General features: G+C 45.0%; 2 protein-coding genes and 1 non-coding gene across 3 annotated transcripts; 2 read left to right on the top strand and 1 right to left on the bottom strand.

Moving 5' to 3' along the window:
* Positions 1–1,620: 1,620 nt before the first annotated feature.
* Positions 1,621–28,477, bottom strand: Gpalpp1 (GPALPP motifs containing 1). The gene is made up of 8 exons (XM_052732714.1): positions 28,290–28,477; positions 23,697–23,829; positions 22,592–22,693; positions 19,086–19,191; positions 14,195–14,326; positions 13,557–13,721; positions 11,635–11,733; positions 1,621–5,892 (listed from the first exon to the last, which is right to left on the bottom strand). Exons 1-8 carry the CDS (start codon positions 28,375–28,377, stop codon positions 5,674–5,676), a joined length of 1,044 nt encoding a protein of 347 aa, XP_052588674.1. The 5' UTR covers positions 28,378–28,477; the 3' UTR covers positions 1,621–5,673.
* Positions 28,478–28,544: 67 nt separating this feature from the next.
* Positions 28,545–60,669, top strand: Nufip1 (nuclear FMR1 interacting protein 1). The gene is made up of 10 exons (XM_052732713.1): positions 28,545–29,030; positions 29,632–29,714; positions 31,622–31,720; positions 32,384–32,446; positions 33,257–33,333; positions 43,442–43,534; positions 45,613–45,797; positions 51,534–51,647; positions 58,234–58,460; positions 60,399–60,669. Exons 1-10 carry the CDS (start codon positions 28,583–28,585, stop codon positions 60,522–60,524), a joined length of 1,515 nt encoding a protein of 504 aa, XP_052588673.1. The 5' UTR covers positions 28,545–28,582; the 3' UTR covers positions 60,525–60,669.
* Positions 60,670–81,521: 20,852 nt separating this feature from the next.
* Trnae-uuc (transfer RNA glutamic acid (anticodon UUC)) lies at positions 81,522–81,593 on the top strand. The gene has a single exon. It is a non-coding gene; the product is annotated as a tRNA-Glu (tRNA).
* The last annotated feature ends 40,303 nt before the right edge of the window (positions 81,594–121,896 follow it).

The following is a 121,896-nucleotide window of genomic DNA, read 5'->3' as shown; positions in this document are numbered from 1 at the left end:
AAACAGTTTTCTAGGTGGAGGCTTCAACTGTCCGACTCTAGGTGTGTTTTTCCTCTTCTGCGCAATATTCTGCCAGGTTTTTGGCTGTAGCTAATTACTGAGTTGGTTGAAATGGCCTCAGAACCTTCTCCTGTGTTCTAACAGAGAACTCAGAGCTCATTCTAGAACGAGCATAATTTGTATCATTAACACTTAGTTTACTGCGGTTACTGCCCACATTGAAGCTTGGTAGCTTCTAGGAACATAAGCAAAGCCCACTTTGGAACAGCTTCCTGTGCAAGAAAAATCCCGTCTCTTATTGTCTCTGGAATCATACATTTACAAATGATCTAATTGCTCTGTATGAGAGGCTGGAAGCACCATGGCAACACATTTAATTGCTAAGGGTATAATATACAACTGTTAATTAGAAATGACCTCTCCGCAAATGTACTAAAAAACTCCATGTTGGGTCTCCTGCCAATGGTAGTTTTCTCTTTCTCCTCCTCCAAATTTTGCTTGCCATGTATTTATGCCATTGTTTTGGTAACTATGATCTCCACTTCCTCTGTGTGATCCCGTGGTTCAGAGTTAAGAAATGCACACGGCGCTGAGAGAACCCAAGGACACCCTGTCCAGACACCCTGACCCATGACGGCAGCTAGATGAGGCCGGCTTGAAGGAGTGAGGTCCAATCTATTTTCCTACTGTGACTACCCTCTATCCAGGGCCACCTTCGCCATTGCCCTTCTATCCGGGAGATGTGACTAACTGCCAGTCAGAGGGGCTTTTTGGCTGTTGGTTGGGCTGGAGTTGGAAAATCTTATTTTTTTCATTCTTATTTGTAAAGTCTAATATATCATTTTGACTTGTATGTGATTTAAAAACCACAGCAGACTGTAGTGAATGCACTGCAAAGGCCTCATTTCTCATCTACCTTGTTTGTGGTAAATGGACTTCTTGATGTTAGAGGTTTGACACGGCAGTGAATGAGGAGGGGACGGCAGGCTTTGTAGAAACGGTCCACCTCATTTGTGAGCACCGACCCCAGCCACATCAGCTAAAACATGCCAGAATGTGACCGCTTCTCCTTGGCTGTTCTACACAATGATTCTGAGACCTGGGTGAGCCGTTACCCACTGAAAAGGGGATTCCCGATGGCATCAGACACTGCAAATCCGGGGGTGAACTCGGGGTTGATGATACAACACAAGACACACTGGAATTCTCATTAGAGCCCTGGTGGGAATCAAAGGCAAGATGGAAGCCACAGAAACAGCACGTTTTTGCCTGTGCAGCTAATTATCCTGTATTCAGTGAGACTTCCATTCCCATCTCAGCTGAACTTGAACTCACGGTGCAGTCCAAGCAGGCCTTGAATTTGTGGTTCTCCTGCCTCAGTCATCTTCTGAAGAGTAGGATTACAGGTGTGTGCCACCAGGGTCTTCACCCCTTCCCCTCCCTCATCCCCAGCCCTGGAGTCCCCCCCCCCCCCCCCCTCCCCCTCATAATCCACAATGACTGACTGACCAGATCTTGCTGCCAGTACTGCCTGCTTCAGGAAAGCTAAGAATATTAGAACAACAAGGAAAAAAACCAAAACCAATCAAACAAAAAACACCCCAAAAGGGAGACTGCAACTTCTCAGATATAGAGAACATTTTATTCATATAATGTATAAAATTAGACTTCAGAATTCTCCTTTTCTAAAAACAGACTTTTAATTGTAATCCTCCAAATGAAAAGGCAACAGTGTTTTAACCTTGTACACACCATGGTCACAGGTAAACAGTATTTCGGTGGTGGTGAGTGCAGGGGATTGAGCCCAGGACCTCACACTCACCCACAGCCCCAGGCTCTGTTAAACAGGTTTTTTCTTAAGCTGTGACAAACCAAACAAATAGAAAGCTCTCCTACAGCGGCACATGGCTCTGGCTCGGCTCTGGCTCTGTATCTGCGGTCTGGTGCCTCAGGATGGCATGAGAAGTAAGTAAACGAACTCCGAGACAGGAGACTGGACACTGTTGATGCTTCATGAGTCTGTCTTCAGGAGCCACTTCCCTCAATGTTAATTCCTCCTCTTAGTCTAATTCACTGGAGAGGCTGTTCTAGAAATACCTGTAATGCCACGGAACAGCGCAAGTGGATGAAGGCTTAAGAGCTGGGCCCCGCCATCATGCATTTCAGAAGTGTCAACATTCCTAGCCTGCACAAAGGACCCAAAAGTAACATCAAATAATTTATGTAACTCTGAGACACATCTCACACCTAACAAAGCATAATTAAGTACTGAAGTGATGCGTTGTTACATCTGAATATGAAAAACTGTATGTAAACTACATCCCTCAGCCCCCAAGCAGGGCTCAGTTTTTTGTGTTGAAGCTAATCTGAAAGTCTCCCTCAGTCTCTTTCCCCCACTACCCAAACCAAGGACTCCACCATCTGCTCATGAGCAGTGTGGCTACTGTCTGAGGCTTGTAATCTACCCCAGCTGAGCAGCCAGAGGGCTGGACCTGGAAGGCCACTGTCAGTGGTGAGACATCCGTGTCCTCTTCTTGCTCTGGTGCTACTGGTTTCTTCATTCTTGTATTGCAGCCCTATACAACTTGGCCGAAACATGTAGGATGCTTGTAGTAGAAAATGCCAGCGGCCAGGAGAGTGGGTCCAAACAGGCCTCCTGCCGTTTGGAGGAGAGGGGATGGCACACAGAACATGTTTCTGTAATGTACACACAGCTACATACTTAATTGTCAACATTAAATTGAGGTTGTGTCTCCATGTGGCTAATCCTCCCTGGAAATGGCTTATACTTTGTCACAATTATCATCTGGTGACAGAAAAGAGCCCTGGCTCCAGGGTACCCGTGAGGCAGCACATGTGGTGGCCTGTCCTGTCTGCTGAGGTCACAGGAAATGTAAGCACATTATAAATGTTCCTATTCAATATCATTTCCACTGAAAAAGCAAGGCCAGTGAGTGTTCAGATAGGATTATTTTTACTTTTAAGATTTATTTTTATTAAAAGTATGTGTCTGTGTGTGGACTGTGTACATGAGTACAGGTGACGATGGAGGTCCATAGAGGGGGTCAGATTCCTTGGAGCTGGAGTTACGGGGACTGTGGACCACCAGCCGAGGTGCTGGGAACTGAACTCAGGTAATCTGAAAGAGCAGGGCATGCTCTTAACTTTGGAGCCATCTCTTTAGACCAGAATCTCCTTTTAAAAGATTTATTTATTTTTAGTCTTTTAACTTTAAAAAGTACCAAATTTCACAAAACGTTATGTTTTCTCATAGCTAAAAAACATTCTCCCCCCTCTCATTGGGGGAAAAACCCCTACAAAATAAAATGGACAGAATAAAAACTTGCTTTTCTTGGGTTTTTGAGACAGAGTCTCTCCATAGCCCTGGCTATCCTGGAACTCACTCTGTAGACCAGGCTGGCCTTGAGCTCACAGAGCTCTGCCTGCCTCTGCCTCCTGAGTCCTGGGATTCAAGGTGTGTGCCACCATGCCTAGCCAAAACTAATACTCTTGTATAACGTTTTATGTGCAGAAACTATCCCTCACTTTAGTCAAAGGGTAGGTCTGTCCAATTCTATGTAGACAATAAGCCTCTTCAATTCACTCAGAATAACTCAGGTTTTTAAAAGCAACAGTCCTTGGATAGGTTGTTTACACCAGTATAAAAAAGTGACACTAATAAGAAATACTTTATATTGTAATCTGAACAGTGTGCCCAGTTTTATAAAGTCCACATGAATCAGGAATCAGAATGTTTCTCATTAAAACTCTGGCTTCATTAGAACTAGAATACAGAGTTAGCAGAACAAGAAAACCTGCAAGAAACACACAGAATTCAAACTTGGGTTTCATCTCCCTATTTAGGAGGTTCTGTTTAACAGCTTAAGAAATACTGATTAAAGCATTAAAACACATATTACTCCCACAAGTGTGGTTATGAGTACAGATTTCTCATTTTCAGTGATTATTTGGTTAATTAAAAAAGCTATCCAGGATTAATATTCCAGCAAACCAGCTACAAAGTGTTATATACATATATGAATCAGACTATCACCTGTGACATTCCAAGATGCAAACAGCTTTGGCAGACCATGAAGATAGGAGTCCTAGACTCCATGGATGACAACAGATGTGTATAATGTCCTTCAGATTGCCTCCCCAACAAATATTTACTTAAGTTTAAAAAAAAAAATCACAAGACTATTTCCTTAATATGAGATAATCCAAACAGCCTTCTTTACCTTAAAACCAACAAAAACAACAACTTCTCAGACAGCAAATCAAAACTCGCAGGCCTCAACACATGCCAAGGCAGGAAGAATGAACCTCCACGCTCTATTCCCAAGCAGGTGTGCATTTACTAGGTAAAGTTTGGAGGATAAGCCAAGCCATTTAAAATTCACGGGTCTGCAAGGGCCTGAGACCCTGACTCTGGGGCCGGTGAAATCTATTTGAGGAAGAAGGTCCGGGCCGTGTTGAGAGTCAGTGTACAGTCCCCCCCAGAACTAAGAAGAAACTTGTAAAACCACAAAACACTGGGGCCTGGAGTGTTGTGGGGATGGACTATTAAAATAATTATATGAAGAAAAGCCAAGAACCCCCAAAATATTCTATTCTATATAAGAAACATTGATTGTCTGCTCCCATATTACTTTAAAGGACAAACATTTGTATGTTTTAAACGATCATTCTCTAACAAATAAAGGTGGACAGACAGACATCACATAGGGGACTCCCTCTGAGGTAATAATTCAGTAAGCTGGAAAACATTTTAAAGTTCACATTGTCCTTTAAAATCCCACCTGAGCCGGGCGGTGCTGGCGCACGCCTTTAATCCCAGCACTCGGGAGGCAGAGGCAGGCGGATCTCTGTGAGTTCGAGGCCAGCCTGGGCTACAGAGTGAATTCCAGGAAAGGCGCAAAGCTACACAGAGAAACCCTGTCTCGAAAAACCAAAAAAAAAGAAAAAAAAATCCCACCTGAATATTGATTGAGTCCATTTCATACCGCTACAGATCATGAGGAACTCAGGAAGCATCCTCGCTCTCACAGTTCCTTAACTGACATCACAACCTTCATCAGACAGGACCACAGATAAACACTGCACCCGTTGTAAAAACTTAGAGAGGCCTTCTGAAGCAATGACTATTTTCTAATTGTGATCTTGTTCAATGAACAGGGCCTGCTGGCATTCACCTTTAATCCCAGTGCTTGGGAGGCAGAGGCAGGTGGATCTCTGGGAGTTTGAGGCTAGCCTGCTGGTATACATAGTGAGCTCCAGGACAGGGAAGATTACACAGTGAGACCTGTCTCGAAAAACAAACAAGCAAATGAACAAAAACACACACACAAAGATACCAACTCTCTTCTCTCTAGTGGAGCACACGACCCATCAAGTTGCATGTCACACTCTGGGAAGCACCATTTCTCTTCACTGGAACTCAAGCTTTTCTAATAGCCATGTCCTGTTAGACTACTGTGAAGACAGAGCTGGTTTTCCAGCTAAGCACATTTACCCCTAACTTTTCAACAGTCACAATTTCTAAAAGTGTAGACTCTGAATTTACTTTATTACAAAAGGAGAAGCACTGTGCACATCATTACTATAGACAAAGGGGTACTTGGAGGGGGTCAGACTGACCAGTACGAGTGTGCCTCACTGAAGTACACTCACTTATAAAAACATGTTGCCTTTGCCATGTGAAAACCGGGTATTTAGTTCTCTGGATTTCTTTATTAGGGCTTTCTTCTGAGTCTCATCAAACCTATTAACCTTGAGATCTTTATCACGATCAAATGGCGTTCTCTCTTGGTGCTTGTTTTTATCTTCAGCAGCCTTACTCTTTAACTTTTTATGGTGAATGTCCATGAGGGATTCTGATCTTTTTGATTCCTAGGGAAAGCAGGAGAACAGAAATAAAGACCTTAGCTCACGTATGTCATAGACAGTCTACAACCATGAAGCATACTGGACTAGTGCATGTGAATGAGAGATGTTTGCAAACCCTGATGGGGGTTTCTGGATCCAAGACAGCATCCATGGAGAAAACACACAGCTGTGGGAAATACGATCCAGAAGGAGCGAAGACATCTATTAGCTATATGCAGTGAACGAGTAGGAAAGTGAGGTAGCACAGTCGTTATGGTTACTTAAGTCCTAATGGGAATATAAACCAAGAACAGGAGTGTGAAAGAACAAACAATTTAATTCCCACTTCACAGATGACCTGGTCCCTGAAGCCATTCAGGTAGAAAGAGGTGAAGGCACTGGCAGAAGCCAAAACAGAAGTGAACTAAAGAGCACAGAAGCAACCTGATTCTAGGCCTGTGCAGATGGTGCACGGCCAGAGCCAAGGGGTGTTTGCTTCGCCCACTGTTCGGCTTGTCTCTTTTCTCCAACCTCCCTCCCTCCCCTTCTCCTCTTAGCTTAGGCTGATGCTCACATTTTCAGGTCTATCCAGACACCATTTTCAGACAAGGTTGTACAAAGGCAATTGGTTTAATAAAATAGGGATTTGCTGTGGACCTCTGAGTAGACTAGCCTGGAATGGAGCGACCAGGCAGGGATGGAAGATGATCACAGTGCAGATCAGCAGCCTGATCAAAGCTGGGTGGATGTGCACATCCCCAGTGCTGCACAGAACAGTGTCCAAGACCAGGTAAAGCAGGAGCCCTTTTAAGGCTATTCACAACGATTGTCATTTAGTCTTTTTACAAAGATTAAAAGAATACATGTGCATGTGTGTGATCCTGAATGGGTTTCTGTGTACTACATGTGTGCAAGAGTCCACAGGGGCCAGAAGAGGGCATTGGAGATCCTGGAACAGGAGTTACAAATAGTGGTTTCTATTGTACATATTTCCTGTAAAAGTGTAGTGCCAAATATTCAGCATGTGAACGGGGAAATGGCAGAAAGGATGTATTTTGTTTATAACTCTAACTCTTTTTTTTTTTTGGTTTTTCGAGACAGGGTTTCTCTGTGTAGCTTTGCGCCTTTCCTGGAACTCACTTGGTAGCCCAGGCTGGCCTTGAACTCACAGAGATCCGCCTGGCTCTGCCTCCCGAGTGCTGGGATTAAAGGCGTGCGCCACCACCGCCCGTTTGTTTATTTATTTATTTATTTATTTATTTGGACACAGGGTTTCTCTGTGTAGTTTTGGTGCCTGTCCTGGATCTTGCTCTGTAGACCAGGCTGGCCTCGAACTCACAGAGATCCACCTGGGTCTGCCTCCCGAGTGCTGGGATTAAAGGCGTGCACCATTGCTGCCTGGCTGTTTTTTTTTCCCCCTTTTACTGACTATGTCATACCCAAGAAGTCACTTTCAAATGCAAATCTGTTTTCATACCTAAGAGATCACTTTTATTTGTGTATGTGTGTGTGTGTGTGTCTGTGTGTGTTTGTATGCACAGGAAACACTCATGTCCACTGGACTATATCCCTGGCCCTGTTTATTCTTGTTTTTTTTCTTCCAGACAGGGTTTCTCCTTGTAGCCCTGGGTGTCCTGGAACTTGCTCTGTAGAGCAGGGAGGCTTGGAAAGAACTCTAACTCTTAAAGGCCCTGCCTATGTCAAAGAATACACACGAAAGCACAGAAGTGAGTAGAGCTCCAAGTAAGGCAATGCTAGGTGACGCTGAGGGTGGCTGGGTGCAGTGGTGTGAGCCTGCAATCCCAGCAGTGCTGGGAGGATCCAGAGTTTGAGGTCAGCCTGAACTATACATGAGTTCTACGTCAGCCTGAGACCCATGCAGTGGTGAGCCTCTGTCTTGAAAAAAAACAAAACAAAAAAAAACCCCCCAAAAAAACCCCAAACCACAACTGTTTGGGGGCTAGAGTGTAGCTCAGTGGTAGAGTGTGTATGTATAGCATATACAAAGACCTAGGTTCAATTCCCAGCACCAAAACAAAAACCATGCTTGCATTTTCTAACAATTTATGAAATTGAGAGCAACTGACCTTGAATACTACGTCTTTCACATTATTTATTTTGTGTGTGAGGAGCTCAGAGGACAACTAGTGGGAGTTGGTTCTCTTCTGTCCACCCCATGGATCCCAGGGATCAGACTCAGGTCATCAGGCGTGGTGGCGGGCGCCATTACCCACTGAGTTATCTCACAGGCCCTAGGATGGCCCTTTCACAGCTTTTGAAAACTCCTTCGTTTCTGGTTGGCTGGTTTGTCTTTTCATGGCATTATTTTAAAGAGTATTCAATTTATCAAAAGCAGAGCTTACACAGTAGCTTCATCTTAAGATTCTGGAGCTGGCTTTTGGGAACCTGTTCCCCATGCTGGAATCTCGCCTAGCTTGATACAGGGGGAGGAACTTGGTTCTGCCTCAACTTGATGTGCCATGCTTTGTTCATGCCCATGGGAGGCCTGCCTCTTTCTGATTGGAGATGGAGGAGGAGTGGATGGGGCGGGGGTGGGGTGGGGGGTGGGGGGGTTGTAGTTGGGAGGTAGGTAGAGGGAACGGGATGAGAGGAGGGAGGGGACACTGTGGTTGGTATGTAAAATAAATAAAAAATAAAAAAAGACTATTATCACTACTTTGAACAGTAAATCTCATAGTAATCAGAATTTCACACAATTTCATTTCTTGGGTATATTTAAAAGTAAATGGCAGACATCATTACAAGCTCCCTAAACATGTCAGCACACTTTCATTAGCCAGACTCAATATTTATTTTCCTAAAAATGCAATGGAATGCACAGATATTAGGTGTAAATTCACTGATGTTTTTGAATTCAAATCCCCATCAGGATCTTGGCCATTTCCATCACTCTAGGAAGCTCTGAGTGTTACTCCCTAGTAAACGCTAGTAAATGCTCCTATTCCAACAGCCACCCCTGGACAGAACACTCACTCTGTACATCCAGCTCCACCCAATGATGATGCTTCTTGCTGTGCCAGATTCTGTAATGACTGACTCACCCCACTGCTGCACTCACTTATAATTTGTTACATTTTGTTGCTGAGTATTTCGTTTTATGTCCCTGGGTTTTCCTTCTCTCATTGATGGAAACCTATGCTGTTATAGTGATAGCTATTATGAGTTACCTTCTGCTGATATGTTTGCATCTTCTTGAGGCTACTGCAAACAATGTTCTACTTTGTGGGGGAGACATGCTTCCAGGGTCACACTGTAGATGTCTGGTTTTATAAGAAATATTGGCTTGGAAACATCTAGCTAATGAATTTTAAGCCATTCTTCCTAAGACAACCCATTCTGGCTACATACTTGTGTCCCACATGTTTCAACAAATTATGTTTATTCTTTAGGTCTACATATCCCAACTTATATTTTCATTTCCTCTTTGGATTTTTATGTTTCCCAGTTATGCATGTCATTTAGATTAGTCTGAATGCAGAGAGCATGTCTAAATGGCTACAGTTCTTCCAGCTCTACTGGGACTTGACTCCTGAACCTTATGTGAACGTTTCAAATGGGTCAAGCCTGGGTAGTTTCCAAAAAACGTTTCACGTGTGCTTTACTAACTATGGTTCCAGTCAACACATGGCCAAGAAATCAGTTCTTACACAATTTTCATAAACTGAAACATCTGGAACAAAGGTAATTTTCCTATACACCCAAGGCCTTTTGGGGGCCAATGGGTTCAGGAATTAACATTTGTTCTTTGAGATAGACCACTCTCTAGTTTTTGAGAGTTAAGAGAGATTATAACAAAAAATGAAAAAATATTAAATAAATAGTGACCTTAGTTTATAAATTTAGATTGAATTGTGTTTTAAAGTTTTTTCTCCTACAAATCTTCCCACCAGACATTCCAAATTTGTTTATAATTTTGAAAGTTATATACTAAGGATCTCTATGAGTGAACAGGCTCTTGCTTTCTGATCAAAGTGCCCCTTAGTAATTAAACTTTGAGTTTATTTTTGAGACAAGGTCTTATTACAGTAGCCTTGGCTGGCCTGGAACTGGCTCTGTAGACCAGGCTGACCTCGAACTCACAGAGATCCACCTGCCTCTGCCTCCCAAGCACTGAGATTAAAGGCGTGCGCCACCACCACCTGGTAGGAATTAAACTTCTGATTAAGACTTAGTAAGTAAGAATTCAAAGTTAAAAACAACTTATCAAATACGCAGAAGGATCTTATACAAATGTTCACAGACCACGGAGTCAAGTATTGTTCAGGACTGGGGCATAGAAGTGTTTTAAGTAGAAGGAGGTTGTAAAAAGAGAGAAACGGACCACCTTGATGGCTACCAGGGAGAGCTGCGGGTCTGGTTCAAGCTCATCCTGGTGGTTGACAGTGGCGCTGGGAAGAAGACACTTTTGATGGACCACTTGATGAGAGGTCAAGAAGCATGCAGACACCTGGCCGTGGAGCTGCAGCCGCCTGTGTTCTAGACCAACAGAGGACCCAGCGAGTTCAAGGTGTAGGACACAGCGGCCGGAAGAAGTCTGGGGGCCTGTGCGACGGCTCCTACAAAGCCAGCGTGCCATTAGAATGTTTCATGTAACGTCAGGAGTTACAAGAATGTACCTAACTGGCACAGTAGTCTGGTGTGTGTGTGTGTGTGTGTGTGTGTGTGTGTGTGTGTGTGTGTGTGTGTGTGTGTGTGTGTGTGTCTGGTATGTGTGTGTGTGTGTGTGTGTGAGAAAACATCCCCATTGCATTGTGTGACAACAAAGTGGGTATTAACACAGGAACGTGGAGGCAAAATCTATTGTGTCCCACTGCAGTAAGAATCTTCAGCGCTATGACATTTCTGCCAAAAGTAATTCCAACTTTGGAAAGGCTTTCCTCAGCTTGTCAGAAAGCTCACTGGAGACCCTAACTGGGAGTTTGCTGCTACGCCTGCTCTTGCACCACCTGAGGCGGTCACGGACCCAGCTCTGGCAGCACAGCACAACTTAGCATGATCTAGAGGTTGCTCAAACAACTGCCCTCCCTGGTAAGGATTCGGACCTGTGAGAGCGTGAAGCTGGAGCCCTGCATCATAGGACTAGTGAGGCAACCGTCTGTGATGTCAGTGGTACAGTGTGTGCGCCGCCTTAGTTAGCGAAGCAGATCGTGTACTTCACTGGGATGCTGAGGGAGGCGAAGGGGCTTGGGAGTGAATTTCGCAGTTAAAACATACCATCCCTGCTTTGGACTTGCATGTCTAGCTGTTTGGAACTCAGTTGTTTCCTTCCTGAATTTCAAAGATAAGAATGCTATAGCACATCACAATATTCAGTGATGTTTGTTACTGTCATCCCTCTTCTTTTTGTTTAGAATCAGAATAAAGATGATTTCAAATATGAGAGAGAGAGAGAGAGAGAAACAATAGAACTATGCTAGGTGTTGGGAGATGCACTGCATGCCTTGAATCCCAGCACTTGAGAGGCAGAGGCAGGTGAATTGCTGTGAGTTCAAGGCCAGCCTGGTCTACAGAACAAGTTCTAGGACAGGGAGGGCAACACAGAGAAACCCTGCCTTGAAAAACCAAAACCCAAACCAAACGGAACAAAAACTAAAAGACAGAAAAATGAGACCAGCAAAGTGAAAGTCAGAGGGCAGCCTGGCTATGCAGTGAAATCCCAGCACAAAACAAAACCAAGCGGAAGAGAGAGAAGGAGTGAGGAGAGGAGATTATTGATGTCCTTATGTATTTTATTTTCTTACTTACGTTGTATGAGGACACTTGTTCAGCCAACCTCTTATCCCTTCCTGACAATATATTGTCTTCATCTTTCTTACTGAATGACTTCCTTGCTTCTTGCATTTCCTGAAGAATGAACATAATAACATCATTTAAAATAGAATTAAAAACAGATACTATTACTTTTACTTAGATTAAATGACAAGAAACTGAACTAAAGCCAGGCTGGTTGAATTCCTCCCAGTCAGAAATAGCTGCATACTTGAGAAGGGATCAGTTAGTGCAGGATGAGTCTGTGATTTTCCTGAGAAGAGGACAATGGGATCCAAACCAAACCCTCCCAGTAACCCAACTGGAAGAAACTCAGGATGAGTTTGGACTAATAATGACAAAATGTAGGAAAGTAACACACAAGGAATCTTCCACTGTCTGACTTCAAAAACAGTAAAAAGAAAAACTAAAAAGGGTGTATACATTGACAAAAAAAAAAAAAAAAAAGGCAAGGAACGAAGGAAGAAAAAGAAAAGGACACTGTCAGCATGATGCCATGAGTGTCTATGTGGAAAAATCCAAGAAACTGGAACTAACAGAAGCAAGAACAAAAGAACAGCAAAGGTGTGTGACACAAAGTCAAAGAGGGTGCACCATAACAGAACCAAAATAAAGCCAACACTCCATCACACACACACACACACACACACACACACACACACACACACACACACACACCCTTAGATTACTCTGCAGTACTTCTTGGTGGCTGTGAGAACAGACAGCACTTGGTATACTTAACAGAGCCTGATGATGTGGAATATTATTTTAACTAGGCAAAGGTGTGTTACATTTGTTCCTGCTGCCTTTGTTGAATTATGTAAAGATGTGTTGCTATTTCACCTTGCCTGCCTAAGGCACCTGATTGGTCTAATAAAAAGCTGAATGACCAATAGTGAGGAAAAGGACAGGCAGGGCTGTAGGGCAGAGAGAGTAAATAGGAGGAATCTAGAGGAGAAGAAGAGAATGAGGGAGAAAGAGAGGGACATTCCCGGGGCCAGCAGACAGCTGTCGGCCAGACACGAAAAGCAGTAACGGAAAGAAAGGTAAAAACACAGATGGAAAGAAAGGTAAAACTGCAGAAGGAAAGAAAGGTAAAAATACAGAAGGAAAGAAAGGTAAAAAGCCCCAAGGCAAAACATAGATGAAGAGAAACAGGCTAAGTTATAAGACCTAGCAAGAAATGAGCCTAAGCTAAGGATGAGCATTCACAACTAATAAGAAGCTCCATGTCATGATTAGGGAGCTGGCTGGTGGCCCAAAAGAAAAGGCCTGGTACAACCTGAAATACTTGCAAAGACAGAGTGAGAAACAGCAACCAGTGACAGTCAAGGTCAACGGCTAATAAAGCCTAAGTCAGAGAGGGGCAAAGGGAGGCTTGACTATCCCTGGCTGGGTGGGCAGCCAGCCACATAAACAGCACATCTCTCTGGTTGGACCAGGAAACATGCATAGAGCTTATCCATTACCTTCATGATTGCCCAGAGAACTAACCAACCTCATAGCAATTATTCAGCCCCTGTATAGTCTTTGCCATAGACCTATAAAAACCTGAGACAAGGAAGTTCTTGGAAACCCCTATCACTCTCAAAAGTTCCAATTTTCTTTCATTTCATCCTTTTCCTTCATTTCTCACATCTCTGTAATTCTCCTGAATAAAGCTTGCTTCCACTTTGCATAATGCCATCAGTACTGGTGTTTTCAACCCTCACTAGTGTGAGCCAATGAACTCAGAGCCACCAACCCAAGTCCTTGGGTCATGTACAACTGTCCTATTGTCCTCAAAACCCTGCATCATCAGTACCTTTAAATAATTTCATCGTGTGTCTTTGCAAGTTCAAGCCAAACCAGACAGAATACACGAACAAAAACCAAGAAGGAAAGGAAAATCCCGCTACCTTAGCTTTCCTCTCGCGGTCAGCTGGGGTGTCCGTCCAGATGGAGCGGTCTCCGGATTTGTCATCCGCTCTTCTCTTAAAGCTTCTCGGCCCAAGACCAAAGTCTTTCATTTCTGGAGGAAGCTCAGTCATCCACGACTCTCTTGTAATTGGTTTAGATGAATCCTGGATGAGAAATAAAGTTGAAAACAAAGTAGTGTCTGCACATGGTGGCCCTCGTCTTTAGTTCCAGCTCTGGGGAGACAGAGGCAAGCAGGTTTCTAGGTATGTGTTCGAGGCTAGTGCTGGCTACATAGGGCATTCTAGGCTAGCCAGGGCTACAAAGTGAGACTGTATCAAAACAAAAGACAAAAACTCCACACATACACACAAAATCATATACATATGTACACAATCTATGCTACTTTCTAGGGGTAGAGAGTTGACTCTGATGTTAAGAGCACTTGCTGCTTCTGTAGAGGATGCAGGTTCAGTTCTTAGCACCCACATGATAGCTCACCACCATTTGTAACTCCAGTTCCAGGAGATCTGACTCCCTTTTCTAAGACACCAGGCATGCATGTAGTACATATGCATACACACAGGCAAAACACTCATACACATAAAATACACTGGTAAAAACAACTTTGAAAACTTACGTCATCTCCTTTGGTTAATTTTTCCTTCATTCGCTGGGCCCTTCTTTCAAACTCTGTTGTTACGCTGTAGGTAACCGGTCCTTTTGCAGGCATTGGTCCAACAATATCCTCATCGTCACTGCTCTCTGCTTCCTTTTAAAACAAGACAGTATCTTTAATCTAAGAAGAGACCAGTAGGTTACAGACAATGATCTTAAACCACTTGGAATTTAGCTGAAATGGATTATGCATAAACAATAAAACAAACAAAATTTTGTTGCTAGCCCATCACCGAACAGTGAGCTTTCCCTTGGGTTCCTTGAAGATGACAGCTCCAGACCATGTGGACTGTCTCATTTCTCTTCCCACGCCATTGGAAAACAAAACAAAAAACAAAATAGTGCCGATAACTGGATACCTCTTGTCCCCCCCCCTCCCTTTTTTTTAGATTTAACTTTCTTTGACTGAGCTATCCACTTCTTTGACCTTGTCTTCAACACCTGAGATTTTCTTTCCCATGTCTTGTATTCTGTTGGTGAGGCTTACCTCTGAGGCTTTTGCTTGACACCCTAAATTTTTCCAGTTTTATTTCAGTTTGGGTTTTCTTTAGAGATTCTATTTCTGTGTTAAATTCTATTTCATGACTTGAATTGTTTTCAATATTTCATTCAACTGTTTGTATTTTCACACACTTCATTGAGGCATTCATTCATACCCTCTTCAAGGTCCTCGACCATATCCATAGTTGCTATTTTAAGGGCCTTGTCTTAAGTGTTCAGTTATATTGATTTTTTTTTTAGGGCCTACTGCAATAGGGTTACTGGCTTCTGGTGGAGGCATATTATTTGGCTGTTCATGTTTGTGTTTTTGTACCAAGAGTAGGCACTGGAACCATGTTTGATGTATTTCCTGGTGTCCACAACAGGTCTTGTCTTTGTTGGGTAGGTTTTCTGTTCTCTGGTTGCTCTTCTCTTTCTGGATCCTAGGCAGATGTGGTGACTGTGGGGCCCCTGGTAGACATTGCTTCTGTAGGTTGATGAGTGACAGAAATGAATACAGATGGGCCAGAAGGAAAGGCTGAGAGGGGCTGTGGTAAAGAGCTGGGGGGACAGGGGCCCACACCAAGAGGCAGAGTCCCCAGGGAATGCAGGTGGGTGGGCAGAGGGACTCCTGAAGGCAGGCTGCTACAGGACTAAGAGCAAGTATGGAAAGATCCTTACGGAGGTCAGGAAGGACAGTGAAAATCACCCCCTGAATCCCCGCCTAGTGTGGCCACTGGGGGCCTCCAGTAGAAGGTGTTTCGGCTGACACAAAGGAATGGAGATGGGTTGGAACTGTATCTTGTTCTGAGTCATATTGATGATGGTTCCCAGATATGACTCCGGATAGATGCTATAACATTCCAAGGCTTATAGTTTGTCCTCGTCCTCAGTAGATTTATTACAATGAATAACAACATGCTTGTCCTTCGGTTCTGACAGCTTCTATACCTTGTTTTATTTTTTTTGAGCTCACTGGATAAAGAGTTTGTTTACACCCCTTTCATTTCCCCTTTAACCACTCAAAAGTAGCTTTCTATCTGGGGCTGTTCTTTTTAAACTCATACAAGTGCAATTAAATAATCTTATCCCTTTATGCTCTTGTGGCTTACTCTGAAACACACACACACACACACACACACACACACACACACACACACACACACACACAAACACACACACACCACAGCTGCTTCTTACAATAAACTGTGAAATGACATTCTTTTTCCTTTCTTCTTGAGGAAATGGATCTTTGACTAAGTCTACTGAGAAGACTAGAGAGCTTACCTCGTTTTATATCTAGTACCTAACCTAACCTGATAACCAGTGTTATCAGGACCAGTGTTTTCTGCACTCTCACAGGAGCCTTTCTAATCTCTTTTGAATCCATTGGCTGCTGATTCAACCTTAAGTGTTGACAGCTTACCTCTAAACTGTGCTGTCACAACATCTCCAAATTAAAAAAAAAATAAGTGTGTGTGTGTGTCTGTGTGCATGTGTACACGTGTGCCAGTGTGTGTGGAGGTCAGGACAACAGTATGAGCCACTTCTCTCCTTCCATCTTTACGTGTACTTCAGGGATGGAACTCAGGCTGCCTGGCTTGTGCACCAAGCACCTTTCCACACTGAGCCAGCTCACTGGCCAACAAACATCATCTTAAGTGTATCTGTAATTTCCTTAGACATAAACCTTTGTGGCATAAGGTAAGCAAATATAAAATACATGATGAGCCTTTGAAAACAGATGTGTTTTTATTTATGTGTATGTGTGTTTTTTTGTATGTATACTCCACATATATGTGGATACACAAAGAGGTCAGAAGATCGTATTGGATCCCCTAGAGGTGGAGTTACTACACCCAGTGTGGGTACTGGGAACGAAACTTGGGTCCTCTGGAATAGCAGCAAATGCTCTTAACTGCTGAGCTATTTCTCCAGACCCTATGACAAACTTTTAAAGTTTTAAAAACCATTGGTGTTTGTGGCCAGGCATGGCGGCACATGTCTTTAATCTCAGCACTTGAGAGGCAGAGGCAGAGACAGGTGGATCTGTGTGAGTTTGAGGGTAGCCTGCTCTACATAGTAAGTTCCAGGATAGTCAGGGCTATGTAGAGACCCTGTCTTAAAAGACAAACAAACAAACAAAACCCAATGGGAAAAAAAAAAAAACTCAACAAAACAACAAAAACAAAAAAACTCAATGAACAAATAAAAACATAGTGTTTGATGACAGGATATGCTAATACTATTTTAACATCTAGCTAATAAGATAGTTTTCATGAAAGTAAAACTTCATCACATCTTGCTTGGTATTTTTAGAAACAAAGACCATGTATAATGTTGAGAGACATGAACTGGATGGAGGATCAGAGAAGCAAACAGCAATAACAACTTAATTGAAAATCGGAATCATAGGCCCAAACTCAACTGGGGACAAGACAGCATTTTCATACCCTGGATGACTTATTTAGTGTCTTCATAGGTTTATTAGCTCATGGCGGGAGAACAGGGCAGAGAGCGAGGCCTGCAGAACCCTGGGCAAAGGTGGCAAGATCAGTGTATGAAAGAAATCAGTTGGCGAAGACTAAACACTTCCCTATCCAATTAAATCTGGACAGTGACACAGGAACAGAGCACTCCAAAGTGTCTGCAGGTGCACTTGACTCATGCTCCTGGGGGAGGTTTAAGATGAAGGGTATAAGTCAGAGTCTGTACCATGAGACACAAAGTCTGCACCCACTTCTGCACAGCAGACCCACCCACAGAGACACTGGCTGTCCTCCTGGATGGCAGTGTGTCTTCTTAGCAAACCGTACCACTGCCCAGCTCCTTGTCTAGGGACACGAGAACCCGGAACTCCTCTGGGGACGTCTACTGAGCTCCAGTATCTGTGATAGCAACCTTCCTTACAATCACAACAGAAATTATGCCCCATGCTAGGGCACTGGCACAACCCCTGCCCTGTGATCGCAGACATGCTGTTTAAGCTTTCTAAGCCCTGGCATTCTCTTTCTTTTTTCTGGGGTGGTTGTGGTGGTAATAGTTTCTACCATTAATTACTCTATTGTTAGAAGAACCTACATCATTTGCCCTCTTTGGAATCATGAAATTGGCCTTTTTCTAAGTCCTGGGGGAGAAACTTGGATAATTCAAAGCCATTCACTTTGGTCTCATTAGCATGGGCATCTAATACAATTTTGATTAAATAAACATGAAGAGAGCCTACACAAAACCTTCTGGAAAGTTCTCCCTTCCTCCATCAGAGGTGAAAGCATCCATTCATGTTCAGTGTCTGGACATTGGGAACTGCATGTAAATGTGAAGATTTTGGCAGACATAAGAGATATAAGGAAAGCATTCAGCTGAAGGGGATTAGCATCCCTAAGAAGACAGAGCAGAAAGATGGAAAACTAGAGATGGTGTTGTTAAATTAACCAATCTCATACTGACCTTACTTCTAGCCCTCTTGCTGGATATCAAACACACTTCCCTGATTTTTAGAATGCAGTGTAGACTACTGTGGTGGTTAGCTTTCATTGCCATGACAACTTGACATAATGTAGAATCACCTGGGAAGAGCCTCAGTGAGGAATTGGCAAAATGAAGTTGGCCTGTGGGCATGTCTGTGTGTGTGTGTGCGCAGGCTATCTAGAATATGTTAACTGAGGTATAGGAGTCACACACCGTGGGCAGCGCCATTCCCTAGGTAGAGGATCTTCCTTGTGCAGCAGTTTCCCTCCAAAGTTAAAACCTTCTGTCTTGGAGGGAAACTTCTTTTTTTTTTTTTGGTTTTTCGAGACAGGGTTTCTCTGTGCAGCTTTGCGCCTTTCCTGGGACTCACTTGGTAGTCCAGGCTGGCCTCGAACTCACAAAGATCCGCCTGCCTCTGCCTCCCAAGTGCTGGGATTAAAGGCGTGCGCCACCACCGCCCGGCGAAGGGAAACTTCTTAAGACAGGAAGTGAACAGTAACAAAAATACCGCCCTTCAAAGACAGGAGTACAAACCATAACCCCTGACAATCTTGTTTTGCTAAGTTATCAGGTGTGAGAACAGCTTTTATTTCGTCCCTGGGTGTTCTGACAATGTGTTAAAAGACTCATATTTGGAGTTTCATATCTCATGTGAGCCATATGATTACAGACACCTTTCAAGTTCTGAGTTTGTTATACTTTTTTTTTTTTTTTTTTTTTTTTGGTTTTTCGAGACAGGGTTTCTCTGTGTAGCTGTGCGCCTTTCCTGGATCTCGCTGTGTAGACCAGGTTGGCCTGGAACTCACAGAGATCTGCTGGCTCTGCCTCCCAAGTGCTGGGATTAAAGGCGTGCACCACCACCGCCCAGCACATTTTATTTTTTAAATGAAAACTTTCCAAACCTCTGAGTTGAAGAATGATGACACTTGTCCTGAATCCTCTCTGCCTTTGTCACTTTTCTGTGGAGACTTAATAAAACCGGGTGGCAATGCAGGACCTATAATAGGCCTGAAAATAAAATACACCATTATCATTCTCTCTTGACTTTAAAAAGCTGTTTTTAGAATAAAAGTTCACAATGATAAGAAAGCCAGATAGTAACAAATGTTGAAAATAAGAATTTTTTGTAACATTATTTTTACTAGTATTAATAGTTTTCTACTTCATTTTTAGAAAAGAAAATTTCATTTATTTATGGGCATGTGTGTGCCACAGTATGCATATGGTGGTCAGTGGAACCAGGGATTGAACTCAAGTTCTCAGGCTGCAGGACAAGTGCCTTTACCGGCTGAGTCATCAACCAGACACTAAAGTAAACATTGTCAATCTTTTTGACCCGACTGTACTCACGAGGGTATGTGCCATCTTGCACTTTGACTTCTGCTGTTTTGATTTTGCTATCTACTGAAAATTCCACTGGGCCTCGTAATTACAGTCAGAGCTACTTAAGCAGAAAGTGTGTTCCTCTAAGAACATCTCCAGCAGGTACATACAACAGCTGCCCGCAGACAGTGGTAATGTACCACAGCAGTCAAACCTACACACAGTCCTTGCTAACAATCCAGAAGTGATGCAGAAGAACGCAGCCGGTCCACTGTGGCTCGCAGACGAAGGAGAAGGAACTTACTGTGCCAATCACATTTCACTTGGTGTATGTCTGTGGTTCCTTAAACAATCCTTGTCCATGGAAGCCACTGCACTTTGGGAAAAATTAATAGCTAAGATCAACACAGCCAGCAAGGGGCTGAGTTGGATGGAGTCTGAGCCCTGGACTCTTTTTTTTTTTTTTTTTTTGGTTTTTCGAGACAGGGTTTCTCTGTGTAGCTTTGTGCCTTTCCTGGATCTCCCTCTGTAGACCAGGCTGGCCTTGAACTCACAAAGATCCGCCTGCCTCTGCCTCCCGAGTGCTGGGATTAAAGGCGTGCGCCACCACCGCCCGGCTTTTCCTTTTTTTTTTTTGGTTGAGCCCTGGACTCTTTAATGTCAAATTTCATGAGTTTCAGAGTAGCATTACTACCTATCTCAGGGAACTGTCATCAATACAAGAAAGATTGCCTCAATACTAAGCCTTTTTGTGAGAAGACACAGGAAACTCCTTTCTTCTCATTTCACACTTTCAGATCCTTTATCCAATGCTTTCCTCATGGTTCTCCCTGGCCAGTGCGACCTGCTCAGATGTGACTCCAGCTATCGGCTGATTTCCAGGTGGTACCTGTGCACTCAGAGCCTTCCTGACAGGCTTCTTAGCAGAGGGAAAAAGTACTGAGAGCCAATTGTTCTGACCCCTTCATAATCTTGTCTTGGCTTCATAACCCTCTCTGTGTATAATAGTTTTGTATACGAAAGGGCAAAGTTTCAAATTATCGGAAAGATCCAATTAGCTGTCATTTACAAGCTACAAGGGGAGCCTTTTTTTTCTAAGTATAATTCTTACCAGAGCTACACAGACATTAATTTTATGACTTTAGAATTTGTGGAGATAAAATCTGTGGCATAATCTTAGAAGATAGTAAATACATTGGACAAGGCTCAGTGGGTAAAGGCTCTTGATGCCTGAGTTCAATTCCTGGACTCAGAGAGTGGAGGGAGAGAACCAACTCCCACAAGCTGTCCTGTGACCTCCACATGTGCGGTGGGGTCAAGTGTGCCCCCCCAAATAAATAAAATGTAATAAAAATTTTAAATATAGTAAATATAATATAGCTATGGCATTCTACAGTTGTATCAGAGGCTTTTAACTCCAAAATATGCTACTATTTATTTCACACATAGGTTTTATTGTCCAAAATGCTATTTTCTTTTTTTTAAATTGAAAACAGATTTTTTTCCCATATAATATATTTTGATTATGGTTTCCGCTCCCCCGACTCCTCTCAGATCCTCCCCACCTCCCCACCCAAATCTACACCTTTTCACTCTCTCTCCCATTAGAAAACAAACAGGTATCTAAAAATAAAATAAGATAAAACAAACCAGAATAGGAGATAACAAACAAGCAGAAAAAACAAGCCAAAGAGAAAGCACAAGAAACACATCCAGATACAGAGACACGTTCACACACACGGCAACCTCGTAAAAACCCCACAAGATCAGAAATCATCGTATATGCTCAAACGTCTAGACAAAGCACCAAGATGCAACTTTCAAGAGAGAAACTACCATAGACTAAGTACAAGTTGGGTTCAGCTTATCCAAAATCTTGGACCGTGAGCATTGCAAATTTCAGAATCTGAACTCTTTACATATGCACAATAAGAAACCCTGGGGAAAGGGTCTCAAGTCTAAACGTGCAAATTCATTTGTGTTTCATACACACCCTCTGCAAATAGCCTGAGCAACTGTATATGATACGCTAGGTGATAATCACATGCATAGAACAAGGTTGTGGATACTGACCAGCAGACTTGTGGTGTCATGCTGGCTGCACAAAGGTCTGGGATTTGGAAGCATTTTGGATTGCAGACTTTCAGGTGAGATGGTCCATCTATAATGAGCTCTTCTGGAAGGAATGCGCTATCCCGGGGCCAGTAACTTATCTACAAAAGGCTAGCAGAAGGTCCTAACTTTTAGGCCTTTGGAGCCACATCCGTGCACCTATATCAGTTGCATTCCCCTTTAAAGATGTGGAAAGTATTGTTTGTTTGGGGATTATATAAAATGGCAGCAGATTGTGTAGTCTTGTTATACTTAAAAGAAACAGAGTTACATGGAAATTAGGAATTGGCACATGAGATTCTCAGTTCTGAATATAAAAAGAAACAGCCATCTCCTCTATGTGCTCTTATACACTGGCACGTACGTAATATGCATTATATTATAAATTGTCATGTGCTGTTTGAGCTCCCTGAGAAGGGTCCTGGAGGTGGGCCCCATTTCAGACCCAAGCATGTTTGTCTTATAGTGTCTCCAAAGTCCCTTGTCCAGGGATAGGCTTTTCCCCCACCCTGTGAGACAGGGAAAGGAGAACAGAAAACACCCTCCTCCCCGACTGTGAGTCCAGAAGGAGAGTAAATCGGTTGGGTAGAAACATTGCTCTAGAACACAGCTTCAGCACTTTCCCTAAGCAGAAGACTCTGCTGTTGTTTACCATGCTATACAGTGCCTGGGGTGGGAGCGGCTGACTGGGAGCCTTACCCAGGAGACATTCTGCCCGCCGGTTCCTCTTTGTCCATCAGGGGCTCTAGCTGACGTTTTCCCCAGTGTTTCTCCAGGCATTCCTGCTGGATGTTGTGTGTCTGTCTGCTGATGTTCGACTCTCTATCTGCTGTTTTAGTCTTCTATTTTCACTTGCTACATTCTTAATAAACTTACTCATTCCAAACTAAAAGTATGGCTATCATGAGTCAGTCTCAAATTATAAAGCATTATGAACTTGAAAAAAATTGGCTGACGCATTATACATTATCACCTTGGAGGAGAGTCATCCTGCCTCTTAAATCCAGGAGGAAGGGCTGGTCCAAAAAACCCACCGTCGTCGTCGTCACCTCTGTCTTGATGTCGCCTCTGTTTTCTGGAAACACAGTAGCATAACTTAAGTTAAACATACGCTAAACTTTTACAAAAAGAAAGCTTTAATTGTGAAAGAAAACATTAACTTTACGTAGATAGCTAAACTTGAAACATTAAATCAACCCTGCCAAATTAAAAAAATATGTATTGCAATAGTTCTTAATCTTTTCCTGGAATTTATCTTCAGTTATTTATTTTTCAGGACGAGATCAGTATTCTGTACCTTGTGAAGAATTCAAGATTACACTAAGTGAAAAAAATCTCAGGGTCTTTTCAGCCCTTTTGAGTGAAATGCATAGTTCAGCTTCTATTCTCCTTCTCAAAAGCACTGGAAATTGCCTTTTTCTGTCTCCTAATCTTAAAAGGGCATCAAAATCTTATGAACCTGTAAAAAACAAAGGTTCAGCTTATCTACCTGACCCATGGCTGGTAAAGCTATATTAGAAGGGAATCATGTATTTAAACAGAACGTTCACTGTTTATCAATTTTAAAAAGAAATTCTATGGGCTTACTTACAATATTTAGTTATTTCAATAATATGTTAAGGAAAAACTGTTTCTATATAGTAAACCTTATTGGGCTGAGTATGTAGCTCAGTGGCAGAGAGCTTGCTTAGCCTGCTCAAGGCCATAGGTTTGATTGCCTAGCACCATACACACAAATCTTAGTAATTCATTAATTCATCCATTCACTTTAGGTATCTCCATATCTACACATTACTAGAATAAGCTGATTTTTATTTTTTTGGAGATAGGGTCTCACTATGTAGCCCTGGCTGGCCTTCAACTTACATAGACCACCTGGCTCAGCCTCTGGAGTGCTGGGATTCAAGGTGGGTACCATCACGCCCAACTGGAATAAGTTCCTTTATAGAAGATGTAGAGTGTGTGACATGCCATATGAGAAGACATTTTCCCCGTGCTGCACAAATGCAGACATAGATCAGTTCCAGCCAACTCAGGAGAGGCTTGAGGCTTGCTCCACTGCAGATTTAGTGACTGACCTGGCAGTGGGACCACTGTCATCTTCCTCAGACTCTTGATCTCCTTCTTCAGACAAGGAACTGCTGTCCTCATCGCTGTCTGAGGAGTCCGAACTGCTGCTTCTGTAATTAGGGGGCAGAGCTGGCCCTGCAACTGGACAATGTTGGTTGGATATGTTACAACTCTTTTAATGAGTCCTCCTGGCTGACATTTTCTTTTCATAGCCACAGTTGGCTAGCATTTACTACGGACTTTAATCTTCTGACTATCTACCTACCAACCCATCCACCCATCAGTGACAGAGTAAATACTCCTAAAGAAACAAACATAAAAGGATCAGATCAGTTCAGGTAAAATGTTGCTATTGAAACAGTAAAAACATGTCTGTGTGGAGGGACAATTTGGAAGACAGTGGTCATAGAAGGCCACTCTGACAAGGCATTTGGGTAGATTTAAGTGATGAGACAACAATGGTCATACAGCAATCCAAAAGAACATTCTAGACCAGCAGGTTTTTTTGTTGTTGTTGGTTTCTTTTTGTTTGTTTGTTTGTTTTTGTTTTTTCGAGACAGGGTTTCTCTGTGTAGCTTTGCGCCTTTCTTGGAACTTACTCTGTAGCCCTGGCTGGCCTCAAACTCACAAAGATCCGCCTGCCTCTGCCTCCCGAGTGCTGGGATTAAAGGTGTGCGCCACCACCACCACCGCCCGGCTAGACCAGCAGTTAACCAGTAGGTTGCAACCCCTTTGGGGGGTCACATATCAGATATCCTGTATATCAGACATTTACATCACAATTCCTAACAGTAGCAAAATTATAGTCATGAAGTAGCAATGAAAATAATGTTATGGTTGGGGGTCACCACAACATGAGGAACTGTAGTAAGGGGTCACACAGCATTAGGAAGGTTAAGAACCACTGCTCTAGACAGAGAAAGAGTCAGCAGAAGAGAACAATTTGTGCATTCTCCATGGAGCGAATAAGCTGATGTTCCAGGCTAAAGAGGCCAGTGTGTCTAACACAAAGGCAGGCAAGGCTGCAGGCTGTGGAGTTGGCCTCTTCGGCTTTGAATCTGTACTTTGCCACTTACTAACTATGTGAATTGGTTTTGTTGTTTGTTTTTTGTTTTTTAACTATATGAATTGTGTTAGTTAGCTAAGCTGTCTGCGTTACTTTGTTGCCCTGTAAAATGAGGCTCACAAGGTTTAAACCTGGAGGCCAGGAATCCTCACCAGAAGGAAATACTGAAGAATGCTACACAGATGAACCTTAAGGACATTATGATAAGCTCAACAGAAAGTTACAGAAACCCTACTGTCCGACTCTACTCACAGGAGGTACTTAGAGCTACACATTCATAACACAGAATGGTAATTACTAGAAGCTGTGGGCAGGAAGGGATGGGGAGTTTTGTTCAACAGACTTCAGTTTGCGAGATGAAGAGTTTTGGAGATCAATGGTGGTAGGGGTTACATAAACAGTATGACTATAACTAAAGCCATTTAAAAGTATGCTTAAAAATGCCTAATGTAGTAGATCCGATTAATATTTTATGAGAACATGAAAGAAAAAGCTAGTGTCTTGGTTACAGTTACTGCTGTGATGAAACACCATGACCAAAAGCTTGTGACATGCTGACAAAAAAATACTTCCAGCCAGTACAGCAACACTTGCATATCCATGTTTACTGATGCTCTACTCACAATACAGGGGAAGTGGAGTTAGCCTAAATGTCCATCAACAGATAAATGGATAACAGAAATATGGTATGAAATACACAATGGGATTTTATTCAGCTGAGAATAAAATGAAATAAAGAAAAATGAAATCATGAAAGTTGCAGGAAAATGGAAATAACCAGAAAATATTCTATAGTGAGGTAACCATTTCAGAGAGGCAAATATAGCATGTTCTCTCTGATAGGAGCAGTCTGGTTTATAATGTTCACATGTACGTCTATAAATGGGGTGTGTATGGATATAAGCTATGAAACTAGAAAGGAGACCACAAGGGGGTTAAAAGTGGTGGTGTTGAGAAATGGGGGACACACATGAGACATGAAAAGGGAAAGGTATAGGGTAAAAGGGCCAGCCAAGAAAACCCACCGTGACCCTGAAACCAGAGCCAGTGAAAGAAACAGATATTGGCTCTGGAATCGGAGCCAGTGAAAACACCCTGGCCCTGAAACCAGAGCCAAAGAAACACACTCTGCCCCTGACCAACTGAGCACATAACCAATCAATCCCTGAACACGGAATCTAGCCAAACTGAGCCTGTCCAAGCTGAGGGGATTGAAATCTGACCAATTCCCACCCTGAAAATCTTCTCCCTGGAAAAACTCTGTCCCTAAGAAGCCCTATATAAGCCCTGTGCCCATTCAGTTGGCAGCTGCCCTTCTGCACCTTGCCAGAGGCAACCACTGTCCTGGATTCCTCCTTCCCAAATAAATTTCTTGAAAGAGTCTTGGGTGGAGACCTTCTTTCGCTGGAGCAGAGCAGAATCTCTGCTGGGAAACTCTCTTTGCAGAGCAAAGCAGAGAAGCAACAGAAATTCCCTTAGGGAGTGGAGCAGAGCTCAGTTGTAATGGCTCTCTCTTGGAGGGAAGCAGGATTGCCACATCCTGTGGGGAGACCATTTCCCACCGGAACCCAGCTTCAGGTATAGTCTGACTTCCCAACAAGTCAGGATACCTTTCTCCTCACAGCTGTAGGTATCCAGGTTACTTCCCTTCACAGCTGTAGGTATTGCCTGACTTCTGAAAGTCAGGGTACCTTCCCCTCCAGAGACGTAACACTTGCAAAAGGAAGTTATGGGTGAAGGGTGAAGGATGTAAGAGGTGTGAGGCGGATAGGGAGAAGAATCAACAAAAAACAAATTTTGTTTGAAAAATGCCATAATGAGGCCAGTCAGTAGTTAACAGTGCACACTGCAGAGCCCCAAAGTTTGGTTCTCAGCACCCCTATCAGGAGGCTCACAATCACCTGTAACTCCAGTTTCAAGGGACCCCACAACCTCTAGCCTCCTCAGGCACCTGTATTTACAAGAACACACCCACACACAGACACATGAATATAAATAGTGAAACCTAAGGCTTTGTATGAGACAAATAATTCAATAGAAAATGAGCAAAAGACTATTATAGCATAATGAAAAAAGTGATTAAAAAATAAGAAAAGTGGTTAATTTCATTTCTCACAAGGAAATGGAAATTAAAACATCATAGAATACTGGATCAAAACACTAGATTAAAAAGACAGAAAAAAATGATTAGGGAGAACAGGAAAGAATCAGATCCCATACTTGCTGAGGACTTTGGTAAATTGGTAGGACTCTGAAACTGAGATATAACACAGGATACACACACACACACACACACACACACACACACACACACACTGCATAGTGGCACTGTTTGTAAGAGTTAAAAAGCCAGAATCTACTCAAATGTCTGCTACCAGTAAAATGTGCAAATAAATTGCCAGGAATTTACCCAATATAATTCACTCACACTTCTTTAACCTTAATTAATACTTCTTGATAAAACAAAGAATGAAAGAAAAATGTTTGAGACAGGGTTTCTCTGTGTAGTCCTGGCTGTCCTGGAACTTGCTCTGTAGACCATGCTGGCCTAGAACTCAGATATTCACTTGCCTCTGCCTCCCAAGTGCTGGGTTTAAAGGCATGCACCACCACTACCTGGCAATATAAAAAGTTTTTTAAAAAAATGGCTACACTAGAACTAACATCTGGAAGGAAGACTCTGGCTACCCCCCAGTATGGGTAGCCAGAAAAGGAAAATAAGATTTATAAATAGTTGCAATATTTTTTCAGTTTTGTTCTTTCCCAACTATAGTCATTCCCAGCCTACCAACTGGAATGAACATTAAAGACAGAAAAGCACGAAAGAATGAGAGGCGTTGATGTGTGCAATAGGACGTGCCTATTGCATGGTAAGGATACAAGACATAGTGAAATGGTGGAGACTGACATGTCAACAAGTTATTCGAACAGAGTGTTAAATATTAGTGTGATTGGGTAGAGAAAAACCCCGAGGAAGACGTGACACTTAAGCCGGGATTGGAAGGATGTGTTGGAGTTGTCAGGCATATACGTACAACCAGAGCAGCCAAAGAAGCCTATCGTTGAGGAAGCATAAACTTGGACTGTGTGGGCACTGGGCTGCGTGTGAAAGATGCAATGATAGGATGAGAGGTCAGGGACCAGAGAAGCATAGGATCTTCGGTAAGGGTCTTCTAACTCGGAAGGAATAGAACTACGAGGATCTAATTTGGGCTTCATCCCTGACTAGCTGTGTGACCTAGGCACCGATTCTCCAGTCGCTGTCACCATTTGTAACATATGTACCATGATCTTTTCTTAGACAGTTGATGGAAGAGTTAAATAGACGACCGGACGAAGATTGGTCAGTTAGCACAATGCGGTTCATAGCACAATCTGGCTCATATTAATCGCCAGTTGGGACTGTATCGTCTTTTTAATAATGATCAGGCCCCAAACATCCCTTCGTGCCCAGCTTGCAACTGTGGGCTGACCGCGCCCACTCCGCCGTGCTCGCCAGCCCTTCCCGCGAGTGCAGGAGCCCGCTGCGGTTTACCTGGGCTCAGGTCCCGCTCCTCGTCCTCAGCTGTCGCGTGCTTCTTGAAGCCTGGCGGCAGTGCCGGCCCGATCAGGTCCCTAGCCATTCGCTGCGACACACAGTCGCTCAGCGTCCAAGTTAAACTCTATCCCGACGGCAGACCAAGCTTTGCAGCCAAGGCCGGAAGTTCTTCCGGCTTCGTCTGATGACGTAACGCCCGCGATGGACTCATAGGTCCGACGGCCGTAGCGGAAGTGACGTCTAACGCTAGCGCCACAATTGCACTCTGCGCTCTCCGCTTGCTAGGTGGCATGGCAGAGCCGACTCCCGCCGGGTGGCCTCTAGCCCCCGAGCTGACCTCCGCGCTGGGGACTCCGAGCGAAACTGCCCCGCCGCAGGACAACTGGGTGTACTGGGCCATGCTGCCCCCGCCGCCACCTCCTCTGTCGTCCCCGGCGGCGGTGGCGGTGGCGGCGGCGGCGGCGGCGGCGGCGGCGGCGGCGGCGGCGGCGGAGTCTGAGCCGTGCCAGACGGGACAGCCCCACGTGCAGACCCAGCCTCTCGCTGGAGCGCTTCCCCCGTTCGACGCTCAGATTCTTCCCGCGGCGCAGCCTCCTTTCGATGCCCAGGCTCCTGTGGATGTCCAACCTCAGTTCAGCGGCCAGCCGGCCTGGAATTTCCAAGCCACGACGCCTTGGTACTGGGGGCTGTCTCCTAATGGTTTCCCTACGTATCCCACGTCCTACTACTACTCTTCGGGTAAGCGGCTGTTCCTAGTGCTACCCTTTTGCTTTTTTTTTTTTTTTTTGCCCCTTAGCTTTCCCTTTTCATCTCTCAGCTCTGCCTTGTATTTTTGGAGGCTGGTAATGAGTATTCAAAATGTATTCTGCTAGGAGGTTTCCCGCGCTCTCATCCAAAGTTTATTAATTCAACCTAACTATTTACTGGGGGCTACTTACATAGCAATGAACAAAACATACAAAAATCCTTACCTTTTGGGGGCTTCTTATCTCCATAGTGTAGGAAGATACGATCCAGGAAATAAGACTACGTATTATAAAGTAGTGATTGTATCTGTGCAGTAGAAAGGGATTGGTAGGGGCTGGAGAAATGGCTCGGCGGTGAGGAGAGTCTATTGCACTTACAGTGGAGGACCAGAGTTAGAATCTCAACACTCTTTAGGCGGCTCTCAACTGCCTGTAATTCCAGCTCCAGAGGAGCCGATTACTGTCTCCTGGCCTCCTTGAGGACCTGCACTCACATGCTACCTGAACTTTTTTTTTTAATCTAAGAAAAAAAAAGTGATAAATAAATAATTGTACATTTGCATTCTTAAGTGACTCTCTCTTTTCTTTTTTAGTTGCACAGTCTTATTTTCCACGAACACACGATGCAAAATTCAATGACTTCAGTTTGCCCCCAAACAAAAAACAGAAAAAGAAGGTATTTCTGAGCTGGTGAATGTGGCGCTTTGATCCTTATGTTTATTGCTTCATATCTTGTGTTTTAACTGTCGATGTGTTTCACATCTGTTATAGACATGTGGGATTTTAGTGGATAGGATTTTTAAGGAGCTTAACTGTAAGTAAAAAAGTTGAAGCAAAATAGTTTTGAAAAACAAATGATGGAATTACAGAAAAAGAAAGAACATTAAATCTGTTTGGATATACAAGCATAATTGAGCATTATGCTTACAAATAAATGTAAATATTATTAAACTTCAGTGATGTTTAAAAGATTACGAAGAATGGGACTGATAGCTGGAATTAGGAGAAGACTGAAAATCCAGCTTTTTACTGATTTGGAAGTCCAAATTGTAATGACAAATCTTTTATTTTTCATAATCTTGTTGCTTTTTATCATAGAAGACTCTTCCTTCGATATAAAAGCAGATCCCCTTTTTTTCTCATTAAACTCAGTTAAGCTATAATCTAATGTTTCTAATTTAGGAGGGTTTACATTTTCCCAAGCTGTGCACATAATGTCTTAAAATCAGACAGGATTTATTGTGCTATTAATGTTTGTCCTGATTGTAAGGCTTTTATTTTTTCAATAATGGGTATTTGTTGTTGATGTGAAAGCCTTTTTTGTTTTTTGTTTGTTCAGGTTGTAAGGTCTCCTTTTTTTCAGTAATGGATATTTGTCATTGGAATGAAAGCCTTTTTTCTTATTTTACATTTATTTTTGTTGGGGGTGGGTGCATACGTGTGGAGGTATGAGAACAACTTGCAGGCGTCAGGTCTCTCCTACCATGTGGGTTCTGGGGGTTGAACTCAGGTCCTAAGGCTTAGCAGCGGTGCTTTTACCTGCTGACGCATCTCTCCGGCCTGGAAGCCATTTTTTTTCAAATGAGGAAGAATGCCTGGTTATATGTCACAAACCAAATACTATATTGAGATAGGTTTTCTTTTTCATGGTCTGAACCTAACTTACAGATCAGGTTTCTTCTTTGTATAAGTTGTACAATTTAGGGTAGGTTGAGTACTGTCTAGAACAGTGGTTTTCAACCTTCCTGATGCTGTGACCCTTTAATACAGTTCCTCATGTTGTGGTGACCCCCAACCATGAAATTATTTCATTGCTACTTTATAACTATAATTTTGCTGCTGTTATCAATTGTAATGTAAATATTTGATATGCGGACACACACACCCCCACACACACAAGGGAGCCATGACCCACAGGTTGAGAACTGCTGGTGTAGAACTTGAAATATCCTTTTATTGTGAGAACTGTGTAACTTGTGTTATTAGTATTACACAGGTACAGTATAATCTATTAACAGTCCATTTAATGTTACAGTAACATAACATTTAAAAATTGGAGATTATTTCCAGTATCAGTGATTCTAGTATAGTAACGTCCCTTGTGAGGCACTTTTTCTTTCTTTCTTTCTTTCTTTTTTTTTTTTTTTTTGGTTTTTCGAGACAGGGTTTCTCTGTGTAGCTTTGCGCCTCTCCTGGAACTCACTTGGTAGCCCAGGCTGGCCTCGAACTCACAGAGATCCGCCTGGCTCTGCCTCCCGAGTGCTGGGATTAAAGGCGTGCGCCACCACCGCCCGGCTCTTTTTTTTTTTTAACCTTAAATCAGTACTTTTAGATCTTGACAGATGCTATACCAAATCTTCATTGGGTCTCTAACTTGAAATCTTATAGTTTGAATTAGCTCTTTTTAGATTTAAATTTTGTTTATTGTGTCTGACTTTTGCTATATTGCTAAAAAATAAAAGAAGCCTCCACCCCAGGGGTATGTTTTAAAACAAATCAAATATGTATTCCTGGAACAGTTGTGTTTGGTTGAGCAGAGGTTTTCTACCACAGTCTTACTGCTTTTTGTTTGTTTGTTTGCAGAAAAGAAAGGAACCAGTTTTCCACTTTTTCTGTGATACCTGTGATCGTGGCTTTAAAAATCAAGAAAAATACGACATACACATGTCCGAACATATAAAAGTAGGTTTTCCTGGTTGTTCCGAACTGATGTAGAAATGGCCCTTGATTTGTGTTTTTGGTACAAGGACCAAGCTTCGTAGTTTTTCCAGAAGGCAAGGTTAGGTGACTTGACACATGGGGACAGTGCCTGGGATTTGGAGTTTGGGGCTTGGGGGTTGGGAGCCCACTACTTGGTGAGAGGAGGAGCTGTGGAGACCTCTGTGTAGGTGCCCCTCCATGGCTCCGAGAGAGGAGAGAGCTGGGCCTCCCCTGAAGTGGCCCTGAGCACCTCGGAACGCTTTCCCTCTATTGCTGTCTTGACCTGCAGCTCACTGTGTGGTGTGTTGTAGTGTGCTGTTCTCTAAATGTTGGAATGGTGGAAAGGTTTTTTTGTTTTGCTTTTTAAGACAATTCTTGTTTTGGAAACATTCATTTGTAGGAATGCCTCACCTTTAGGCATTAGGAATGGTTTAGTTTCCCTCAGATGGAGGAGGAAATGAGATGAGTAGCTGTGCTGCTCACATCGAGGATGCCATTCCTTTGTTTTGCTGCTGAACTAAGAATGAAGGAGGGAGGTAGCACAGGTGGAGAAATTGCTGGTTGACCGTAGTCTGTAGCCCCTGGTGGTGTGAACCGGTAACTTGTGGCCATTGTTAAATGTCTTTTTGTTGTTAAACTTTTCAGTGCCCTGAGGTAGATTGCTCCTTTAGTGCACATGAGAAGATTGTCCAATTCCATTGGAAAAATGTAAGTTCTTATGGCTTTTTTCACCTTTTTAAATGCGTTCTCTATGTGTGCTAATAGTAAGTAATGTTCATGCAGTGTTTTGTATTTTGTAAGGAAGTTTTGCATCTCTTACTCTATTTTAGTCTCAAACCATGCAAAATAGATAGATATTAGCTCCTCTTACAGATTGAGAAGAATGACTTGCCTACCCAGAACTGATTCTTGGACTTGCAAGTTGTATGCTAGTTTGACCATGCCATGCTTCTTAAAATGACCGTGGCTGGGTGCTGACAAGATGGCTTAGCAGTTAAGAGCTTATAGTGCCCCTCCAGAGGACTCCAGTTCAGTTCCCAGCACACACACACACACATACACAATGGACAGCATGCAACTACCTGTAACTCCTGCTTCAGGGATCTGGTGTCCTGGTGTCCGAGGGCACTTACACACACACACACACACACACACACACACAAACATGCACACGCGCATGCACATGCGCTAAAATAAACAAAAGACTTGTGAAAAATGATCATGTCTGCTAATTTTTTTATCTGTCACCTTCAGTTTTGCTTGGTGGGTATTTAATGTCAATTGAGAAAATGGGTTATGCATCTATGTAATAAAAATTACACTGCTTTCCTCCCTATCTCTAGCATTGATCCAGCTACATGAGAAGTGGTTGCTTTTCCTTTAAAGGATAAGGCATAGTGAGAGTGCTCGTTAGCTTAAAATATGTTCTGCTTGTAAGTGTAATGTTGGGTGCAATGCTGCATTTAGTTATGAGCACACAGTATGCTTCCTGATGTTCAGCAGGCTTTCTGTCCTTAGATGCATGCTCCTGGTATGAGGAAGATCAAGCTAGACACTCCAGAAGAGATTGCAAGATGGAGGGAAGAAAGAAGAAAGTGAGTAAAGAGTTAACTAATGCATAACTTTCTTTTTTTTTTTTTAAGAATTTTTTTAAGGTTTATTTATTTATTATGTATACAGCATGTATGACTGCAGGCCAGAAGAGGGCACCAGATCTCATTGCAGATGGTTGCTGGGAATTGAACTCAGGACCTCTGGAAGAGCAGTCAATGCTCTTAACCTCTGAGCCATCTCTCCAGCCCTGCATAACCTTCTTTTACTGTGGCAAGACTAATGGCCAGCCTGGCCCTAATGAATAGGAAAAGAGAAATGTGGTCTTTTATAACATTGTAGACATTTCACTGAAAGTGACTCGGCTTGATTTTGTGTCTTTCAGTAGTGGTACATTATGGATGAGAATAATAGTGTTAGTTGATGGTTTAAAAATAAACATCTTTATTAGGTAGTGAAGTCCATTGAATTATTTCGTAATGCTAACACTAAGAAAGAGAACTGAAAGCTACAGTATATAAGGCTATTGGATGTAGTTTGGGGAAGAGTTACAGGAACTTTCCATTTAAATAAGAGCTGTGCCATAAAGGGGCTATATGGACTCCAAAGAGAGCTCCCATGCTTCCTACTAGATGTTCAGTGGCTGGGGCAATAATGGGCTTGTAATGATAGTTAAATGTTGTAATACATTGCTATGTTTTTTTGTTGTTTAAACACACAGCTGAATGACTTCTGTGCTAGGCAGAATGAGTACAGCAGTGAACAGGATGTACATGTACTTGTCCTTACCTGTAAAAAGTCCAGGAATTCATCCCTGTAATTAATGTTTAAGAGATGTGAGCCTTACTGTGTAACTTGTGCCTTTACATATATTAGCAGAGACAGCATAGTTGATGTCTGGCTACAGTGTACTTGGGAAGAATCTGCGCAGAACTCCATTTTACTTTCTCCTCGTGTATTTGATCCTGTAGCAGAAGACTGAGGTGGAACTATTAGGATGAAAAGGTGCACTTAGAATCACTTACTCGTATTAGTTTGTTTTCTGTTGCTTTGATAAAATACCCAGAAGCAACTTAGGGAAGAAGGTTTAGTTTGGTCTAGGTCCAGGGAGTTCGAGTCGATGACGGCAGGAATGGCATGGCAGCAGGCAGCCGGCAGCCAGCTGATCATCTTCTGGTGGTAAACCAGGAAACAGTGTGAGCTAGAAGTGGGCGACGCTATCAGCCCTGAAAGTCAGCTACCAGAGACATAGGTCCTCCAGCAAGGCTCCATAACCTCTTCAAACAGTGCCACAATTGGGGCCAAGTGTGTACATAGTTGAGTCGGGGGACATTCTCAGTCAAACCACCACAGTACTCTTTTCCTAGAATTAACAGAGGAAGGAAAGTCAGATATGAAAACAAGTAATTGGTTTTAAATTTTTTCATTTTGTAGCATTGGGATTGAAATGTTCTGCCACTGTGCTACAATCCCTAGCTGTCTTTAATTTAAAAATGCTTTTTAATCTTTTATGTGTCTGTTTTACTGATATGTGTGTTTATGCACCATGTATGCTCGGTGTCTGAGGAGGCCAGAGAAGGCATTGGATCCCCTGGAACTGGAGTTATCAATGGTTGTGTGCCACGGTGTATTTGTTGGAAATTGAACCTGGGTCCTCTGGAAGAGCAGCCAGTGTTCTCAACCATTGAATCATCTCTCCAGCCTCTCTTTTAAATTATTTTTAAAACGGGGACTCCCTGAATTACCCAGGCTGATGTTGACTCACTCAGTAGCCCAGGCTGTGTTTGAACTTCTGATCCTTTTCCTCATCCTTCTGAGTAGCTAGATTGCAGGTCTTTCCCCTCCAGCCTGGCAGGAAGCTAGTCTTAGAGCTTGAGAAAGATAATTAAATTGATTCACTCGATAGCACAGGCTGTGTTTGAACTCCTGATCCTTTAATTCTCTTGAGGGACATGAAAATGGTTCCCCATCCAAAGCTCTGATCTTTGCAGTGAGCTCCTTGTGGTCTTCACATCAGCCTTGTCAGTGTCTGAGCTCCCTGGTTCCATTGTCCTTCCCTTGGCAGAGTCTGAGCTCCCGCTAAGTCCTCTTGAGAAAGCCACACCGTTGTGATGTCCTCTGTAGGTGAACAGGTGGCGCAGGCTGCTTAAGGGGCAACTTGACCAGTGAGAACTTCAGGGCTTACTGTACTTGGTTCTCCTCTGGTAGAAAGTGAGGTGTTCACTTGTAGTTGTTATTGTGATTATACGGAGATCTGCATAATTGTTACACTTACTACACTTATTTGTTACACTTACTTTCTCTTAGCCAAAATGCCAAAACTCATAGAATTTGTTGTTGGTTGTCTTTTTTGTGGGACCCACCATCCAGCTCCCAAATAAATCACCCACAGAAGCTTATTCTTAATTATGAATGCCGGCCTTAGCGTGGCTTAGTTTCTTGCCAGCTTTCCTTGACTTAATTTATCCCATCTACCTTTTGCCTCTGGGCTTTTCCCGTTCTCTAACTTCTGTAAATCTTACTCTTGCTCTGTTGCTCTCTGTGTAGCTGGGTGGCTGGCCCCTGATGTCCTCCTCCTTCTCTGGCCGCTAGCTCTTCTTTCTCTTTTTCCCAGATTTCTCCTTCTGTTTATCCTCTCTGGCTGCCAGCCCCACCTGTTTCTCTCGCCTGCCTCACTATTGGCTGTTCAGCTCTTTATTGAACCATCAGGTGTTTTAGACAGCCATAGTAACACAACTTCACAGGGTTAAACAAATGCAACATAAACAAAAGTAACACACTTTAAAATAATATCCTACAACAGAATTGGTAATCAGGATTCTAAATGTGGGCTTGTTTAGACAGGTCTTACTAACAGCCCTGGCTGGTCTGGAACTCACTATGTAGACCAGGCTAGTCTCCAACTCATGCCAGTCCTGCCTCGGCTTCCCGGGTGTTGGGATCATAAGCTTGTGTCGCTCAGCCAGCTGAACTTTGTGGGGTTTTTGGGTTTTTTGTCGTTTTTCAAGACAGGCTTTCTCTGTGTAACAGCCTTGGCTGTCCTGGAACTCACGGGGATCCCCCTGCTTCTGCCTCTTGAGTGCCGAGAGTGAAGGCCCTGGGTCCAGCTGAGCTCTTGATACGTTAGTTTTGTCATGATGCTGCTTCTGTCACAGAGAGGTGAGCTTCTGCAGCCATGAATTCCTGCTTACTGCCTCAGCCCAGAGCTCCTGCCCTTCGGGCCTGTTTACTCATCCTGAGTCTACAGGAAAGCCTTTCCCGTCTTTAAATATGACCTTCTCTCAGCCTGTTTACTGTAGATATGCAGTACTGTCCCATTGGAGAACGATTTTGCATTGTGTATTCTTGAATAAGTATTGGAGAGGTAAGGACATCTTTTATGTGGCTGTTTATATCACCTGGTGCCTAGGATAAAAGGGGAGCATGTAATATTACTATATGTAAATGGGGTTTGAGATTATTTCATTAATTATATTCATTATGAATATAATTCTGTTTCAGTACACAAGAAAGTAATTGGAGAAACCCATATTTTTAAGTTATGTTTTGAACAGTGCCTTTGTTTTAGAGAAGTTTGGTCAAAATGTGTTACACTGATTCATAGTCATGGTTTGAAATCAGTAATGTATCTGATATTTAGACTTCTGTGATTTTGTTCCTTTTTTTAAAGGTGTGTGCGCGCGCGTGCGCGCGGGGGTGTTCGTGTCACCATGGAGGTCAGAGGACAGTCTGTAAGAGTCGGTTCTCTCCTTCTGCCCTGTGGGTTCCTGGGATTCAACTGAAGTTGTCAGGCTTGGTGGCAGGTGCTTCTACCCTGGAGCCATCCTGTTGGCTCCTGCTGTGTCTTCAGTACTAGATTCCCTCAGTCCCTGTTTAAAAGCCTCATTCTTAAGTGGCTCAAGAACTCCCCCTTGTGGTTCATGCAGCAAGTGAGTCAAGGAAAAACGTTTCTGGGAGAACCAGTGCTTTTCAAGTGCTGAAGAGATCTTCGCAGCCTTAGACCGTGTGTTGGTGGAAATCATGTCTTTTAGTGATTGCTTGGCAGTGGTTTATCTTGAAGGTTAGGGGTAATCATTTCCTTTCCACTTAGTTTACATTTTTATTTGTGTGTATGTGTGTGGGTGTGTGGAGGTCAGGGGGTAACTGAAGGGAGTTGGTTCTTTCTAGGAAGTGAGATCAGGTCGTGGGACCTGGCCACAGGTGCTATTACTTACTAAGCCTTCTCACAAGCCAGCATTTTGTAATTGAGAAGGCAAGCATTTTGCTGCTTATGGCTAAGGTCACCAAAACCAGAGACTCTCACTCTAATGGGAACTAGTGGATAAATATATGAGGGGCCTAGAAATCCACATGCAATTGAAACACTGACTTTAGCACATCGGGATAATAATGCTTAGGCACAGGTGCTTTTCCTTCTTTCTTTCTTTTTTTCTTTATTTTGTTGTGTTTTCAGGCAGGGCTCTCTATGTAGCCCTGGCTGTCCTGGAACTCACTCTGTAGACCAGGCTGCCTAGAACTCAGAGATCCATCCCCTCTACCTCCCGAGTGCTGGGAGGTGTGCACCACCCCCACCTGGCTCGAAGGATACTTTTCTTAGTCAGTACTTTGTCAGAGGGAGTCTTTGGAAAGCAGTGCCATCAATATATTTGGCTTTCTGTGAGAAGTGAGCCACCCACCCCACACTTAAAGGATAATACACATGGCAAGTAATTTATTCTTTTGAAGCACAGTTATTTGAACACTGGCACAAGTAGGTGTAGACCAAGACCAGTATCCACGCTGCTTCCCCAGTTCAGTCGTGCCTTTCATGATGGCCTCCCTACTCCTGGGCAATCACTGATCAAATATGCCTCTGCAGAAAGTCATCTGAGTGCTGTCCTACACCATGAAGACTTTAGAGTCAGAAGTCACACATTTTGGGTGTGTACTAGGTCATTCTCATTTCTGAGTATTCTTCTGTTCCATTGTATGGCTATATCAATCACAGTTTTCTCTTCATTTCCCGGTTGAGAATAGATTCCAGTATTTGGAATTGATAAAGCCTCCATAGACATTCATGTATGAGTTTGTGTTTTGAATATGACTTTTATTTGCGTTGGATAAGTACTTGGGAATGGGGTTGGGTGGTCATGTAGTAAGTATATACTTCACTTTAAAGGAAGCTGCCAAACCGTGTTGGGGAGAGGTTTGAACTCAAGCTGTGCCGGTTGACCAGGCGAAGCATTCAGAGAAGGGTCTGGCTGGAGGGTTTGCATCAGTGACCATGTACTCCAGAAGATGGAGCAGCAGCCTTGCCTTCATAGCTTAGTGCAGAGTGGCCCATCCTTCCTCGTAAGAACAAGTTGAAGGCACTGTGCCTGCTGTTGGCACCACTGGACAAGCTGTTCTTACTGCTCTTCAGTGCCCCGTTGTGATTTTGCCTGTCGGAAGGCTCACATTTATCTTTCTGTTACACCCACATTCTAGACAGGATAGGGGGAAAAAAAGAAGCAGCAGCCTAATTTTCAGTTTTCATTAGGAAAGCAATAGGTGTGTTTCAGCTTGAACTAGATTTCCATTCAGACCTCATTGTCTAGAAGCAGGTTGCTTGGTCATCTTTAGTGGCAGTGGAGTTGATGGAATGTCCTCCAAATAAAATTGCCAAGAGGGAGACCATGCAGCTGTTTCTGACTGTGCTTGGTGGCAGTTTTCAGTTTGTTGCTTTTCAAAACAAAGCTCTACCCTCTTGACTAGAGGATGAGCAGGAGCAAGGTTTACCGATTACTGGTAGCGTTCCATGGAGGACAGGTGTATCTGGTTCTGGGTTCCAGAGTGTGGGTGCAAGTATTCAGAAGTGCTGGAAAGGAGCGGGCACAGGTGCTGAGTGATGGAGTGGAGGTACGGACTGGGAACCCGAGGACACTGGAGTGGCAGTTGGGGTGGGGTTCGTTTGTACCTGTGACGGGGCCGCGTTAGCAAGTGTACTGAGGTATGTTTAGCACCTTCAGTTCCTTTGGGGTGCTTTGACGGTTTACTTCGCAGCTCCCTGTCCTGTCACATACTCAGCAGTGTTGGTGACACACTCATTAGTAGGATGTGGGACCTGAGTGTGGGAATGGATGCCTGTTCTGGGGTGCAGGAGGCTGGGGTGGGAAGGCTGACCTTGTGCCAGTCTGCCTGCAAATAATAAAGGAAAGGCCTCTTCTAGAAAGGGAGAGGTGGGGTGGGGTGGCAGGAAAGAAGGAATGTGGGAAACACTTTCTTTGTTTTTGGTTCATTGGATAGCTTTCTAAGACATACACTCTCACTAAGCAGTTTTTAAAAACATTATGAAATATTATTTCTAGGTACCTAGTCTTAATTTATTTTATCTTTATTTTTTGACATTTTTTTTTTTTTTTTTTTTGGTTTTTCGAGACAGGGTTTCACTGTGTAGCTTTGCGCCTGTCCTGGAACTCACTTGGTAGCCCAGGCTGGCCTCGAACTCACAGAGATCCGCCTGGCTCTGCCTCCCGAGTGCTGGGATTAAAGGCGTGCGCCACCACCGCCCGGCTATTTTTTGACATTTTAAAAGTAACATTTTTAAAGAACTGAAAGAATTTTAGTTTTTATTTTATGTGTATGTGTATGGGTGTTTTGCCTGTGTGCATGTTTTATGTCACTTGCATGGTTGGTGCCCAAAGAGGCCAGATAAGGGTGTTGAATCGCCTGGAACTGGAGTTACAGTAGGTTGTGAGCCACTATGTGGATGCTGGGAATCAAACCTGGATCTTCGGAAGAGCAGCCAGTGCTCTTAACCGCTGAGCCATCTCTCCAACCCCAATTTATTTTATCTTTAAATTTCCATTCTATATATCGATAGTACATGATACTGTGTCACATACAGGTATTTTCATACAAGTATGTATTTTACATTGCTGCAGGCTCAGCTTTTGAAGAGTGTACCCTGAAAAGTGAATTCCACAATGGTTTAGCAAAATGCTTTTCATTTTGAATGTTACTGTTCTTGTGAGAGCTGCTCTTCTTGAGGAAGCCAGTGTGTTCTTTGACATTCTAGAATGCTAATGTCCGTGTAGCCACTCTGCTAGAAAACCTGTGAAAGAATCCCAGGACTCAGGCAGGCTTTAAAACCAAGTGCTGAAGAAATTACATCTTTGCCTTTATTCCTTCATCTTTATTTTATTTTTTTCAGATTAGCCAAATTTGGAGATGCCCACTGTGTTTAAAATCAAAGCTTCCCCCAACAAAGCCAAAAAAAAAAAAAAGGGGGGGGTGAATCTTAATTCTTGAACTGAGACAGATACTTGTATATGAAGTGGCCCCTGCTTCCCTGGGCAGAAGTCCACTAGGTGGAGCTGTTCTGTTTCCTTCATTGCTCACTTAGGTGTTCCCAGTTCATGCGACGCCCAGCAGAAGCATCTGCCCCTCAATAATGTTCTGCCCCTCAATAATGGTCTATCTCTGACGTTCAGGAAGACTTTGAAATTAAAATATACATTAGCATAAGCTTGGGTTAGAGCAGTTTTGTTTCGATGAGAGAAAAGAGGAATTGTGTTCTGTAGAGAATAGTCCTAGGGAAAAAGTCAGTAAAGTAATTTGAGTATAGGAGAAAGTTGGATCATGCATGCTGAGGTAATGGTTGGCATAGTTTCTCCCAAAGGTGGTCTCTGCCCCATAAGGGCACCACTGGAGACCCAAGGCATAGGCAGGGACAAGTCAGAGGTAAGAAATACAAGGACAGCTGGGCAGTGGTGGCACACACCTTTAATTCCAGTACTCAGGAGGCAGAGGCAGGCGGATCTCTGTGAGGTCGAGGCCAGCCTGGTTTACAGAGTAAGATCTAGGACACCTGAGGCTACCCAGAGAAACCCTGTCTTGAAAAACCAAGAAAGAAAGAAACACAAGGACAGGAGGCAGAAATGAGTGTCTGCTATCATCAGGACCAATCCACTTAGGATAGTGAGGAAAAGAAGTACAGGGAGAAGGGGTGATTATAGACTAAACAAAACACAGAGAAGGGTGTTGAAAGTCTCGCCTTTTGCAATGTGTAGCCTCCCAGCGCTCTTCTCTAGCAGGAGGCCCTGCACCAAGTCACGGCGTGTGGAACTACATACTCTTAAGACATAATGGATTTTCCCCCAGTAATGTTTTCACATGTACTCTAAGAAACTGAGCTGTCCCCTTTGCTCGGAGGGTGTTGAGGAGCTCTGAGCTCCGTGCCTAGCCTCCACATCGCACACTGCTTCCCATTCCTGCTTCTCCATGTTCAGTGTGCAGATGGAGAACAGCTGCTGACCGTCCTCACATAAGGCTGTTTTATAATCACTTCTCATCTTTTACAGGTGGCAGTAGCACCTTTTATCTTTCTACAGAGGTTTTCGTTTCCACCCTCTTAGTCATCTCTGAGTCTTTCTGAGCCCCTTCCAAGTTTCAGTTTTCCTCAGCATTGCCTTTCCACCAAACTGACACAAGTATCCTGGCAGTCTCTGACCAGTCTTGAGTATCAGGGAAGAACTCACACTCATCCAAGTCCACTTGTGTAGCCTTAGGTCATGTTTGCTTTTTCAAGTATGTGCTGCTGACTGCTCTCCGATTCTCATCTTGTATGACCTTGCTCCTTTCCTATTACACTTATTTATAGCATGTGCAGTCATCGTCTCTTATTTATGGAGGTTATTTGTGGCTGGTACCTGCTTCGCACTGTCCTTAGTGAAATTCATTGCCTTTTCTCCCTGATTCTTTCACCACTAACCAAAGCCGTTTCCATTCCTCTCTCCAGTATAACTAACCCCAGGAGTCATTGCGTGTGCTCCTCAAGTTAGTCATGCAGATATGCATGTTAGTGTAGGATACTGACGGTTGAACCTAGGGCAGATGCTTGCTGAGCATTCTCTCTCTGAGCTGCAGCCCCAGTCCAGTAATACACATGTAAAAGAAGGTAGAGAAAGTGGCAGAACTCTTGTTGATGTTTCTGATAGCACCAGCCTGATGGTGAGAGCTGTGCTCCCCTCTTTCATGTTTTCTATGTTGTGAAGACTTGTGTCTCATTGTGAGATTCTAGGCCTGGCGGCTCCATACGTCTGTGCCAGCAAACGGAGAAAGCCATTCAGTTTGCACATGGCTGTCAGATCTAATCTCACTCTTAGCCACGTGTATGTGTAGAACCCTTTTTTTTTTTTTTTGAGACAGGGTCTTTCTACGTAGCACTGGCTGTCCTGGAACTCACTGTATAGACCAGGTTGGCCTAGAACTCAAGGAAATCCATCCCCTTGTGCCTCCTGAGTGCTGGGATTAAAGGTGTGTACCACCATGCCCAGTAGATTAACTTATTTCGTGTATAAGAATGTTTTGCCTGCGTGTATGTCTCTGTACCTGTTGCCTAGGGAGGTCAGAAGAGGGGGTTGGGTCCCCTGAAAATGGAGTTGCAGATGGTTGTGAGCCACTAGGACCTAGAGACTAGATGGATGCTGGGAACTGAACCTGTGTCCTTTGGGGAGCAGTCAGTGCTCCTAACCACTGAGCCCTCTATCTCTCCAGCCCTCTGGAACTTTACTGCAGCTTGCTGTCACCTGTTGGATTGAGTACAAACTTTGTAGACATGTTTTGGAATGAACGTCCTTTGGTAGTTCAATTCCCTTTGGTTAAATTACATTTCATATAAAATAATTCCCTAGGTGGTGTTCCTCTCTCTGTGGTCTTGAGTTGTTGGTATTACTTGATTTACTTAGAACAAATTCCCAAGCTTTTCCACCTGAGTGCCGTCTGTTAGGATCATTTCGTGTCCCTTTCTTTGTGGATTTCAACACTTTGAAATCGCCCCACTCTCCTGGGTGCTTAACTATATTTTATCTTAGCTACAGCTCTTCTTATGCGTTTCCTGTTCTCCTCAGTAGACTTTTGAGAACTGTCTCATACCATGGTGAGTCTGCATGTGTATAGCATGTATTTTGCAAAAGTAATTGACTAGGCAGGTTGTTTCTTGTGTGTGGGTACATTAAGAGCAGTTTGCACATGATATGTGAATTTTGCAGTTGAAATTCTAGCATACACTCCTTACCTGGTTGCAGAGTGTGTGGACAGCTTTGAGTAACATTGACTCAGAAACTGCATTTTTCTCTTAAATTTTAGAAGTAAATAAAAGTTTGTAATAATAACTGATTATTTTTATTCTAGAAACTATCCAACTCTGGCCAACATTGAAAGGAAGAAAAAGTTACAGCTTGAAAAGGAAAAGAGAGGAGAAGTCTTGACAACAACACAGTATGGGTGAGTTCTTGGAGTGCTCGCATAGGTGTTCTCAGCTTTCTATTAGAAGCATGTGCTTACAAAGTAAGAGAAGAAACATGCCAGTGTGTATTACCCACTCGGGAATCTTGCTCTGGAACTTTTGCTTTAAAATGGTTTGAATTGTATCTTAAAATACTGTTACTCTCTGCACATGTTGTAAGTTCTGCACAAGTCCTCTCCATCCTTGTCTCCCTGTAGTCTTCCCAGAGAGCCTTCTTATAGCACAGGGGGATAGGACAGTCTCTACCGTGGGGGTGCTGTCTGCCCTGTGCATCTTCAGACGATCAAAATCCTCCCTGGAGAATGTTCGTTTTAGGCATGTATAGGAAGCATAATTAAGGATGTCCCACAGGATTCTTTTAGCCAATTCCCTATTGGCATTCAAGCTGTTAGCCAGTTGCTTATTAATAAGAAGTGGATCTGTCATGGCTGCCAGACCGTGCTCTTCTGTCAGTAATGTGTGAGCCTCCTTTCCCTCTAGTTGCACTTTTTGGTTCAGAATTTTTCCATTTTATTGCTTGCCTTATAATTTAAATATACAAATCTTAAGTGCAGAACTTGATGAGTGCTTGCTCTCTCGCTCATATTCTCTCTCTCTGTCTCTCTCTCTGGCACACGCGCACACACGAATGGATACGCATCCACATACCTGCCACATGGATTGATATACAGAATGTCTTACTTTACCAAGCTCCCTAAAACTGTGTCGTGTTTAGTGTATCCCCATAAATGTTAACCTTGTTTTTGTTTTCATATCACAATTTCTATTCTTAGAATTATGTAAATGAAATCATACACTATACATTCTTGAATAAATGTGATTTCTGTGTCTCAGAATTACTTTATGAGATACATCCATGCTATGTATAGTTGTAAATTCATACTATTGTATAGAATTCAGTTGTGAGATGTATTCTATTGGTGATAATGAATTGTTTTCAGTTTGGGTTATTAGGATTCAAATTCCTATGAACATTTCTTTTACATGTCTTCTGTGGCTGTTAATGTTCATTTTCATTTTTTCACGTACCAGATGGTATATCATAGGTTATCTATATGATGAGCTTTAATAGTTTGCCAAGTGGTTAGGGTAATTTAGACTTCTTCTCACTGCATCTAATCTCTCTCTATGTTGCTCAGCACTTGGTAACATTGCTAAAAATACTGAGCATCTTCTGTGGATATTCTTTTGGTGAGGTATCACTTCAAATGTTTGACTGTTTTTAATTGTTTTTTAAACATACTGATAATCCTCTGGAGCTAGAGTTACAGGCAATTGTAAACTGCCCAATGTAGATGCTGGGAACTGAACTCTAGTCCTCTGGAAGGGAAGGAAGTGCTCTTAACTACTGAGCTGCCACTCTAGCCTCAAAGGGCTTATTGTCCTTGATTTTCAGGAGTTATATACTTGGTTGCATACATCGATACTGTCTTGGAGTGGCTTGTATACATTAGAGATATACCTCTAAATTTTTCTTGCCTTTGTGCTTTTAATCATGTCCTTAAAATACAAACAAACAAACTCATACAACAGGAAATACTTTTCACTGGCATTTTGGGTCGGGTTGGTGTCAGTCACATTGGCTTGGTCGTGACACAGCTGAGTCACAGTTATGGACTGGGTGGCTAATGACTGTGATTGTATGAAATGCTTCCTGTTTAGGGATTCATTCTTTTGTGTAGATCCATCAGACATCATCTTCCTTCCGCTCATAGGACCTGAATGTTTCTTGTGGAGAGGATCTGCTGAAGGTGACATACTTATAAATGCTTTGCAAACTTTGAAGCTCCTTAAAAATGAGTAGATAATAATGGGCGAGTTTAGTAAACTAAGACACATGTTTATATACAGTGTGTACGTGCCGCCAGCTAAGCTCTCACAATGATGGCACAACATGGCCTGATTTCGGGGCTCAGAACACTCATGGGAACTTGTAGCTGGAAATGAGTAAGATGTATGTTGTGGCATGTGAGCCTTTGGTCTTTTTCACGTCTCAGGGGCTAAGTGGTCAATTTCACACCCATGTTTCTTTTGTTCCATTCTTTTCTTCCTCCAGCAAAATGAAAGGCATGTCCAGACATTCCCAGATGGCAAAAATCAGAAGTCCTGGTAAACATCATAGATGGAAAAATGGTAGGGCTAGACAGAGAGCAGCCACTGGACTAGGCAATCATGCCAGAGACTCTAAGCCTGAAATTCCATCCGCAGACCCTCTCGGTACTTTGATACGCAGTGACTCTGGTAAGCTAAATGGGAAAATAACATAGTTACAGGTGTGTGCATGCACACACACACACACACAACACACACACACACAATCATACTAATATTGTTCTCATAGCCCTCTGTGGAAAATTCAGATCCATTAAGTATGAGGGGATGGCTAATTCATTGACTGAGTTAGATTGGAAAAAGATCTTGGCACAGTGGAATGTTGGGTTGGTTATAATGGGATACAATTTAGTAGGAATGGTTAAAAATTGCTGGGGATGTCTTTCTTTATGCTGTGAATGTGTTGCTCTGATTGATTGATAAATAAAATGCTGATTGGCCAGTAGCCAGGCAGGAGGATAGTATAGGCGGGACAAGCAGAGAGGAGAATTCTGGGGAGTGGAAGGCTGAGTCAGGAGACGCTGCCAGCTGTCGCCATGAGCAGCAAGATGTAAAGTACCAGTAAGCCACAACTTACAGATTAATAGAAATGGGTTAATTTAAGATATAAGAACTAGACAGCAAGAAGCCTGCAACAGCCATACAGTTTATAAGTAATATAAGTCTCTGTGTGTTTACTTGGGTCTGAGCGGCTGTGGGCCTGAGTGGGACTGGAAAAAAACTCCAACTACAAAAAATGAAGCACAATTCATACTTACTGAGTGAGGTACTTGCTGTACTCCACGTTCTTTCCTGTAAGGACCTTTGGTGTGGCGGCATTATGTCCATTTAGAGATGAAGAGCACAGAGGCTAAGCGTGTACTCTGCTCACATTGCTAGCTAGTGCAGAGCCAGAACTTGAACCTAGGAGTCCGACTCATAGTTCAGCACTAGTACTGTCTATGTGCTCTAAATGTGAAGTCTGAGTTTGTCTGAAAAATGTAAAGATGTGGGAGGGACTTTAGAAAGACCCTTCCTGACTCCAGCTGTAGCTCAGTGGAGGAGCGCAAAGACCTGGAAGGGCTTGTTTTGTGCTTACAGTTCTAGAGGGCTAGATCTGTGATGCGGAGTGGAGGTGGCAGGTGGCAGGGCAGCAGCTGAGAGTTCACATGTGGAACCACAAACAGGAGGCAGGGAGACCCAACTTAAAGTCTCCTGAGTCTTTTGAAACCCCAGGCCCTTCCCCAGTGACATAACTTCCTCCAGTAAGGCCACATTGCCTCACCTTCCCCAAAACAGCCAACAACTGGGGACCAAATACTCAAATTCCTGAGACTTACAGGGGACATCTCATTCAAACCACTACAACTAGGTAGGACCCAGTTTGCTTAAAATTTTATAAATTGTATTTTTATTAATTTATAGGTTTGTTGTATGAGTTAGAAAGTAGCTGGTCAGTAAAATGGCCTCAAACTTCTGTGCATGCAGAGCCTGGTATCTAGAAAACAGACAGTCTAACTTGTTAGTATTTCATTGTCCAAACACAACTGTTTACCATAGAGCACTGGAAGAGCAGTCCTGTCACTGGCTTGAGTTAAGGTGACTTTGTGTGTAAAAGATAGATGTTAAAGTCATCACAATCCTCAGTGCATGTGGTGGTTTGAATGAATGTCATGTTTGAATACTTGGTCATGTTTGAATACTTGGTCCTCAGTTGGTGAGAAAGTTTGGGAAGGATTAGGAGGTGTGTTACTGGGGGCGGGCTTTGAGGTTTCAAACTCCTCACCCCACCCCACCCCACCCCACCTGCCATTCCCAGTTCTTTCTGCCTCGTGCTTGTGGTTTGCAATGTGAGCTCTCAGCCTTCCTGCAGCCATGCTTTCATTCCACCTTCATGAACTCTGGCCCTCCAGAACTGTAAAACCAGTTAGATGCTTTCTTTCATAAGTTTGTTTGGTCATGGCGTTTCATCAGAGCAACAGGAAAGTAACTAACGCAGTGTTGATCCTTAAATTTCTTTCTTGAAAATGCAAGAGTGTAAGCAAAGTTCCCATGGGAGGTGTTATGTGTGTGATTGTTTTTCCTCCCAATATAATGCTTTTTACCCCCTATGGTGATCAACTCAGGGCCTTAAGCGTGATAGGCGTGTGATCTACCACTGAGCTATATCCCCAGGCTGCAATTTCAACTTCATTATAAATCTTGGGGCTAGGGAGTGTGATAGTTTCTCTCCTAGAGGCAATGTCAAGTAGGAGGGTAAGCATCATGGATAGAAAGAAGCTGTAGAAATAAACCAGGTAGGAAGCTGCTGAGTAAGACAGTGACTACCTGTTCAAGGGAGGTTTTCCTATCTTCGTTTTGGAAGGGATTTATGGGAGGCTGGAGAGATGGCTGAGCATGGACAAGAGCAGTTGCTGCCCTTGCAGGGGACCCAAGTTTGGTTCCAAGCACCCACATGATACTCACAACTTTGGGCACCAAGCATGCATGTGGCATAATACATACATGCAGACATTCATTCTTATGCGTAAAATAAAATCATTAAAAGGGAGAGGGGCCTGTGGGGATCCTACATTTTGCTTGCTTAGCACTATAGTTTAAAAAGAAAAAAAAAGTGGGGATTTCAAAGAACTCTGTTCATACTTTCAGGAAAGTGCTTCCTGAGTCTGAGGTGCCAGCAGCCCTGAGCAGCTTCATGGGAGCTGGCCACTTTGACTTCCAGGGAGGGGAGAGGTGCTGAAGGTTGAGTTGCCCTCCCGTGGACAGTGACTCAGTGAACCATGCCTGTATAACAGAACCGCTCTCAACATCTAAAAGGACAGAATGCAGAGAGATGTGCGTGGGGCAGTTTCCTAAAGAGCGCCAAGAAAGAGCATGGAAGGGTCATGTCCCTCCAACTATGTGTTTGAGCATAAACTGATGTGTGAGAGAGGAATCAGGCAGGCATTGATGACTGACTACTGGTCTAATGGGAGTTCTGCTTTTTTTTTTCTTTTGATCAGTGAGAACATGGACCTTTAACAATACGACTGTTTGAGTCAGTATTTTGTGCTAACTATGAAATTTGATGTCATGATTTTGGTTGATAATCTGTTTATAATGGTATTTTTATTTCAGAGAATTGGGGTTAGCTGCTTTTATTTTTTTAAGCACAAGAGGACTTTTTTTGTTTCTTGAGTATTTTATCTGTTGGTGCCGTGCCTTTGACCGTCTTCAGGTTGGGTGCTAAAGTATTTATATGAGAACTGATAGGCAGTTCCCAGGGAATTTTGGAATAACACCTCCCAACCCCTCACTGTCTTATTTTTAAGTTAATGTTATTGTAATAGATTAGGAGAGGGTGGTTTGGTTTTTGAGATAGGATTTCTTCCTCTAGTCCATGGTGGCCTTGACCTCACAGTTCTTTTGCCTCAGCCTTTTGAGTGCTGGAATTACATACATGCCCCACCATGCCTGGTATACTTTCAAAGTGTTATACTTGGGGTGTGTCCCCTAAATATGTGTGTGTGAGAGAGAGTGAGAGTTCTGTGTGCACATTAGCTTCCACTTATCTTCTGGGGAGGTGGTTGGGTGCAGTGAGCTTTGTGACCTCCTAGTACACCTAGTACACACTCAAGTTGTGAATTTCAGATACTTTTCTCCTGAAACCAGAATCTTAGAAAAATGCAGAAAAGGCACACGGTTAGCCTAGAGTGTCTCATGGTGTCATAAAGTTCTCTAAAAAAAATACAAAGATCACCAGGTATGGTAGCGCATGCCTATGATCCCAACACTCAGGAGGCTGAGCGCCTGGGTTATATAGTGAGGCCTTTCCAGTAAATAAGACAGTATAGGACAGAACGGTCTAAGACATACTCAGAAGGGTGCTATAATGAATTTTCAGTAAAGGAAGTTCCAACAATTGAAATGACAAAATACATAATGATACGTTATGGCCATCCCTCCCAAAAGTAAAAATCTATGAGTCTATATTGATTTAAATAAGTATTTGGATAGATAAATATGAAGGAAAGGGACAGATCTTTCTTTTTCAAAAAGTGTGTGTATGTACACGCATGCATGTGCACACACCATGTGCATGAAGTGCTCATGAAGGCCAGAAGAGGTTGTTGGATCCCTTGGGACTGGAGTTATAGACATTTGTGAACCACTTTATGTGGGTCCTGGGGACCAAACTTGTCCTTTGCAAGAGCAGCAAGTGTCCTTAACCACTGGACCACATAGCTCCAGCTCAAGGGACAGATCTTTCTTAGAGAATAATTGCAGTGCATATATGTAAAAAAAAAAAAAATTAGAGAAATACAAAATAATCACTAGAATAACATAGTAATAATTGTTTTAAAATAATTACACTACTTCAGAGTACCTGTTCCTCAAACACCTACTGAGTACTATGGTGCTTTTAACACATGTCAAAAGTTTTCTGGCACTTTTTACTTGAGTGGATACTCAAATTGAAGTGTGCACTAGAAGCTCATTTCAAGAATGGAATAATGAAGAGGGAGATCCTAACTTCATAGAAGTAGAGAAACTGGACAGATCACTCAGCAATCAAACATCACCAGTAATAAGTCAGTGATGTCATGGACCTCTGATGAGCCCTGAAGGGCTTCTCCGTTTTGTTATTTGTCAAAAAACCAAACAAAACAAAACTGAGTGGGTCTGTCCCTAGAATCCCAGCACTTAGGAAACTGAGGCAGGAGAATTATAAAAGCCATATGAAATCGCAGGATTGATAGGATCTAAGTAAGATCAAGCTTTTAAAGAATATAACATTTTGCTGCCATGGGATCGGTTTCTTTCTTTAGGTCTTGGAAGAGTTCATGTTGTCTGGTCATTTAAACAGTGGAGGAACAGACTGCGTGGTAACATTCATAATGTGCATATAGAAACTGCATAATTTCCTTTCTCCTTATTAATATTCAAGATGAGGTAATCATCTAGCTTAAAATCAACAAGGAATAGTTTGAGACATTGTTAATACATCAGTTAACATTTTGGTAGTGCGGGTGGTAGATAAGTCTTCATCTCTCATGTGTACCTTATGTGAAGGTTCACAGCCAGTGCTCACATAAAAAGATACGTACATTTCCTAGTGACATGTTTCGGTTTCCCTAGACTGGCTTGAGGAATATTGACTGCTCAGTCTTGAAGCACTTCATAGTGGTTGTGGCCCGATTGGTTCATTAAGTAGACAAGTTGTATATTGTCTTTGGTCCAGCTTTGTTTAATGCCTCGTCTAGATCAGTGCCAAAAATGAATGTAATGGGTGGTGTCCTGGGCCTACCAAGAGGCTTTCTGGGCTGCCATTAGACCCTTCACCTTTGGCAGGCTCTTCAGTACTTTCCATCTTCTCATGTTGCCTTGTTGAATTGAGCTCTTAGAAGTTTGGGTTAGATTCATTTCAATGAACTCTTTGACTGAGTCTGTAGAATGCTTTAAATGTTTGATTTGTTTAAATATTAAACAATAAAAAAGTAGAATTTTATATTTATTCCTAAATTTAATTTTCAGAGTTAACGATCTTGTCCCAATAACACTCAATGAGTGTTTTGGCTTTCCTGATACCTGTAATATCAGGGATTATGTAAATTAATTTAGGAAAGGCCCAAATTCCATATCCCACAAAGTATGATAAGTTAGCTAGGCTGTGTACAGTTACATTTGTCCCTGTCTCCCCTGGAGTAAAGAACTGCTTAGCTTAAGATTTAAAACAAGGACAAAGTTTTTAGCCCTCTTAGAATTTTTTTGGGAGAGAAGATGAAAGAAATCATCAGAAATGACTTCTTTTTATTTCACTTACAACGAGAAGTCAGCTTTCTTTATAACGGTAGCAGTCACCCTGGGCTCTCCTCTTTGAATCATGGTTCTTTCCTTCTGTCGTAGAGTCTGATGAGGAGAAACCACAAAGGACTATAGTGCCTAAGGAGGTGACACCAGCGCTGTGTTCACTGATGAGCAGCTACGGCGGTGTTTCGGGGTCAGAGAGTGAGCCGGAAGGTAAGGCGGGGTGCGACTCCTGATGCTTTTTGTCTTTGGTTCATGCTGGGCGGTTATAGCATGCAGCATCCTATCCCTTTTCAAGGCCCCTCGTCATATCTGTAACACCTGTGGGAGATGAATAGTGGTCCTTGCACTCCAGAGGATCAGAAGTTTATGGTCATCCTCAGCTGTGTAGTGAGCTTGTGGCCAGCCTGGGCCACATGAAACCTGGTCTCAAAAAATAATCAAATGAAATAAGATAGAATAAAATTTAAGTCTGTTGGGCACAGTGCTGTTTATAGAACATGTTTATGTAAGTTTTCTCACTTGGAATGCATAGTGGCCCTGTACTTGGGCTTGCCTGATATATTTATTTACTTTGAGTGTGTGTTGGACAAGCATGTGGGTGTATGCACATGGATGTGTGTGCAGAGGCCAAAGGTCCATGTTGGATGTCTTTGTAAATTGCTCCCACCTTCCTGTTTGAGATGGGATCTCACTGAAGCCAGAGCTTACTGAGGTTACAGATGTGTGCCACCACGCCCAGCTTTTTCCTGAGCTGTCTTCCCAGCCCTCACCTATTTGTTTTAAAGGATTGAAGAAATGGAATCCTTACAAGATTCTGTCTGAGAAGTTAGCATGCCTAGGAGACATATTTCACTTTTACATACGATAGTGTGTGTGGCTTTGTTGTAAAAAGCCGGTTTACCCTCCTGCAGCCTCTCTTTAGGGCCACATACTCAGTTGTGATAGGCTAATACTCTCATACAGTATAGTTTTAACCCAGATTTGCATCAATAATGTATGTGCTTAGTGAATAATGTCCTTAGTAAACTAATGTCCTATAGTTGGCTAAACCTGGTCCTTCTTGGTAATTGTGTTTAGGCCTTTCCTACTGTGAGAGAGTTCATGTGTTTGTGATGGAGCTGTGTGATCAGAGTAGGCGCTGTTGTTAAGAGTGAGAGAGAAGTGTTCATGCAGAATGAAGGGGGTGTAATTGGGTGAAGTTAGCAGTTCTTTGAGATAAGCACTGTTTGTGTACTTGGAGGATGTAGACTAAGGAAGAGCCGGCTTCGATACAAAGCTTAGGGTTTATGTATCTATCTGTGACATGGGAATTCTTTGCTATTAATGGGCTATGGGCTCTTCTGGTAGTTAAAAGCTACTTGGATTTTGAAATATAAGCTGCTGTGGATTTATCAGCGTATTCCTTAACAGATGGTTGCCTCCTTTTACTTTTAAGAAAAACAGTATTTGTTTCTTACTCTTGTTTCCCATATACTGATAGGTAGATGGAGTTATTCTTTAAACACATATTATATTTCTTCCCTATCAGTTGTATTTATAACATGATAAGGAAAAAAACTGTTAACAGGTTAATGAACCCCATAAAAACAAGGTAAACTAATGCTTTCTTCTATCCCTCTGGAGATGAAACATTTAATAAATACTTTGCATACTCTGGTCTTCAACTGGAGGCTGCCGCCATTTTTTAATTGGCTGGAAGAAAAGAAATTAGAAGTCTTTGAAATCTCATACCTCTGCTATATGAAATCTCACACTCGGGTTTAGAGAGGCTGAGTTTGTTAGCACTGGTGTGTAGCAGAACCTGCGTGAAAATCTAGGTCTGGGGACTGAATAATAGAAAGAAGCCAACTGTGTTGCATCCCCTTGTAGACTCTGCTTTGTGTCATTTGCTGTCTCCCTGAACAGGAAGGGACATGTAGGGTCTTTAATAGCCGCAGCAGATTTTTATGTGAATTCATTTTATCTTGACTATTTAAAGGCCCCTGCTTTAAGGAGAAAGCCTTTGTTTAGTACTGTTAAAGCTTAAGAATTATTTTATGTCGTTTGAATTCAGCTTCATCAAGCCATCCAGCTGCTCCCAGATGTCTTGTGTTAATTGTCTTCTAGACAGGTTAAAAGAGGGCCCTCGGGCAAGACTGAAGCCGTGAAGAGGTCATGCTTGAATCTGGGGTGGCCAGAATTATGAGTAACGAGTGTTTCGGGGGGTGGGGGTTGCCCTGCTACTTTTCCTGGCTTCATACAGCTCCCTTCAACTGGTTGTTTTCCCCTCAAACTGGCTCAGCTATGATTAGAGCCCCAAACTGAGAACTACTTTAAAATGCCACAAACCAAAGAATGATCTTAATTTAAAAGGGTAGCTGTAGTTAGAACTGATTTGAATTGGTGGACATTATATTAATATATGACAGTTAGCGGACAGATGTTAAGAGGAAAATACAAATGGCTCCGTGTCCTCATTCCTTAACAGAAAATTGACTGTATAAACTCTGCTTCTCCTGATCTTTGTGGTCCTTGGCTGAGTGATCAATACTGAAGGTTAAGGAATAACAGAGAGTGATACTGTGACTGTATAATTCTGTCCATTGTGCTGGACTCTGTAGTCGGCTTCAGGGAGTCTCAGCTGTACTGTTGTGTGGTTGCAGGCCTGTTTCCTCTTTTCCTCATCACTAAAGAGGCATCTTCATGTGGTCATGGCAAATACTCATACAGTGCTCACTCCATGCCAGGCCTGTTCTGTGTGCTTTACTCAGTTAGAACGACCTCCTAACCTGGATACCACTGTTTCCATTGTATAAATAAGGAGTGTAAGCGGGGATAAGTAGCTCGCCAGAAAACTCTTGAGTGATGTTGACTTGAGCCCAGTATTCTAACACACAAGTCTGTGCTTGAAATATATGCCCTAGAATTTCCACATTTGGTCCTAAGACCTGAATATGGAGAATGTCATACCATACTGATCCATGGTAAATAAATACAGAGTCACTGTTTGAGAGGAGGGGTAGAAACTCCTATCTTAGAACTTGTAAATTGTCCAGTGTTTGTATTTTTTCCCTTCTGCAGTAATACTGTGAAATCAGTTTCCAGGTGTCGGATGAACCTGTATTTGTGGGATAAAATCTACTTGGTAATGGTGTGATGTACTTTTATTACACCGATGGATTTGATTGGCTGACATTTTGTTGGAGGTTTGCATCTATGCTCAGATGGGACACTAACTGGGCCATGACCTTCCTTTTTTCGTGGTGGATTTGGTCTGTTTTAAGGGTTTGTGTGGAATTTTTTACTTTTTCATCTTTTTTTTATTTTTGTAGGATTTTCTGAACCTAGCATTTTTCTTTTGGAAAGGTTTTAAATTATGAATTAAATTTCCTTTATAGATACAGGATTAATTAGCTTTCTTGTTCCTTCTGAGTTGAATTTAACTGGTATAAAATTAGTCAATCGTAGTATTCCTTGTAATATTACAGTAATGTTTTCACTTTTCCATGTATTAAATATTCACCCATGTCCCATTTATCTTGTTTAAGTCTTGGCTGGGTACTTACTGAATTTATCTTTCCAAGGAGCTAAGTCTGGCTTCATCGAATTTTCTTTATTATTTTTCAGTGGTTTTCACTCAAATCCATACATTTTGTTTTGTTTTGTTTTTCTTTTTTTCCTTTAAGATTTATTTATTTGTTACATATACAGTATTCTTTCTGCATGTATGCCTGCACACCAGAAGAGGGCACCAGATCTCATTATAGATGGCTGTGAGCCACCATGTGGTTGCTGGGAATTGAACTCAGGACCTCTGGAAGAGCAGTCAGTGCTCTTAACCTCTGAGCCATCTCTCTAGCTCTTGTTTTTTCGAGACAGGGTTTCTCTGTGTAGTTTTGGTGCCTGTCCTGGATCTCGCTCTGTAGACCAGGCTGGCCTTGAACTCACAGAGATCTGCCTGGCTCTGCTTCCCAAGTGTTGGGATTAAAGGTGTGCGCCACCGTCGCCCAGCTTCAAATCCATACACTTTCACTCTTTTGTTTTTGTTGTTGTTGTTTTGTTTGTTTTGGTTTTTGTTTTTTCAAGACAGGGTTTCTCTGTAACAGTCCTGAACTTGCTTTGTAGACCAGGCTGAACTCGACTCACTGAGGTCCGCCTGCCTCTGCCTCCCAAATGTTGGGATTAAAGGTGTGCACCACCACCCCCGGCACATTTTTGCTCTTCATCTCCCTTTGTATATCACTATTGAAATTTGCCTGAACTTCAGACTCTTCATCTCTTACGTGAACATCAAACCTTTAAATTTGCCCTCATGTGTTGCCTTAGCCAAATTCTACAAACTTGATGCGTTACATTTTCATTTTTATTCTCAAATATTTTGTGACTTACCTGGTAATTTAAGAAATTAGTGTACGGGTTATTCTGAAGACAAAGAATCAAACTCAGTTTTTTTGTGTGTGTGTCCATTCAGTGGCCACACAGATTGCCCAGACCACTGTGAGGGAGGGTCCCCCACACGATATGGACGACTGAGTTCCCACACCTTCGGTCCATTTCTGACACTTGCCTACCTGGAGGGAGTGTCAGTTCCCGCCACTGCCCTTCTCTGGTGCCAGTTGCAAGTCCTAGGGTCTTGTTCTCGTGCATCTGATTGTGATTGGCAAGAAGTCAAGGTGCCCATTAGATAAAGAGTATTCCAGAGAATGCCAATATATACACCAAGTAAAGTGGTCCACAGGGCAAGGGATGGGAGAAGGAATCGTGTGTCCTTTCCTCTCTATGCTCACCACCCTCCAGAATTCTTCCTCAGTATGGCTGTCTGGGTTCTCTGAACTCCGTCCTCTTGAGTTTTTGTGAAAGTTCCATTGCATAGGCATGATGGGCGTCACCTTTGCCTTCAGCCCTCCCCTCCCTGGGAGTTGGAGGGTGTGTTGAAAGATCTGCCTGGTCTCCAGTGAGCAAGTCCCCACTCCCCACCCATCCTGAAGCTACTCAGGGGCTTCCAGCCATCAGTTAACTCAGAGGTGTACAGGAAGACTGTAGATTTCAAGAATTGTAGCTGTTATATGACAGGAAATGGGAGGGAATGGATATCTTAGAATAGCACTCATTTAGAAATATTGTTTAGTTTTCAAATATTAGGACTTCTACCTAGATTCCTGTTAATTAGTTTAATTTGATTCTATTTAAGTCAAAGATGTAACTTATATGCTTTTAGGTTTTGGGTTTTTGTTTGTTTGTTTTCAATTTGCTGAGACATCCTCATGGCTCAACACAACTAGCCAGTGAACTTGACAAGAATACACACTGGATAGAATGGTCTTTATCAGATTTTGGTGTTGGTGATAGACCTCTATATCTCCACTCATTTTCTGTCTGCTTTACTGAGAGTTGGAGCTTCCTTCTCTAATGATAGATTTGTATATTTGTGTGTGTGTGTGTGCAAGGAGGGGTGGGGGATGTAGTGTACACTCACTCAGAGGATAGAAGACAGTTTGCAGAAGTCAATTTTCCCCTTCCATCATGTTGGGCCCAGGGACCGAACTTGGGTCCTGAACTCGGCTTGGAGAAACGGAGCGATTTTGCTGGCCCCTGTGTATTGCTTCTTTTGGTTTCATGAAGTTTTAGAAAATCTGTTGTTGTGGAGCCAGTGAGATGGCTCAGTGGATAAAAGCACTTACTAGCTCGCCTGAAGACCTGGTGCATGCTTACACACACACACACACACACACACACACACACACACACACACACACACACACTCTTATAAAAAGAATTGATGCTTTATGAGGTTTTTGTTCTTGTTTTGAGAGACAAGGCCTCACCATGCAGCCCAGGCTAGACTGGAACCTACAGCTTCCCACCTGTCTTGTCCAGTGCTGGGTGGACAGGTGTGGAGCACTGTACCTCGTGTGTTTGTGTTCGTCATTAATTCAGCCCTTGAGCATTTTAAGCTGCTTTATTCCTGGCAATAGTCCTTGTCCTGGAGTCTGCTTCTGATCCTGGTGGAGCCCTGCAGCTCTCTTCTGATAGACATGTGTGTTGTGTCTCCATCCATCCTCTGCCTGGGATGTTTGACTTGGTGTACACAGTTGTCACGTGTGCGTCCTCGGTAGGTAGGATGTGGTGCTGGTGCAGACTGTAAGGCGAGGCATGCCTGCATTTTGGGTCTTGTTGGTTTCTGGTCTGACCATTTCTGTCTGTTAAACGGCATGTCCGGCCATCCACATAGAACTGTCTGCTGATAAAGCTTGAGATGTGTGGCCACACGCTTCCATTTTTTCCTTTCTTACTGCAGTGTCATCCGATAGCATCGCTTTCTCCTCTGCTGTTCGTTTACATGTCATTGGTTTGACTCTTTCCAAAGAACGTCTCTAGGTTTGTCCGTTACATCCTGCTCCCTGGTGTCCGTTACTCTTTTGAGTAGTCCCAAGCTGCTGCTTCTGTGAGTGCTCTCTAGACTCTTGAGGCACTCTCCTTAGTTCTTGGTAGTTTAAGCACCTAGTTGGGGCGTGGAGACTTGTTGTAAAAATCCTTCTTGGGTTTAAGTTATTGAGTAATCAAAAAAAAAAAAAAAAAAAAGATTAAGCCAGGCGGTGGTGGCACTCGCCTTTAATCTCAGCACTCAGGAATCAGAGGCAGGCTGATCTCAGTGCGTTCAAGACCAGCCTGGTCTACAGAGCTAGTTCCGGGACATCCAGGGCTACACAGAGAAACCTTGTCTGGAAAAACCATTTTTAAAAAAGTTATTGGGTAGCCAGTATTATGGCTGGGAGGATTATTACACCTTTTTATGTTTGTCTTTCACCACACTTAGAAATCCCTATCAAGACTGAAGCAGATGTTCCTACAGAAAACCATGTTCTCTATAGCAGTCCTCCTAAGAGTCCAAGACAAAATGTTAAAATAGCTGGCAGAATTGTCGCAAGAGCCAAGTGGGAGAGCCAGAGGATTGGGTTGAGGAAGATGGCCCTTAAGAGGAAAAAGAGTTACTGCCACCCGTTGTTTGAACCAAGAACACATCACCCATACCTCCTGGAAATGGTAAGTGGTGTTTGTTCATGCTGTGATGTCTGCGCTTTTGTCGTAAAAGTGGGGTCATTGGGGTGGTGTGTGTGTGTGTGTGTGTGTGTGTGTGTGTGTGTGTGTGTGTGTGTAGTGAAGGTGGGGTCACTGGGGTGCTGTGTGTGTTTCCAGGCTACATGTGTTCCTTGGAGACTCATATGTGACTGTCCTCTAAAGCTGTCTGGCATATATATGGCTGGTATTCAGTATATGCAGAACAATTACAGTTGCCCTCGCTGCTCAACACCAGTGAGCATAAGTATAGTTTAACTGTTGATAAGGAGGGATGTGAGGGTAAAATTTTCATTGGAAGCACAGCTAAATACAGTGGCAAGCTGAAGGAGAAGAAAATCATTTTCTGTTTTAAAATACAAATGCCTGTTGAGGGCTTCAGAGAGATAACTCCACAGTTTAGAGCACTGACTGCTCTTCCAGAGGACCCAGGTTCAGTTCCCAGCACCACATGCTGGCTCACAATTGTGTATGGCTCCCATTCCAGGGTATCTGATACTCCCTTGTGGGTTCACAGGCACCCATGCATACATACATGCAGGCAAGACACCCACACAGATAAAATGAAAATGAATGAATATATGAATGAATGAATCTTTTTTTTTTTTTAATGCCTTTGAAACAGCCTAAAAGTAATGTCCAGACAAGTCCTGGAATGTGCTACTCCAGGTCACATTTCCATTTGCTTCCCTCTGACTAAGCTTTATTTGATCTGTCTTGGCTTTAATGGTTTTGCCAGCATTATGTATTTGAACATTTACTAAACGCTTGAATCCGTAAGAAAGGGAGCACTTGGGTCTTGCTTCTGAGAAGGGAATGATGCTATTCAGAGGTAAAAATCTTTTCGTGTCTAAGAGAAACAGTTTTAGTGGAGCTGGGAAGTCTCTTGCTTATCAGGTGAGTGCTTCTGCTGTGGCCAGAGTGTCCTGTTTGTTCTGTCAGGGTTAGAGTCACACAGCTGCTTCTTATTAAGTCAGATCTAGAAAATACTCTGTGGTGTGACCATAACTGCTGGATACAGCCAGCTGCAGTTTTCAGACGTTTATCTGATCCTGTTGACGGTCACTGAGTGGTGCTCCTGATCTGTATTACAGACATCAGAAAGACATCCAGATGAAATTAAATCCTTTTTGGCAGATAACACGACTCCTTGGTTGCGTACTTTTTCTGGATACTAGGGAATTTTAGCTTTCAATGGTGATACGGAAAATCAAGGAATGTGGAGGTGTTTTTAGTGCTAGTTTCAGCTCTTACTGTATTTAACACATTTCTTTTTTTTTTTTTTTTTTTTTTGGTTTTTCAAGACAGGGTTTCTCTGTGTAGCTTTGGTGCCTGTCCTGGAACTCACTTGGTAGCCCAGGCTGGCCTCGAACTCACAGAGATCTGCCTGCCTCTGCCTCCCGAGTGCTGGGATTAAAGGCATGCGCCACCACCGCCCGGCAACACATTTCATTTTTACCGTTTATAGATTTGGATTTGGAGGATCCTCTTTATTATTTCTTACTGACTTTTAAAGAGTCTTTTAAAGCTATCGAGTCTTATGTCGCCCAGGCTGCCGTGGAACTCCTGTGCTGAAGTGGTGCTCTTGTCTCAAGGAGCCGAGTGTGCAGGGGAGTGCCCCTGCACCAATGAGCGTGCCCCTCCCACACACAACCACTCACCCAGTAAAGAGGAAAGGTCGTGACTTTTAAGTTAGCTTTCCTGTTCTTTGCTCTGTGTCCCTAGAGAGGAGCCCTAATGTGAACAAGATAGTTTCGCTGTAAGTTAAATGGAAAAAGGAAATGTGTATTTTGACAAATCTGCCTTCTGTTCTGTGCTCTTTCTTTTAGGAGGGGACACTTAGTATTTTAAGTTGTGTTTCTTGGACATTTTTAAACAGCTAATCTTTTTTAATGTATATTTTAGCTTCTAGCTCCAGACATTCGACATGAAAGAAATGTGATTTTGCAGTGTGTTCGGTACATCATCAAAAAAGACTTTTTTGGACTTAATACTGATTCTGTGAAAACTGAAGGTGTAAGTGAAGCATGAAAGAGAGCAGCATCCTCATAAGCAGAGAAAACCAAGACCTTTTCAAGACCGGATCAGTGTGAAACTGTAAGCCTCATGGCTGTTAGCTTGGATTTTAAGTCTGACCTTTGGCTATATGCAAATAAATGCACAGCTGGTCTTTTTAGAGAGTGTGTCTGTGTTACTGGGGTGGTAACCAAGCAGGGCTTCTTAGCTTTCCTCTCATGACCTCTTTTGCCCAAGGAATGTTTGTATGACCTCACACTTACATAAGTATACAAGACAGTTATACAAATCAAAGATAGAAAGACATAAAGAAAATTATTTTAAAGTAGTTCTTTGGTGTGCAGATAATTTCCTCATTCCTCATTCATTAAAGAGGAGCGTATTTGCATATTAATGAGGTAGATGTATCTGTCTGTTTTTATAGAAGAATTACGTCTTGGCTGAGTGTTTGATGCCACATGATGTAGAACATCTTCATCGTTTTCCAGAGTTGATTGATATTTTGATTTTGTAATTGTTAATGTATGTAGTATAAAATGGCAGAATTATGTAGAGTGCCATTTCAGAAATTGTTGGAAATTCTGTCCTAATCTCAAGCCAGAATCCATGTAAGGATTTTTATGAATCTCAAATCAGCAATGCAAACAGCAGTTTTTTAAATCAAACACCATGCAGCCTAGTGATAGATTAATTTGATACAAACATGAGAAACATAGCAGCAGAAAAATATTAAATGTCTTTGTTTTCTGTAACTAAACCATAAGAGCAGAAAACTGTAAGCATGGTAAGAACACTGCAGTTCACAGTCCCCCAGCTGTCTGGAGTCTGAGCTGAGGCTGGGGGTAGCTTTTGTTGTGGTGGTATGATGGTAGGCACAGTGCAAACTGTGTGTTCAGAGTTAAAACCACAGCACTGGCATGTACAACCAGACACTTTGGATTCGTTACATGTTGTGTTTGAATTGTTTGTGGTCGTAGTTCATTTGTACTTTGTCCTTTTGCACACTCAGTTGCACACACCCACGGCTGAAGGAGCCAGAGTGTAGCGTTTGCTGGGAGAACCTTTCAATTCTGTCTGTTTTTCTGGATTGCTGTCATGTAAGTAAGGAAGACTGTGGTTGGATTAATTAAGAATTGAAGACACTGCGTAGTAACAGGCCACACTTTTTTAAATGCTTAATTTAGCTGGACATAATTAGGGAGATATATTTTGCTTTAATCAAAAGCGATGGGTTTTTTTGTTTGTTTGTTTGGTTGGTTGGTTGGTTTTTTGGGACAGGGTTTCTCTGTTTAACAGCTCTGGCTGTCCTGGAACTCTGTATAACCCAGGCTGGCCTCGAACTCATAGAGATCCGCCTGGCTCTGCCTTCTGAGTGCTGGGATTAAAGACGTGTGCCACCGCCACTCACCTGAGAGTTGCTTTTAATAGTGGCAAAGGGTAGTATTTTAAAGAGCCTGGCAAAATGGCTCTGTGGGTAAAGCACCTGTCACACAGGCCTGGCACCCTGAGCTGTCTCTAGACCCTACATAAAATTGGAAGCAGCCGACTCCACAGGGTTGTCTTCTTGACCTTTGTCAGAGACCAAACATGGACCATGGAAAAGTACTAGCTAAGCCAGAGAACAAGCCCCTACCCTAAACCGGATACCCCCAAAGATAAAGAACAGGTCAGGCAGGTCAGGTAGCATAGCAACAGAACAATGGGCCCGGCCAGTGACCTTACCACCTAGCAGCCTCATGACTTGCACGAAGTCCTTCATCTGCACGTAGGGCACGTCGTGCACTCCTTCCGTCCTTCCTGCCCCCTCTCATGCTATATAAGCCTTGTTGAGGAGAATAAAATTTGCAGCTTGATCAGAACACACTGTCTTGCTGTCTTCTCTCGTGTCTCCCCCATCCCTCTCATTCTCTCCCACAGGTGGGTCGCCCCGTTGACACCCCGCTGGCCGGGGCAGACCTTCATGATTTCTCTGTCTGTCTCTCTCTCTCTCTAACACACACACACACACACACACACACACACACACACACACACACACGATAATAAATAAAAATTCAAAAATACACATCAAATTAATATAATCAGGAACTCTTGGAACTAAAATTTTTCTTTATACCACAGAGCTCTAATATTGAAAGTTAGAAGACCATAATGTGGTCTAAATGAAGTGCTTCTTAAAAGGTTCAAAATCAGACAGACCTTTGTCTAATATCCCACTAGAAATTATGTATAAGCTGGGTGATGGTAGTGCATGCCTTTAACCCCAGCATTTGGGAGGCAGAGTCAGGACGATTTCTGTGAGTTCAGAGGCCAGCCTGGTCTACAGAGCTAGTTCCCAGACAGCCAAGGCTACACAGAGAAACCCTGTCTTGAAAAACCAAGAAAAAAAAGAATATATAGTACTCAGTGAGTTCCAACTTGATTTTTTGTAGCAGAAAGAGTGGTTTGTGAGGTGATGTAAGTGTTCATCTGTTTCAAGATACACAATTAAGATTTATTTTCTGAAGATAGTTGCCGAGGGCCATGGAAGTACACAGCGGGTGACTAGTGTTTGGCAAGTTTAACGTGTAACTCCCTGATGGGAAGCCCCACCAAGCCCCACCACGGCCAAGCCGTGGGGTCACTGGCTGTGGAAATCCGTCGTTTTCTGTCTGTAACTTTCTTGGGTATCACTGCAATGCCTCCCTAATAGGAACAGCTGTGAGGTGCTTTCCACAGTCCTTGGATAGTGTGTTTTGCATCTCTGGGCACACATTTAGCTGTAGATTTATGTTTAGGCTGTATAATTCTGATGAGCAGAAATATTACCAGAATATTCTTCTTTACTGACACAGGAAAGTAAAAGTATTCTCAGTCACAAAGACAGCCTTTTACACGTTTTGCAAAGACCTTCGAACTAGTCCGAAACAGACTAAGCTGCCCCTACAGAATATACACAAAGACTAATTCTAATTCCGAGGTGTTGTTCATTGCTAAATCAAGGCCAGGCTGTTTACACTGAGATTGGCTCCTTGCAGTAGCTCTCTTTCTGCATGTACCTGACCGCTCAAGGTTCAGCCATTTGTTTAATGTCTGGGACCCCTCACCAACTTAGAGCTAGGGGCATGGGTCAGTGTGACATTACTCGCCTAAGAGAAACTATGTGACTTATCTTGTGTTTTGAGAATGGATAGGGCCCTGAAAATGTAATTTATAATTGTCCAGAGTTTGGCTGTGAGGGAGCAGTAGTGTCAGTGTGGAGAGAGAGGGCTGTGTAGAGCTATGTGAGAGCTGCTGCAGAGTGTGAGTGTGTGTGCGCGTGTACTGAGTGAAATGAAGAAGCATGAGAAGTGTGAGTGAGTAAAGAGTGAGTGAATAATGTAAAAGAAAGATGTGTGAAAGAGTTGCTGCTACATAGAGCTGTGCCTAAGAACTGTGTAAAGTGTTGATAAGAAAACTATGTAGCCAGTCAGTGGTAGTGCACGCCTTTAATCCCAGCACTCGGGAGGCAGAGCCAGGCAGATCTCTGTGAGTTCGAGGCCAGCCTGGACTAAAGAGCGAGATCTGTCGGGCGGTGGTGGTGCACGCCTTTAATCCCAGCACTCGGGAGGCAGAGCCAGGCGGATATCTGTGAGTTCGAGGCCAGCCTGGGCTACAGAGTGAGTTCCAGGAAAGGCGCAAAGCTACACAGAGAAACCCTGTCTTGAAACCACCCCCAAAACAAACAAACAAACAAACAAAAAAACTAAATGAGATGTTTAGTTATGGCTGTGTGGAGATTTGTAACTGTGTGGAGGCAAGGAAGATGAAGCTGTATAGAAAAGAGATGTAGAAGAGAAATGTATGTAAAAGATGTATAGCCTGTGAAAAATGTATATATGTAAAAAATGTATATGTAAAGATATGTAGCTGTACGCAATGGTGTGGAGATATGTAGCTGTGTGGAGACAGAGTCAGAGACCATTTTTAAGATGAAGTAAAAGAGAAGGTTAACATCAGAAAGCATGTGTGTTTCCTTATTTCACCAGCCATAGAGATTAAAACTTATTCCTAATTACCCTCAGATAAGAAAGTTTACAATCCCTCGCTACTCTGAGGCATTCCCTTTATTACCCCGAGCTGATCACGGCAGCTGGTCTCCCAGGGTCTTCGTTATTCTGGCACCTGAACAGGGACCAGTAAAAGAACAATCAGAAAATTATCCTAGGGAGAAGATCGGAGTAAAGCCCCAGGCGGTACCTTCTGGGAGTGTTGAAGAGACACCCTGATGGTTGACCTCACATAGTCGTGGTTCAAGGATGCTGGAGACCCCTCGGTTGAGAGCACCGTGAAAAGATGGGTGAGTAGTTTCCCTAACTTGCCTTATGTTTTTTCCTTTGTGTTTGTCCTTCCCTCAGAATAATTAATCAGAGTTTATGACTGGTATACAGAAATAGGAAGAAAAAACAGTTCTCTTACAACATTTCCAGAATTGAAAGAGTTAACTTGTTGACTGCTTGTGGCGTGGAATTCAGAGCAGTTGAGCCCTCTACCTGCATGACTTACACTAATTGGAAATTCAAAAGAAGATTCCCCCGCTTTCACTCTTCTCCCAACACTCCAACTGCCTCCCCCCTTTATTACTCTAAAAATGTCTCTCTTGGTAGCAGAGGAGGGTTTCGATCCATCGACCTCTGGGTTATCCCAGCATGCTTCTGCTGCTTCCCTCACTACTCTGAGGCATTCCTTGTATTACCCTGAGCTGATCTCGGGAGCTGGTCTCTCACAGTCCGAGATAGATAGTGAGCTTTTAAGATTTTTTATTTTCTTTAGTATTCATACAAAGCAATGGCTTCCACTATGACCTTTTATCTTACTTTGTATTTGCTATTTTGACTTTCCCAATCCTGCCTGTCCCCAAGTAGTCCCCCATTTCATGTCACATGTCCCTTCTCTCTTGTTCCCTTGTAAATGTTTTAAAGTAAATGAAGGCTACTGAGATCCTGTCTCATGTGAAAGCAGAGAATTGGATCTTTCACTCTAGCGTTGAGCTAACCTAACCATGATAAGTTTCTCCTTTTAAAACAAGTATTGCCGGGCGGTGGTGGCGCACGCCTTTAATCCCAGCACTCGGGAGGCAGAGCCAGGCGGATCTCTGTGAGTTCGAGGCCAGCCTGGGCTACCAAGTGAGTTCCAGGAAAGGCTCCAAAGCTACACAGAGAAACCCTGTCTCGAAAAACCAAAAAAAAAAAACCTAAAAAAAAACAAGTATTATTTTTTATTTTATGTGCATGGATGTTCCCCCTGCATCCATGCTATGCATCATGCTTGTGCCTGGTGGTCTATGAATGCCAGAAGAGGTCCTCAGATACCCTGGGACTAGAGGTAGAGGCAGTTGTGAGCTGCCATTTGGGTGCTGGGAATCGAACCCAGGTCCTCTAGAAGAGCAGCCAGCACTCTTTAACTGCTGAGCCACCTCTCCAGCCCCTAGTTCTACCTTTTTGTTGGGTAGCTGACAGAGGCTAAGATTCTGAAAAACCAGTCTGTTAGTATAGTTGAAGAATTAATTTTATCTGGTGTTGGATTACTGAAGTTTGTGGACCTTAGCTTGTCCCTTTGTGTTGGTCCTGGACTCTCTAGGACCCTGGTCTGCCTGACTTTCAGCGCTGGTGACAGACACTGAAGATCCCAGGTAAATGATGACAATCAGTCATCATTTCCTGGCCTGTTTGACTGGTTCATCCCATCCTTCCAGCTAACTTTGCCTTACTTTGGAAAGGTAATCTGCCCAGTTCAGTGCTTGTAATTCTGTTGAGCCTTACCTGTGTGCCCCTACTGTGCTTATAGTACAGTACAGTAGGCCTTCGCTGACTTCAAGAAACTCATTAACTTTCATATATTCAGTGATGTGATTCTCAACCCAGTTCATCTTCCTGGGAAGAACTCAAGTTACAAACGGAGTTGATCCCTAAAGTACCATGAGTCAGCAGTTTGCCAGCAGTTAGCATGTGAATTCCTCAGGCTTAAGGTTTACGAATGAATTCCCAGATGTCTACACTGCTACCTGGATCGCCATATTTCAAAGGATATTAGCAATCGCTGTGAAACTGGGTACAAATCATTTTACTTTCACCATTCCTTTTTTGTTTGTTGGTTTTTGTTTTGTTTTGTTTTTAAAACAGGGTCTCACGGTGCAGCTTTGGCTCACCTGGAACTCATTGAGATGGACCTGTCTCTTCCTCCCAAGTGCTGGAATAAAAGGTGTGCACCCCCTCGGCTCATTTTGTATTTTTGTAACAGATGTATTTAAGACAAAACCACTCTTCTGAGTTCTGTCTTTGTTGCACAAATCCTAAATGGTCTTTTAATACAAACCCGGAGCCAGCTACTGGGGTAAATGCTGAAAGATCAGAGACAAAGGGACAAGCCACCACCACTTCTCACCTCGCCAACTCCACGAATCCTCTGACTGAATGCCTCTGAGTCCTCAGCCGAAAGGCTCTAGTTCCTGTTCCTCACGCTGTATATGCCTTTCTCCGCCCAGCCATTTCACTTCCTACCTCAGCCTTCCTAGTGCTGGGATTAATGGCGTGTGTGCTTCCCAGATACTGAGATTAAAGGTGTGTGCCACCACTGCCTGGCTCTGTTTCTCTCCTAGACTGGATCAATCTCATGTAGCCCAGTATGGCCTTGAACTCACAAAGATCCAGATGGATCTCTGCCTCCTGAGTGCTAGGATTAAAGGTGTGAGCCACCACTGCCTGACCTCTGTGTTTAATCTAGTGGCTTGTTCTGTCCTCTGATCTTCAGGCAAATTTTATTAGAGTACAACAAAATATCACCACATGTCTTGGCTACATACGACAAGCATGTGATGTAGAATCTACTGTCTGTTCCAATGGAGACTACAGATTAGTTCCCCCACTTGTGTGTGTGTGTGTGTGTGTGTGTGTGTGTGTGTGTGTGTGTGTGTGTCCGTATGTGTTATGTGAATGTGTATGTATGGCTGTGTGTGACTGTGAGCACAGAGGCCAAAGGAGGGGTCACCAGCCTGCTCTGTCACCCTGCCGACTTAATCCCTTGAGTAACCAGTAATCCCAAGGATGCTGCTGTGTGCTCCACCCTGCACTGGCTTTACAGGGATGCATGTGTCCACACCCAGCTTTTTATGCACATTGTAGGGATTTGAACTGGCTGACTGATCCTAGGTTGGCCCTGTGGCATTATGAATAGGTATGGCCCCCATAAACTCATGCATTTAAATGCTTGGCATATAGGGAGTGGCACTGTTAGGAGGTGTGGCCTTGGAGTAGGTGTGGCCTTGGAGGAAATGTGTCATTGTGGGGGCGGGCTCTGAGGTCTCATGCTCAAGCTACTCCCAGTGTGGGACACAGTTCACTTCCTGTTGCCTGTGGATCATGATGTAAAATTCTCAGCTACCTCTCCAGCACCTGTCTGCCTGCATGCTGCCTTGCTTCCCACCATGATGACAAGGGACTAAACCTCTGAAACTGTAAGTCAGCTCCAATTAAATGTTTCCCTTTATAAGAGTTGTCATAGCCATGGTGTCTCATCATGGCAGTAGAAACCCTAAGACAGAAGTTGGTACCAGGGACTGGGGTATTGTTGTGATAGGTTGAACCATGTTTTTGTTTGAAGGAATGTAGACTTTGGGACTGAGGATTAGAAAAGTAGTTGAGTGCTTTAAGTGCTGCTGCTGCTGGTGTGTGTGTGTGTGTGTGTGTGTGTGTGTGTGTGTGTGTGTGTGTGAGATCCTAGTAGGAGCATGGAAGACAGTGGTGCTGAGGGTGATTTGAACTGTGAGAGCCTGGTTCAAAGGAGAAGAATGTTAGTATGTGTGTAGATGTGGAGGCATAACTGGGCAAAGGTTCCAAGCCATGTGGCTAAACATAATTAAGAGTTATGGGTTAATTTAAGATGTAAGAACTAGATAGCAAGAAGCCTGCCTTGGCCATACAGCTTATAAGTGATATAAGTCTCTGTGTGTTTACTTAGGGGACATTAGTGGGAGAGATTTGTCCCGACTGTAGGCAGGCCGGGACACAGGAAAACTTCAGCTACAAATGGCGCCAGAACGTGGGGCAAGAGTTTCCACCTAAAACCTGAGAAAGAAGATCTAAAACAGAGCTAAAACAGCTTCCTAGTTGTCTCTCTTTCAAGTTAGCCGCAGCCTGCATGCTTGAGCTACTCTATGGCAGGTTCCTGGTGTGAACACTTGACCTACATATGTGGTTGAGAGACTTATCTTGTGATATTTTGATGATGAATATGGCTAGTTTTTGCCCTTGTCCAAAAAGTCTGCCTGAGGCTAAGGTGAAGAGTTTTGGATTAATTATATTGGCAGAGGAAATGTCAAAACAGCCTAATATTGACTCTGTTGTATGGTTATTAGTGGCCACTCTTAAGATTTATAGGGCTGGAGAGATGACTCAGTGGTTAAGAGCTCTGACTGCTCTTCCAGAGAACCCAAGTTCAATTCCCAGCACCCCACATGGCAGCTCACAACTGTCTGTTACTCCAGTTCCAGAGGACCTGACACCCTCCCACAGACATACATGCAGGCAGAACACATTAAATAACTGAATGAATGAATGAATGAATGAATGAATGAATGAATGAATAAATAAATACAAATAAATAAATAAATTTATGATGAAAAGGAGGAAGCTGAGCAAGTAAACATTCAAAATATACAGATTTTGGACAAAGGGGCTCCAGGGAGTGGAATGGTGCTAAATCTTGTGTTTAAGGAGATAAACAGATTAAGAAATGGAATAAAGGGAGTGGTGACCTCAGGGAAAGATCCCACTCAGCTAAGCTTGCAACTTGTGAATAGGAATTAAAGAACAATATAAGTCCAGGTGTGGTGAGGCATGTCTTTAGGGAGACAGAGGCATGTGGATCTCTAAATTCCAGGCCAACATGGTCTACAGAGCAAGTTCCAGGACAGCTAAGCTTGGGCAGTGAAGGTAACTGTTGAAAACAGAAAACTAGTGAAGATGTAAGTGAATGAGGGTGAGGAATACTCCTTTATACTGGGTAAATATATGTCACTGTGATTGGTTTAATAAATAAGCTGATTAGCCTATAGCTAGGCGGGATAAGGTTAGGTGGGAGAATCAGACTAAGAGAACACTGAGAAGAAGAAGTGAGGAGTCTCAGAATTGCAAAAAGACTCAGAGAAGGAGATGAACTTACTGTACTGAGAAAAGGTACCAAGCCACATGTTAGAGCATAGATAAAAACTATGGGTTAATTTAAAAATCTAAGAGTTAGCAAATAAGTCTGAGCTATCTGCTGAGCATTCATAATTAGTAAAAAGTCTCTGTGTGGTTATTTGGGAACTGGCTGGCGAGACAGAAGAGTATACCCATGTGAAGGGGCCATGATCCAGCCCCAGAGCAAGCAGCAGAACTTGGCAGCTTTGGCCATGTGGTTCTAGCTTTAGAATCAAGGAGATGCCAGAGTCATGGGATACCTGCCGAGGAAGGCTGCCAACAGGGAGTAGAACCAGCCCAAGAGAAGTGTGTTGCAGTCAACAAAGCTGAATGGAGTTGGCCCTGGTGATGGCCTCCCAAACTGCCAAGAACTGGGCAAATACCACTGTGCTCAGTGGGTCTGTGAATGAGTCTTCCTGGGAGCACACTGGCTTCTTCATGCCAGGCCCTAGAAAGGAAACTCACAACCTACCTGTAGTCTCGGTTAAAGCAATACCATATCTACAAAGGTTAGGGCCTGGCAAGAAACTGAAGGTCATTATTGGGAAATTGGCAGAACCTGGGGAGTCAGGTTTTATGTAAACCATCAAGACCCAGGCAACAAATTTACTACTCAAAAGAAACCTTCACTTAGGGTCATCTGGCTCATTGGCCCATCTTGGTATCCCTGGAATACAAGCCCCCTAAGGCAGCAAACCCCAAAACTCCAATTTCCCCAGGAATTCCTTGGGTAACCATGGGGATAAAAATCTAGGAAGCAGCAGAAGCCAGTCCCTCAGTGTTCAGGATGCCAGGAGTCTATCAGTTCCTTAACCATTCTTAACATGACATAGGTAAAGATTGCTGGCTATGCTTGGAGCCCAAGTCCCCATATTACGTTGGATTGGAGCTAATCAAACAATAAACTCCACTTCCAATCCTGACAACTGTAAATGAGACCAACCAAAGTTCACCCTGAGGGACCTCCAAGGAGGTGCCTGCCTAATGTCACCAAGTGTCTTAGTTAGGGTTTCTGTTGCTGTGAAGAGACACCATGACCAACTCTTATAAAGGAAAGCATTTAATTGGTGCTGGCTTACAGTTTCAGAGATTTAGTCCATTATCATCATGGTGGGAGCATGATGGCATGCAGGCTTTCATGGTGCTGGAAAAAGGAGCTAAAAGTAGAGAAGGAGCTATATCTTGATCCCACAGGCAACGGGAAGTGGTCTGCAACACTGGGCGTGGCTCGAGCATATATGAGACCTCAAAGCCCACCTCCACAGTGACACACTTCCTTCAACAAGGCCATACCTACTCCAACAAAGCCACACCTCCCAATAGTGCCATTCCCTATGGACTTATAGGGGTCAGTTTCACTCAAACTACCACATCAAGACTCCCCCTAGTTGGTTTTCTGTAGCCACACACAGCAGATTAACTCCAGAAATGGCAGTCGAGTATACTTTCAGGCCCTGGAGCCTTCCTGGCTTGCTTGCACTAACTGCTTGACCAAGTGTGCATTTTCTGGATGATTTGCCGTGGAGGAGACTGCACTCCATGTGTGTCATACTACAGGTGTTCATCTGTAATGGAGAAGATGTAGATTCTGGGCTTCCTTGAGCATGGACAGCCATCCCCATTCTAATTCCCTCATTGGTAGGGGCAGGCATCATGGGCTGTGCTGCAGTTGGAACTTCAGCCCTAGTGATGAAGGATAAAAACTTAAAGGACCTTGGTGCTCAAGTAGACGTAGACCTAGGCTATCTGGAAAATTCTATTTCCCATCTGGAACCCCAGGGAGACTCCTTAGCAGAGGTTCTTCAGAATACAGAGGACCTCTTCATGAAACAAGATGTCTTGGTATGGCACTGGAGAAACTTACTGCTTCTATGCTCAACAGTTGGGGGTAATTAGAGAAAGTTTAGCTATGGTCAGAAATAACCTTAAGGGAAGAGAAAAGAATCTGACAATTGGTACCAGCCTTGTTTTCCTGGTCTCCGTGGTTAACTATGCTACTTACTACCATCGCTGGGCCATTGCTTCTGCTTCGAGCCTTGACTGTAGGATCCTGCTTGCTCAACTGTCTACTGCTCAGGGGACAATATAACCCCTGTGTTCTGGTGGAAGCCCCACCTTTCTGCCTAGACCCTGCCCCTCAGAAAGTCCCGCCAAACATGGCTGCCCCCCCCAGAGATGCTCAAGACCACTCCCACAGGGTATTTAAACTACACCCTAGAAAACAGACACGGTTTTTCAGTCTCTCACCCTGTCTCCTCCCTGGGGGGCTGGAGAATCGCCTGGGAACGCTTTACACATTAAACCAGGGCTTTTTCTAATTCGGTCTGATTTGATCTGATTTGGATTGCTACATTGGTGAAGAGGCTTATCAGGATGCAAAAACTTTTCATCTGGAGGTTCCACCAAGGGGGCTGATTTTTCCTCCACTGGCCTGGGCCCGCATGGTGGGAAAACACCTTTCTCTCTCACACCTGCTCTCCACCAGACTAAGATTGGCTTTTGACTGGGTCAGTTGTCCTTTCCAAGTCCTTGCCTTAGAGGCCCAGGGCCTCCTCCGATTTTCAGGGTGTCCTGTTAAAGACATAGCCGCACCAGGCCCCCGGCCTGTTCTGGAGCAAAGGGATGCCTTTATCCCGTGGGACCCCTTCAGCCCACAGGCCTAGAGTCTCTCAGTCACTTCTCTCTGTGTCCTGTAGAATGTCTGGCAGTTTCTTCTGTGAAGCAGGAACCTGAAGAACCATCTCACCTTGCAAAGTTCAGTGGTCGCCTTTCTATGGGCCCTGCATGTCCAGTTGATACAACATTTTGTCAAGCAGTCCAGGCGAGAACAGTTGCTTGCCCAAATGGAGAATGAAGCGAGAAAACAGTATCATTTATAAGCAGCCACAGGGCAGGAAAGGGGTGTGAAGGAGACAACTTCAGAAGAAAAGAGCAAAAAAGTAAAAAAGCCCAAAGTACTTAGATGCTGGTCAACATCCGAAAGAAATAAAAAGGGAGAGTTACAAATTCCCGAGTCAGGCCCCCAGCTCACTGCACCAGGGGTGAGTTTTGGGAAGGAAAACTACATGATCTCATTAAAGAGATAATTACCCCCCCCCCCCCATGTCTTTATCGAGCTAAAGGTGAAGCGCTCTTGCTGAGGTGTGGTCTCCTAGGCTGGTGGCTGACCTCCTTAACTGGATTAACACTTAGGAGCAGGGGAGCTTGGAATGTTAGGCATGTACCCAGGCTAGAGAAATTGCTTTCCCTAATGCGCCTTCACAGAGCCCAGGTCAAGGCTACTGTAACATTCCTCTCTCTGAAGAGGTAACCCTACAGTCACAGGAGGCACACTGAAATTGGGAACTAGAGGTAGCCCACTTTTACCATGGAAATCCAGGGATCTAATTCTAAAGCTGGTCACTAGGAGGTTTAGACGTGGTGAGGTAAGGTGTGACTGATGCTTTAGTCACACCCCCAAGCATAACTTCTGGGTAAGGGTGATCATTTGGGAGACAGGGAACCAGAGAACTAAGGACATTCCTGGTCCTACTGATTTCCAGGTCCCTGCCCCTCAACTGCCTAGCCCATTGATAATTCCTGTTCTCATCCAAGCGAGAGTGCAGAGTTCTGAACAGCCGTTGGAATCTGTGGGCAGAGTGCTCTTGGGAATGAGCATAAAACTAGTGGATATTTCACATTGCAGCAGACACGAATGTACTAACAGCTGGTTTGACGGAGATGTTTTAATTCCAGCGAGTTCTCAAGCTCATCCTCAGATATTTTGGTTCAGATTTTTGTCTTAATGCCCTTCATTCTTGAAAAAAAAAAAAAAAGCTTGTTCATAAAAGTAGGTGCTGCCCAAAAGTGATGAGGTGAGGAAGGTGTGGTTGTGGTGAGGAGGTGATGTGATGAGGGGTTTCTGTCTTTGGGAAGACGGGACTTAAAGTCTAGGAGGAAGTCATGAGCAAATCTTTCTTCAAGTTGAACATCAGACCAGCTCTGTGCATTCCCTTGGAAAATTAGCAAGCCAACTGGACTTGTTAATCTTTCTCTTAAATATTTATGCTTGTGCCCAAAGACTAACGCAGCTCTCTCAGCCTTGGTCAGAGAAGCCTGAGTGGGCAGATCCAAGTGGGGAGCGATGACTGGTTAAGGTGCTGAAAATAAGTGAGTGCTGAGTGCCTTGCCCCCGCCCTGCCCCCCAGGATGTCTTGTGACCTACTCTGAGGCCCAGGGAACTTTGGGGAAGGAGGTAGGACTGTGGGAAGTAAAGGAGAGAAGTGGGTGCTGACTTCTGGGTGTGACACGGAGGTTGCTCTCATGAACAGAGCAGTTATGACTGCCTGCATGGGAAGGAGGAGAGAGAGACAGAGAGAGAGAGAGACAGACAGACAGACAGACAGAGACAGAACGAAGAGACTGCGCTCTTCCAGAGGGTTCAGTTCCCGGCACCTATGTTACTTCACAACCAGCTGTAACTCCAGTTTCAGGGGATCGACACCCTCTTCTGACCTCCCAGGACACTGCACACATGTGGTGAACATACATACATGCAGGCAAAACACATAAATCTGAAAATACATTTCTAAGGAGGAAGGAGGGTGAGGGGAGGGCTAGCTGGTGATAAGAAGGGTTTGGTGGGAGTGGAGGGGATGAGAGGGTGCTGTGAGAATGTAACCGTGGTTCATTGTACACAAGTATGAGGTTGTCAAAATTTCAAAAATTAAATAAAAATTGGGAGGCTATTTATGTCAGCAGAAAATGGAGTTGCAGATATACTAAGCTATTATTTTCCCAGAAATGTTGAAATGTTTTTAAATTCTTGTGTCAAATCGAAACACAAGCCTACATGTTTTCTCTGTTCACAGGGCTGTGTTTAGACAAGTGTCCAAACCCATGAGACTGCTTGCCTCAGTCAGAGCTTGCCATGATTTTGCTTTCATTTGAAATCTTGTTATGATTTGAAACATTGTATTGTTAAGATGGTTTTCACTTTGAAGACACATGTTCAACCCATTTAAATAAGTGGTTACAGTAACTAAATAATGCTAAGCCTGTAAGCCAGTTTTCATCATAAATTTTGGTTTTGATACCAAATGACTTAGTAATATAAAATTTAAACATGTGACCTCAGCTCAGCACCAGCCCTTTTCAGAAGTCCCTGGTGTGGCAATGTTTAGTCTCTTGGCCCATGTGATAGACACAGTCTTGTTAGTGATTTGCATGACGTTATCCATTTTTAACTCTTTTGTGAATAATGTTATTGATATTCTATACAATGATACTTCATTAAGTGTGAGTTTTGGGCAGCAATTGGACTGTCTTTTATTATTTTTCTAAGGCCCTGTGTCTTACCTACCATCACCAGGGCACCATCAGTAACTATACCAGATATGTTGACAACAATTACAATCACAACCACATGAGCATGTATTCTTACTGTTTTGTGTAATCTCCTGGAACCATTTCTCCAGTGACATCATAGTCATCAGTAATACCATGAGTAAAGATGGCAAATGGAGCCGTTATTTGTAGCATCCATGCAGTCATCCATCATCGAAGATTTTAAATTTAGTAGTTCTGTTCTCCAAACTTCTTTGAATACATTTTCCAGATTCCTTAACTTGTTTGGCTATTGTCTGGTGAGACAAACCCATTTTGGAAGCATTCCCCTTTTCTCCCCAAGGCATATTACATCTATCTACCCTTCTCTCCATATATTGCTTAATAAATTCACTATCAGTAAAAAGTACTTTTTTGCCATCAAATATGTGGAGATAGAGTTTTCCTGCCTGGCCCACGGTCAGGGCAAATCTCTCTCACCTGCCAGTCCCACAGCCGCTCAGACCCAACCAAATAAACACAGAGACTTATATTGCTTACAAACTGTATGGCCGTGCCAGGCTTCTTGCTAACTGTTCTTATATCTTAAATTAGCCCATTTTTATAAATCTGTACCTTGCCACATGGCTCGTGGCTTACCGGCATCTTCACATGCTGCTTGTCATGGCAGCGGCTGTCAGTGTCTCCTTCCGCCTTCCTGTTCTCTCAATTCTCTTCTCTGTTAGTCCCTCCTATACTTCCTGCCTGGCTGCTGGCCAATCAGTGTTTTATTTGTTGACCAATCAGAGCAACATATTTGACATATAGACCATTCCACAGCAAATATGCTCCTACATAAATAGCTTTTACAATGGAATCTATCTCAGTTTTAACTTGAAAAAAAAATGGGGAGAGGGTTGAGCAGTGGCTCAGAGGTTAAGAGCACTTGCTGCTCTTCCAAAGGCCCCAGCTTCAGTTCCCAGTGTCCAGGCCAGGAGAAGTGATTCACAACTTCCTCTAACTCCAGCTCCAGGGGACCTGGCCTCCCTGTATATGTGGCTTACAGTTATGTAAAGACAACCAATACACACACATCTTCACAAAACAAACACATTGTTGCAAAGGCAGGCTGTTTCTAATTTCTGCTGGTTTGTCCTTGAAACAGTCCTTGGTCTGCTTGAGATCTGGTTGACATAAGGCCTTCTTAATCAATTTTCCACAGTTTCACAAATTCCTACAGAATAAACAGAACCTTATCATTTGCCTTGACAAAAACCAATCTGTCTTCATTCATGACTTTTCTTTTGGGGTTCTGTCTCCCTTGGAGATGTTGCAGAAGCTGTACTGGGATTAAAAATATAATAGATCTGGGTGGTGGTGCAGACCTTTAATCCCAGCACTTGTGGGGCAGAGGCAGGCAGAGTTTGAGGCCAGCCTGGTCTACAGAGAGAGTTCCAGGACAGCCAGGTCTACACACAGAAATCTTGTCTTGAAAAAATAACAAAACAAACAAGCCATATATATGTATAAAACAATAGAAAAGGGACTATATTTGCTTTTATTATGAAAATTAATTGCTAGGGAAATAGAAAACAAGGTTTGGACTCTTTCACATCTCAGTTGCTGGTGCAGAACAAATCAGAGGGCTGATTGATTACAAAGTGCAGTGGAGAAGGTGTGAAGCCCAGCTGAGGTGTGGCAATCCCTTAACAATCAAATAAGACTATTGCCCTGCTTCTGAACAACATCAATTGCCTGTCGTTTGCAATGGGACATGACAACTTTACTGAGAATTGATGTTTCACTGTCACCCAGAGCAAATGTGACATCGGATGGTGCCAGTTCAGCTGCCCTTGGAGGTGACCCAGTGGAAGCCTCTCACACCATGAGACTGAAGCCATTCCTGTGTGTAAACAGCAAGAGTACATGTATGCTTATTTTGCATGACATCACCTCTAAATTGATGCTAGAGAACTGCACAGTAGAACTACCTACACACACACACACACACACACACACACACACACACACACACACACAGAATTCTCACAGTTAGTAGGTTTATGACCTCTTCCCTTCCCGGGTCTCATTCAAAGCTCTCAACTCAGGCGCTTTCAGGACTGGACATCCCTACTCTAGGTGTTCATCATATATATATAGAAGCCAAGGCTGCTTCTCTGAGACTGATTAATGGAGAAACGAAGGGACCAATCACTCAAACACCAAGAGGTGGACTTGTGATGGCGAGTCTAGGTTGTGGTCAACTTGAGTACCCAAGTGGCTGGACACACCTGTGAGGAATTTTTCTCAATCGGATCATTTGGGGCGGGAAAACCAACCCAATATATAAGAAATGTACCACGCTGTGGACATGGTTGCACCCGAGGATGGAGATATATGTGTCCATAGCACTGTGCAGCAGCTGGGACTAACAGGGGGGCCGTACTCTGCCCATGAGGAGCGGCCAGTCTCGGAAGGAAGCAGGCGCATAGGTTCAAGCTAGTGATGGCTGGGCTGGGCCCAGGATGAGCACCTGACCCAGTGTGAGGGCGCAGAGATGTTCACCCCGAGTCATGGGACATGGAGATGTTGCTAGATTTGGAGCAAAGTTACATGATCCGAACAAATTGTTGGGGGAAGCTTTGCCATCCCAGCGACCTTTTGAGATCACTGGACCTGGACCAGGCTGTGGAGATTAACTTGCCCTGGTGCTCAGCCGGGGAGAGGTTGTTACCCCAAAGAGCTCCGAGGTTAACTCTGAGTCCAGCTGAGTCCACTGATGAGAACGTTCCTTGCCGAGCAGAGTTAACAGCTCTTCTGAAAATGAACTCTCTGGCCCCCTGAAATGAAAACTACCTCCACTCCTAAGAGCCTGGCAGCCAGGCCTGAATCACACCCATACCCCCTCGGCTACTGTAGCCTCTGGCAAGTGCAGTGTGTTTGGGGCTTTCCCAGTATCAAATGGTGGATAAAACGGGAGAGGTCCCTCAGAGAATCAGCTTTGTATGTCCTGGGACAGAAATAACTGTTCCTTGTGTCAACAAGAAAGCTTTATCTGTGTGTATGTTTCCTTCTCCCAGGGAACATTTTGTTCTTGCTGCTGGGTAAAAGGTGGTAACTTTCACATAGAAGTACAGCAGGAAGTATTTAAGTGAGATAAAAGAAAAAAAAAGAAAGAAAGAAAAGAAAAAAAGAGGGATTACTTCGCTAAACGATTGGGTACAGGATTAGGATCTCAGGGGAATTATGGAATCTGGCGTTAACTCCTGAGCCGTCTTATTGAATAATTGAAGGGTAGTTATTGATGCAATTATTATTACTATTATTTTTAATATTCAGGCTTGTGTTTTGAGATTCAGAGAAAATGGGAGTGCCTTGCAATTAGGAGACCTGAGGCAGTTTCATGGAGCTGACCTGGCCTCAAGGTTGCCTCAGAGTGGAAAGAGGCTGGTCTGGCCGAGGGACAAGCAGGGTGGAGCAGGTACGCTGCTCTGTGGATGGGAGCAGCCTGTGCCAGGGCAGGGTGTGGAAAGCTGCGAAGGCTTGGCCGGGGAATTTGGAGTTTACAGACAACCAGAAGTGGACATGGACCCGAGCTTTTGGGCTTCAGTGGCCACATTTTAGAAGAAATAGGCTGCTTAGTCCTATACTTTGGCACATCTCAAAATCCAGGGCGCTTGCTAACATCCAGATTTTCAGCCTTGCATCCTGAAGCTCTCATTTGGAAGTCCCAGGTAGGTGAAGCAGGGACTCTAGATCCACGAAGTCACTGGGAAAGTCTCCTGGACTCCTTGTGAGGCACTGTCTCTGGGGCCCAAGAAGGATCGCCGTACTGGCTGGGTTTGTGTGCCAACTTGACACAAGCTAGAGCCATTAGAGAGGAAGGAGCCTCAGTTACAGAAATGCCTCCGTGAGACCCAGCTGTAAGACATTTTCTCAATTAGTGATCTATTGGGGAGGGCCCAGCCCATGGTGGGTGGTGCCATCCCTGGGCTAGTGGTCCTGGGTTCTCTAAGAAGGTGGGTTGAGCAAGCCATGGAGAGCAAGCCAGTAAGCAGCACCCCTCCATGGCCTCTGCATCAGCTCCTGCCTCCAGGTTCCTGCCCTGCTTGAGTTCCTGTACTGACTTCCTTCAATGGTGAACAGCAATGCTGAAGTATAAGCTTAAAAAAAACCTTTCTTCCCCAACTTGTCCTTTGAACATGGTGTTTCCTTGAAGTAATAGAAACCCTAAGACAGTTGCCTTCTCGGAACCCATGTCCAGTGAGAGGCAGCCCTAAAGCAAGTGCAGGCACACCTACAGCGAGTCTGGACTGCATCTGACTCCCTTTCTCCAGCTCCCCCTCACACCCTAGACTGTCCAGGGGAGGTGAGCACTGTCTCCCCCTGGTGTGGTAATTAACTAGCACATCACTAATTCTTTTTTTCTTTTTCTTTTTCTCTTTTCTTTTTGGTTTGGTTTTTCGAGACAAGGTTTCTCTGTGAAGCAGTCTTGGCTGTTATACTAATTCTTAACTAGGTCTTAACATCACTAGTTGGCCTGCTTTCCCAGGAAAGGCATCCATCCAGCCTTGCAACATTTCCTCACTTCCATGGTCTCAGGGTGGCCATCTCCAGCTGCCAATGCGACATTCTGACACAGAGTCAGGAAGAGAAAACCACAGTGAACTTTGAGAACCAGTATCAGCCAGCAATTATTCCCAAGCCAGGGATGGGATAGAGGTGGTGAACTTTCTACAATAAAGACCGAGCTGCTGAATGATGCGTTATCCTGTGTTCTGTTTCTTGAGGAGCCTCGAAAGTTTCTGGTGATTACTGTTCAGTGGGTAAAACAAAAATAGAGTTTCGTTTCAGGGAGCAGTGAGACAAAAGTGAACTTTGCTGGGGAGGTGCTTGCACGGGGAGGGGGAGGCCTTTCTCTCCCATGTGATTGACAGTTAAGATGCTGGGTGGGTGGAGGGAGAAGGGCGGGCAGAACTCAGGAGGCCCCGCCCATTCTTGAGGAACTATTGGGTTAATGACTGCTGGGGGAGGGGAATCTCTTTAGTGGTGTAGCCACTAGCAAGGTGCCCAGGCTCCTGTAAACAACCTTTTCCCCGCGTTTCTGTAACTATCCCTAAACTCATTCACACACAGACACACTTGAAAGTAAACAACCTTTTCCCCGCGTTTCTGTAACTATCCCTAAACTCATTCACACACAGACACACTCGAAAGAACAGTGGGAAAGAGGGAGAGGACCAGCTGGAGGTGGACTGCTGGAGGGTAACGGAGTGTGACCAAAATATATGGTGTATGAAAATGTCACAATGAAATCCGTTATTGTGTGCAGCTAATATATGCTAATAAAACTTAAAAAGTAAACTTGCAGCGGGACAAGGTTGTGCATGCTGTTAGTCGCAGCCCTAGAGGCGGATCTTTGTGAGCTCCAAGCCAGCTGGTTTATATAGTGAAACTCTTGTTTAAAAAAAAAAAGTCAACTTGCATTTGTTTATATCCCACGGACGGCGTCCACCCAATGAATGGGTAGCACTGGTGATTTGTATCCTTAAAACTGCAAGATACCTAAAAGTAATCATTATTGTCCCAGGAGACGAAAAATCGGAAAGTAAACTTGAAATCCCTGCCCGCTCCACCCCCTAAATTCAGAAGCAGGATGCAGGGCTCTCTGTAGTTGGTAGGGTTAGTTTTTGCAGAGTATTCTGGGTGTTCCCAATCAGGTGTCTCCCAAAATGAAAGCAGCGATCTCACGGGTTGAAAACAAAGGAATCTTCAAAGCTAGTACAGAAGACCGTCGTCGTGGCGGGTGGACAGGCGACCACAAAGCGGCGCCTTCTGCGCACAGTAGGCTTGCAGTCGGAGCTGCTGGCCTCTCTAGGGTCATCGGACTGCTGGGTGCTGGGATCCCGCGCTCTCCCGCCGTGCAGCTCCGCTGTGTAAGGCGAGCACAGCGAACAGTTTCTATTTCGGGCTGGCCTCTGGGTGTCACTCGGAAGCCTTAGCGGACCCGCCCGTGGCCCTCCCAAGTCCCCGGGACCAGGACGGGAGCCAGGCGGGACGTTTAAAGGGGACCCAAGGTCTGCAGAAAGAACTGTGCGGCTGAGCATCCGCCTCTGCGCGGGGCTCCGACCCACGGAGAAAGGCCAGCGAAGGAAGGCGGACACCCGGCACACCGGGTTCCCCGGGTCCCAAAGAGGATCGGCGGCTGGGCACCGTGGCGACTGCCGCAGCCCAGCCTTCCTGCCCCGCGTGGCTGCAGCAGTGGAGGTGGCCTGCGTGCTCCTTGCCAGGTTCTGGTCCCGTGTAGACCAGCAGAACCAGGGCAGGGCCGTGTCCAGTGGATCCGATGTGCCACAAAAAGCCGGGATTGCAGCAGAGCGGAGCGCACAGCAGGAAAGTGGGTTCACGCATGCGCAAATCAGATTTACAGTCATGTGCAGAATCTGCAGACCGTGGGAGGAGCAAAGCAAAGAGACTCAATTTGCCTGAGCTCGGCCCTGCATTCGTCGTCTCCCACATGGTCTAGCGGTTAGGATTCCTGGTTTTCACCCAGGCGGCCCGGGTTCGACTCCCGGTGTGGGAACGCCAAAACCTTTTAGAATGAAGACACTAGGTTTACACTGGCCTGACACAAGAGGAGAGTTTTTAAGACGAACTGAATTTACAGACGCCTCTCTGAGTCGTCGCGGCGGGAGAAAGACCAAAGAACAGGGTTAGAGACTGCGGTCACGTGATGTCAGGCATGTGCTTAATCCTTCCTCCCAGGAGAGCAGGACTCCCGGACTTGCGATTCACCCGTCCCATTTCGCTAATGTTCAGAGAGGAGAGGGTGGAAAAACAGATTTTCAGAAATATTCAGCGGCGAGGCTGTGTCAGCAACAGTAAAAACACACCTTCTTCCCTAATCTATTTGTTTAAAACTGAATGAATGAATGAATGCATGAGTGAGTGAGCGAAACCTTCCAGCATTCACGTTTGACTAGAATCAGAAATCGCAGTATTCCGGTGTGGCCAGCGCTCAGGTGTCTCACACCCCTCCGCCCCAACCCTGCACCCCTTTACCTGTCCTGACATGTGCAGATAGGAAAACCCACAGGGGTTTGAGGCTCCATTCGCCTCCACGGGGGTTGAATTCTTTGAAACTCGCAGTTTGTTCCCAAACTACCAACATTGAAAAATGTCCATGAAAACGACTTGGCCTCCCCGTGGCTGTGAAACCCACTCCATCCAAGTTCTTTCAGATTCTCAGGGGGAACAAACGTCATCCTTCAGGAGGACCAAAGGCAGAATGTATGCTTATTAAAATTCCTGCCGCTGCGGTGGCTCAGGCCTGCCACCCCACAATCTGGGAGGCGAAGAGGACTGCACCATTTCTCAGTCAGACTGGGCTGCGCAGTGAGACCTTGTCTCAAAACACAACAGAACGAAATCACCAACGGGATTTTAGAGGAGAAAACGATCGATTGGCCAGTTCATTATTTATTAAACTAGTTAGGGCAGATCTGATCAGAAAACGCAGATCCTAACAATAGCAGGTGATGTTTATTGAGCACCCAATGTGAACGAGGATAATTTAACACACTATGTTATTATTAGATAGCATTATTTCTGTCAGGGAGTTTTGGTGGCACATTCATAGTAGAGTGTTTAATAAAGGAACTTAGTGTGCTGTGCGAGCATGCACATGCCATGGCACTCATGTGGGGGGTCAAAACATAATTTTAGGAGTGGTTTGGGGGCTAGAACCCTGGTCATCGTATCAGGCTTAGCAGCAAGCTCCTCTATCTGCCCAGGCAGCTCCCACTGGCCTGACCCCCAGAAAGTTTCCTGAGGTAGGCGGCCCTTGAATTTTGGTTGGATTTACATCTCACCCCCTGACAGGAAAATTCTGTAGTCCAGAGGTGCACTTCCTCCCACTCACACAGCACAACTAGCATAATGTCATCCTTGTAATAGACTGGTGTCATACCACCCATATAATGACTGTTGTCAGGCATGCTTATTTATCCAAAACTCTGTGAAACATTTAAAAGTCCATTTACTGGGACTAAGGTTAAGTGCTGTGGAGGGAAATCTTGGGTGTAGTTCTTCAGGCTTGGTCTGCCTGGCTTTTGTGTGTTCTGGGGACTGAACTCAGGTCCTTGTTGCTAGGAAGGCGAGCACTTAACCTTAGTCCCAGTAAATGGACTTTTAAATGTTTCACAGAGTTTTGGATAAATAAGCATGCCTGACAACAGTCATTATATGGGTGGTATGACACCAGTCTATTACAAGGATGACATTATGCTAGTTGTGCTGTGTGAGTGGGAGGAAGTGCACCTCTGGACTACAGAATTTTCCTGTCAGGGGGTGAGATGTAAATCCAACCAAAATTCAAGGGCCGCCTACCTCAGGAAACTTTCTGGGGGTCAGGCCAGTGGGAGCTGCCTGGGCAGATAGAGGAGCTTGCTGCTAAGCCTGATACGATGACCAGGGTTCTAGCCCCCAAACCACTCCTAAAATTATGTTTTGACCCCCCACATGAGTGCCATGGCATGTGCATGCTCGCACGCACACAAAAATAAGTAAGTGTAACAAAGAACGTCAGTGAGTCCTGTGGTGGGGGGCATACAATTACATTCCTTTTAAAGAGAGGAATTCGTCATTGCACATTCTGACTGGGACCCAGAAGAGGGGTGAAGGTTCTGTGACAAGTGACAGCTGTTTGTCACTCGTCAGAGGCAGGTGGCAATGCTATTTGCAGCTTTGGCAGGCCCTCCCAGGTGAATCACAATGGACGCCTTTGGAGCCGGGCCCTGCTGCCTTCTGCAAACAGATAGTCTCCCTTTGAGAGACAGTTTCTGGCCTGCTGCAAGGCCTTGGTGGGAACTCAACACTTGACAACAGGCCACCAATTTAACATGCAACCTGAGCTGCCCATCGTGAACTGGGAATGATTTGATCCACCAAGCCATAAAATTGGACATGCGCGGCAGTAATCCACCATTAAATCAAAGTGGTATATTTGTGATTGGGCTTGAGCAGTTCCTGAAGGCATGGGTGAGTTACATAAAGAAGTGGCCAAATGCCTACAATCCATACTCCCGATATGGTGTCTTTTATCCCCAAGCATAAAAGTGACTGAGAAAGAGGAGTCTGTGGCCTAATTTACAGATGGTGCTGCACGCTAGCTATACAGAGATCATATGGGGAAAAGATATTGGCACTATCATAGCCCCATCCTGGGACATCCCTGAAGGACAGTGGTAAGGGGAAATTTTTGCAGTAGACAGAACTCCAGGCAGTGTACAATGTCAAACATTTCACTTGGAGGGCAATGTGGCTTATTATATATTAGTTCATGGGCTGTAGCCAATGGGTTGATCGGATGGTCGGGGGCTGGGGAGGAGCAGAGCTGGAAGATTGGTGAGAAAGATATTCTGGGAAGAGATATGTGGCTTGACCTCTCCAAATGGGCTAAGGATGTGAAGATATTTGTGTCACATGTAAATGCCCATCAGATGGTGACCTCATCAGAGGAGGACAATCAAATAGACAGGACAGTCCATTCCGTGCATAGTAGTCAGTGATTTCTCCAGCCATTCCTGTCACTGGGCAATGGGCTTATGACAAAGTGGGGCTGGAGGCTATAGATGGGCTAGCAACATGACCTTCCACTTGCCAAGGTCGACCTGGCTGTGGCTGCTGCTGAGCGCCAAACTTGCCAGCAGCAGAGAGGAACACTGTGGCAGGCTGATTGTATTAGATCCCTTTCCTCATGGAAAGGGCGGCACTTTGTCCTTCATGGAATAGATACTTATTCTAGTTGTAGATGTATCACCTGCACACAACACTTCTACCCAAACTACCATCTATGGACATGCATGATGCCTTACCCACCATCAAGGAGTTCCAGAGAGCCTTGTTTCTGGCCTAGGAACTCACTTTGAAGCCAAAGAGGTGAGGTGACAGGCTCATGGTCACAGAATTTGCTGGTGTGACTGTGCTTCCCACGATCCTGAAGCGGCTGGCTTGTTAGAATGCTAGAATGGCCTTTGAAGATAGTTACAATACCAACTAGGTGGCAATAGCTTGTAGAGCTGGGACAGGGATCTTTAGAAGGCGGTGCATGCCCTGAATCAGTACACAGTGCCTGGTATTGTTTCTCCAACAGCCGATGCTGTTCAGGGTACTTGACTTTGATGATGTTCTGTAACTGTAATTGCCACCCAAAGGTCCCACCTCTAATCAAGGCGGTTGTTTTAAGTTAACACTTAACAGTGGGATTTTATATGAGCCCCCAAAAACATTCTCAAAACATGGCAGACTCTATTCACCGAATTTGAATTTCCACATGGTTGGATACAGCAGAAGATGGATTTTAAAGTCATTTGAATTTTTCTTTCAGTCCATGTTTACACTATAACTACATGAACATGATAATACTTTTTTTTGATATTTAAATTTTATTTTTCAAAACAATGTTTTATTAGTTCTTTGAGAATTTTTTTCTTTTTTCTTTTTTTTTTTTAAGATTCACTTATTTATTTATTATGTATACAGTGTTCTGTCTGCAGATATCCCTGCAGGCCAGAAGAGGGCACCAGATCTCATTACAGATGGTTGTGAGCCACCATGTGGTTGCTGGGAATTGAACTCAGGACCTTTAGAAGAACAAGCAGTGCTCTTAACCTCTGAGCCATCTCTCCAGCCCCTCTTTGAGAATTTTATACATGCTTTCATTATATTTTGATCATATTTGCCCTCTGCTCCTACCCTAAACTCCTCCCAGATCCACTCCTGTCCTTCACCCCTTCTCTACTTTGAGTCCTCTTTTTATATTATTATTATTATTATTATTGCCTACAGAGTCCAATTTGTGGTTTCCATATAGTTAACTGGTATGGGGACATCTACTGGAGCATGTCCAGCTTACCGGGGACCACATGCTTAAAGAAAGCAGTCTCTCCCTCCCCAGAAACCATTGTCAGTACCTCCTCAGCTAGGCATGAGGACTCATGTTCCATGCCTGAATGTTGACTGGCTTGATCTCATACAGGTCTTGTGCAGGCAACCACAGGTTCTGAGAGTTCATGAGTGTGTGGTCCTGTCATGTCCAGAAGACACTGTTCCTCTCTGGTTCTCCCAGCTCCCTGGTTCTCATGGTCTTTTTGTCTCCTCTTCGTGGATGATCCCTGAGCCTTGTGGGGAGGGGCTGTGGTGTAGATAGATGGCCCTTCTGTGGTGGTACACTCCACAGACACCTTCTGTACTTTGACCAGTTGGGTGTCTCTACATTAACCACTGTCCACGACACAGAGAAGCTTCTCTGATAAGGTCTGAGAGCTGAGCTAATCTATAAGGATACAGATAAGAATTGAGAGGGTTGCTTGACACTGTGTCCATTGGGCAAAAGAATAGCAATGAGTTTACTCTGGGGACTCTGAGCTCCCCAATCAAGTTGTTGTTGTTGTTGTTGTTTTTAAATTAATGAGCCAAATTGATTTGGAGCATTTGAACTAACATATTTCTCAATACATTTGCTTTTGCACATAGTCACACACTCTGAGGATTTTGTTTTATATCCCTCAATAAGTAGACTTCAAATTGCCATATGTGTGCTCTCTCAGAGTTTGACTGGTGCCTCACGTGGGCATCCTTAATAATTGCAGCATTAATACTCCGTACTAGCACAGGAAAGGGAAGGTGGGGGTCAAATTGAGCTCCCTCACACTGGAAATCTGACTCGGAAAAACACTGAATACTTGGAAAATCACTGGAACAAATAATAACAAAAAAATCAATTTGCAAACACCTACAAGACCACAGGGCACTGGGTAATCACCCCCATTACTTTATGAAAAACAAAGTTATTGGATGAATCTAATTTCCTTTTATCACCGAGGGCCAGGCATGGTGGATGCGGGGGAGCAGGCAAGGTTCCTCTCCTGACTTAAGAAAACCTGGGATTTGTGTCTTGTCCCCAGGCAAATGGAGGAAAGATCCCTCTTGTGTGGTAGGCAAGAAACTTGGTTCCGAGCAATAGGGTAACTTAAACTCAATGTGCTCAAAAGTCACCTTTCCCTCCTCAGTCCCCTCTCTCCATTTCCTTATTGTCCAAGGTGTCACCTGGACTCTTTTCCACCTCTCTGCCCTTCAGCTTCCCCATCTCTAAAATGGGGTGTCTAGTAGGACCCACGCCAGGGGGTTTAAGGGTTGGAAGAGATAATGCTTGTAGTGCGCTTGGCTTGATTGAAGGCCAACAAATGCCGGCAGCCATCGCCATCACCCTACTGATCTGTCACCACATGGATGTTTTCATTGCTGCCACTTGGATGGCGCCCACATGCCCCATGCCTACTTCCCTGGTAACTGTGCTCTCACTCTCTGCACAGTGGTGAGAGGGGGGACATTGGCTTCCCTAACTCCACCCAGCCTCCTACCTCCTCCTCCTGCTCCGTCAGACTTCGCTTTCCTAAGTACTGTGAATCTACCTCTGTAGCCTACTTTCTACCTCTTCCCTCCTTCCCCCACCCCCCATGGTGGAGGGGAAAGAGGAACAGAAATTAAAGTAAGCCAGAAAATTACATAGTGGTGAGTTAAAGGCACTAAAAAAAAAAAAAAAGAAAAAAAAGAAAAACCTCTGAATTAAGAATGGATTTTATGGTGTGTGACTTATATCACAATAAAAAAAAAACTTGGAAAAAAATAAGTTGGCAATAAAATTTTGCTGGAAAAGATGTCCATTTTTATCTTTTTTGTTTGGGAGATTCATTTATTAAGCCAACATTTGCAGAGAATATATCACATGATGGTGCTGGTCTAAAGTGACATTGTAGGGGAAATCTGCACACACCAAAGTGTGAGAGACCCCTGGGGCAGTAGCTGTGAGGACACTCTGGGGACAATGCCCAGGACGACATCCCCTGTACATCAGTGTTCTTAGCACCTGTTGGCTGGCCTTCTGCTGTGGTCAGAGCATGTCACTCTTTGGTGGGAAAATGTGTTTGTTGGTTTGTTTTTGAGACAGGGTTTCTCTGTGTAGCCCTGGCTGTCCTGGAACTCACTCTGTAGACCAGGCTGGTCTTGAACTCACAGAGATCTGCTTGACTCTGCCTCCCGAGTGCTGGGATTAAAGGTGTGCGCCACCATGCTGGGCTGAAAGGTTGTCATTTGAGCAGGATCCCATCACTTTATCTTCAGAATTTGGCAAATTTGCTATAAACAGCCTCCCTGTGCATAGTTTTTCTTTCTGAGACAGAGCTCACCATGTAGCCTGGACTGACCTGAAGTTCACTGTGTAGACCAGGCTGGCTTCAGACTCACGGAGTTGGCCTGCCTCTGCCTCCTGAATTCTGGGATTACATGAGGGGCACTTGTGAGGGGAGGGGCGCCAGGCCCAGCACCAACTGCAATTTTAAGGGAGTCCCGGAACCACCTCCAGTTTGATGATGCTTCAGAATTTACCAGAGGCTGTAACATGGTTGCGGTTTATTATAGGGAATGGCATATGTGTGTAAGTGTATGCATGTGTATGGAAGTCAGAGGACAACTGCGGAGTTGGTTCTCTTCTTCCACCATGTGGGTCCCAGGGATCGAACTCACACTGTCAGGCTTGGTGGCAAGCACCTTTACCCACTGAACCATCTCACTGGCCTCCAGATTTCCTCTTAGCGGACAGAGGACATGGAGGAGAGAGGATTGCTAACAGAGAAGCAAGTGCTCAGGACATGCTGAGGCCTCAGACATGAGACTCTGGTGTCTCATCTACTCTCTAGGCTTTTTTTTTTTCTTCAAGAATTCATTTATTTTTATGTGCATTGGTGTCAGATCCCCTGGAACTGGAGTTACAGACAGTTGTGAGCTGCCATGTGGGTGCTGGGAATCGAACCTGGGTCCAATAGAAGAGCAGCCAGTGCTCTTAACCACTGAGCCACCTCTCCAGCCCCCATTCTCTAGGCTATCTAAGGGGAATTTCTAAAGATGGATGGGAAAGGACTGGGAAGAACAGCACATTTCCCACTCCCCACCCCTGCCCACACGCTCCCCAGGGACTTGCTGTGTGCTCGGCTGCTTCACAGTGACATCCTCTGAGTCGTACAGTGGAGACAGTGAGCCCTTGTGGGGACTTCTGTCCTCCTCAGAGCTGCAGATTAGTTTGAAGAATCATTTCCACTAGAGCAGGGGGTTCTCAACCTTCCTAATGCTGCGGCCCTTTACTACAACTCCTCATGTTGTGGTGATCCCCCCCCAAAAAATTATTTTCATTGCTACTTCATAACTGTAATTTTGCTACTGTTATGAATCGTAATGTAAACGTCTGTGTTTTCCGATGGTCTTAGGTGACCCCTGTGAAAGGGTCACTCGACCCCCAAGAGGTTGTGGCCCACGGGTTGAGAACCACCGGGCTAGATGCTCAAAAGCAAAGTCACAGGGTTGGACCGCTGCTGTGAGTGGCAAATATCCAGCTTTTGCCAGAATTTTGCAGCATTGGGCGGCAGACCTGGGGACCCCGCCTTGTTAGCAACCGGGCCAGCCATGTTTGCTGGTCTCCCCCGACCAATCCAGTGGCATCATCCTTTGCCCCAACTCCCCTTGTGCTCATGCTCAGTGAGTCTATTTGGCAAAGACAGTGAGGGCACTTTCGTGTCTGACCTCTGGATGCCTCTCCACTCAGGGCTGTTTGTCCGTCTGAGGTCTAATGAGGGGAAGTGGGAGCGTAGGACAAGGCAGGAGATTGTGTATGCATCAAACGTGTCCATTCAGTCCGAGGTAGGAACAGCGAACCGGACAGGTATCAGAAACGGGTAATTTTCCATTAACATCCTGATTGAGGTTAATGGATTCAGGGGAGGTAGAGAGAGCAGGGCAGGATGGGAGGGGGTGCCGGAGGGATAATCAGAATTTGGCAACAGCTGGGCGGTGGGGTGTGAAGGGAAGGCATGATTGTTGACAACCCCCAAACGATAAGCATCCCCAGAGAGAGAGAAGTGGAGCAGAGAGGAGGAGATTTGTTCCCTCTGACACATCGGAGGTGCTGCTGGGCTGTGTAAATGGAGCAAGGGAGAGAACAGGAAATACAGGCCGGGACACCTGTGAAAGCAGACACCTACCGGCAGCCTAATTGCCAGGCACTTCGGAAGCTTAGGGGTTTTCTAACTGAACGGCGGCGCTGGCTGTTGGAGCAGTGGGTGGTGGCGGGCAGAGGCGGGCTGAATCTGCACAGTGCAGGTGTGGAAGGCCAGACTCCGATCTGGCCTGCAGAAGCAACCTCTTATATGTGGGGTCCTCTCCACCTGCAGTGGCAGATACCTCAGAGGGCCCCATGGACACACAGGGTTCGGATGACCTCCAGTCCCTTCACACTCACTATAGATTTGACCTTCATTGTGACCTCGTGCAGGGGCAGGAGAGTCTCCCGAGGAAGGTGTGAACTTTTGTAATCTGTGCAGAAGTGTCATAGGAGCTACCAGGGCCTCTAGGGTGCTTGTTAGTTGTTGTTGTTGTTGTTTTTTAATAAGCCTTGAATAGAGTCTGCAAATTTTCCAGTCCATTCTGATCTTGCTACACTATGTGAGAGCCTGTGACTCACTAAAGAGCCAGTGATAATTTTGTAAGCCAAGCGTTTTGATGTTGGTAACACAGATTCTTGTGTATTCGCTGTTTCGTCTTCATTGAATATATTATATGTGCAAGAGCCCATCATACACTTCTTGCTTTCATCTACTTCAAAAATTCTATTTCTACTTTTGGAACCGACATCTTCGATGCACCAAGTATCACGGGCAGAGACACAGCTTTGCAGAGAAAGATGATTATCTTTCCAGTTGCTATGAGAGAATGCCTGACAAGTGTGGCTTAGGGAAGAAGTTTCCATTGGCTCAGGTGTTTCATCACAGCGGGAAAGCATGTGTGCACAGTCAGGAAGAGAGCGAGATGACTGCTTGTGAGCTCCCCCACCCCCACCCCTTTAACCAGTAGGACCTCAGCCTATGGACTGACTGCCTGCAACATTTAGAGTGGGCTTTCCTACCTCCATTACGCAGTTTGGAAAGTCCCTCACAGACATGCCCAGAAGTTTGTCTCCTAGGTGATCCTAGATCCTGTCAAGATGACAGTTAATGTTAGTCATAATAAGGGTCTTTTAAAAAAAAATACAGCATCATTTTAACTAAGAATATTTAAGAATGATAACAGGACCTGTAACAGAATGAACAAATAATACTTCTAGATGACAGAATATTTTACAGGCAGGGCTATTTATAGTCAATCATTTAATTGCATGGGGGCAAACCAGGGTGCCAAACTGTATGCATAATTGGAATTGAGATTCATGTTACTTATTAATATATGTATATAAGTAAGTACCACATACGTGAAAGCAGGAAGGAAATACACCCAAATGTCAGCAATGGCTATTTCTAGAGGGTGGAATCACACGTGATAGATTTTTTTTCCCCCTTACACTCATGTTAATTTTCCAACTTTTGGGAAACGAAGAGATAATTGTGTTTGTAATCATCATGTTCAGTTCAAGGGATCCAGGTCTCAATTTTCAACTGAATATACGAGACAGGAATTGTTCACTTGATTCGATGCTGGTGAGAGCGATCAAGCTGGGGCTTGGGAAGAGCTGCCAGCCGCCAGCCCAACCATTCCAGAAGAATGGAAAGACCTCTGGCCCAAGGAGCCTTGGTTGAAACCCTAAACACAGCAGAGTGTTGTTGGTTGTTTTTAAACTCTTTTTGGCTCTTTACTCTTTGGGGGGGTCTGACATCCATCTCCCAAATAAATCACACACAGAGACTTATTCTTACTTATAATTCCCAGCTTTAGTTTGGCTTGTTTCCAGCTAGCTCTTCTTAACTCAAATTATCTCATCTATCTTCTGTCTCTGAGCTTTTACCTTTCTCTCTTTCTGTATATCTTTTCTTTCCTTGTAGCTGGGTGGCTGGCCCCTTCTTCTCTCACTCCTTGATCTTTTCTTGCTTCCCAATCCCTCTTTTTCTCCTTCCATTTATTCTCTCTGTCTGCCAGCCCCGCCCATCCTTTCTCCTGCCTTGCTATTGGCCATTCAGCTTTTTATTAGACCAATCAGGTGTTTTAGACAGGCAAAGTAACACAGCTTCACAGAGTCAAACAAATGCAACATAAGAGAATGCAACACAACCTTGCATCATTAAAGCAAATGTTCCACAGCATAAACAACATCTTAAAATAATATTCCACAACACCAGTGCTCTTCCCAAGAGCTCAGCCATGGAAAGTGGGGTACAGCCTACATGTATGAACCCCCAAAGGGTTTCCAGTGGATAAGAAAGGCCCTCTCTAGAGTATTTAGATTAAGGAAGCCACCACCAAGGGGCGGAAAAGGATCAAACCCAGTGCTTTGTTTGTGGTCAGTTAGGCTTTTACCCATTTTTCTGGATCTGGCTTTTATATGCATATTTATTTGAATTTTTAAAAAAAGTTCCAATAGTTAGTTTGAAAATCACAGCTTGAGAAAGAGAGAGATGGCAGTAGGAGGAGGGGTGAATAGGAAGGAGAGAGGGAACACCGATGTGCCTGTTGGAAGCAAGTCACCTGGTATATGTACTGACCTTTTCAATTCATTATTTTATTACTTCCTGTGTATGAGTGCTCTTCCCACACGCATGCGTATCTGTGGACCATGTGCATGGCTGGTGCCTGCAGAAGCCAAAAGAGGGCAGTGGATGATACCCTGGAGCTCAGATGGTTGTGAGCCACCATTCGGGGGGTAGGCATAGAGCCGGGTTCCTGGAAGAGCGGCCAGTGCTCCTAACCACTGCGCCACCTCTCCAGCCCCTGCGCTGACTTAGTTGACCATCCTCACAGTGACCATCAAGGAGGAACCATGTTTGCTGCTGGGTTTCTCTTTCTCCTCTTTATCTCGTCCCTCCTCTTCTCTTCCTCCTCCTCTTCATCTCTTTCTCTTTTCCCCTCTCCCCTTCCTTTTTTCCTTTTTGCCCCCTAAGGAGCAGGGATTGAGCCAGGCATGGTGGGGCCACACCTTTGATGCCAGCACTTGAGAGGCAGAGGCAGGGGGAGTCTCTGTGATTAGTCCAAGGTCATCCTAGTCTACGTAGTGAATTCCAGGACAGCCACATCTGTGTAGAGAGACCCTGTCTGGGTCGGGGGAGAGAAGATGAGGAAGGGGGAGAAAGAGCAGAGGGCAGGAGAGAGCAGGAGAGGGGAGGGGAGGGGCGGGGAGGAGGGAGAGACAAAGGTTGGAGGAAAGTACAGAATTTCTCCCCAGGTCACAAACATAGGCACACTCATTCAAAACTTTGTGTAAAGAAATGAAGCTGCTCCAAGGTTACAAATCGCCTCCTTTCTCCAATTGATTTCTCATACAAATAGTAACTGCCTATAATTACAGATAATAGTAATGGTGACACCAAGAAGGGTGATGTAGGCTTCATTCCTTCCCCAAGAAACTCACGAGGGGTCTGCTAAGGTCCGCACAGGCTCCAAGTTGAAATAGTCAGTATAACTTAGCCAGGTTTATTGTAAAATCCCGGTCAAACTCCCCGCTGAGATGTGGGCCTTATTCCTCAGCATCTAGGGGCTCTCTGGGTTAGGATGTCAGGGCTGAGGACGGTTAGGGTGCTCTGTGTTTTTAAGATGGTTACAGGGAGAGAACTTCGTAGAATTGCTAGGAAATACAGCCAGCTCTCCACAGAAAGGGAATTTTCCACAATTTCCTTGCCAGAAAGGGAGGGTGAGCTCAGCTTACAAGTCCAAGGGAGAAGGGCTTGCAGACAACTGGAAGGCAGGCCCAGAGCCCTGGGCGGGCAACCACTTACAACGAGGACCAGCTTTTGTGCCAACTAAAAGCCTGGTGGAAGTAGCCAAGAGTCTTGGACTAGATTGATTGCTTTTTTAAAAAATTCACCAGTTTGGGGCTCTTGCCAGAGAAGTTGTGTTTAGTTGGAGTGTCCAGGGTGAGAGCATCCAGACAATCACAATGCCCTGAGTGCCATGCCTTCTGCTCAGCCTCTGGTCTTAGAGCTTAATTTGCTTAAAGTAGCTTCTGGCCCAAGCAAAAGCTGGAGAACAAAGCAAAGACAGAGATTTGCAAAAGCACCCGGTGTTAGGTGTACGCTTGATCCTCAGAACCTCCCCAGAGGTTGAACTTGAACTAGGGAGAAAGAAACAAACCATCTGAAGGAAAGGAAAAAAAAAAAAAAGGAACGGACAACCAGGCAGCTCACATTGGGATCCACCTGAGATGCAGAGGCATGAGTCTACATCTGGGTGTCGAATACTGAACAACAAAGAAAGTCAACTGTTTCTTCCTTCGTATGCCAAAGGAGCCAATGTGGGCTTTCCAGTCATGCATTCAGGGACACTGGTGAATTGTTGTGGTCAGTGTGTTGGATATAGATTATGGTCTGTGGGCTCCCTCTGAGGCAGACAAGCACAGGGAGTACATTAGCAACCAAAGCATGACTGAAGCTATGCACACACCCCTTTTCTAATGACACACTTGGAAACCTAGGACCCTCACCTGCATGTACTGTGTGTACATTCCCCTCTCTCTGTACAATGTACCTAGAAACTTGTTGGCAACCTGGGACCCCTGCACCAGGCTCCTTGTATACCTGCCCCCCCCCCCCCCCCCCCGCCCCAAAGCATCTATTACCTGTTTTATGTATATGGATCCTTTGCTTGCATGCATGTCTGTAGCATGTGTGTGTCTGGTGTCCTCTGGGGCCAGAGGAGGGCATCAGATTCCATATAACTGGAGTTAGAGACAGTTGTCAGCTGCCATTCTGGTGCTGGAATTGAACCCGGGTCCTCTGGAAGAGCAACTGGTGTGCTCTTAACTGTTGAGCCATCTCTCCAGCTCCTGTATTCCCATTTTAACAACTGGAAATAAGTTACTACCCTTAGTAACCTTTTGACAATGCCCCATGTCTATTAAGCAGGTCACAGAAACCAAGACCTATGGGCCGGTCTGGCCTGAACTAGTTTGGGGCACATGCTCAACAAGACAAACTATGTCCTTTGAGTGAATGCTTAGGGAGAATTTCCTACCTAGCTTCTTACGTCCATGCACAACGAGGCATTCAAATGGTTACGTCCTAAGTCTCATGGGGAGAGACATGAGCAGTGAGCAAAGCCTTACACAATCCAAGCCTGTCAATCAGCAACACAACTTCTCCTTCTGAAACTCACAAAAGGAGGCTTCAGACAATAGTCAGGGCTCTTGAGTGCCCTCACTCATAGGATCTGTTGTCACTCTTGACGGTGTATTTCTCTTTGAACTGTACTATTGCTTTGCTTTGGAATAAGTTTCTCTACTGCTTTGCAAACTATGTGAGCCTTTAATTCAACGTCCTGAGTAAGAGGCTGTGGCAGTTTGAATAAAAATGACCCCCATAGGCTCATAGGGAGTGACACTATTAGGAGGTGTGTCCTTATTGGAGTAGGTGTGGCTTTGTTGGAGGAGGTATCTCACTAGGGGGTGGGGTTGGAAGTCTCAGAAGCTCCAGCCTGGCCAGTGTGTCAACGTCACTTCCTGCTGCCTGCAGGTCTAGATATAGAACTCTCAGCTCCCTCTCCAGCACCATGTCTGCCTGCATGCCACCATGTTGTGGAGTGTTAATTAAAGATGTGTTACAGTCTTTTATGTGAGGAAATATTTGTTTAATGATGCAAAGATGTGTTGCATTCTTTTACGTTACATTTGTTTAACTCTGTAAAGCTGTGTTACTTTGCCTGCCTAAAACCTCTGATTGGTCTAATAGAGAGCTGAATGGCCAATAATAGCTAGACAGGAGAAGTAGGCGGGGCTGGCAGAGAGAATAAATAGAAGGAGAGAAGAAGGAAGAGCAAGAAAAGGAGGAGAGGAGGATGCCAGGGTCCAGCCACCCAGCCACCCAGCCAGACACTGAGTAAGAAGGAAAGAAAAGATATACAGAAACAGGAAAAGGCAAAAGCCCAGAGGCAAAAGGTAGATGTGATAATTTAAGTTAAGAAAAGCTGGGGCTGGAGAGATGGCTCAGAGGTTAAGAGCACTGGCTACTCTTCTAGAGGTCCTGAGTTCAATTCCCAGCAACCACATGGTGGCTCACAACCATCCGTAATGAGATCTGGCGCCCTCTTCTGGCCTGCAGATAGAACACTATATACATAACAAATAAATATTTTTAAAAAGAAAAGCTGGCAAGAAATAAGCCAAGCTAAGGCTGGGCATGTATAAGTAAGAATAATTCTCTGTGTACTTATTTGGGAGCTGGATGGTGGGTTCCCAAAGAGCAAAGAGCAAAAATTTAAAAAACCAACTATACTGCCATGCTTCCTGTCATGGCAATAATGCACTTCTGAAACTGTAAGCCAGCCCCAATTAAATGTTTTCCTTTATAAGAGCTGCCATGGACATGGTGTCTCTTCACTGCAATAGAAACCCTAAGACAGATGTCAAGAAGATGAAAATACTAGGCCTGATTCTGACCACTAGTAACTCCCCTTATATTTATTATTATCAATTTTCTATTATGACATGATTATAGATGTAAAAAGAAGTAGGCAAAGAAAAATTCTTTTTTTAGACAAGGTCTCACTATGTAGTCCTGACTGGCCTGGCACTCAGAGAGATCTACCTACCTCTGCCTCTCAAGTGCTGGGATTAAAGGAGTACCACCATGCCTGGCTATAAACACTTTTAAAATAATTTCTTTTTATGTCATATATATGCATGTTTCCTGTGTGCATATATTTGTACCATCTGTGTGCTTGGTGTCTGCAGAGCCAGAAGGGGGGTCCTCGGGAGCTAGAGTTACAGATGGTTGTCAATCACCACATGGGTGGTGAGAATTGAACTTGGGTCCTCTAGAAGAACAGCGAGAGCTCTTAACCACTGGGCCATCTCTCCAGCACCTGCATACACTTCTTTTGATAACAATTTACCTGAGAGAGCTGTGGCCTTGCTGTGTCTTTTCTGGTAGGCTCCTTTATTGATGAGGAAGAAACCTGAGTAAAGAAGAACAAAATCCAATAGCAAGCCACACGCTGACGTCTTGGGTCTGACTTTCCCAGGGACAGAATGGTTACATGCGCTTCTATGATCTTGTCCCCAGAACAGCATATTTGGGAGGTAAAGAGCTGCCACTAAGAAGTCAAGCTCTTCATCATGCTTTTGTGACTGCTGAGCCAATATGAACAGAATTTCATCCCCTCCTTTTATTATTTTACTCATCTGATCTAACATTCATCTCTTTTCAGCCTGGAAAAGTTGCCACTTTTTCTTCCAAACCTTAAATAAGAGCTTAGATTATTGTGATTTTCTTTCTTTTCTTCTTCTTCTTTTTTTTTTTCCAGGCCTGGCTCTGCCTCCCGAGTGCTGGGATGGCACCACCACTGCCCAGCTATTGTGATTTTCTACATAGAAATTCATTTTCATAAAGTCTCCCAAGGCTTCCCAAAGCTGACTGAGAAGAAGTATGTCAAAAGCTCCTTTGTTGTGGGATGGTCTGTATGGCAAATGTGTTGCTGATTAGTCAATAAATAAAACACTGATTGGCCATTGGCTAGGCAGGAAGTGTAGGCGGGACAAGGAGGAGAATAAAGCTGGGAAGTGGAAGGCTGAGTCAGAGAGACACTGCCAGCCGCCACGATGAGAAACAGCATGTGAAGATGGCGGTAAACCATGAGCCATGTGGCAAGGTATAGATTTATAGAAATGGATTAATTTAAGCTGTAAGAATAGTTAGCAAGAAGCCTGCCACGGCCATACAGTGTGTAAGCAATATAAGTCTCTGTGTTTACTTGGTCGGGTCTGAGCGGCTGTGGGACTGGCGGGTGACAGAGATTTGTCCTGACTGTGGGCCAGGCAGGAAAACTCAAGCTACACTCCTTCTTACAATATTTATTTTATTATTAAATTATTCTTATGTTTATGTAGATGCAGGTGTTTGTGAAGGTGTGTGTGCACACGAGCAAGTGTGCATGCACGTCATGACCCACCTGTGGAAGTCAGAGGGCAAACTGTGGAAGTCAGCTCTCTAACCATGTGGGTCCTGTGGATGAAGTTAGTAGCCAGCAGTGGTGGCGCACGCCTTTAATCCCAGCACTCGGGAGGCGGAGGCAGGCAGATCTCAGAGTTCAAGGCCAGCCTGGTCTACAGAGAGAGTTCATAGGACAGCCAGGGCTACACAGAGAAACCCAGTCTTGAAATACAAAAAAAAAAAAAAAAAAAAAAAAAAAAAAAAAAAAAAAGAAAGAAAGAAAGAAAAGAAAAAGAAGAAGTTAAATTGTCAGGTTTGGTTATGCACCAAGACACCTCCCTGGCTCTCCTCTTACAAGATTTGAAGAAGAAGAACAACGCAGCACCCGATTTAATTAACTAAAGAACAACAAGGAAAGGCTACACTCCAGCAAAGAATTAATTACTTAGATGAAAAAGATTCCAGGGTACGAGGGTAATGTACTACAAAGTCTTCTAAATCTAGAGCATTTCATGAATGTTTGACAATGTTGATTAAATAAAGAACAAAAAGTCACATACCACTAAACTGTCCTGTGCAAGGCCAAACAGTGACGTTTTATTTCAGGATACAAAGATGGACCACCCACCTGCCTCTTGGTGAAGGAAAAGTGGTGTGGGCTACCTGGCCTGCAGACTTGTCCCTTCTCTGCCAGTGCTAGCTACTCAAGGGTCTGCCTGGCCACCCAAGTCTAAAGGCAAGAGCAACAAATGGTGTGTGTGTATGTGTGTGTGTATGTGTGTGTGTGTGTGTGTGTGTGTGTGTGTGTGTGTGTGTGTGATGACTCCAGCATACCCTTGTGCTTTCCAAGGGCTAAGAGCATGGGTGCGGACCTTTGCATCCCTCAGACTTCACTTGGAATGGATTTAGTTCAGCAAAAGAAAGTTGGATCAACGGGATAATTTGTCTCTCATATACATTCAGTAGATATGCCCTGATTATTATTGCTAAACCTAAAGGTGAAAAGATCATATTAGTTAGCAGGAAATAGTCCTGATATCTGCAGTAAGAGGAAACAATAGCCTTGCTTCTTGAGGAGCTCAGCATGTGGTGATGAACTATTTGCTGAGAACGTTGTCTGCTTCTGCTTCTTGATGTGTGTGAGCAGCTCCCACGTACTTGGTGTGCACAGATATTGACGTGGGTTTGTGTGTTCATTGGGATTCCCACCTCCCATGCTCACCCCACTCCCACAGCCAAAGGGAACATCACTGAGAGTTTACTGATAGTTTAACATGACAATCTTAAATTATCAACTGATTGAGATCCTTCAGAACCAGAGTCACTCACAGATATAAATTTCAACAATGGCAGAGTTTCTGGAAGCCTCAGCATAGGTCCATGCTCCTCCATCGTTTTGTTTTGTTTTGTTTTAAGACGGGCTCTCACTGGGTATTTCTTGCTGTCCTGGAACTCATTGTGCAGCCTGGCTGGCCTCAAACTCAATAGATCCACCTGTCTCTGCCTTCTGAATGCTGGGATAAAAGGCATGCACCACTGTGCCCAACTTCCACGGTCCTTCTTAGGAGCCATCATTGGAGGCTGAGGAGAATCCAGAGGAACTTACATTTGCCCTGGGTCCTCTCTTGTATTCTATTTTCTCTACTCAGAGAAAACCAAGCCGAACATGGTGGTTCAGACCTGTAATGCTAGCACCTGGGAGTTGGAAGCAAAAGGATTAGGAGTTCAAGGTCATCTTTGGCTATATTGTGAATTCTAGGCTAGCCTGGAATATGGCAGAGACTGTTAGACACAAACGAGCAACTGAAAACAAACAAACAAACAAAACCCATAACAATAGGAACCTGACATTCCCTTTGACGTTTACAGGGATCATGCATTGATTATTCCCGATCTAATGTCCAAGGCAGCAGCAGTAAGAGCCTTTCCAGGACTTGCAGATGCGTAGGAAGACATAGGATTCCCTTTCTCCAACCTGTCCTGGGCAGCGGACACTAGGACCGAAATTCTAACACATGTGTTGAGCTTAACTGTGAATGACCTATGTGGCCCGCTATTTAGGGACTTTCTGTAAGTCTGGCCAGGAGGGCTTAGAAATCAAGGGACTTCCAATGGGATGTTTAGATGAATTATCCAAAGCCAGACAAGGCTCCTGTTGCCTGCCTCACACAGCATTACCAGGTTTATGTTGGCACATGGAAAAGACCGGCTGAATGAGACTCCTGGTGCTCGGAGTCTCGGGAAATCACAAACCACTTGGGTAGAAACTCTAGCAGGGCTTGCTCTTGCTGTCTGTGCCTCTCAGGCCCAAGGGGACCATCTCTGGGGAAGAGACTGCCTTTGAGGACATCAGCCTCTGGAGCTGAGCAGGCAAAGCCCCAGTGCTCTAGGGCTCCAGAGTCCTTCTTGACTTTCTTTAATCCAGCCTCCCTCTCATGTGGCCCACTATTTCCTGCACGGCTGTCCTAAGCTGTGGGAGCAACTGGCACATGTCTTTTACCCCCAGGGCTGGGAAAAGTCTTGTCTTTTCTTTCTTTTTTTTTTTTTTTTTTTGTCTCTGATTTTAGATCCTGGGCCTGGAAGGATGGGGACAGCCTGGAGTCTGGCCCAAGCTGCAAGCTTTCAAGTCCTTAGTCATCGGTAAACAGCTATAATGCTTAGTGTCTGGATGCAGCTCTTTTCTGCTGGGTAGCCTGTGGTTGCCATGGATATGGCTTTGTCTTTGGAGGCCCACAAGCGAGCAGGATTTAAGTAAATCCTGATGGGTCAACATTTCCATAAAACTGGAAAGAAAAAAAAAACAGAAATAAAAAAGAAAAGAAAAAGGGCACACTTTCTTAAATAACTCCCACAAAATCATTAAACACTTCCAAATTAGTGACCAAAATACCAGCAAAGTCCTTAAGCTTTCCTGGCCAGAACCTAAAGGGATGCATATTTTAAACGAGTGTGCAGAATTGGAAAGACAAGCTCTATTAACGGCTCTAATGGCAGAAGTAAAAAGGAAGGCATCCTGCCCCCTTGAGTGTTTGGGACAATAAAAAGTTACATTTTTTTTTCTTCTTCTGGCCAGTGCTTCTTTTCCAGAATGCTTCTTAAGTTGCCATTGGTATGATGTGTCCTATGCCAGCCAAAACATGAACTTGTGTTCCAAGCGAACAATGGTGTTTCTGTCTGTCTTTGGGGGTTTGGTGACATTTGGTAATAGTGATGAAAGAAGGGCAGATTGAATTAAAAAGGCTTAAGAAAGGAAAGAAAGGGAAATTACTTGGTTCTGCATTGTAGTAACCAAACAGCTCCTGTGTATGCGATGACATGTGCACTCTTTGGGTGGCTCGTAAGTCACTTTAGAGGGGGGACTGTGGTTGGTAAAGCAGAGGTCACAGGCTGGGAACCTGAACACAGGCGTAACTCCTATATGCTTTGGGTCTTTGCTCAAGAAAAGCACTGTTTAGTGGGCTGCTCTTTGGAGCGTGTTTCTGAAGACCACCCTGCCTTGGCCAGGAGGAATGAGCTGGCTTCTGGGATGAAGACACGAGGCGTGCTGGATCCCTGGCATCCCTCCTCATCTCAGAAGGAGCTTGCACAGTGTTCCGTGGGTCAGTATCAGGAAAGGCCCCTCCTTTCCCTTCAACACCTAGCTTCTGTCATCCATCCCGCTGCCCCCCCCCCCCCCCCCCCCCCCCCCCCCGCCCCAGTTCCCTGTTGCTGGCAGGAATTGCAATCACCCATGGATCTTTTTAACTGGAGTGGGAAAAGGTGGTGCTGATTTCCTTTCGCATGCTTGAGTTTTCGCACGTTTGTGTGGACACCAGATTCATTCTCAGCCTCTGTTGCTTGCCAGCCTCAAGACTCCTCCCCAGTCTCCACTACCATGTCACCTGGCAATCATCCAAGTGTCCACATGGACGGTTATGACACACTTTTCGTGACTCCAGATGCTCCCATACAAAGTCAGTCCTCGGTGCAGTTTGGAGCAGAGTCGGTGATGACAGTGCCCCTCACTCCCCACCCCTTGCCACCAGAGCCAGCTGACAAAGAAGAGGTCTCCACCTACAAGTGGAGATCTACCAAGGTTGCCACATCCAGATGCAAATGCCTGGGGTGGGGGAGGGGAGGCAAGCTCATGCTCCCCGCGATGGGGACAGAGAATAGAGACACCCACAAGTGGAGATCTACCAAGGTTGCCACATCCAGATGCAAATGCCTGGGGTGGGGGAGGGGAGGCAAGCTCATGCTCCCCGCCCCCCCATGGGGACAGAGAATAGAGACACCCACAAGTGGAGATCTACCAAGGTTGCCACATCCAGATGCAAATGCCTGGGGTGGGGGAGGGGAGGCAAGCTCATGCTCCCCCCCATGGGGACAGACAATAGAGACATGGCTGCCAGGGAAGCCACACTGAAGGGAACCTCTTAGCTGGACCAGGCTTGTTTCAAGAGCACCAAGGTGGCTTTGGAGGGAGAGGAGGAGTAGACCTGTTGCTGAGGCGCTGACGTTCAGTACTTGACCCTCCGGGGAATTCTGACCTCCATAGCTTCCATATGGTCCTTCCAGGACCGCCACCAGAGGAAATGGATTCTGTGGAAAAGCTGAGGGCCTGGCCGGGCTTTCCTGGCCTCAGCCTCACAGAGACAACTTTCGTCTGGATGAAAGGGACTTTCTTCATCTGTAAAACGGCCGAGGAAGGAGTCTGAGGTTTGGGTTTTAAGTTGACTTGCGCAGTGAAGCTTCAGACGACACCCTCGTCGGTACGTGAGCCGGGACCCCAACAAAGGAGCCGGGAGAGGAAGAAACAGCGTGGTGGCGAGGGATGGCCGTCGACTCTGACTTTAAATGAACATAAACAAAAGAGGGAAGGAGGGGCGCGGTCGCGGAGAGTGTCAGAGAAGCGGGAATCCATATTAGTGTCAGGAAACGCTCCAGTCCAGAATGTGCCAAGCCTGCGAAACAGCCGCTGACAGGAGAATAAAGCCGCAGAGTCTGGGAAGCATTTTCATGTAAATGATCTCATGCATCCTCATAATGACCCTGGGAGAGAGGATGGGAGTCATTATCCTCAGAGCTTGTAGGGACTTTTCGGAGGCCAAGCTGGGATTGGAGCCCAGATCATCTCCCGCCAAACGTTGGGCTCATCCTACCACCCTGCATTATACAGCTCAAAGGTTCTTTTTGACTCTGGATGAGGAGGATGAGAGGGAACACCCGCCCCACAGCATAGTGGGATGCTCTTATCTTTTCCTTCAATGTCCATCACAAAGTAAAACTGTCTTCAAAGCATAGAACAAATTTCTCTGGGGTGAGTCTTAAAAAAAATTTTTTTTTTTAATTTTATTTTATGTGTCTGCACGTGTACCATGTGCATGCAGTACCCACGGAGGCCTAAAGAGGGTGCCAGGTCTCCTGGCAAGAGACTTGCAGACAGTTGTGTGATGCCATGTGGGTGCTGGGAATCAAACCTAGGTCCTCTGGAAGAGAAGCCAGTGCTCTTATCCACAGATTCATCTCTCCGCCTCTCCAACCTCAACTATGCTCCTACCCCCCTGCCCGCCTCGGCAAGTCTTTTGGTGAGAGTTGAGCTCTCTGAGGAATCCAAGGCGTGGCATCGATGGCTATTTCCACAGGACTTTCTTCCTCCAAGACTTCCACAGCTCTTATCAATCTAGAAACGACTTGCTGGTGTCTGTGTTACTCGCTAGCCCTAAGTTTCTTGGATAGAGAAGCCATGACCCATCCTTCATTGGACCTCCGCCCACAGCACAGACACTAAGTAACTGACCAGGGGTGTGCCAGCAGTCATGGCTGTGAAATGGCAGCCACATCACAAGAGACAGTGAGGTTGTGATGGCTTAGCAAACCAAGGCAGAAGGTAAGAGTCTAGACTCCACACGGCATCCGGCTGACATTCATCCCAGAGATGACTATAGTTACTTCAGAGGTTGCTCTGAAGTCTGGAGATGCAAAGCGAGTCCCACAGCTCATCTCATCCACGGCACAAACCTGGCTGGAACTCAAAGCTGCAATGTCTCAAGCACAGAGAAAAGGGATTTGAGGCAATGTCCTTTTTCAGAATCCCAGGCCTGCTTTTTGGATGAGTTGTTCCATTAAACATTTGGGCCTGTTAAGAGAAATTTTACACTCTGGGAGCTCTGGAAAGAATGCATTTTAGACAGTGCAGGAGGCCATATTTAACTGAAGTTCAGCATCGTGGCCACTGTCAGTACTTACTGCTATGATTATAGGAGTACTGTTGGCAGAGTACTCGCTGAAGGAGGGTGTGGATGTGAACCTGGATTTCCAGAAGCTTCTTAAGCTCCTCTCTTCTTTCTGGGAAGTTGAAAGCAGCCTTCTCATGTCTGTATGTATTCTTGAGGGTCTGAAAAAAGCAGGGATGGAAACCATCTCCTACTTTTTCCTTATAGTTTAAATCGCTGTGGTCTTGTGTTTCTTATCAGCCCCTCAGTACACCCAGGACATTGGCATCTGCTCCCTGCCTCAGGCCGCCATCCCCAGGATTGGCCTTGTGTCTCTGGAGCCTCCATACAGAACAGTGAGTGTCTCTGAGGAGACACTCTGAGTACCCCTGACTGTGGAGGCCTACGTTTTCATTTGTGTATGTATGTGTACATCTTCGTGGTGTGTGTGTCTAAATACATATTCATGTGTGTGCATGTGAAGGGCAGAAGTCGAAATTGGTGTCTTCCTCAACTACTCCCCATTTATTAATGTATTTATTGTGTGTGTGTACATGTGTTTGCATGTGTGAGGGTGCATTTGTGTATGCATGTATGTGCACACATATGGGGGCCAGAGGTTGACACCAGGTGTTTTTCTGAATTGCTCTCCACCTTACGTACTGAGGCAAGGCCTCTCACTTGAACCTAACAACTGCCTGTTCAGCAAGCCCAACTAGCCATCCTTGCCTGGCAATCCTTTGTCTCTGCTCCAGAGGGCTAGGATTCCACAGTGATGGGCGGCCCAGAACTTACCCAGGTTCTAGGAATCTGAGCCCTGGTCTTTACTATGGCACAGCAAGTGCTTTAACCAACTTATTTGTGGTGCTCAAGTCTCTCCCTAAACCCGGAACTCATTGATCTGTCTAGACTTGCTAGGCAGCAAGCCCCAGGGACCATCCTACTCTGCCTCCCCAGTGCTGGGGACATAGATGTGCACCACAGCTCCAGGCTTTGACATGAGTCCTGGGAATCAAACTCAGGCCTAGAGGCTTGTGTGGCAATTTTTTTTTTTCAGCCAATGCGGCCATCTCCCCAGCCCCCAAGGACTGTGTTGTCTTCATCCCCCTGCTCATAAGAGTCTGAGATGGCTATTTTTCCTCCGTGCTCCCATCCCTTCTTCATCTATTCTTCCCTGTATGTGTCCCTCCAGCTAAAGTAGGATCTCCGTGTCCTTCTCTACCAGTCTCCTGCGCAATCGCCCATGCCGTGGAGAGTCTGAGCAGGCTCTGGGCATGTGTTGCATGAGTCCCTTGTCTGCCTGCTTACTTTCTTGGCTGCTTTGGCTGAGGCTACTCAGGGACACGAAAATCATCTATTTTCAACAAATGGGGACTAGTCAAGGGCAAGCTGAGATCACTTCAAAGTGCTCTGATATCAACGAAGAGTATTAATGTTTCAGGAGGACTCTCATGACCTGAAAACAAGCCAGTGAGCAGCCCAGATCGCATGTTCTGGAGACGTCTCTAAAGCCGGGCTTCCATCTTGTTTAAATGAAACCTCAGGGAAGGCTGAGAAAAAGAAATGGGATAAGTTCCCTCTGGGAATGTGACGAGGCGCTGCTGGGGTTAGATAAGCTTGCTCAGGGCCTCTGATATAGCTGTTACTACAAAATGGCTATTACCCAGGTGATGCTGCTACCTGATTGGTGTCCACGACGGAGTCAAGGTTGGACTGGAGAGAAGGTGAAGGGCAGGTCAGTGGAGACAAGCTTGTCTGGCAGAAGAGGTAGAGGGAAAAGTCCCAGGAGGTGCTGGCTCAACCTCCAGATTCCCAGGGGGTTTTACAGAGTACTGTGGGCATACTCCTTCTTTCAAAACCTCAGTTTGGCAGCATGGAGATGGGGCTTTCTCGGTGGGAAAGGCAGAAGAGGTGTAGTCATGCCCTCCTCAGCGTGCCTGGCAGCTTATGATAGTGTTGACCCAGACGCCTTCTATTCCTGCCATCTTTGGACAGTGCCCTCCCTCGTCTGCACGGAGGGCACTACAGCCCATATGTGCATTTAATTCTGCAGAGTTAAAAAGGAACTTTTCAAGCTTACCCTTGGGAAATGAAAAATATACCTTTTGTTCACTTCTTGTTGTAGAGAACTTTGACTGATGGCCACACCTAAGCTGCAGAGGAGTCTGTGAGATGTGGCCTTTGATTGGCTCAAATTCTACAACTATGGAATTAAGGAGAGGTTAGGACATGTCAGGAGACAGCCCTGTCATAGTTAGCTTCAGCCATCAACTTGTCACAAACCTAGAGTCACCTGGAAAGAGGAAACCTCAACTGAAAAATTTCCCAGATCAGATTGGCCTGTACCACAATCTATGAGGCATTTTCTTAATTATTTTTATTATTGTGGTTTTTGAGCAGGGTTTCTCTCTGTAGCCCTGGCTGTCCTAGAACTTACTCTGTAGACCAGGTTGGCCTTGCACTCAGAGATCCATCTGCCTCTGCCTCTGCCTTCTGAGTCCTGGGATTAAAGGTATGCACAACCACCACCCTGCTCTGGGATGTCTTTCTGTATGCTGTGAATATGTGTTGCTCTGATTGGTTGATAAATAAAGCTGTTTTGGCCTATGGCAGCTTATAGGCAGGCAGGAAATCCAAGACAGAGACAGGAAAAGGAGAGGAGAGGAAGAGAGACGCCAGCTGCTGCCAGAAGAAGCAGGATGTGAAAGAACCGGTAAAGCCACAGTACACATGGCAAAACATAGATTAATGGAAATGGGCTAAGTTATAAGAGCTAGCCAGCAAGAAGTCTGAGCCATTAGGCCAGACAGTTTGCAATTAATATAAGCCTCTGTGTGTTTACTTGGGTCTGAGCAGCTGAGGGACCAATGAGGCTGGGCATGACTGGGGGAATGCAGACTGTGGGGCTGGGCAGGACCTGAGAAAATTCTGACTACAGCACCCAGGCATTTTCATAATTGTTAATTGCTGTGGGATGGTCTGTATGTCAAATGTGTTGCTGATTGGTCAATAAATAAATCACTGATTGGTCAGTGGCCAGGCAGGAAGTATAGGCGGGACTAACAGAGAGGAGAATTGAGAGAACAGGAAACTGGGTGAGAGAGACACTGCCAGCCGCCATGATGAGAAACAGCATGTGAAGATGCCGGTAAGCCACGAGCCATGTGGCAAGGTATAGATTAATGGAAATGGATTAATTTAAGCTGTAAGAACAGTTCGCAAGAAGCCTGCCACGACCATATGGCTGTGGGACTGGCGGGTGATAGAGATTTGTCCTGACTGTGGGCCAGGCAGGAAAACTCAAGCTACAGTTAATTGATGCAGGAGTGCCTTGCCCACTGTTGGTGGTGCCATTCTTGGGCAGGTGGACTTGGGCTGTATAAGAAAGGTAGCTGAGTAAGCCAGAGAGAGCAAGCCTGTAGGCAGCATCCAGAGAGAGCAAGACTGTAAGCAGCATCCTTATGGTCTCTGCCTCAGTTCCTTCCTCCAGGTTTACCCTGGCCTGCAGGGCTTCAGTGGGTTCTCGACCACCCTAAGGACGGAATGATAGGGACAGGAGACACAAAGAAAATACACCAAGTCAAGATTCTGATCAAGGTGCAACTTTATTTTTCTCCAGGAGGGTTTATATAGTTCCTGCAGGGTGGGGGGAGCAAGAAGCTGTTATCTGCATAGGGTGGGGCAAGCTAACAGGATGTTTGTATAGGATGTTTACAGGGTGAAAGGGTCAAGGGCTCTGACTCAATGTCCTTTTGCTAGGCAACCTGACTGTAAGATGATCTAGTTCCCTGTCTTATGGGGGTCTGTATTTTTCCACTAACTAGAGATTCTATCCTTGTCCCTGACACAGGTTCTGCCTTGGGTGCCTGCCTTGGCTTCTCTTGGTGATGGACTGTAACCTGTAAGCCAAATAACACCCCCCCCACCCCCCCCCCCCCCCTGTTGCTTTGGTCCTGGTGTTTATCACAGCAGCAGAAAGCCAAGCAGAAGAGCATCTCTTCCTCAGACTGGAGGAAATCAGGGCAAAGGCTGTACAAGACTAGGGGCAGCTCTTCTTTGCACCTTCAGGAGTGGGAGGTGGCATCCCATGACTGAGAGAAGGCTGACTGGCAGGCCTCTGCAGAAAAACTAATTGGATGAAGTTATATTAAAAAGTAAAAAAAAAACCCATGGAAACTTTCCTAGAAAAAGTATCAAGGTTCAGCAATAATAAATTACATGCATACATTTAATATGTGTATATTTTGTTTGCTTAATTTGTGACAAGTTCTCTCACTATTGTCCAGGCTGACCTCAAGCTTATTATGTAGCTAAAGCTAGCCTTGAACTTGTGGCAATGCTTCCCGCTCAATCTCTTGAGTGCTGGGATTACAAATGGAGAAGGAAGGGGAGAGAGAAGCTGGACAGCTGAGTCCTTTACACACAAATAAATCAATGTTTTAAAATAAAAGCAGTGATAAACTTACAGTTTGTATTCACCTCTTAAGATGCCTACAGATATCTACAAATACCACAACTCAGGCAACTTAAAATAACAGAAGTTTATGGATGCCAAAGAGTCATAAGATGTAGAAGTGACCGTAACTTGCCACAGGTAAAGCCAGGAGAATAGGCTTCCGCAACGCTTTTAGTGACAGTGTTACTGTCAACCCAACGATAATAACCACGTCTGTCATGTAGGTGGTGGTGGCGGTCAGTTCTGCTAGGCCTGTCTTCTCCAGGGATGAACGAGGGAGCTGGGAGGTCTGGAAATTCTCATTTATGAGCCTCCAAATCCTCTGCTCCTTGCAAAATGAGCTCCTCAGATTGGCTGGATAAGGTACACATTTTCCTTAAGCCTGTCTTTCCTCCTTCCTGTGTTTATTTTTCTGCCGCCGGAGGGGGCTGGACACTTGCCTGGCTTGATCTTTGGCCAAAACAAAGGATTTGTACCCACGGTTTGGGAAGGGAAAGAAGAAAATGTATTGCTTGTCAAGAGAACAACTGAGAAATTCCTCTAGATTTCAGGCGAGAACTGGGAGGTGGGAACGGGTGTGGGGCAGGAGCAAATGACCCCTGGTGCAGCCTGAGAGTAAACACAGCCTGCTGCATCTGGGATGTGTTTGCTCTACTCCACAAGCCTTTATTCAGTACCTATGATGTGGCAGGCAGGGAGATGGAAAGAATTTCTTTTTAAGATTAGGCAAGTGGCTAACTGCAGTTAGGGCAACCCACCTCTTAATTTCATTTATTTATTTGTTTGTTTATCTATCTATCTATCTATCTATCTATCTATCTATCTATCTATCTGTCTGTCCGTCTGTCCTTCTGTCCGTCCACCCACCCACCCACCTACTACCTATCTACCTATGTATCTACCTATCTATATCTACCTATGTATCTACCTATCTACCTATCTATCTATATCTATCTATCTATCTATCTATCTACCTATCTATCTACCTATCTATCTCTATCTATCTATCTCATCTATCTATCTACCTATCTATCTATCTATCTACCTATCTATCTATCTATCGATCTATCTATTTTTGTGGGTGTGTACTTGCACCCACCACGGTACACATGTGGCAGTCAGAGGACAACTTTGCAGGAGTCAGTTCTCTCTTTCTACCCTGTGGACCCTGGGATCGAACTCAGGTCATCAGGTTTAGCAGCAAGCATGTTTACCTGCTGAACCATTTCACCTGTTGCAGAAATATTTTTTTTAGAAGGGCTCTACTGTTCAATAGGAAGACTGATGATTCGTTCATTCCTTCACTCATTCATTCATCAAATAGTCATTGAGTCTTTTTTCTGCACCACAGACAGTGGAGACGGCTCGGTCAGTTAAGTGCTTGACACACAAGGATAGGGACCTACGTGTGATCCCCAGAGCTGTGTCAAACAGCGGGGCGAGGCGGTTGCACACTTGTAACCTCAGCACTGGGGAAGTGGAGACAGTTGGATCCTTGGGACTCAATGGGCAGACAGCCCAGTCTGCTTGGTGAGCTCCAGATCAATGAGAGAGGCAGGTTCAGAACACGCGGTGGATGACTTCTGAGGAATGGCACTCATGTTTACCTCTGACCTCCACATACATCCCCCACAGGAAACCACACACGTATGAACATGCATATCCATGTGCACACAGGCAAAAGAAAAGCCATGTGCATGAAGAGCCCACCCTCCATGGATGTAACAGAGGAGGAGTGGGTAGATTAGGTGGAACATGCTTCGTGCTACCTGGAGTTGAAGCTTTCTTAGCACTTAAAAGCTTGGGAGATGCTGATGCCCCGGTGACTGCTGGGTATTCTTTTAACTTATGATCTTTAAGTTTTGGGGGACTTTGTATGTGACAGTCTTTGTTGCTGTGTTCTGGAAGTGAGCTGGCCTGGCAAAGCTAGACATTGTAGAATATGACGGGTGTTGTTGGTCATCTCAGTCGTAGGCCCTCAAAGTTTCTAGTTCTTTCGGCAATGTCCGGGTTCTTAGTGAGCTTTCTGGTGCTGTGGGAAACACCATGACCAAAAAGCAGCTTGGAGAAAGAAGAGTTTATTTTGTCTTACAGTTCCCAGGTTATGCTCTATCACAGAGCGGGAGGTCAGGGCAGGAACCTGAAGGCAGAGGCTAACGCAGAGACCATGGAGGATGCTGCTCAGTGGCTCCTTTCTCATGGCTTGCTCAGCCTGCTTTCTTACAGAACCCAGAGCCACTGCCTAGGGCTGGCATTGCCTTTAGTGGGCTGGGACCTCCCACATCACTCACTAATTAAAAAAAATTTTATTTGCCTGCAGGTGAATCTGATGGAGGCAATTCTTCAGTTGAGGTTCTGTCTTCCAAGGTGAATCTAGTTAGTGTTACCTGGAAAAACTGGCACCAGCCTGAGGGAGACCAGTTCCCTCTTATCTCCCCAGGGTACTCTTGAGCAGGGAGAAATTAGAAACATGTAGATAGAAGTATAGAGGAGAGAGACAGTTAGAAAACACGGGATAGCCTCGGGAGGGCCCAGATTCTAATCCACTGGCCCCTTCTGTCTCTACTAAAGGGCTTTTTATAGGAATGCCAAGGAGTGGAGCAAAAGTCCTCCCCAGCACAGCTAAATGCAGACCATCCTAAGCACCTGGTGACCATGCATGTGGTCCAGCCATTCCCTAATGCAGCCCTTCTGTGTAAAGCAAGCTCTGATCTCACTAGGAAACCTTTGTGGACTCCCACACCAGTCCCATAACCATAAGCTACAACCTTCTCTCCACCTTGCCCATCTTGGACATGCCTCCTCAAGCCAAATAAATAATCTTTGTCTCTCCACAGCTTGGGGCTGTGCCTCCATCGATATGACAAGGGCCCAAGCCTGTCCATACCCAGCTGAGCCTTAGCATTTGCTTAGGACTCTGAGGAGCAGAGCAGGAACCTGCCACATCCTCACATGGAGTCTGTAGGCGAGGGGCAGGAAGGGAAGTGACATAGCAAAGGGCAGGGGCAGGAGGCGGCTTCTTCCTGTGGATTTTCTTCAGTCACAGTCACCATCAAGCTGAGGTATCTCCTACTAGGTTAGACTTCTGGTTCTACAATTATGGGGACCCATCAGAGACAACAGAACACCTTGAGTATTGTAAACAGATGTTCCTAATCTGACTACCTGGTCCCAAATAACCAACTCAGGCTGAATATGCCTGCTCCCCATCCTGGAAACTACTTCCAAATTACCACACTGAGACTTAGTATTATTTATAAATGCTCGGCTGATAGCTCAGGCTTGCTACTAGCTAACTCTTGCATTTAAATTAACCCATTTCTATTAATCTATGTATTGCCACATGGCTCATGGCTTTACCTATTCTCTAGCATGTCTTGCTTCCTGGGTGGCTCATTGGTGGCTTCCCTGTCTCCGCTCTCCTTCTTCCTATCATTATGTTTGGCTTTCCTGCCTAACTTTCCACCCAGCTACTGGCCTGTCAGCTTTTTATTAACCAATGAGGGTAATACACATTCATAGTGTAGAAAAGGATTGTTGCACTATACCTATAGTGGTGGGTGGGGAGAGGTGGATGGAGGAATGGAGGGAGAGAGGGGATTGAGAATCCCTCCATGTCCCTTTCTGCCTGGAGAGGTTCCTGGTTGTCCTCCAAGGATGCCCTGCTCCTGAGTTGGGTCTGCCCTTCCTGGCCATTGAACCTCTGTTTTCTGTGAGATCTGGCAGGCTCTGAGTCAGAGGCCCAGGGCTCGGCTTCCATGTGCCCTGGTGGTACAAGAGTTACAGCATCTGCCCCCACTTCTGCTAAACGAAACATGCTCACCTAACAATCAGTGGCAGGCCGCTGTGCCATGGTGACACCCATAGTCAGGTGTGTGTGGACTTCTAACGGGATTCTGGTTACACTGTTTCTCACCAGGGCCTCACTATATGCCCCCTCCCCCTGTCCAGATCCCTGCCCACCCTGCAACGAAGACATCAGACATCGAAGGCCATCACTAATTCACCAGGTGTCCTCCTTCAGCCTGGCATGCATTTTTAATTTACATGTATATCAAGAGTCAGGTGACATAGCCCTGCCCCCTGCTCTGTCCTCTTGGAACACATCCAAACTCAGCTGTGAGCTGTTATTCCAGCCACATCCCTGCAAAGCGGCGATGGCCACTTATTTGAAACCAACTCTAAATATTTCAGAGTGGTTTACAACGGTCTGGAGTTAATTCTAGGCTGAGCGCCTTCATTGCGTGGTTAAGAGTCCTTGTATGTTAATAAGTCCAGACCCCTAATTTTATAGTTGAAAACTAAGACTTGAAGAAATTAAATAATTTCCTCAAGGTCATACAGCAAATGTGTAGCAGAGCTAAATGAAAATGAGGCTCTCCTCAGTCTCAGGTATATGCTCCTGCATTATAGTTAGATGCCTCTAAAATGTTACATCTAAATCTCATAATTCAGGGCTGGAGAGACGGCTTAGTGGTTAAGAGCACTTTGGGAGGACCCGGGCAGGTTCAACTTCCAGCATCTACATGGCAGCTCACAACAGCCTGTAAATCCAGTTCCAGGGGATCCAATTCCCTCTTTTGTCCTCCCTGGGTATCAGGCACACATGTGTGCACAGACGTGAAGGTGAAACATCCATACATATAAATAAAAATAAATCTTAAAAGACCACCTTCCTGCCGGGCGGTGGTGGCGCACGCCTTTAATCCCAGCACTCGGGAGGCAGAGCCAGGTGGATCTCTGTGAGTTCGAGGCCAGCCTGGGCTACCAAGCGAGTCCCAGGAAAGGCGCAAAGCTACACAGAGAAACCCTGTCTCAAAAAAAAAAAAAAAAAAAAAAAAAAAAAAAAAAAAAAGACCACCTTCCTAATTCTAGGACTGGGGAGATGGCTGAGTCCTTGCCACACAAGTGTGAGGACTTGAGTTTGAATCCTCAGCACCTATGTCAACACAAGGTGTGTGGTGCACATAAGGGTCTATGACCCCAGCTCTGGCAAAATGGAGGCAGGAGGATCACTGGAGCTCATTGGCCAACTAGCCTGGCCAGTCAGTGAGCGGGGGCCAGGCTTGGCGAGAGACCCCAGCTCATAAACCAAAGCGGACAGTGATCGGGGCGGACACTCAAGGTTGACTTCTGGCTTCCACAACCGTGCATATTACATACACATATGCACACACATGGACACATGCATGTGCCATACATATACACACATAATAATACTAAACCTCATCATTCTAAAGCAATATAGGAAATAAGTCTCTGACCTGTCCAGTGCTCCAAGAGAAGTAGAAGTACTGAGATAGGTTATTCAGTTGGTGATACATAATAGTGACAATTATTCTTATTAGAGTCCTTTCTCATTTTGGGCCTGTAGAGATAAAGGAATTAAACCAGACTGTATAGAGTACAGGGGAAGAATGAAAAAAAAAAAACATAAAAAGACTTCATTTCTGAGTGCGTCAGTTTTCACCTCCATAAAATTAAACTGGCACCCATGTTGCAGAGTTGATTAAAAGAGGATGGCACCCATGTGCGTTAAGCGTGGGCTGTGGGCCTTGCATGCACGATGCCTCCACACAGTAACAGGGAGGGTTTGTATGATCTTCTCCTTGAGTTATGGGAGAGCTCAGGTGCCCAAGGCCAGGGTCTAGGGATGCTTACAGCATGATCAGGGGACCCATGGCTCTACCAGAAACCCAGTCCTCCTCTTTCTCCCTCTCACTCCCCCCTCCTTTCTTCATATATTTCTTTTTGTAGCCCTAGGCTTGAACCTAGCTTCTCTGCTTGCTGGGCAAGCACCCTACCACTGAGCTGCGCCCCAGGCCTTACTTTCACTTTTTATATCAAGTAGGCATCTCACTAAGTTGTTCAGGCTGGCCTTGTGCTCACCCCACAGTCCAGGCAGGTTCTAAGCTTCTGATCCTCTTTCCTCAGGACCCATGGTAGCTGCAATGCAGCTGTGCCCCAGACCCTGCAGACAGTGATGCAGCTGTGATCCCAGACCCTGCTGACAGCGATGCAACTGTGCCCCCAGACCCCGCTGACAGCCATGCAGCTGTGCCCCAGACCCCGCTGACAGCGATGCAGCTGTGCCCCAGACCCTGCAGACAGTGATGCAGCTGTGATCCCAGACCCCGCTAACAGTGATGCAGCTGTGCCCCAGACCCCACTGACAGCGATGCAGCTGTGACTCCAGACCCCGCTAACAGTGATGCAGCTGTGCCCCAGACCCCGCTAACAGCCATGCAGCTGTGCCCCAGACCCTGCAGACAGTGATGCAGCTGTGCCCCAGACCCCGCTGACAGCCATGCAGCTGTGCCCCAGACCCCACTGACAGCCATGCAACTGTGCCCCAGACCCCGCTGACAGCGATGCAGCTGTGCCCCAGACCCCGCTGACAGCCATGCAGCTGTGCCCCAGACCCCACTGACAGCCATGCAGCTGTGCCCAGACCCTGCTGACGCCATGCAGCTGTGCCCCAGACCCCGCTGACAGCGATGCAGCTGTGCCCCAGACCCCACTGACAGCGATGCAGCTGTGCCCCAGACCCCGCTGACAGCCATGCAGCTGTGCCCCAGACCCCACTGACAGCCATGCAGCTGTGCCCAGACCCTGCTGACGCTATGCAGCTGTGCCCCAGACCCCACTGACAGCGATGCAGCTGTGACCCAGACCCCGCTGGCGCCATGCACCTGTATCCCCAGACGCCGCTGATAATGGCTTTTCTCTGCCACTTGCAGTTTGTGTTTTTTCTTTTTAAGAATTCTGGGGTCTGTGACTTTCCCCCTATCTTATCTCACATTTTGAATATCTCATTTCATCCTTCATCTTGCTCATAAGAGGTATTGTTTCTGTCATCTACCACCTATGAAGACGGAGGGCAATTTACTTAACCTTCCCAAATTGGCTTTTCCGTTTTGGTGACTTGTGAATAATTCCTCTTCTGAAGGGTCCTTACCCTCATTAACTGGGCTCACACATGTGACAAAGCATTTAGCCAGCTCTTAAGTGACATCAGACGTTCTTCCTGTTCATATTCCTAATTTTCTGTCTTGTGCCCTCCCTAAAAAGAAGTTTCCAGAAACTCTCACATAGAAACAGGGTCTTGCCGGGCGGTGGTGGCTCACGCCTTTAATCCCAGCACTCGGGAGGCAGAGCCAGGCGGATCTCTGTGAGTTCGAGGCCAGCCTGGGCTACCAAGTGAGTTCCAGGAAAGGCGCAAAGCTACACAGAGAAACCCTGTCTCGAAAAACCAAAAAAAAAAAAAAAAAAAAAGAAACAGGGTCTTTCCTCACCTCCCACTGTTTATTCCCTGACTGTTGAGGTAATCCTTTGTTTATCCAGTCAGATTTAGTCGACACTGGAAAGGATTATAATATCACAAAGGGATTAAGTTTTCAGGTGAGAAGGCAAACAGAAGGGGGTGATCGCTTTGAGGTTTTTGTGTGTGTGTGTGTGGTTGCTTGCTTTTTGCATTTGCTAAGGATATTGTTTCTGCAAAGTGGCAGACATCAAGGCTGTCGGCTGTTAGCTCCTGCGGTGTTAGGTGTGAGTGCCCCAAGGCATGGTGATTCGGAAGTGAGCAAGTGAGTTGGGGAGATGCTGGTTAGAACGCCACAGAGACGGGCAATTGTTTATTCACCATCTGGGCCCATCCGCAAAGCCAGCCTGCTCTCGGTCCCTCTGTAGCATTATTTAATCACGTGTTCCAGTTACTCTTAGCTTGTGGGTGAACTCAGTTTGAGAAGACAGCTTGGGGATGTGTGAGAATCCAAGGTCCGGGGATGTGGACTTTTGGACCCAACCCTAGCCCTGCCATCAGCCAGCTGTGTGCTTGGGCGAGTTTTCGAAGGTCTCTGGATCTTTGTCCAGCCTGTGTGACGGGCGGGGGTGGGGGGCTGGGCAGACCCCCTGACCACCACCCTGTGGGTGTTTTCTATCTCAGTTCTGTGGCCACTAGGGCCGCCTTTCAGAGGTCACCAAGTCTGGCTTCTGGGGCGTGGTTGGGTTACGTACTCTGCTTAATAACCTTGGAAACCTGGATTCTAGCTTTTGAATCAGAACAGACCCGTGAGAACACACTGTGCACATCAACCACGGGGCTCAGAGGGAGGGAAACGCCATTTCCCTACAGGCCATGCCTTCACGTCCCGCCTTCAGGCCCCAAGACATACACCGTGCTAGGCTGCGGGACAGCGGGGGGGGGGGGGGGGGGGGGGGGGGGGGGTGTGTGCAGTCCCACACGTTTGACTGGCTTACTGTGGGAAGGGATCTGAAGACAAAAGCTTCCAAACCGCTGTACACACCTTGGTCCCCAGGGGCTTGGCATAGTACAAGATGCTAGCCAGGCCATTCAAAGGTACCCAGGTGGAAAATGTCCCTACTCTACTTAGATGAGGGAGTAACTCTCAGAATTATTTTAGACCAGGGGGCGGGTGTGTGTGTGTATTGAGCTCATAAGACACAAAAACTGATGCAGTATTTTACAAGCACTGCGACACACAGTCCACACTCTTCCACCATAGGGAATGCCCCCTCTGGTTTTAACCTCATCTCTTTGCTCATTTCCTATTGGTCCCCGTTGTGGGACCCAGGGTCTATGGTGCCAACACAACCTGACTCTGCTGCCCCTCTATGCATTCCGGAGATGCCGAGAGAGAGCAAAACCATGCTGCTCAAGTCACTAAATTATGAAGGAATTTGCTCTATAGCAATAGATAACAGGCCACAGAGAGGAGTGGGGGCCATCTACGTGCCCCCCGCCAGGTCCTTCCTTCTGCATAAGACATGCTTTCTGGCCCAGGGTAGTAAGGGGAGACCCCTAAGCAGTGCTTGTAGTCATCTGGCACAGTAAGGAGTGTGCTTATGAAATCCTTCCATTTCCTAGCAAGATTTTTTTTTTTTTTTCCTAGACAGGGTTTCTCTGTGTAGTTTTAGTGCCTGCCCTGGATCTCGCTCTGTAGCCCAGGTTGGCCTCGAACTCACAGAGATCCGCCTGGCTCTGCCTTCCGAGTGCTGGGATTAAAGGCGTGCGCCACCGCCCAGCTGCTAGCAAGATTTTTACCTAGTGTTACCATTTGAATCTGAAAATGTCCCTCAGCAGGCCTGTGTTTGAAGGGCTTAGCCTCAGTGTGTGGTGCCATTTGGAAGACTATGGAGACTTAAGAAAGGTGTGGCCGGCCATATTGGTAGAAGTAGGTTATTCCTAGGGGTGGGCTTTCAAAGGCTCTAGCCACCTAGAGTTCAAGCTTGCTTTCTCTGCATCCTAGTTGGCCACCACACACTATATGGAAGTAACTGATGCTCCAAGCTCAAGTCACGTTCCCAAGAGAGCCATGCATCTCGATACCTATAGGTTCTGGACTTGTTGGTTACGATCAGGGATATCTTGCTCAGATCACCCTGTGGACTAAGATGATCCTTCTTACACATTTGTCAGACTGTCAGACTTTTTCATTTTTTTGCTTTTCCATACTTGGGACCATGGAGTCCTCTGAATCAGCCTGTGGATGAGAGAAAAGAGCCAGGACGTCATGCTTCTAAACAGCCTTCAATGGAACATTCCTCATGTTGGTTCACCATCCATTGTTGAGAAATGGTCATGTGGTCCCTTCTTACGTAGAAGTCACTGGGAGAGGGCTGGGTGGTGGTGACACACGCCTTTAATCCCAGCACTCGGAAGGCAGAGGCAGGTGGATCTCTGTGAGTTCGAGGCCAGCCTGGGCTACAGAGTGAGATCCAGGACAGGCACCAAAACTACACGGAGAAACCCTGTCTCCAAAAACAAAAAAACAAAAACAAAACAAAAAACCCGAATGGACAGAAAACATTTGGTGGGCAGTCGGCTGTCACTGATGCCTGCACCTCCTAACCAGGGTTTGACACCAAGTTGGTACCGAAGAACCCTGTGCAGTAATTTTGTCTGAATCTTAGATGATCACAAGGTGCCAGGGCCAGTGCAGCGTGGTGGTCTGTGAGAAAATACATGACAAATACTTAAATGAGGCCCTCGGAGTGCTGAGTGGAGACGGGACTTCACTGGCCTTGAACTGGATGGAGACAGCCGATAGTCTTAGTGTCACAGTGAAATAGCTTTTCTGCACCCCACCCCGAGCACATGCCAAGCCCTGACCCAGGTGATGGTACAAGGGATAAGTAGCTTGTCTTACTTAGGGTTTCTATTGCCGTGATAAACACCATGACCAAAAGCACCACCTGCCCAGGCGTCCCTCCATCCCCATGGGCTGGGTCCTCCCACATCAATCATTAATTAAGACAAAGCTCTACAGATTTGTCTACTGGAAATCTGATGGAGGCATTTTCTCAGTTGAGGTTCTCCTTCCCAGAAAACTCCAGCTTCTGTCAAGCTGACATGAAACTAACCAGGACACGGTCTTCGGGGACTGTAGGGGGAAAGTGGAATGCAATTACAGCTCTTTGATGCTTTTTTGAGAGCATAAAAGATGGGGGGGAAGGTCATTCTGATGCTCTCGCTCTCAATGGGGGCTTTCAGGAGCTGGGGTGTGTGTAGGGCGAGACACAAGCATACTTTGGGGAAGTCATCTGTTATATTCTTTGAAGAGAGTTCCTCCAGACAAATCTTATGATTTGTTTTCTGTATGTATGTGATGTGTCACAAAACTTTTTAAATCAAATGAGGATACGAGCTGCCTGTTCTTTCTGATAATTCAGGAGATTGAGATGCAGCTTTCATGCATCTCTCCTTCTTGTCTACTGAATGGGATGACTCACCTCCTTGCAGCCTCTGGGTGTGGGAAATAGAGTCGCCATTTAGGGATGGATCTTCCCACTACGGTCACCTGGGGAGGGTCAGTTCTGGTGCTGAGAAGAGGGACTTGCTAGGCAGATTTTTACTGCATGATAGGGAATTTTCTAACTTCATAGCCTGGGATACTTCTAGATTGGTGACTTTGACCTTCCAGAAAGTATCATGCAGAGGAAGTTTCTCAATCTTGTGTGTATGTGTGTGAGTGTTTGTGAGTGTGAACGTATGTGAGTGTGCACGTGTGAGTGTGTATGTGTGTGAATGTATGTGAGTGTGCATGTGTGTGAGTGTTCATATGTGTGTGAGTGTGCATGTGTGTATGAGTGTGCATATGTGTGTGCTTGTGGAAGACAGGTGAGGGAGAGGTGGGTGGGAGCTGCATCTCAATCTCCTGAATTACCAAAAGGATCATAAGTCCTCTCCTTAATCAACTAAAGAAAGAAAATTGACCTATCACATACATACGAAGGCTTTGACTTTGGCCCAGTGCTTAGACTTAGGACGTAGTCAGTGTTTGCTGAGCAGACGCTGGAACCACTGTGCTGCCCGCCCAGGATGTGAGTCTCTTCGGAGCAGCTTTCCCTTTGAAGTTCAGCAATGGGTCAAGGTCAGGGTAGGGGCTGACACACATCTGGAGGCCCGGGTAGGGGTCATGAGTCCCAGGCTAGCCTTGGGTCTTGTCCTAAAACAACAATAACACAGATACACACAGAGGAGGAGAAAGGGGGAAGAGGAAGAAGAGAAGGGGAAGCAGAGGAAAAGGGAGGAGGAGGAAGAGGTGGTACTGTGTTCCCCAAAATATTGTGTACCTTAATAACCTTATCTGGGGTCAGAGAACAGAAAAGCCACAGATACTTAGGCTAGAAAATGTTAGCACACGCCTTTAATCCTAGCACTCCAGAGGTAGAAATCCCTCTGGATCTCTGTGAGTTCAAGGCCACATTGGAAACAGCCAGGCATGGTGACTCACACCTTTAATCCCAGAAAGCAGCCTTTAATCCCAGGGAGTGGTGGTAGAAAGCAGAAAGGTTTATAAGGCGTGAGGACCAGAAACTAGAAGCATTTGTCTGGTTGGGCTTTTGGCTGGTTAAGCATTTGGCCTGGTTAAGCATTCAGGCTTTTGAGCAGCAATTCAGCTGAGACCCATTCTGGATGAGGACTTAGAGGCCTCCAGTCTGAGGAAACAAGACCAGCTGAGGATCCGGCAAGGTGAGATAGCTGTGGCTTGTTCTGTCTCTCTGACCTTCCAGTGTTCACCCCATTACCTGGCTCAGGTTTGACTTTATTAATAAGACTCTTTAAGATTCCTGCTACAGGAGGAGGAGGAGGAGGAGGAGGAGGAGGAGGAGGAGGAGGAGGAGGAGGAAGGGGAGGGGGAGGGGGAGGGGGAGGGGGAGGGGGAGTAACAGCAGCAGCAGCAGCAGCACAGCTCCTTTCATGTCAAGTGAGGACTGGCAGCTGAAAGACCAGTCTGAGGGGCCTCCTGCACAGGCTGGGGCATTCCCTGCCAAGCATCCTTCCTGGGTCTCAGTGACTGGAGGAGCAGAGCAGAGCATACCAGAGCTCATTACCCTTCTGCCTGGGCTGACTCACTCCTAACAGGCTCCTGTGCCTGGAGCAAAGATGGGAAAATGTGAAGCTAATCTTACCACTCGGTTTTATGTCTGTTTTAGGCCATTTTGCTACCACCAAGCTTCCTGTTGGCTCCCAGCAGGGAATAAATGCATAATGCTGTATTTAGGGAGTGTCGTACTGTTCTAACACCCCCCCCCCAAGGACGTATGAAGTTCCTGCAGACACATGGAGTCTGCTGGCACAGTCCTCACAATAGCTTCTATGTATCAGAATCATGGGATTCCAGACAACAGGTTAGACATGATAGCTGTGCTCCCGTGTGAAATCACACTCCCATTTTACAGATCAAGGCACCAAGGCTCAGTGAGTTTAGGAATCCTGCAGTGGGTGACAAAGCCAGTAGGTGGCAGTCCTGAGACTTAGACCCAGGCTGACCACCACCTCGCTGGTGATTGCCTCCTTGGGAGAAGGGTTGGGCTTTGCAAGGCTCTGGGATGAGCGTATGGAGTATGACAGGGGACCTCGAAATCCCATTTGCTGCCCACCCAGGCACGTGTTTGTTGTCACTTGAGTTTCTCTGGGGCACCTGCACACCTGGCTAACCGCTGCTTAGACATGCAGGTATAGACTTCTGCTGTACTCCTGTTCTTCTAACTCTACCCACTGGTGGTATTTCAGATCTTCTGGCCTCTCCAGCCCCAAGTCCCAGCCTCGGTGACTTGTGTGCTCCAGCTGCCTGTGCACAGTGGGACATGCTTTGCTTAGGTACTAGTCACCTTTAACCCCCTCCCCACCCCAAAGACTGCCTCCTTGAGATCCACCTAAAGCTCAGAGGTGTGTGTGTGTGCAAGAAGGAGGTGTGTGTGAGTTTAATGTCTCCTGGGTGAGCCTGTGACTGGGGGATGCGAGAGCTGATGAGAAAT

Source organism: Peromyscus californicus, unplaced genomic scaffold (assembly GCF_007827085.1).
Source record: "Peromyscus californicus insignis strain IS unplaced genomic scaffold, ASM782708v3 Scaffold_12__1_contigs__length_115047231, whole genome shotgun sequence".
NCBI lineage: Eukaryota > Metazoa > Chordata > Mammalia > Rodentia > Cricetidae > Peromyscus > Peromyscus californicus.
Note: the sequence above shows the minus strand (reverse complement) of the source record. Positions and strands in the feature narration are given on the sequence as shown.

Bases quoted from the DNA above. Each gene is read 5' to 3' on its own strand.
- Nufip1 (XM_052732713.1), top strand. From the start codon at position 28,583: ATGGCAGAGCCGACTCCCGCCGGGTGGCCTCTAGCCCCCGAGCTGACC. The intron at 32,447-33,256 runs GTAAGTTCTTAT...TTCTGTCCTTAG, and splicing joins TCCAATTCCATTGGAAAAAT to ATGCATGCTCCTGGTATGAG. The intron at 51,648-58,233 runs GTAAGGCGGGGT...CACCACACTTAG, and splicing joins GTCAGAGAGTGAGCCGGAAG to AAATCCCTATCAAGACTGAA.
- Gpalpp1 (XM_052732714.1), bottom strand. From the start codon at position 28,377: ATGGCTAGGGACCTGATCGGGCCGGCACTGCCGCCAGGCTTCAAGAAG. The intron at 22,694-23,696 runs GTCAGTCACTAA...CTGTGTTTCCAG, and splicing joins GACAGTGGTCCCACTGCCAG to AAAACAGAGGCGACATCAAG. The intron at 19,192-22,591 runs GTGATAATGTAT...TTTTATTTTCAG, and splicing joins CAGGATGACTCTCCTCCAAG to GCCTATTATAGGTCCTGCAT.